General features: G+C 42.5%; 2 protein-coding genes and 2 long non-coding RNA genes across 5 annotated transcripts; all 4 read right to left on the bottom strand.

Moving 5' to 3' along the window:
• Positions 1–2414: 2414 nt before the first annotated feature.
• On the bottom strand, positions 2415–18680 carry LOC115576990 (uncharacterized). The gene is made up of 2 exons (XR_003982991.1): positions 18607–18680; positions 2415–2550 (listed from the first exon to the last, which is right to left on the bottom strand). It is a non-coding gene; the product is annotated as an uncharacterized LOC115576990 (long non-coding RNA).
• Positions 10053–18087, bottom strand: LOC115576989 (uncharacterized). 2 transcript variants are annotated; one of them, XR_003982989.1, is made up of 3 exons: positions 18034–18087; positions 17460–17867; positions 10053–10111 (listed from the first exon to the last, which is right to left on the bottom strand). It is a non-coding gene; the product is annotated as an uncharacterized LOC115576989 (long non-coding RNA). The 2 variants fall into 2 exon arrangements; XR_003982990.1 differs by lacking the exon at positions 10053–10111 and adding an exon at positions 16963–17101.
• Positions 18681–38130: 19450 nt separating the features above from the next.
• On the bottom strand, positions 38131–44283 carry LOC115576537 (protein NLRC5-like). The gene is made up of 6 exons (XM_030409065.1): positions 44091–44283; positions 42730–42784; positions 41076–41459; positions 39206–40850; positions 38434–38569; positions 38131–38139 (listed from the first exon to the last, which is right to left on the bottom strand). Exons 3-6 carry the CDS (start codon positions 41410–41412, stop codon positions 38131–38133), a joined length of 2127 nt encoding a protein of 708 aa, XP_030264925.1. The 5' UTR covers positions 41413–41459; positions 42730–42784; positions 44091–44283.
• A 7614-nt stretch (positions 44284–51897) lies between these two features.
• LOC115576987 (uncharacterized) lies at positions 51898–101992 on the bottom strand. Its single transcript, XM_030409727.1, has 10 exons — positions 101940–101992; positions 101173–101607; positions 98436–98699; positions 98061–98315; positions 95796–96044; positions 94677–94934; positions 54905–55207; positions 53214–53483; positions 52954–53037; positions 51898–52816 (listed from the first exon to the last, which is right to left on the bottom strand). Exons 2-10 carry the CDS (start codon positions 101457–101459, stop codon positions 52750–52752), a joined length of 2037 nt encoding a protein of 678 aa, XP_030265587.1. The 5' UTR covers positions 101460–101607; positions 101940–101992; the 3' UTR covers positions 51898–52749.
• Positions 101993–118978: the final 16986 nt, after the last annotated feature.

Below are 118978 nucleotides of genomic sequence, written 5' to 3' on the forward strand. Positions count from 1 at the left end.
TAGTAGGGATGATCAGGTTCTCTTACCCCGATCCGATCCAAATCCTTTAATATTTAGCATCTGCTGATACCGACTCCCGATCCGATACTCAGCCTTTTCCTGCTGCTTTAAGAAAAAAAGTACCTGCATCCAAGCTGTTCCTTAATAGGTTTTTTTTTTGTTGAAACAATGTATATACCTTTATATGGCTCTTCCTTATTCTGCATATGCTATTACAACACTGTCCTCCACCTTCCTGGTGTTAGCAGGTGAGTGTGTGACGCTGCACTGTGACAGCAGAGCCTCGTTACAGCAGCTGAAGTGTGAGAGACGCAGCTCACGCTTGGTGCCTCCATATCATCCACTGCTTCTTACACATTCCTCGTGTTGTCACGTAAAAGGACGTGGACGCGTTGCTTGTCGGTTTCACACACGTTCAGCATCTCCTCGACTGTCTGTTTTACATGCTCTGCTGTATGAGACCCAGGAAACTAGTGCACATACGGCACACTGTAACTCGAAAGTGGAATCAATGTGATGTAATTAGAGATGGTCGGGCTCACCGGGGACTCAACAACTCCAGGTGATGAAGAAAACCCTGATCCTCTACCACGGAGATGAGCTGGTTATCCAGAGAGATTAATTCAGTTACCTTCTCTAATATTTGTGGCCATGTCGCTGTCTCGAGGATATTTCTCTTTCCTTTTGAAAGTATCTGCGAGTGTTTGCTGCTTTGGTGTCTTTGCCTGTCCTGCTGTAGAGAACTCATTGTATTCTCTGAGTGTTTGTTTTTTGTTTGCCGTATCAAATGAGTAGTATTAAAGTGAAACTCTCGTCAAAAAGCAACCTAAGCTTTATTTGTGAATGTATTTGAGTCAAACCTTCGTGTAAAAGTATAATTACAACGAAAGAGGCACTTTTAAGATTTACTGTAGTTTCTTTTTCAGGCGAGCTCGTCTTCAATGGAGTGCAGGGGCACTTTTACGCTAGCATCAAAATCTGTATTTTCAAGTTGAAAAAGGAGCCTCATATAAGAAACAATACCACAATCAAAAGCCGGAAAAGTCATGTGAGATATTGCGTGGATAGTTGATGCCAGAAGCCAGCATGCTCTCAGTGACCTGAGTGACACAGACACAGCACAACAGCGAAGAGGACAGAGAGGAGACACCTCAGGCCCTGATCATACGGACGAGAACAATCTTTCCCCTCCGTCTTCCTCGGCATCGTTTCAAGAATATTTGCGTGTACACGGATCCACTAAAAATGACCGAAAACGCTGCAGTTCATATTCCAGCCTCTAGGTGGCGCTTGAAATTCACCAAAAACGTAGAAGAAGAGACGGAGCATGCGCAGTAAGCTTACGCGCTGTAAACAAACAGACAGTAGACGGAGAAACCGAACACAACAAGAAGAAGAACAAAATGGCTACTGCAAGGAAACCAGAATCGTTTGTGTGGACCGATAATGAGGCCGAACTGCTGCTGCGACTCACAGTCAACTACAAGGAGAGTAAGTAGCAAGAAACACGAACACAAGCAGTAGTCCGCCATTGTTGTTGTTGTTGTTGTTGTTGTTATGAGACGTCGCGGGGTTCAGAGGTCGAGGGGTGGGGCGATGGCGTCATCGCTCCGGAAAGTATGCGGGTTCTCCGTCCAGATGAAAACGAGAGGGCTGCGTGTTCAGATTTCTCCACCCTGAGACCCAGTTTCAAAAAAGTGCATTTTCAGGCGCTGTGTTTTCAGGATTCATGAGGACGATCGGCTAAAACGATGCACAACATTGTACTAATTGTACTCAACATATTCTTCACATCTTTACTCTCTGTTAAATAAACAATAAGCTCTTAGTTGTGGTTTGCTCCAAGGACATGACTGGGAGCATTTAGCCTGCGCTTGGTGTTTAAACTCCTCCACCTCCACATTTACTTTGTGGAGGCTCTTTTCTTCCAATCTGAACTCTTCTAATGAATCAAGAACTTCACAGGTACTTTCACCTTTAACACACAAACTCCAGTAAATATATATTTTACTGGCTGTTCTACAAGTTGGTACTGAAAGGGTTATTACGAACTAGACATTTTTGGTGGGAAAAAACTGTCTTTAAATGTACATTATCTGTCAGTCTTACCTGAGCTGTGAGATATAAGGCAGACACTGTAGGAAACTCCTCACTTCACTCTCTTCATGTGAGCAGCCTGTCAGCTTCACGTGTTTCTTCTCTGATGTGAGTTTCAGCACTTCCAGGAGGATGGAGCTCTTTCTCTTTGAGAGGTTTATGAACCAGACTGCAGGAGCTGACTGGAAAACTGACTGTAATGATGGAAGGACTCTCAGGCCAGTTTTAGTCTCTTTGTCCTTCAGGTGGGAGTACAGATCCAACAGGAAACCACACTGAGATTCCTTTTCATCTTCATCATAATCATCTATGATATCAAAAGGGAATGTTTCATATCTGCACACTGATGATAACAGCTCCAGTATCTTCTCTCCTGTCTGCTGTTCTCTCTCTGCTGCTGCACAGAACAGATTCCCAAAGAACTCGACTTCACTTTTAGACCAGTCAGAGACACTGGAACAAGAATGTAACATTTAGTTATGACATGATGTCAACAACAGAAACACAGTCCTGCATTACTGATGTGGAGTTTATCTACTAAAAGTCTCCAGATACCTGCTAACAAGCAAAATTACCCAAATATTTATCATAATTAATAAACATATTTGGCATAATATCTGACACAGTGACACAACAATGATACAGCTGATTAAATGAACATTAACGTCTGAACAACATCAGATCTAACAATTACATCTTTATCTGAGTGTTTTTGTAAATGATAATCAATTAACTTTTTCAATTTTAAAATAGATTCATTTAATAACACCACTGAAGTAAAAAGAAAAAAACAATATTTTTTAACAACATATTACCTGTCAGTCTTACCTGAGCTGTGAGATATGAGGCAGACACTGTAGGAAACTCCTCACTTCACTCTCTTCATGTGAGCAGCCTGTCAGCTTCACTTGTTTCTTCTCTGATGTGAGTTTCAGCACTTCCAGGAGGATGGAGCTCTTTCTCTCTGAGAGGTTTATGGACCAGACTGCAGGAGCTGACTGGAAAACTGACTGTAATGATGGAAGGACTCTCAGGGCAGTTTCAGGGTGATAAGAGTACAGATCCAGCAGGAAATCACACCATTTCTCTTTCAGAGGGAATGTTTCATATGTGCACACTGATGATAACAGCTCCAGTATCTTCTCTCCTGGCTGCTGTTCTCTCTCTGCTGCTGCACACAACAGATTCCCAAAGAACCTGATTTCTTCTGAAGGTTTTGTCTGATCAGGAACAAAACTAAAGAGAAGGAAACATTTGTGGTGATACAACACAATTCAGTATAAACTGACATTTAAATGTAAAATGTTTCTTTCATCAGAGCAGGCTGAACATCATAGTTCAGTTTCTGGCATCAGTTTATATCTAACAGTCTGGTATCAGACACTGTAACAGCAGTGGCTTCTGTTGGTAATGATTTCCACTTCCCATCCATAAAGTCTGCTCTCTCATCAGCATTCAGACCAAACTCACGGAAAATTATTTGCACGTCTAGATTACGTACAAAGTCAATGAATGTTTGCAGACACCCAGAGCTGTCTGATAACTAATCAACTCTACTGAGACAGGACAAAACAGGAGCTGTCGTGGAGGAAAGTGAGCGAAGAAGTCGGACAACCTGGTAAGTTATGGAAATATGTCTCAGCACAGCAAAGTCCTGATCGATCCAAACCCCATTCAGTGAACAAGCATTTTAAAAGTTTGGTTTGTTGCTCGTCATCTGGCCGACAGATCTGATGAAGCATGAATTCAGGCTTTTTACAAGGTGGCATTACGATGATGTTATTTCAGCATCTTTTGATCCATTTAATTCGTCAGATCACAGAGAAACCTCTTTGTTTTGGGTTCATTCCGATGTGGTAAGACAGATTCATCAAGGCTGGGCGATATCTCGATTATTAATATATATCGATATATTCCTAAACAAGATATAACACAGGACAATATCACTTGTATCGATATAGTTCATTTTGCGTTAATATTACAATAGATGGGCCGCAAGTTCGCACCTATTTCTCCTCTCCCTCAATCCCCACAAACACACACACACTCACACACACACACACTCACACTCACACACACACTCACACACTCTCACACACAGACACACACACACAATGTTACTGCTCCGCCTCCCTCACTCTGTGACCACAAGCCCCTCCCCCTCCACTCTCACCTACACTCAGTGACAACATGGAGACAGAATGCGCGGCACAAGATAATTTGGAGATGGTTTGGTTTTAAAGTGTCAGATGACCAGCAGCAAAATGTTTTCTGTAAAGAATGTCGAAAACCTGTTGCAACTAAAGGTTCAGGCACAACAAATCTCTTCCACCACTTACAACAGAACCATAAAGTGCAGGACGAGGAGTGTGTCAAAATACGTGCTGTGACTGAGGCCACAAAGCCTCCCCAGCCCTCTGCCCCGAAACAAACCGAAGCTTCATTCACCCTCGGTGTGCCTTACCAAAGAACAAATGACAAGTGGCTTTCCATATCCCTAAAGACATGGCCCCCATATCAACAGTGGAGGCAGACCGGGAAAGCATCTCACTACGCGCTGACCACCGACATGTGGTCCAGCAGAAACCTGAGAAGTTGCACTTCATGGAGGACTGGGAGATGAAAAGCACATGTCTTCAGAACAGCTACTTTCTGCAAGATCATACAGGGGAGAATATTGCTGAAGCCCCTGCAGGAGGCGCTAAAAAGCTGGAATCTCAACCCAACGGGACTCGTTGCTATGACGACGGACAACGGGAGTAATGTTGTCAAAGCACTGCAACTGACAAAGTGGCCAAGGAGGCAATATTTTGGTCACAGACTTCATCTGGTGAGAGCAATATTGAATCAACTGATTGAAATAAGAAAATATTTGACAGGCAAAATGCTCAGTAAGCACAGAGTGTGTTTGTGTGTGTGTGTCAGTTATAGTCATGGTGTTGTTATGTATTCTGTATGTCACTGTGGATAATAGTATCTAATAAATACCACAACTGTCTGTAATCATATACAAATATGTCATAATTCATTATAATAATTAATAACTGTACAGCACTTTGGTTGGTTTGGTTTGTGTGTTATATTGTAACAGTATTGTATTTTTGACTTAATTAGTGTATATTTTTGTCATGCAGGAAAAGAATTTGTTTTATTTAATTCAAGGAGCATTTTTGTTTCATATATGAGAGTTTGGGGCGGCTGTAGCTCAGTGGGTAGAGCTGAGGACTAGTGACCGAAAGGTCGCTGGTTCAAATCCCTGGCTCCCCGGGACGGGACTGAGCTACATGCCGAAGTATCCTTGAGCAAGATACTGAACCCCAAATTGCTCCTGATGCGCAGTTGGCACCTTCGTGGCAGCCACTGCCATCAGTAAGGGCCCTGCGATGAGCTGGCGACTCATCCAAGGAGTACCCTGGCCTACGGCCATAGAGTCACTGGATTTTGGCCCCAGTAACCCCCCTTGAAAAAGGTGGCATAAAGCAGTAACATCACCCGCGACCCGCATGGAAAAAGCGGAAGAAAACAAAACGAAACAAAAAAACGAATATGAGAGTTTTTGTTCAATTTGTTTTATACATTTTGATATTGTGCAGAGTGAGCTCTGTTAAAGGTAAAGGTGCCTGTCTGACATTTGGCATGAGGCTGGAACTTATAACTGACTGTTTGTGTGTTTGTTTTTTAAATATGTTTTATTTTTTTTCCAAATTCTGTTCTTTCCATTTTAATTTTTTCTGTTTACATTTTTTAGAAATCCCATTTTTTTTACCTTTTACTCTTATTTTACGAAATGACTAAAATGTACACAAGGTAAATAGAAATTACCTTAAATGTATGAAGGTCACAAACACATTTCCTCAGTACTGTACCGTACAGTACATTAAAGTGCATCAAAAACACTTTGTCTTCATCATGTCTGCACACAGTAGTATATTTTGTGGTTTTATGGGTTTCATTGAATAATAATGAAAACATGGTCTTCACATTGGTCTTCACATGGTCTGACAAGTCCTACTAGGACCCAAACTAATATCAGAAATCTTTAAGAAATGTGAATAAAGTTACAAAGTGTAAATATAATATTGATGACAAAGAAATACAAATATATGAAAAGACATTTTCTATTACATTGGAATTCATGCAACATTAAAAACTGACACACCATTATTTAGAACACAACTCTTCATACAAAGAGTTAATTAATGTGAAGTACAAAACATTCACCATAAATGGTTGTTGTCAGTCTTACCTGAGCTGTGAGATATGAGGCAGACACTGTAGGAAACTCCTCACTTCACTCTCTTCATGTGAGCAGCCTGTCAGCTTCACTTGTTTCTTCTCTGATGTGAGTTTCAGCACTTCCAGGAGGATGGAGCTCTTTCTCTCTGAGAGGTTTATGGACCAGACTGCAGGAGCTGACTGGAAAACTGACTGTAATGATGGAAGGACTCTCAGGCCAGTTTTAGTCTCATAGTCCTTCATGTAGGAGTACAGATCCAGCAGGAAACCACACTGATATTCCTTTTCATCATCATCATCTATGTAATTGAAAGGGAATGTTTCATATCTGCACACTGATGATAACAGCTCCAGTATCTTCTCTCCTGTCTGCTGTTCTCTCTCTGCTGCTGCACACAACAGATTCCCAAAGAACTCGACTTTACCATCAAAACAGTGAGAGACACTGGAACAGAAATTGAACATTTAGTTATGACATGATGTCAACAACAGAAACACAGTCATGCATTACTGACAGGGCCGTAGCCACCATTGAGGACACCGAGGTCATGTCCTCTGTATTTTTTTCCTTAAGTTTCGTTTCATTAAAAAACGAAAGTAAACATGGTTTCGACGTGACTGCGGGTCTGTTTTTAAAATAGCAATTGAATGAATCGGAGCAAAGATGCAAAGTAGTGGTAAGAGGCTGCATCAATCCAAGTTATCATTTACATGAATTAAAGCTCTCCATTGCTACGACGAATTTCTGTCATCAAACTTCACAGTGACGACTTATGAGATCAATGTAGCTCAGAGGAGAATAAGTGTTGGCTGATTTCTATTGACAGATTGTCACACTCTACAGCCAATGGTATCGTTAACAGCGTGTGCTGTTGACAGTGAAATGACAGTGTAGGGACCCACACAGGGCGGGATCAAAACACAGAGTGGTGCTAAAGTTTAGCTGCTTAGCTAGCAAGGACTCGTCACGCTGCTACGTTATCAATTAGTTTTTGAGTTAGTCAAAACATGAGAACTGGTCTGACACAGAGAGTCTCCTGTTGTGTGCTACATGTGTGGAATAACAACTATAGTCTGGACTTTGTCTGCAGTGCATCTCTGTAAACGGCTTCATTCAGCGTCTCTCCCTCCTCTCTGGCACCGTGAGTTACCATGATTACAGGAACGCCCTGAAACTTTATGATGATCAATAAGAAGTTTTTGGTTAGCTTGACTGTATAAAATCATGAATGACTGGGAGCATTTAGAGCCTGCACTTGGTGTTTAAACTCCTCCACCTCCACATTTACTTTGTGGAGGTTCTTTTCTTCCAATCTGAACTCTTCTAATAAATCAAGAACTTCACAGGCCCTTTCACCTTTAACACAAACTTCAGTAAATACATATTTTACTAGCTGTTCTACTAGTTGTGGTTGATTACGAGCTAGATATTTAAAGGGAAAAAACTCTTCTGCAGTTACTAAAAATTATCTTTTTATGTACATTATCTGTCAGTCTCACCTGAGCTGTGAGATATAAGGCAGACACTGGAGGAAACTCCTCACTTCACTCTCTTCATGTGAGCAGCCTGTCAGCTCCACTTGTTTCTTCTCTGATGTGAGTTTCAGCACTTCCAGGAGGATGGAGCTCTTTCTCTCTAAGAGGTTCATGAACCAGACTGCAGGAGCTGACTGGAAAACTGACTGTAATGATGGAAGGATTCTCAGGCCAGTTTTCAGTCTCACAGTCCTTCAGGTGGGAGTACAGATCCAGCAGGAAACCACACTGAGATTCCCAATTAATGTATATGTCATTTAAAGGGAATGTTTTATATGTGCACACTGATGATAACAGCTCCAGTATCTTCTCTCCTGTCTGCTGTTCTCTCTCTGCTGCTGCACAGAACAGATTCCCAAAGAACTCGACCTCACCTTCAAACTGCAGAGAGACACTGGAACAGAATTGAACATTTAGTTATGACATGATGTCAACAACAGAAACAGTCATGCATTACTGATGTGGAGATCATATCTGATAAAAGCCTTAAAATAATGAACACAACACAGTAAAGTAGAATAATACGGTCCGAGTGTTGCACCTGTATCTGTTTGTTCTTGTGTTTGTTTTCTCTCCAGGTGACCCCTCTCCCCCTTCTTGCCTTTGAGTGGAGGATCACACCTGAGCTCCCTCACCATTAGGCCATGCTGATGTATAACTCTGTGTAAACTAACTATGGGACCAGAAGGCTACATGGCTGTAATGTGCTAAGTGATCCAGGATATTGAGCAGTGAGGTGATTTCTTCTGTCAATTAGTGATCTAACATTTAGGGCTCTATCTTGCACTCAGCGCAATTGACTTTGTACACTGGCGCTTGTGTAATTCCTAGTTTGCACTCGGCGCACATTGGAATTTCCCCTCCACAGACGCGCGTCGGGCGCAAGAGTCATTAGGGACTGACTTTGCGCTCCCGGGGCGGCTCAGCGAAAAGAGGAGGCGTGTTCTGGCGCAAACGTTCACTGGTGCTATTTTGCAGTTTCAGAAAACACTTGAGCCACAGACCAGGAAAAACCTGGTCTAAAGTCAGTGGCGCTTATTCAGATGCAGTATTTTAAGGGCGCATGCTTGGCCATAATGTAGCGTGTGCTCAACGTGCATACACTTTGCTTCTCTCATCTACATGGAAGCAGTTCCCGTTTTTGCAAACCATACAAAAAAGTTGAAAAGATTTAAACAGAAGAACTAATCCTTTTCCCTCTGATATGCGACGCGCCCGCCGTAGCTGTGAGGGTCCGGGAGTGGCAATGCGCGATGTGCTCCTAGTGGAGCGGGTGGACGAAGATGGAGTTGGGGGAGGAGGAGGAAGGGGCACAACAGGAGCAGGTGGTGCGTTTGGAGACTTGAGGCGATGCGCCTGAGAGTCCGCAGCAACATCGCCACCCGGTCAAGACGGGCATTAATACCTTGCCGCATCCCGGACAGTGCGGTCCGGTCTGACAATGCTGCCACGGCGTGTAGTGGGTCTGGATCCTCTGCACCTTGGTGTTTGCACTGCTCCCTCATCAGCTGGCCGTTGCGCACGGCTCGGCCCGTGCGCACTGCTCCCGTGGCCCGGTTGCGATGTCCTGGGGATGCCAGCCGTAGAAATAATTGTGGCAATTTCCTCCCACGCCCGTTTAACCAAAGCTAATTTGGATGGATTTCTCCCATCCCCATACAATGCCACTTCTCGGTCTTTTACGGCCCGGACGAGAACGTCGGTCTCCTCGGCTGTGAACCGCTCCTGGCGTGCGCCTGGCAAATTCGCCATTATAATAGCAATGCGCCATGGAACAAGCGCGCCTGCTCTTAAAGGGAATGTGAGATGACGCTCTGATTGGTTTATTGCACGTTACGCCCAAACCACACCTATGACTAATGTAGCTACTTCAGACCAACCCATTTTAGATTTGCGTTGGGCGCAAGAGTCATTTTATCCCGCCGGCATAATAGCAACAGCGCCTGAGATCCACCCACAAAGCTACTTGTGCTTTGCGTTTGATACTTGCGTTTCAGATCGTTAAGATGGAGCCCTTAGTGGTGAAGCTGCTCTCAGCTTTAAAACATTTATAACATTGGTTGTGTTTTCTTCTGTTGTAGGATGACCGCCATCTTTCTTTAAAAAAAGTGGCATGTTGTTGACCCAACTACTTTTGTTTTAATTTGAAAATACATCTTTGTGTTTAAACTCACACATCATGTGTTTCTTTCTTCTTTCACTCTGGGTTGTATTAACGATGTTACTCCCCTCATCCTCTGGCCTTAAAGGGATGTAACATTGATCAACTCAAGAACAGTACATCACCTACAAAACTTCACACAGTAAGAAAACAGAGATTTTTTAAATGTGTTTTCATTCTGATGTGTGAAAGAAAGTGTATCAGTATAGGCTGAACATATTTACATGTGTTGTTCCACAACATAAAATACATCATTTAGTTTCCCACAGTTTAATTATAAAGCTCTAACGTCTGTTAAAAACAGTTCGCGGTTGCAAACAAGTGTCTGAATGAGACTACAGAGGTTGTCGGGACATTAACCTGTTCACACCCACCCATTTTCAGTAATTTTGCCTATTTAGCATATCCAAATGGAAAAGCTGATAACACAAGAACTACAAGTCCGAGATGAATGTATGATACGCCATTTGAAAGCTGACAACCTCTCGTTTCTGTGAATGTGTTTATTTAGCATGTACCATACACACAACCAAAATGACATCAGTTCAAGCATGGCTCTAAAAAATTTTTTTTGTCTTCGAAAATAATAGGTCATATTTGAATAACAATAACTAGGATGTGCTTTATGTAAGGCATATGGCAATATTGCACATACCTTCCTCATCTTGTCAACTACACCTGGGTGAAATTTTAGACTTCTAGGCCTACCCTTATGGGAGTTATGGAGGTTTTAGTTTGTGGTGTCACCGGTGTCCACGAACCTCTCCAAAACGTCTCCAAATGGCCAAATTGTGCCAAATGCTTTTACTCCCTTCTGTGACACTGGAAACATTACTGAAGCATTTTGGTGACTATAAAACCTTTCTCCATGATTCAAAACATAATTTATTCACACATCCATTTGATGGGTGGTTGGAGGGGTTTCCACACGCTTCTAGGTGGCCATATTGAGATATTGTCCCTACAGAATAGTTACCATTATACAAAAATGACAGACTATACTGAACTGAATTTCAAACAAGGATGGTATTATCTATCAATACAATATTACTGTATGTATAACTGTGCCAATATCAACAAAATATGAACAATGAATGATCTATATACACAAAACAGGGCAGTGAAAGATGCAGCGGGGGAGGTAGCGCTGGTGGATGCAGAGGAGGATCGTTGCCTCTTCTGCCGACCACCTTCAGCAGGAGATGGGGTTTGGCGTCCGAGTGTCCTACTTTGAGGCTCCCAATCCACGTCACTGTCAGACTGTGACCTACAAAACACAATGCAATGCACAGATGTTACCAAATATAATGAAAAAATATATAAATGCATTTCAATGGGGTGTTATTTACATAGGAAACAAATAAACACGGATATGATATTTTATTACACAAAAACATCAGGGAAATAACTGTACATAAACAGAATAATTGAATTGGGGGCTTATTCCCAGTGTCTGGTCAGTGAAAAAGATCTAGTTCAATTTGTTTACAAGCTTGATAAAAAAAACAACTAAATAATAGGGAATTAGAGGCTCAAAATGAATTACATTATAGAATAGGTTTACAAGGATTACATAACTTTAGTTGAGTAGTTGAGTAGCTAGCTAGGCTTAGCAAGGCTAATTAGGCCCTGGGGCGCTAACCATTTAGCATCATTTATGACATGCTAATGTATACTGTACTGTTCACTGTAATCATAAAAAAAAACCCCACCCACTAACTTTCATTCAAATTTCATTCATGGCTAAATAAATAAATAAAACATGATCAAAGATAACGTTACTCACCGATCAAAGAAGTCGTCAAGTCCCTGAGCGAACATCTCCTCTCTCTCAGAGTCATACTCACTGTCTTGACTCTCATCAGATGATGCTATAGTCCATTCCTGGTCATCTTCTCGGATAAATTTGGATTTCTTCCTGGCTTTCGCCATTGTAAACTATGAAAATGCCTACGAGGAAATGTAAATGTTTGCTGCGTCTCTTCACCATGAGTCTGCTGCGTAAAGTCCGCCCCCAAGTCGCCAGACGCACGGAAACCCCTCAGCTCATAAATACCTGACCTGGGCATGCCTGCCCTCATTAGAAAGGTAAAATAATTGGCTAGAAGCCTGAGTGATTGACAAGTCGATAGCCAATACGCTATTCCTATACTAAGGCAGCGAAAAACATTAAACAAAGTCTATTGGTCCTTCAAACAGGCAGCGCTCGATCTACTTCAGGGGCTCTGCTGGGGTGAAAACTGAACAGAAAAAGACGGGGACACTTTCATTTTGTAGCCAGCAAAGTGATGAAAACAAGCATACCCAACATTACCATACAGGAACTAGAAAACATTTCGGTGCGGCCGGTAAAGTATGGACTTTATTTGCCGGACAAAGTTGGCAGACGGTAAACAAATGGAGTTTACAGGACGATATTCACAAGCTGGAATAATTTTATGAAAAACCATTTTGATGCTTTTGATCAGTGGATTCTTACGGACAACTGGAATATAGATAATTGAGGAATGGACACATGTTACAGCTTTATGGCCGCTTCAAAGGTAGGGAGTCGCCGTGTGTTTCTTGTGTCTCACGTTTACCATGCTGGTGATTATCAATGATTTATGGTTTGGTGCTCATGATTTCTGCAAAATCAACTGGATGAATGAATTGCGGAGATTCTCCCCTTTCTAACGACGTATAGTATGTCCATATTGATGAAAGTTGAAGCGGGATACGTCACTGTGCAGTGTAGATATATAGTCATTTATCTGAATCGCCCATCAGCGGGTGGGTGGGTGCGGAGAGGTTAAACATCCTCACAGTGAACACAGAGACTCTTTAACTCACTAGTGCGTCTGAAGATTATCTTGCTGAACAAAAAATATCAGTAACTGAGAGACAGCGAGATCCTCCCAGTGACATTGGCAGGTAGTGGCACCGCAGTGGCAGTCCGTGGCAGTCTGCGGCAACCTGTGGCCTGTCCGTGGCATTTCCTGACACCCGCTCGGTGTTCAGAAATGCCTCCCTTGACTCACTGCCAATAAGGCCGGGGCCACATTTCCTGGGAAAACCCATGTTTGTTGTCACGACAGTCACTTCCGCCATGGAGTCATGCTGAATACAAAATCAAAGTATAAGGGAAAAATCTGCTACTTGTTTACTTTTTTTAGTGTACAAAGTTTTGCATAATTTCTCTATGTTTTGTACTTGTTAATATTATCTAAATATATATTAATATCTGTTCCATAGCATAAATGTAAATGTTAAATAGTGCACATATTGTACTGTTCTTATATTTAATATTTCCCTATGTTTATATCATTCTTATCCTATCTTATCTTAATACTAATATTACTATATGAAATACAATTATGAAAATATCTTAACACATCAGTTGCTACGCAGTGCCAAAGCCTGCCACAAGGTGACAGGGTGTCTTTGCAACAGCTGGACTGATGGAATGTAACAATAGCATAAAGGGTACTGTTAACACAATCTATATTACTATTTTAATATGAAATACAATTATAAAAATATCTCAATATAACAGTTGCTACCCAGTTCCACAACATGCCACAGAATTAAACAGAATGACACAGAATTCCAGAGTCTGCCACAGAATGCCAGAGTCTGCCCCAGAATGCCACATAATGCCAGAGCCTGCCACAGAATGCCAGAGTCTGCCCCAGAATGCCACATAATGCCAGAGCCTGCCACAGAATGCCAGAGTCTGCCACAGAATGCCAGAGTCTGCCCCAGAATGCCAGAGTCTGCCACAGAATGCCAGAGCCTGCCACAGAATGCCAGAACCTGCCCCAGAATGCCTGAGTCTGCCACAGAATGCCAGAGCCTACCCCAGAATGCCAGAGTCTGCCCCAGAATGCCAGAGTCTGCCACAGAATGCCAGAGTCTGCCACAGAATGCCAGAACCTGCCCTAGAATGCCTGAGTCTGCCACAGAATGCCAGAGCCTGCCCCAGAATGCCAGAGCCTGCCACAGAATGCCATAGTCTGCCACAGAATGGCACAGAATGCCAGAGTCTGCCCCAGAATGCCAGAGCCTGCCCCAGAATGCCTGAGTCTGCCACAGAATGCCAGAGCCTGCCTCAGAATGCCAGAGCCTGCCACAGAATGCCAGAGCCTGCCACAGAATGCCAGAGCCTGCCCCGGAATGCCAGAACATGCCCTGGAATGCCACAGAATGCCAGAGCCTGCCCCAGAATGCCAGAGTCCGCCCCAGAATGCCAGAGCCTGCCCCAGAATGCCTGAGTCCGCCCCAGAATGCCAGAGTCTGCCACAGAATGGCAGAGCCTGCCACAGCCTGCCACAGAATGCCAGAGCCTGACAGCCTGCCACAGAATGCCCCAGAATGCAACAGAATGCCAGAGCCTCCCAGAGTCTGCCACAGAATACCCAAAACTGCCCCAGAATGCCACATAATGCCAGAGCCTGCCACAGAATGCCAGAGTCTGCCACAGAATGCCAGAGTCTGCCCCAAAATGCCAGAGTCTGCCACAGAATGCCAGAGCCTGCCACAGAATGCCAGAACCTGCCCCAGAATGCCCGAGTCTGCCACAGAATGCCAGAGCCTACCCCAGAATGCCAGAGCCTGCCCGATAATGCCAGAGTCTGCCACAGAATACCCGAACCTGCCACAGAATGCCAGAGCCTGCCCCAGAATGCCAGAGCCTGCCACAGAATGCTAAAGTCTGCCACAGAATGCCAGAGCCTGCACATATGCAGAGTCTCCCACAGAATGGCACAGAATGCCAGAGTCTGCCCCAGAATGCCAGAGCCTGCCCCGGAATGCCAGAGTCTGCCAGCTCTCTTACTTTTCCACCGCTCTTCATCTTTTTTTCACCTGTTCACCATTTTAACCTCTTCCAGCCCGCTTACTCTACAGCTTTTCACCTTTTCAGCTTTTTCTTTTTAACCTCTTTCAGCACTCTCACTCTACAGCTTCTTAGCCTTTTCAAATATTCACCTTTCTGCCTTTTCAGCTCTTTCGAACATTCAACTTCATGTTCAGCAATTAAAATGTTCAACTTTTTCAACTCCTTCGGCCTTCAACTTTGCAGCCTTTTTAGCTTTTCAACCCTTTTCTACAATTTGCTTACCAGCCCCACTTGGGAGTTGATGACGCTGTCATCTACCTGCTGCAACGAGCCCATTCGCACCTGGATGGTGGAGGAGGTACTGTGAGAATCACATTCTCTGATTTCTCTAGTGCTTTTAACACCATTCAGCCACTGCTACTGGGGGAGAAGCTGCGGGTGATGGGTGTAGACGACACAATGATCTCCTGGATTACTGACTACCTGACAGGCAGGCCACAGTTTGTCCGTATGGGCAGTGTTCTGTCTGATGCGGTGGTTAGTGATACAGGAGCTCCACAGGGGACTGTGCTGTCTCCTTTCCTGTTCACCTTATACACCACTGACTTTCAGTACAACACCGGGTCGTGTCACCCGCAAAAGTTTTCTGACGACTCGGCTGTTGTTGGGTGTATAAGTGAGGGACAGGAGGAGGAGTACAGGGCACTGGTAGACAACTTTGTGGAGTGGACTGGACAGAATCACCTGCGGCTGAACATCAGCAAGACCAGAGAGATGGTGATAGATTTCAGGAAGAAGAGGAAGACGGCTTTCCAACCTCTGTGCATTCTGGGAAAGGATGTGGAGGCGGTGGAGGATTACAAGTACCTTGGTGTTACCATCAACCACAGACTGGACTGGAGATCTAACACTGAAGCTGTTTCGGGAAGGGGATGAGCAGACTTTACTTCCTGAGGAAGCTGAGATCCTTCAACGTGTGCAGCAAGATGTTGGAGATCTTTCATCAGTCTGTGGTGGCCAGTGTACTTTTCTTTGCTGTGGTTTGTTGGGGAAGCAGCATTGGAGCCAGCGACACCAACAGAATCAACAAACTGATCAGGAAGGCTGGCTCTGTGATTGGCTGCAAACAGGACACTCTGGAGGCTGTGGTGGAGAGGAGGACACTGAAAAAACTGTTATCCATCATGGATAATCTTCTCCACCCTCTCCAACTCACACTGGTCAGACAGCGGAGCACCTTCTCCGGAAGGCTGCTTCAGCTTCGCTGTCGAAGCAACAGATACAGGAAATCTTTCCTGCCACAATCCATCACTTTATACAACAACTCTCTCACCTCTGCCTGACAGAGAACTCTGGTCTCTCTACTGTTTTGTTGTATATATTATTATTGTTATAGTATATTTTGCATATTTTGTTTTGTTGTATATATTGTTATTGTTTATTGTTTATAGCACACTGTGCACTGTATATATACACTATGTATATATTGGATTCTATTTATGTGTTTTAAGTGTTTTATTTGCTGACCCACTACTGCTGTAACAAAATAATTTCCCAGTCTGGGATCATTAAAGTAATTCTATTCTATTCTATTCTATTCTTTCAGCTTTTTCAGCCTTTTCATTCATTTAGCTTCATGTTCAGCTACAGAAACTGTACAGCTATCAATATCCTCAACTTTTTAAGCTCTTTCAGCCTTTAACTTTTCAGCTTTTTCAGCTTTTCAAATTTTCCACCCTTTCAGCTTTTTCAGCCTTTTCAACTTTTCAGCCCTTTAAGCTTTTCTGTCATTTCAGCTTTCAGCTTTTTGGCAGAACATTCAGCAGATTTCACTTTAGTCTTTAGCATTCATACTGTATTTTCGCAGGAATTGCAATTTGTCTAGTTTACATTCACATTTACGCTATGGAACAAATATTAATATATATTTAGATAATACTAACTAGTACAATACATAGAGAAATTATGCAAAACTTTGTACACTAAAATAAGTAACCAAGTAGCAGATTTTTCGCTTATACTTTTATTTTGTATTCATCATGACTCCATGGCGGAAGTGACTGTTGTAACAACAAACATGGGTTTTCCCAGGAAAGTGGCCCTGCCCTTATTGGCAGCGAGTCAGGGGAGGTGTTCTGAACACCGACGCTTTCAGGAAATGCCACGGACAGGCCACAGGTTGCCGCAGACTGCCACAGACTGCCACTGCGGTGCCACTACCTGCCAATGTCACTGGGAGGATCTCTGCGCTGCTGCTGGAACATGCGTTTGTCACACAACTTATTATCAACATTATTCTAAAATATAATGCAAAAATCCCCACAAGCTTATTGTGAAGGTAACCAGTGTGATGCTAACTTCATGGTTAGACAAAATTAAAATACATCCTCCCTAAATCACTCTGTGTTTACGTGGGCAATCATTTGAAATCCTTACATGGAATCTTAAAATATGAACTCATAACCAACAATTGCATCTTTATGACAACAGTGTTTCATTTGTAAAAGCAAATTATTAACTACTTTCAAATCAGAGGCTGTTGTGAGCTTTCCACCTCATCTGAGGTAAGACACATGGTGTTTTTAAATATTGATAATTAGTCTGACTTACCTGAGCAGTGAGATATAAGGCAGACACTGTAGGAAACTCCTCACTTCATTCTCTTCATGCGAGCAGCCTGTCAGCTTCACTTGTTTCTGCTTTGATTGGAGTTTCAGCACTTCCAGGAGGATGGAGCTCTTTCTCTCTGAGAGGTTTATGGACCAGACTGCAGGAGCTGACTGGAAAACTGACTGTAATGATGGAAGGACTCTCAGGCCTGTTTCAGGGTCATAAGAGTACAGATCCAACAGAAAATCCCACCATTTCTCTTTAAGAGGGAATGTTTCATATGTGCACACTGATGATAACAGCTCCAGTATCTTCTCTCCTGTCTGCTGTTCTCTCTCTGCTGCTGCACACAACAGATTCCCAAAAAACCTGATTTCGTCTGATGGTTCTGGTAACTGAGGCACAAAACTGAAATTATGAAGATAAAAGAAACATGTAATCTATCAATTTATGATATTTCTGTGATATTAAATTATAGACTGAAATGTGTTATAATTTTATCTGCATGCAGACAAATTCAGTAGATTAAGTATTAGATGACAACAGAAGTAATAAAAAAAACAAGACCATTTACCTGAGCTGTGAGATATAAGGCAGACACTGTAGGAAACTCCTCACTTCACTCTCTTCATGTGAGCAGCCTGTCAGCTTCACTTGTTTCTTCTCTGATGTGAGTTTCAGCACTTCCAGGAGGATGGAGCTCTTTCTCTCTGAGAGGTTTATGGACCAGACTGCAGGAGCTGACTGGAAAACTGACTGTAATGATGGAAGGACTCTCAGGCCTGTTTCAGGGTCATAAGAGTACAGATCCAACAGAAAATCCCACCATTTCTCTTAAGAGGGAATGTTTCATATGTGCACACTGATGATAACAGCTCCAGTATCTTCTCTCCTGTCTGCTGTTCTCTCTCTGCTGCTGCACACAACAGATTCCCAAAAAACCTGATTTCGTCTGATGGTTCTGGTAACTGAGGCACAAAACTGAAATTATGAAGATAAAAGAAACATGTAATCTATCAATTTATGATATTTCTGTGATATTAAATTATAGACTGAAATGTGTTATAATTTTATCTGCATGCAGACAAATTCAGTAGATTAAGTATTAGATGACAACAGAAGTAATAAAAAAAACAAGACCATTTACCTGAGCTGTGAGATATAAGGCAGACACTGTAGGAAACTCCTCACTTCACTCTCTTCATGTGAGCAGCCTGTCAGCTTCACTTGTTTCTTCTCTGATGTGAGTTTCAGCACTTCCAGGAGGATGGAGCTCTTTCTCTCTGAGAGGTTTATGGACCAGACTGCAGGAGCTGACTGGAAAACTGACTGTAATGATGGAAGGACTCTCAGACCTGTTTTAGTCTCTTTGTCCTTCAGGTGGGAGAACATATCCAGCAGTGAACCACACTGATCATCTTTATCATCTATGATATCAAAAGGGAACTTTTCATATGTGCACACTGATGATAACAGCTCCAGTATCTTCTCTCCTGTCTGCTGTTCTCTCTCTGCTGCTGCACACAACAGATTCCCAAAGAACTCGACTTCACTTTTAGACCAACGAGAGACACTGGAACAAGAATGTAACATTTAGTTATGACATGATGTCAACAACAGAAACACAGTCATGCATTACTGATGTGGAGTTTATCTGCTAAAAGTCTCCAGATACCTGCTGATGAGAATAATACAGTAAAGTAGATCTGCTCTATGTAACTGAGGAATAAATACATTGTGGTGTGTTGAGAGAAACAGAGCATCATACATGAACTCTGTACAGTCACAGTTGTGGACAAACCAGCTGAATGAATACATATTTTATTTTGGTGTCTGGTCATTTACACGACTCGTCCCTCATGACAAACTAACTTACAACAAATCAAACTTTCCAGCATGTTGACCCAACATCATGTAGTAGCACAAGACATCAACTATGGCGTCATTTCAGTGCCAATATCAGCGCGCATAAAGACCACTCTCTGAGCACTCGTGACCACTGTCTGCCGGCTCGCGGTCACTTTCTGTGCGCCCGCGACCACTGTCTGCACGCTCGCGGTCACTCTCTACGCGCTCGCGGTCTCTGTGTACACGCTTGCTGTCTTCCTCTTTGCCTCCTGCTCACTCGACTCTGCTGAATTTTGGTACTCTGGGGGCGGGCATTGAATAGACGGCCCCGCAACCCCCTCTCCATTCCTATGGAGCAGATGGTCGGAGCGACACTTGTTAAAGGTAAAAATGTTTAAAGAATGACATTTTCATATCAGTAGTGCATCGGAATTAAATTGACATGAGTAAAAAAGTATGTAGTGGATTGTCCCCGTCTAGATCAGAAGATTTAGAGAATATGAACAGGCTAACTAGCACAATGGATAACAATAGCAACACATGCAACAGGCTGATAAATGTAAATTCTGTTCTCTAAATATAACTTAATCCAATGCTGTCAATTTATACTAGTAGCTGAGGTTAATGTGTAGGGAGTGTGATTGTAGTTAAACATCAATTTAATATCATTGACGCTGCAGAATGAAGGGTGAAGCTTATAATATGAGGACATTGATTCTGGAATGCAAGCTCATAATGTCGTCAGTTTATGTTTTCATATATATAAATATATAAGCTAGAAAGACAGCTATTTTATGAAATATTGCAGCCCATACACAATAGCCTACTATATAAGGGCTGTCAGTTTTCATTTGATATTTGAATAAAGGTGCAGTGATGCCACTTCACAACTTTATTTTGCATGATGCAGGCCAGGAGTGCTGAGTAGACAGTGGTGAGATTGGAAAGACGTAAAGAATTTGATGTTTTTCAAGCAGTCATACTAAACAAATGTACCTAACAGGTGATATCATCTTGCGTATATTTGGGAACCTACAGTAGGAGCACTAAATCATACTAAATGGGTATTACCTTGCAATATTATTAAAGGAATCATATTAAATATAACTATTGCTATTTGTCATATCATTTGATACACCTGTGCAACATCATGCAGTGCAGTACAAAAGCTGTGCCATAAATTCTGCTTTTATAAATCTTATACATGTTCAGTTTTTGTTGACTTTATCAGAAAGGTGTTCAATCTACTTTATGTTATTTGTTGAGGTCATAGTGGGTGGTGGTGCTGTGCTGGACTGCATTATCTCAACAATTGTTGCTTATAATTTGCCTTCAAGTATTTTAATGGAGAGGGCAAAATATCAGGAACAGTGATGAATATAATGCACCCCAGCACAGCAGACACTTTATGACAATGTCAGCTAAAACTCGAAATATGTAAGTTTTATAAATGTAAGAATGTATGGCAGAGCAGTTGAGCTGGATTGTCTTAGATTGCACATGGGCGCCTTATGACATGGATGATGAGTCTATATTAGTACAATATGTATATTAGTAACTGTAATGAATATATAGTTAATTAATAATTTTAAGTAATTTAAGTAAGAATTGATGCTGCATGCTGCACATCAGGAGAACTGAAGAGTAAGGGCCAAAGATCTTATAGCTCCGGAGGATGTTACATGTCTCTTGTTAATGATGGTAGCCGGGATCTGGTAGTTGCTGGAACAGTGATGTTTGCTGGATACAGGTAGGTGGAGGGGCAGTGATGCTGGCTTTGTCCTGAAACACGTTCAGCTCTTCTGGGGTTGCTTGATGTTGAACCTAGGCCACTGTTCTTTTTCACCTTGTTGGTTTGGCTCTTGCTTCCAAGATGACCATCTTTTAAGTGTTGTTTTTTCCTGTCATTTTGGTTTTTTTTTTTTTAATTCAATCCGCAACCTCAACCTAATAAATCTCCTGATGATCATTTCTTTTCCGCCACAGGATGATGGAAGCCTACTGGAGAGTTCAAGAGCTTCACCCTCTGCGTTTGGAAGCTCTATGAGGGAGGAACCAGTCTTTGTCCTAAACAGTTCCTCGATGTGGTGAATGACATCATAGGCTTCTTGGGAGGGGTGGCAACTGGACTTCTCTTGGTTTTTGCATTGTGTTCTCTGGTTTTAATTTTAAAAAAATCTTAAACTTCCCAGTGGTGTGGTGTTTGAAAGTGCAAATGTATTGTTTGAATATGATTACATCATTTAGAATGGAATAGAATAGAATAGAACAGAATTACTTTTTTGCCCAATTTAGCCACCCATGCTTTTCTCCTGTCTCCGTCTTTGGGGAAGCCATTCATGCACACGCCTTTCTCCCAGCGATCAGAGCATCCCCATGCAGCACAGCACAGCACACCTGGTGAAGACTGTATTCAAGGACAACACAGCAGAAAAGACACAAACAGCTTGACGTGCTGATCTGTTTGACTTCTTTAGATATTGTTTTTGAGGAATTCATTGTGGTATTAAATGCATTGGGAAAATCAAGGCTGTGTGATTTATTATGCATCAATTACTACAGTAAGTTTGGGATAAGTAAGAATGGTTAACAAATAGTGATAGAATTCCATTAATTTGCATTGAATTCATATCAAAATTTAAATTATTTGCCATGGATTTCCTATTAGAACACAGTTATCATCATAATGCTGCTGTGAGTCCAGACTTGTCAGTCACCTGTTAGCCTCCCTCAAGTCTGAAAGTAAAAAAATAAACAGAATATGATATGATTTTATTTCTGTCAACGACTGTACAGGTTTTGGAAAATTAACGGAGTTCAAAGCAATTAAACAAGCGCATATACATTTTGCAAAGCATTTATTGACCGATTATCGTGGTTTTCCTTTTGTTTTCTACTGTCCACTGAGCACTTCCTGGAACTTTTGGAGGGCTACATGGACCGAGGGTTCGGCCAGCGATTTCTCTTAGACAGTAGGCGTTTAAAGTGACCAATCAGAATGGAGGGGGGTTTGCGGGGCCGTCTATTCAATGCCCGCCCCCAGAATGCCAAAACTCAGTAGAGTCGAGCGAGCAGGAGGCAAAGAGGAAGACAGCGAGGGTGTGTACACAGAGACCGCGAGCGTGTAGAGAGTGATCGTGAGCGCTCAGAGAGTGGTCTTTATGCGTGCTGATAATGGTTTTATGCGCTCGGATATTGGCACTGAAATGACGCCATAATCAACATCCCAACAGAGACATCATCCAACTCACCAGACCTCCACAAACAACATCATTCCAGGGGAAAAGAAAAGAACAGATACACAAACACAGCCCCCGAAACACAAGACGTAATACCAAATCACATCAAGATGAAGCAAGTAAACACAAATCAATCAACAGGTCAATAAATAAAACTAAACTAAAACTACATCTGCATCCATTAGTGTCAAAGCCTGAATATTTAATCCAGTTGACAAATCAAACGTGTTCAGTCCAGAAGAGAGGAACGTATGTGTTGTATGTGACTGTCCTCCTCCTGTCCTCTGCTTTGGAGACACATTCACACTATTTAAAACATTATCAAAGAGCTTTTCACTTAGAGCTCCATACTCAATACCTCTCACATCTACATCCACAACATTAACTTCTTAAACAGTACTTGTCATGAATCCTGATATAAAGACAGTATAAAGTCAAATGAATGTCATTCTCCACCTCATTCAGGTCTCAGTGTTCACAGCTCCTTCATCTGCTGTCACACCTCCAGGGCTTGAAGCAGGAAAAAATTCCGTGCCTGAAAATGTTTTATGCATTGGGGAGTGTGCACCCAAGCCCCCCCCCATGTTGAAGGATATCATTGTTTTTATTGCTTTCACTGTAAACTCACTTAGGTTTAAACTAACAATTATTCCCTCAATATTTGAGTAATCACTGGATATTAAACCATCAGCAGATTGAAAAAAATGTCTGGGTGTCTGGGCTCCGGGGGAAGAAAATTCTGAACATTTGCAATCTTAATGAATTAATCTGGTGCACTTTGAGAGTATCAATCACGTATCACATCAAGAAGTTGGAAAAACAATTTCAAAGTTTTTAATAATGAAATATGAGCATCTGAAAAACTAACATTCTTGGATTGACATTTTGGCAAATTCGCCTTTTGCAATAATCCCTATCAGTGTTCCCCACAGGATTTTGTGAGACTGTGGTGGGTGGATGTCGGACCCTTCTGGCGGGGTCCGGGGACATGCCCCCCCGCAAGATTTTTAAAAACATTTTAAAGTTAAATGCATCAATCTGGTGCACTTTGAAAGCAAAATTAAGAGGCTAAATCTATGAAGAACTGTGTGCTCTTGTACACAATTTAATCACAAACACATTGGTTGTATAGACACGAATGGTGAAAACACAAATTCAACTAGAGCATACATCTGAGCCATCAAAGAAATAAAGCAAAAGTGGTTACCTGTGTTGAGTTAGTTTATTTTGTAGTTTATTTTTCAATAAATAATTAAACTTTAAGCTAAATTGTAATAAAAAATTAAATGGATTTGGAGGGTACATCATCAATTCATCATTAGTTGCAGCCTTAAGGGGAGACATGGCAGGCAAAAACATTTCGGGCTATTTTGCTTCCATAACATGTCTTCTCCAGACTAGTGGAAAGAAAACATCCAAAACACACATTTATACAACTCTCCCTACATTCCACTCATGCCAACGATTCACAGACAGCTGGGTCACTCACTGCTGCGAGCGCAATTTTTTACTTTCACGTTTCAGTTCGCATATTGACATTTTGCCGGCTGTAGGACAGAGTCCTGCATGGGTCTTATTTTACAAACCCACACCCGGTTGTATCCGCCATACTTAAAACCGCATCCGACCCGTGCCGACTGACCGGGAGTGAGAGATGCTTTGTTGAAGCTGCAGCACGAAACACAAGTTACAGATCCTTTATGTTATTATGAGAAGTGTAAGAATTTTTTCGGTTCACTCTGAGATTGTGGCGGGACAAATTAGAACATGGCGGGCCGCCACAGTCTAAGTAATTAATGGGAAACAATGAGCCTAGTTTGGAACTTTCGGGAGCTGATCTGATCTCGTGTTAAAAGGATAGTTAAACATTTTGGCAAATTCGCCCATTGCCATAATCTCTATAGCCATAATCTCTATACTATGGTATAGAGGCTGCCGCTGTCATGTTCTTCTATGGGACGGACAGTAGTGAGCTTGCTTTTGAACGGTAAAATATTAAAAATAAACCGTACAAAGGTATATTTACAACTGTTACTGAATTACTGTATGTACATCAATGTCAGCTCTCCAACAAAAGGACATTTTTTTGCTTCAAGGTTTTATTTGTCACTCCAGATTGAAGATTAGCTTGCCCCACAGTAAAAATGGCATACATAAAATAAAGAGTAAAGAAATAGGCCTTTATTAAGCGGAAATATAAATCTAAGCATCAAAGATGTTCAATTAAACCCAGATCATAGTTTGAAACAACGTTCAAAGCACACACAGCCAGTATCAATAAGCATAAAGTCCGCTAGCTTAATGCTAACGTATAATGTAAAACCTCATTGGCGGGCTAACAAAAATTAGCATAGCTATCGCCAGTTTGTGGCAATCGACAGCGATAGCAGCAAAGCTGCTAAAAGCTGTTTTAATTCTGGCTTTAGCGCTGTTAACACGTCACAGTTTTAATATTTTTTCATGTGAGAAAGTCACAGTTTAATCCAGTGCAGAGTCTGTGGGAGCCGCGACCGGGGACCAGGGCAACAGCTGTCACAGCGGCAGCAGCGCCCGTCTACTGATCTGGTCGCCCGGGGCAAACCTCCGTCGTCATCCTGGGGGAAAAAACGAGCTAACTTATCCGCACGCTTTTAGAGGTTTACCGCTGGCTGGTTAAATTCTTTTTAGGAGATTAATGTAGGTCTCGTTGATGAAATCGAACAACTGTGGCAGTCGTTAGTTTGTCTGAATGAAAAGTGTGCAGGTCTGCCTCTGAGCTAATGTTACATCAATCGCTCTGGCTACGTTGTCCAAGGTGCCTGAAAACTTAAGGCCCGCCCTACTCTGCTCTGATTGGCTAGAACTCCTTGCTTACCTTGAGTACCATTGGTAGTTGGAACAATCACTTTAAACGACTGGTTACAGTTTGTTTTTTTGCTGTGGCAACATAATTAAAAAACAAAAACAAAACAACACTTAACCAAACTATTGCTACGCCGGATTTCCGGCATCGTGCCGGAGGTATTCAAGCCCTGCACCTCTGTATCTTCCTGTTTCAATGTGCAACTTCACAGATAGTGATCTCTGACTGTCACACTAATTGTACTCAACATATTCTTCACATCTTTACTCTTTGTTAAATAAACAATAAGCTCTTAGCTGTGGTTTGCTCCAAGGACATGACTGGGAGCATTTAGCCTGCGCTTGGTGTTTAAACTCCTCCACCTCCACATTTACTTTGTGGAGGCTCTTTTCTTCCAATCAGAACTCTTCTAATGAATCAAGAACTTCACAGGCCCTGTCACCTTTAACAAACACCAGTAAAAATTTATTTTTAAGGCTGTTTTACTAGAGGGTTATTACGAACTAGACACTTTTAGTAGGATATAAACTTTTCTAAAGTTGCAAAAAAAGTTTTTAAATGTACATTATCTGTCAGTCTTACCTGAGCTGTGAGATATGAGGCAGACACTGTAGGAAACTCCTCACTTCACTCTCTTCATGTGAGCAGCCTGTCAGCTTCACTTGTTTCTTCTCTGATGTGAGTTTCAGCACTTCCAGGAGGATGGAGCTCTTTCTCTCTGAGAGGTTTATGGACCAGACTGCAGGAGCTGACTGGAAAACTGACTGTAATGATGGAAGGACTCTCAGGCCAGTTTTAGTCTCTCTGTCCTTCAGGCGGGAGTACAGATCCAGCAGGAAACCACACTGATATTCTTCATTATCTTCATCATCTATGTCATTTAAAGGGAATGTTCCATATGTGCACACTGATGATAACAGCTTCAGTATCTTCTCTCCTGTCTTCTGTTCTCTCTTCGCTGCTGTACAGAACAGATTCCCAAAGAACTTTGCTGAACCTTTAAACTGCTGAGAGACACTGGAACAAAAATTGAACATTTAGTTATGACATGATGTCAACAACAGAAAAAAAGTCATGCATCAAGGGGGACCCGGGGGTATTCAACAACATTCAGACATGAGATAAACAAACCCAATGTGAGCCAATATTACAGTAGCATGTATGCGCAGAGCCTCAAGCTTCAGGGCCCCCTGAGCCTGGTAGCCCGTTCAGTAATCTATCCCTGCTTTCTAACTAGTCACAGACCTGCCTACTATTGCTCTTCCAGACTACAGATACTACAGCAGTACTAAGAATGGTGTACTACTCCCACCTACTGACCTAAGTAAAATTTGATTATAAGCCTAACAATTGACCAGTTTTAAAAAAGTTACAGTGCAACAATAAAGCTAAGAAGCTGTTTCTTCAAAACTATTAAAATTAGCTTGCTTCAGAAAATAAACATTCAGTGCCATTAACAAAAACAATCAAATAACGTGCTTCAAAAACTGAAAGATATTGAGAAATAAATAAAAATAATAAATAATAAAAAATCCAGTTGAAAACAGGAATAACAAAAACATTAGTTCCCTCATAACAAAAGTTTTGTAATTAATAAATAAACACGGAATAGAAAACTAACAAATATACAATATAACTAACTAGCCTAAGAAAAGACTACCATTCTGTTCAATTATCAATAACAACAAAAAAATTATAGCTGCTGCGCAGCGATGGGTCGGGTCCGGGCTATTTTTGGCAAATTTAGGCAATTCCGAGCAACAAACAAATGGCATGTCAAATTGCATCTTGACAGCATGGAAATGTTGGTGCTTTGTTTTTAACTCTAAGTGTTTTGCTTTATAAGAGAAAATATGATGTTTAAAAATGCCACTTTTACATTGACTCCAGTTGTTTCCATGAAAGCAAAATTCAAAATGTTGTCAAAAATTCAGTTTTCTGGCTTGTCCAGAAGTGATGGAGATGGCGGCAGGAGAAGATGAAGGTTTGGCTGGTCTTTTCTTTTTTAGCACCTTTTGACCAGAGGAGGTGGTGGCTGGTCTTTTTTTTTTTTCGAGCACCTGTTGACCAGATGAAGTAGAGACTGGTGGAGAGGAGTGTTTGGGTGGCCTTTTCTTTTTCAGGCCCCATTGACCAGAGGAGGTGGTGGATTGTGTGGAGGTGGAGATTGGCACAGAGGAAGGTTTTGCTGGCCTTTTGGTTTTCCATGCCTGTTAAACTAGCTTGTTCGCTTCCTTTGAGGACTGCATCCTTGCTGCCTCACTCAGCCTTATAGTGCCTGTTCAGTCTCCTTCTTCTTCTTTAAATGTGACTGGTATGATTGTAATGAAAACGGGCAGGATCGCCTCAAAGGCTGGTCTATTGCCATAATTGAGGCTGTCCAGTCCCTGGCTTTAAGTGTGGACTTGATCATTGCGAGGCTCTCATAAGTTTCCACATTCATGGAGCACCTATCAGCTCTGAGAGTATCATCCAAGGGGCCTGTGAAAATGGACAGAAGAGCTTTAACTAGCTTACACAGGGTGGGATACCTCACACCTCTCTCTGCATTTTTCAAGGAAGCAACATGGCTCCACCAGTCTACATCGACTCGACAGTCCTCTTCGATGTAGCCTTGTCAGCGAAGAAGCATGTCCCCATCAATCTGGTAGGCCCGACATTCCTCTTCCAGTTGACCAGTCTCTTCTAGTGGGACAACATCTGGCAAGGCCTTTCCTAATGTAGTCAAAGCTCCAACGACAGCATCAGAGTGAATCAGAGATGAAGTTAGAGCAGAGAGTGTTGTTAATATGACGTTATCCACGGGAAGGTTTTTTAGCAGAAACTCTGCTGACCTCATATACCCTTCTCTCAGAGAGTCATAGAGATGTCCAACTCATATCTTCTTCTCACGCGGGCTTTGTTTATTGCAATGACCTAAACTCGCTCAGGAGTGCCTTGGCAGCATTGGATACCATGTGAACAGTGTCTCCTGAGATGTCCAACTTTGGGTTAGCGTCTCAAGCCCAGACTTCTTTCACCTCATTACTGCGCACCCGAGCCGAACCGCTATAAATTGATACCGACGCCCGAAGGAAAATTGGACGGACGCAATTTTTAAACACGAAAATAAGCCAGTGTGGGGAATGGGAGTTCACCCGTGCAGGACTCTGATATAGATAACTCCTCTCTTGAAACAAATAATGAAAATAGTATTTCTTTAACTTTACAATAGCGGACAAATCTTCATTTCAAGCCCATGCAGGGGAGTTCATGATGGCTGTGTGAGAGCATTATAACCAGAGAACAATTTTTTTACTCCCTCTGTAGCCTATGACATCAGTATAAATATTACAGCATGATGACCCAAACTTTTTTCCCCACCGTCCCAACGCTGGAGATCCGGCACTGTGCCGGAATGCAATCAGCCCTGCAAATGAGCATATAACTTCCGGACAATTTTATTTCTAACTACCAATTACATCTTTATCTGATGATTTTTGTAAATAACAATCAATTCACTTGTTTTCTAAACACTGGAGATTATACGATTTAATAAACACCTCTTAAGTGAGTCACATAATGATGTTGACAACATATTATTAGTCAGTCTTACCTGAGCTGTGAGATATGAGGCAGACACTGTAGGAAACTCCTCACTTCACTCTCTTCATGTGAGCAGCCTGTCAGCTCCACTTGTTTCTTCTCTGATGTGATTTTCAGCACTTCCAGGAGGATGGAGCTCTTTCTCTCTGAGAGGTTTATGGACCAGACTGCAGGAGCTGACTGGAAAACTGACTGTAATGATGGAAGGATTCTCAGGGCAGTTTCAGGGTCATAAGAGTACAGATCCAGCAGGAAATCACACCATTTCTCTTTCAGAGGGAATGTTTCATATGTGCACACTGATGATAACAGCTCCAGTATCTTCTCTCCTGGCTGCTGTTCTCTCTCTGCTGCTGCACACAACAGATGCCCAAAGAACCTGATTTCTTGTGAAGGTTTTGTCTGATCAGGAACAAAACTAAAGAGAAGGAAACATTTGTGATGATTTGATCTCATCTCAATAAATACAACAACACAGTTCAGTATAAACATACATTTAAATCTAAAACGCCTCTTTCATCAGAGCAGGCTGAACATCATAGTTCAACTTTTACTGACTCACAAAAACTGATCCTGTTTCTAAAATCACTGCATATTTTTAGTGCTTCAACTTGATATAATTTTACATTGTGTGTGACTTATAAGTGTGAAATATACTCACAAAATATAAATATACAAAGTGGAACAAGAGCATCAGTTACGATACACTACACCTTTCCATTTACTGAATCAAGAATTAATTGGCAATCATGACACAAAATATAATTGGAGCATCATAATGCTGTAGCTGGTCGTGGTGAAGCTGATAGTAACTTCTTTAGTTTAACTACTGTTTGGTTATTTAATGTATAATGAAGGTTTACATTTTGGAAACTCATCGTGTGTATTTAAAATCTTATACTGCAAAGTAACAAGTGAAAATATCAGTAAAATACAATTAGTGAGGCAAAGAGCACCAGCCTGGCAACATAACCAAGAACACAATGGAAATAATCAAGTCTAAGATTGGACCTCAGTATATTACTTGAGTAAATGTACTCACTGTAGTTACTTTCCAAATCTGATATTAAAGTCTAATGTTGTGTTGTTCTGCTGCAGTGGGACCTCTGTCTTTGGTTTCTGGCATCAGTTTGTATCCAACAGTCTGTTTATCAGACACTGTATCAGCAGTGGCTTCTGTTGGTTATGATTTCCACTTCCCATCCATAAAGTCTGCTCTCTAATCAGCATTCAGACCAAACGCAAGGAAAATTATTTGGACATCTAGAATTCATACAAAGTCAATGAAAAATGTTTGCAGACATTCAGAGCAGCATGATAACATATCTACTCTACTGAGACAGGACAAAACAGGAGCTGTCGTGGAGGAAAGTGAGCGAAGAAGTCGGACTACTTGGTAAGTTATGGAAATATGTCTCAGCACAGCAAAGTCCTGATCAATCCAAACCCCATTCAGGTAACGACCATTTTAAAAGTTTTGTTTGTTGCTCGTCATCTGGCTGACTGACCTGATGAAGCATGAATTCAGGCTTTTTATATTTTACTCACATTCTCTCACACAGTTTCAGCTGTACTACCGATAAAGTCACACAACATATTTTGAGACTTTTCATTCTTCTATTTATCCAATTATTGCCCCCTTCTTTTTTTTTTTTTTTTTTTCTTTTTAAACAATAGGGCATATTTAACTATATATAGTCGAACATGGGAAGCTCTTCACTCCATGGTTCACCAGAGTCCTTATGATAAAGAATATAAACAATCAACATATTCCTGCATACATATATCTACATATATACCTACACACACCCACATATATCCCCAAACATGCATACATAAAGCAAGATCAAACAGAAGCTTACACACACATCGTTTCTTATCAGTGTCCATACCTTCATTTCTTACTGTGTCTAAAACATACATCTGTTAATTATGTCAACATCTCTTCAAATATAGTGTCATGTCAATTAAAGTCTGATCTAACTGGTTTGATGTATTCGGTCCACTTGGTCCAAATCAGGTAGAATCTTTCTTTTTGGATCCTGAGGGAAAATGATAGTCGCTCCATAACATAAATCTCATGTATTATTTCTATCTACTCTTCAATAGTTGGTGGGTCTGATTTTAGCCATCTCCTTGTGACAGCCTTTTTACTTGCTGCCAGAAGTATATGAGCAAGTTTCTTGTCATTATTACTCCACCTGTCTAATTGGATATCACCCATGTAAATAGTATCACATCTGAGAGGAATACTACTACCAAATACATTGTTAACGTGTTTGTGTATTTCTTGCCAGTAGGGGGTAAGAACCTGGCAGCTCCAAAATATGTGGAAGTGATTGGCATTGTTTTCCCCACAGAGCCTCCAACAACTGCTGCCATCTCCAAAATGTGCTTTTTGCTGTGGAGTAATAAAGAATCGTACAATATTTTTCCAGCAGAATTCACGCCACGTGGAAGAACTAGTTGAACTCCATTGTAATGCACACATTTTTTGCCAACTCCCCTCAGAGATGTCAAAATTACCCTCTTTCTCCCATTTCATTTTTATATAGAGTGAGTTATCTGATTTACATTGAAGAATACCTTTGTACATTATTTAACATATTTGAATTTAATCTCCAAGAGGTTGTCCTCGGTTTATTGTTAAGATGTACTGACATATATATGGGACTGTGGTCCGACAGAGCGATTGGACCAATATCGCAATGCGCTACTCTATGGAGATCACTCTTAAAGATTAAAAAATAGTCTATCCTCGAGTATGTACCGTGGGGATGAATAATGAGTATAGTCCCGACTGGATGGATATATTTCTCTCCATACGTCTATAATACCTGTCTCTTTCATCAAATTATTTATCTTTTTACTATTACCACTGAAGTCTGGGTTCCCCCCTGAAGAGTCTAATTTTGGAATTAAAGGTGTATTTAAGTCACCCCCGCATATGACGGTCCCCTGACCTTTTGATGTCATTAATTCTATCATCTGTCTGTAAAACGACCATCCACTGCCTGGGGGAGCATATACATTAAGCAAACTCACTAGGTTTCCTTCCACTTTACCTATTAACAGAATATATCTCCCCTCTTTATCTCTAAATTCAGACAGGTGTTCATAATTTACAGCACTTGCAATCAGAATGGCCACTCCCCTTCTGAGACCTGATTTATAAGAGGATGAATACACATGTTTAAAGCCCATTTTCTTTAGTTTATTATGTTCAATTTCACTGAGGTGAGTTTCTTGGAGAATTTTTTCCCTCCTTAATTTTGATATGATTTTCCCTCTCTTGACTGGATTAAGCATCCCGTTGACAATAAAAGAAATTATTCTTATTGGACTATCTTGCATTTGACTGGTCAAGCTTGATTTCACACTCATGGATATGAAAAGCATTCCCCTCTCCATATGAACGAATAGAGAGTAAACAACAACAGAACCTTGTTAACACAGTATAAAAGGAACATGATAACAAGAGAAGATAAGTGTCTTTGGTGACTTCCAACATAGGGGTCTTTTTAGGGACGCTGCTTGAGCCTTTTACATAAGGCTCCAAGGGAAAGCCCCTCTCTCGGGACAGATCGAGAGGGCCCTTGTTGAAGATAGTTGCGACCAAATGTCCCGTTGCTTCCCTGTCATTATAGCTTTGTTTTCATTTACCAAGATAGCAGGATGGAATTGAATGATTTCTTGTACTATTGTAGTGCCTAGCTCACCCAGTTTAAATTTCAAGCTTGTCATAATGAGTGTTTTGTTTTTTTTGTTTTTTTTTTTGTTTTACCTACAAAGCAGGATAAGAGAGATCAATGACCGATCTTTCACGACGTAGATGACTCTCTTCTGAAGACTTGCAGTTTTTCTTTAAAGTTCGCCTCTGAGGTGTGAGTCGGTCGTCTATCCTTGCGTCGGCGGGGTCTCTCCCAGGACAGCTGCTGTAGCTGGTCCATGAGCGTCTCCGCGGGCCTGATGATTTCAACCGGGAGCCCCCTCCTTGATAGGTCCTGCGAAGCTTCCCCGGCCGTCTCGTATACTCGGATTCCATCGCCGTGTCTGACCTTGAGCTTAGCCGGGTAAAGGGTCTGGAACGGGATTTGTTTTTCTTTCAGAACCTTCCGTATTTCTGCGTATTCCCTGCGCTTTTGGAGAATACGTGGGGCGTAGTCATTGTCCAAGTTTATCTTCTTCCCGTGCCATATGAAACCTCTCTTTTGCCATGCCTGGCGGAGTATTGTTTACTTAGTTCTGAAGCTAAGGAATTTTACTAGGATGGATCTTGGCTGTGCATCATCCGGTGGCTGCTGTCCGAGTGCGCGGTGGGCTCTCTCAATTTGCAGTGGTGTGTCCGCAGGAATATCAAGGTTTTCCCGGAGTAGCTTCTCCACAAAGGAGATCATGGATGAGGCCTCTTTTTCTGTTCCCTCTGGTATGCCATATATCCTTACATTGTCCCGCCTGGATCGGCTTTCTTGGTCGGTTATTTTTTCTTCCAGTTTGGTTTGGAGCTGAAGCATTCTCTTTCAGGATGTCCTCCATATTCTGAATTCTCTCCTCCGCTTTTGTTATCCTGCCTTCAGCCTCGTCCAGTCTGGTGTTTGTTTTTACAATTTCTTTCTTTATTTCTTCCAACTGCTCTCTGTTGTCCTGACGAAAACCTCTCAGCTCCTGGAGGATCGTGTCCAAGTGCACGCTCTCCTCACCAGACATAGTTTGCGGTGTGGTTGCTTCTGCTAGCTTGCTAGCGTTATCACTCACGTTAGCCTCTGGGATGTGTCGGCGTTTTAGCTCGTCCTGCTTTGCTTGCTGCGTTGTGTTTTTCTTGGATTTGTTCCTGGTTGCCATTAAGCACCCCTTTCAAGATGTAACAAGTTCGATGGACAAATAGTGAGTTTTTCGGGGTTTTTCGGCGATATCTCGTCAGGGTTGGACGGGAGCAATTTTGTTATGCCGCCATCTTGCAGGTGGTCACCCCGGAAGTCAAATTCAGGCTTTTTACAAGGCGGCATTACGATGTTATTTCAGCATCTTTTGATCTATTTATTGCATCAGATAACAGAAAATCTCTTTGTTCTGGGTTCATACCAATGTGGTAAGACAGATTCATTCAGTCTATGTCTACTTGTTGGTCACATTTATAGTTAATTGATTTAACACACCTACTAAGAAACTGCCACTCACTGGAGACAGATGGACAGAATCTCTGTGGCTGAGAACTGGGCACCCGTCAGCCTCAGGTAGAGCTGGAAGCTGCTTTAATCCAGATTCAGCTCCAGACGGTGAAGTAACACAAACTGATATCAATAATCCTGTAATAATACTTGAGCATGTGACATGAGGCCAATATTCTCTTCACATTTGGTCTGAACGCACCGTAAGTATTACTAGAACACAAACTAATATCAGAAATCTTTAAGAAATGTGGATAAAGAAACAAAGTGTAAATATAATATTGTTGAAAAAGAAATACAAGGGGGACTTCCGGTGATGCGGACCGAGTAGCAGCGTTTGGTGTGAGCTCCGGCATTGTCGAGGCAAACATATCCTGATACTGATGATTAACTCAGCCGAATTCGATAAATGCACTTGCTGAAATTTAGCTGATGTCACTGGACCACTTTTGGGGTAAAGCTTTTGTTAAAATGGCTTCAAAAACTGTGAGAAAGGCACAGGAGAAGAAGAATGCTGCGGCTAGCAACACTGAGAGGGCACAAGATGGTGGCGCAGAGACTGAGGAGACCGGAGTTTTGAGCCCAGCAATGACCAAAGCCATGGCCACATTCACGGCAAACATATCCGAGGTTACAGAGGCTAAGTCTGACTCTTTTCTGCATAAGATTGGAGACATATCGAAAGAGATGCAAGACACAATCAAGCGTGTTGGGGAAGCTGAACAACGCATCTCCGAGGTGGAGGACGTAAATGGCGGGACGGAGAAATGTTGTGGAAAAGCTGTGGTCTCGCTGCAGGAGCGAACTGCACGTCAGAGGGCTCCTCTGACGTGCAGTTCATGGAGTCGTGGCTTCCCAAAATTTTGACGCTGACCACCAAAGACGGGAAAATAAAGCTGGAAAGGGCGCACCGGGTGTCGGGGGCCAACAAGGAGGGGAACCGACCCAAACAGACCTCACCCCCGCGCTATGATTGTAAGATTTCACCACTGCAGCGATTGGGTCTGGGTGATGGAGGCGGCCAGGCGGGGAGACGGATGTCCGTTTAGAGGACAGCAGGGTCTTTGTTTTCCAGGACATTTCCAGCGGAACTCAGAGGAAACGTCTGGCTTTTGACGAGGCCAGAAGAAGGCTCCAGTCTCTCGGACTACACACCTATGGCCTAGATTATCCTGCAACTCTGAGGATCACCGTGAATAACACTTCCAAGTCCTTTGTCAAGCCGGAAGAAGCTATGGCATTTACAAACACACTGGATGGTGAAGGCACTGTACCGCACGAACAAGCGTGAGTAAGTCAGATCTTGGGGCGCCGTTTAGCTCAGTGGTTAGAGCGTGCGTCCCATGTGCCGAGGGTCTGCAGCGGACCCAGGTTCGACTCCCGGGTCCCGGGTCCCTTTGCTGCGTGTCCCTCCCCCTCTCTCTCTCCCTGTTTCCTGCCGTTCTATCAATAAAGCCATAAAGGGCCAAATATATATATATATATATATAAAAAAGATCTTAAGTGAGTTTCCTATACTTGTGTCTTTGTGGTTGGGATAACAAGAAGCTTTGGTGGGAGCTAGGCTGGTTGCAACAGTAAACTCTGAGCTTACTCGCAGACAATGACATACTGTAAAATACCAAATAATAGCCAGGGCGTTTATTTGTTTCAGTCACTTAACAGAGCTCCTCACTAGCCTTCTTCCTCCCTAACCAGGCAGCCTGGCCCTGTTGCTGTCCTCCTCGGACACTCTGAAGCTGGCCAAGTTTGTGACATTTTCGTCCTGGATTTTTGAGAGGAAGGAAATAAACGCCTGTCCACAATTGCCGCCTGGTATGTCATTGTCCGTGAGTAGGCGCAATGTTTACTGTTGCAACCAGCCTAGCTAGCACCATAGCTTCTTGCTATCCCAACCACAAAGACAAAAGTACATGAGACGCATTTTCATTTGACACTTAGAATGGCAAACACAGATTAAAGCAAAATGTACTAAAGCAAGTTTACAACAATAATTCAGTTATGTGCTGTACTGTCATATGTCATTTTCCGCAAGTAGGCTCAATGTTTACTATTGTAACTGTTAACTGTAACTAGCCTAGCACCATAGCTTCTAGCTATCCCAACCACAAAGCTACAAGTATAGGAGACTCACCCTAATATTCAAACACATATGAATTTGCGTACATGCTAAATCCCTTCTCCAGCTTGCTCTTTGAGGCTTTCGCTGACGCTTTACAAATGCGAGCAAAGGAATCACAATTTAAACTACTACATCGCCTTCAGATATCGCCTGAACTCAGACATAAGATGGACCCAAAGGAATCAGCTCTGTGTATGAAATGTAATAAGGAAGTTGGTAGCTTTATACATATTGTTTGGACCTGTGGGCATATCTAGGATTTCTGAGTATTAGTTGCTTTGAGGCGCACAGGTGGTCGAGTGGTTAGAGCGCATTCCATATAGGCAGCTGACACCGGTTCGATTCTGGCCGGAGGTCCTTTGCTGCATGTCACATCCCCCTCTCTCTCCCATATTTTCATATCTGTCTGCTGCTTAATAAAGGTGTCTATGCCATAAAAAATCTTTTTAAAAAAATCTTTAAAAAAAAAAGAAGTGGCTTTGAAATTAGATTTGGTTTTTAATAAGGAGTTGGACCTGGACCCAGTGTATTTGTTGTTGGGATTACCACACCCACAGATAAAAAGATCTCATTGTCAGAAACTGTGGAATGTTTTAACATATGCTGCATGTGAAACTATATTGTTGAAATGGATTTCAAATAAGTCACCCACAGTTTTAGATTGGCATAAAGTAATATTCGACCTTTTACCCATGGAATATCTAACATACTGGTCCAGAGGGAAAACTGGTTTATTCTATCATATATGGACCCCATTTCTCGATTACGTAGGACCTAGAATATCTAACATATTTTGGAAGGTTCTTCCCAGACCAAGGAATAGGCCTATCAGTTGAATATTAAAGGAGAGGTTTTGCTGTCTGTTTTACTATTTTTACTTGTTAGTTTATTTTCTATATAATTTCTTAATCATTGTAATGTATGCTTATTTTTCCAGTTTATGTTATTAATTTTTGTTGTCACTACTGCCATATGATATTCTACCATGCTTGTGACTGACTGCTGTGCTGAATGTTCAACTTTGGAGGGGGGGCAGGGGGATGGGATTCTCTCGAAGGGGTGAATGAATGTAAAAAAAAATGTGTTGTAAATGTGAATAAAAGGTGAAACATAATTAATAAAAAAGATATACAAAAAAAGAAACACAATACAAATATATGAAAAGGCATTGTCTGTGATGCTAGAATTTATCCAACACTAAAAACTGACACACCATTATTTAGAACACAAGTCTTCATACAAAGAGTTAATTAATTTGAAGTGCAAATTTAAAAGCATTTACCAAAATTGGTTGTTGACAGACTTACCTGAGCTGTGAGATATAAGGCAGACACTGTAGGAAACTCCTCACTTCACTCTCTTCATGTGAGCAGCCTGTCAGCTTCACTTGTTTCTTCTCTGATGTGAGTTTCAGCACTTCCAGGAGGATGGAGCACTTTCTCTCTGAGAGGTTTATGGACCAGACTGCAGGAGCTGACTGGAAAACTGACTGTAATGATGGAAGGACTCTCAGGGCAGTTTCAGGGTGATAAGAGTACAGATCCAGCAGGAAATCCCACCATTTCACTTTCAGAGGGAATGTTTGATATGTGCACACTGATGATAACAGCTCCAGTATCTTCTCTCCTGTCTGCTGTTCTCTCTCTGCTGCTGCACACAACAGATTCCCAAAGAACCTGATTTCTTCTGCAGGTTCTGCTGACTGAGGCCCGAAACTGAAATCAAGAAGATTGATGAAACATGTAATATATCAATAAATAATATTTCTATGAGATTAAACTGTAGACTGAAATTGTTTATAATTTTATCTGCATGCAAACAAATTCAAAGTAGATGAAAACAGAAGTAATGAAAAAACCAAGACCATTTACCTGAGCTGTGAGATATGAGGCAGACACTGTAGGAAACTCCTCACTTCACTCTCTTCATGTGAGCAGCCTGTCAGCTTCACTTGTTTCTTCTCTGATGTGAGTTTCAGCACTTCCAGGAGGATGGAGCTCTTTCTCTCTGAGAGGTTTATGGACCAGACTGCAGGAGCTGACTGGAAAAGTGTCATCAGCTTTGGAATGACACTAAACGACCGTTCACTCACAACATGTTGATAAAAATCCAGAAGGACATTAGTTAAGTCATTGTCAACAGAAAACAGTGAGAAGAGAGTATTCACTACATCATGAAAGCTCTCTGCTTTGTGAAGTGCTGCTTTCAGGCATAAATCCAGTAACAGCTGCTTTGATTTCCTCTCTGGTGTCCCACGACATTGTTCCTGTTCCTGCAGTCGTAGACCTCTGTTGGTCGTCCTGGAGCTGCATGATAATAAACAGAGGTATCAAACAGTGTTTTCTTTTGAAGAATTTCTGACACTGCAATAATAAAAGGAAAACAAACTCGGTGGCGATGTAAGAGATCAAAGATTTTATAGTAAAACAATTAATTGACTGATAACATGTTTGTTTTTTATTATCTAAGCATTATGAGGCCTTAGAGAAGTTTCAAGTATTTAAAATCTATTGAATTCTTTGATGGAGATCCGTTAGTTAAATTCATTTCCAACTCAGCATCACCAAAAGCCATCTTGGGTCTGAACATTCCTGTGGATATCACTCAGGACAAATCACACAGAAAACATGTCTGCAGGCCAAGTACCCTCCCTCATGTCAACGGCACTCCCAAATCATTGTGCGACCCCCAGCAGGACTATTCGCCCTGACACACTGTGAACACTGCACAGAAATGACCAGAGAAACATGACAGAAAGCTCAAGGCGTCAACTTGGCCTCCAAATTCCAAATATCTTGAAAGGACCAGCGGATCAGAAGGACTCCGTGGATCAAACTTGTTCCAGGACATCACATTGATGCTCAATCAGATTAGGATTTGGGAAATCTGGAGACCATGCATGTTGTCACCTCAGCAGTAATATGAAACATGCTCACACTTACCATTGGACATTTTGAAGGCATCCAAACAGTCGTCTCATTCCTTGCTCTGACAGCTCACTGCCCTCAAGGTTCAGCCATATTTTCCTCTTCTTTGACTGAGTGACCACGTAGGCCACAGCACAGCAGGAGTAAGGACTGAGACTCTCTCCACTGAGATCAAGATCGTAGTCCAGTTTGTCCAGAAAGTTGACACATTGTTCAGGACTCTGGGACTCATACAAGCACTGGCAGTAGAACAGTATGTCCACATCAAGCCCACTGTCCTCAGGACCAGCCTTGTCTTTCTTACACAGATGAGGGGAAAATGTGTTTATCATTTCCTCAAAGAACCACTCAGATGTGTTCTTGAGCTGCTGATCTGGAATCAGACACTTCATCAAACTGGGGCTCTTATCAGTCAACAATCGACACATGAATGGGATCAGATGTTTCATGTGTTTCTTCTCCTCAGTGAGGCACTGCTGGAAAACATCCTTGATTTTATCTGGATTCTTCAGGAGCCACAGCGCCGCAAAAAACTCCTGCATCGTGTAGTGAAGAAATGCGTATGTGGTTTTTGTCTCAGTGAGAGCGACTTTGAGAACCAGAGGTTTCAGGAAGGAGAGGACACAGCTGTCTTCACACTGAAATTCTGTCAAGTTGACAGTTTTTCCTTCAGTTGCATGAAAAGCTGCCTCAGCCAAAGACAGTAACTCCTCACTCTTGTTGCTGATGAAGGAGTTCAGATTTTTCTTTTTTGTTCTGTTGCTGTTTATCTGAAGACAGAAACGAACGATATTGATGTAGATCTCAGTTATACTGTTTGGCTGTGGAGAGTCTTCAGGTGTCTGAAATGAAAAGCAGGCAGCTACCATCAGTGCGTACATTGGGACATGGCAGAGAGTCAACAACTCCACGTTTCTCAACACATTTCCCTGTTCTTCACCAAGAGTCTCAGCTATGTATGTTCTGACGCTCTGCTCACTGAAGCCTTTCACTTCCACTCTGAGATTGTCGCCAGAGAACAAGTCTTCTTCATCATCTGGTCTGCAGGTGACGATCACCTTGGCATGAGGTAGTAGGTCCTTCTCTACAATTCTCTGCACCACTGAAGAAGAGAGGTCTGTGACTCCATCAAAGATGATTGTCACACTGTCAGAGTTCTCCTTTATATCGTCTAAGACCTCTTCTTTGCCTTCATCTGGTTCACTGAACACATTGAAAAGAAGATCCTCCAAGCTCATGTCCTTCGTGATGTGTGATTTTTCTCTCATGTCAAAGTAAAACATGTAATTCAGTTTCTTGGAGTCTCTTTCTGCCCAGAGTTTCAACAGTTCATGACAGAGAGCAGTCTTTCCGATTCCAGGTTTACCAACCAAGAGAATGTCTTCATTTAATTCCAGCAGTTTACTGGGGGACATTTCTGATCTGTCCTCAGGGATGTACGTCTTCATCTTTTTAGGGCGACTCATCTTGCTTTTCTTGCTCTTCAATTTCTTTATTTTAGATGGAGAAACACTTCCTTGTGTGTCTAATACAAGTGAAGTGTACGACAGATCAGGCTTGTTTTGTCCAAACAGACTTTTGTTGGATTTCCAAAACTCTTTTGATATTTTTTGTGCTTTTAACTTCAGCTTTGCCTGATATTGGTGGCACGGCCTGGAGCCTAAAATAAAAACAACAATGAGTCAATTAATGCACCATGATTTAACTGCTATGACATTAAAAATTACACAAGTTAGAAATATTTGCACATATATACATTAATGTGCATTACTAAACTCAGAACATAAAAGATAAACAATGACAATGTGACACACTATTAATGCCACGTGGCATGCACTTTAAACACTCGACTACCTACGCGCCCCAGAATTCTGCTTCTGAATACCTTGTAGGTAGTTTGTATCCATTTCTGTGTCTTCCCTTAAAGGAAAGCAGCTGATCCAGTGGTGCATGGTTTTCTCTAAGGTCCTTTTCCTCGTCATGTCAATAATCTTGAGGAACTCGTAGCAGGCTGCTTCCCCTTTCTTTCTGACTGAGTCCAGTAGATTCCTGGATTTATCAAAGTCATTTCTTCCTGCCTCAATTTCACTGACCTCTTCATCACTGAAAACTCCCTGCTGAAACAAGTTCTCCACAATCACTGAGAGACTCTTTAATTCTCTCACAAGGTGGGGTCTGGCACTTGTGACGTACTCTAAGGCAGACTGTGTTGTACAAGCCATGTGTCCTGATGTCTGTATATTCTCCAGACAGATCCAACTTCAATGATCTGGAAAACAAAATACCACATTGAAGAAAGTGTTAATTACAACAATTGTTTTGTAATTGTTTATTGCATCAAATGTCAAAGACTGTCAAAACATCCTGCAGCTGATTAAACACTCAACAGTCTAACATCACTACTACTGGTGCTTAACAATGGGCAACACGGCTCAGCTCGACTGGGCTCAGCAGACTCCCTAGGAAACGGCTAGAGACCAGATTCAGATTTAACACAGCCTCTGAGATTCCTAGAGCTGGAATGTTTTCATATCTTACTGTGTGAGCTGAGGATTCATTTCCACCAAATCAGAGGTGATTGTGGAAAAAAAGAAAGACAAAAAAACAAAACAAATAAACCCCCAAAAATATCTAAGATGTGTTTTGTTGGGTGATGGTAATGGTAGTAATCATCTCTAATTTGTACCCGCAAGTACTGAGTCTTTGTTAAATTGTTGTGCTGACTCCCTGACTCTGGGTCAGAATGTGAACATGTTGATAGGTGTTGTGGCTCCCATTGCCAGATGAAATTAAAGCATGTAAACTTATTCTACTAGGACCCCCAAATAAAAGTATGAACCACTGGTCTGGATGCTTCTGTTTAGCAGTTCTTTCATATGTGATGCTGTCTTTTCCATTACAGATGGTGGTATGGGTAGAGATTGAGTCTTTCGGGTAGTGTGCATGGATTTTGGGGTGTCTTGAGGTCTGGTGTTTTCTGCCTTTTGCTTGGATGGCAACATGTACAGTGAGGCTTGGACTCTGTGGGTTTGTGCTGGGCCTCGTGGCTCATGGTATACCCTGAGATTACAGTGCACTTCTTGTGGATTTGGCTTCTTGTTTCGATTGCTGGGCTTGTGGTGGAGAGGGTGGTGTTGGGACGGGTGCTGGATGGGGGTGTTCTGACTGGTGGTCTCAGACTTCCTGACCCTACTCTACTGCAATTATTTGTTATAAATTTACAGCATTTAACTCAGTACTTAATAAATGTGTCTTCTTCCTGTATTGTTCCTTGTTTATGTGTTTCACTCAAGACAGTGTTTCCTCAGTTCCTGTTTTAATTGCTTACTGTTGCTTACTTTGTATGTACTGACTGTCTCTGTGTGGTTTTTATTGTTCTCACTGTGTGAAACACTGTGTTACTTTGCTGTGTTAAAGTTCTATAAAGTTTGATTGATTGATTGAACTACATTTATACTACATTAATGAAGAAAACAGACATGCTGAGACAACATCATACACAGACACAAGCAGACAGTATATCAGAGAGAAACACTTACACAGAGGTCTCTGCTGATGATAGACTCCATTCAGTGTCTCTGGTTTGAGGTTTTCCTGATCACGAAGAAAAAGGAACAGAAAACAATCACATGATATCATCGAATCAGAAGAGAGTCCCAGATAAAGATGGCATGCTTGATTGGTTGGTTGGTGGTGCGACATCCTGAGATTAACTACCATCAAGGTTTACTATAAACGATAACATTTACTTTTATTAATGGGTATCAATAACCGGTACTGTTGAGAACCAGTTCTAAATTGTCTGATCCATCCGAATTGTATCTGAGCCTAACAGATACGGGATTTTAGCGGCTGATGCCAACCAGTGTTGGGTGTAACGCGTTACTGTAATCCCATTACTTTTTTCAGTAACGAGTAGTGTAAGGCATTACTGTTCTGAATGTAGTAATCACATTACAGTTCGCCAAGCTCGTTGCTTACGTTACATTGCTAGGTTAATCAATTTTAACAGCTGAGTCCGGGGCAGAAACAGCTATCCACCGCTACCAACACAACCTCTAACCTGAGGCACCTGCAGGGGCAACATGCTAGCATGAAGCTAGTGGCTGCCAAAGATCGGACCGACAGTGATGCTGAAGAGATGTTGCCGAGTCCGACACCAACAATACAGGCAAGGCTTGACTTTGAGCAAAAATTAGCAACAAAAGTGGAGATAGATGGGCTTGTAGCCGCATATATTGTGGAGGAAATGTTGCCCGTTTCCATGGTGGAATCGCCGTCTTTTCAAAACATACTGAGCAAAATACACATAACGCGGAGCGGATGCTCGCCAACAGACAGGAAACCTTTGTAAGCTTCTGTTGTCCTTTTCAACATTGGACACAGTGAAATCATCTGATTGTTGGTTGTTCAAGAAATGGCCTGTTGGCTTAATGGTAACAAAGAGCCTAAAGAACACTCCTTCTTTGTATGTTCTACTTCCATCATATGCATCTCAGGCAATTTTATAGAGCAAGTAGAAAGAATGTAACGAGTACTGTAACGAGTAATGTAACTAATTACTTTCTTCAGGGAGTAATCATGTAATGTAAGGCATTACTATTTTTGAGAGTAATGTGTAATGTGTAATATATTACTTTTTTGAGTAACGAGCCCCAACACTGATGCCGACACAGATATAAGGCAGTAACCCTGGTCTGCACTGCCTGCTTGTTTAGTGCATGACGGCTGTGTTGATGAACTGCTGTGGTTCACTCTCGTGTGAGTTCACACAGGCAGTGTTGCTGCTGCAATCCATCTTCTGCCTGCCCGATCTGTTTACATGGAGTTTATCTTTGATAATTATCATAAATATGAGAGCGAGGGAGTTAGTGAGAGAAAGACAAAAACTGTCCTTTACCTGCTGTGTATTCTCTTCATGTCTGTGACATATTCTACAGATACAGATACTAAAACTGTAGTGAAGCTCTGGTATGATATCCATGTGACTGTCCACAGATAGTTTCCTGCTCTATTTTTTGCCAGTAGTCTCGCCGGTTCAATTCTGCCAGACTCTGAATCCCGAGATGACGTACTGCTGCAGCATCGATTGATGCCAGTGTGTCCAGCCCGTAATATTCAGATTGATATATCAGTTGATAGATATCATATACAATATGTAATGGAAGTACACATTTTACAGTTTAACAATAAACATAGTGTTCACGTGTAGAGACCCTGGTGATACTACAAGCAAAGTTTCATGTTGTGTCGAGCCTTCTTAGTGTTTAAAAAATAGAGATTTTGATGCTATCGTCCTCTAACTGTCCTGCTCTTCTTCCTTAAACTCACCTGTATGACAGTTTGTGCTCCAGAGGTTCAGTCCAGTTAGTTTCTCTGTGTGTTAGGAGGGTTTTAATAATCCTAACAGCGTCAGAAACACTGCTGCTGCTGCTGCTGCTGCTGTCAGGTTTGTCTTAATTTCACTTTTGATTTCTGAATGAACTTTTATTGTCATGTGATGTGAACTAATATCCACAAGATGTCACTGCTGGACAACAAATCACAGCCTGAGGACCGAACAGCAGCCTGACAGCAGGACTTCAGTGTGAAACACAAGTTATCCTGGAGGTATAATTGTGTTCTGAAGGTCAAACTGATGATAGATTTGAATTATTCTCACTTCTGATCACAAGATACTAAATATTATATGAAATAAGAGACACACAAAGCTGCCAGGAGCAGCAGCAGCACAATCTGCAGCAACATGTTGAATCATTTCCTGTCAGAAGAAGTTTCAACAGTGACTGAACATTAAAACTTCATGAAGGGACGATGTGTTGTAGCACTGCTGTATCAGACTGCATCACTGTCAGCTCCCATTCAATTACATCTGTTTGTCAGTCACAACAACTGAACAACAATCACAGTACAAGTAGTAAATAATACTGTGCACCAGTGCTTTTACTTTAAGTACATTTCACTGATACTTCAGTACTTTTACTTTACTCATCATATCTTTAGATTGCAGTATTTCTACTTTTACTTCAGTAAAGGATGTGAGTACTTTAAAGAACCACAAAGTGAACAAAACTCAGAACCTGTATGAGGACAAAGTGTGTCTCAGAGCGGGCTGAGAGGAACATCCAGGACGGCACTGATCCTGTTCCTCTTCCTCTCTGACATTTCCTCTCAGCCAGCTCTCCATCTCCACTACAGCACAGAGCTGGACTTCCTTACCAGCTGAGTCTGCTGGCACCTCCAGAACCTCTGATTGTGTTTGTAGTTCACACTGAAGGATCCAGAACCGTCTGGTCTCTCCTGAACAAAGTGTCAGACACCATCTCTACTTCCTCGGGCTGCTTCTTTACTGTCCTGCGATCCAACACAGATGAACAGCTGTGACAGAAGGACCCAGGCTGCAGACTGAGACACTCAGGTATGAAGAGGCTCTCTGAAGGGAAAATAACTCAGCACAAACTAATATAAGTGAGAGAGAAGCCGTCACATCCTGATCACCAGACAGAACACAGTGTCAGACACCAGAGATGGGGACTCGAGTCACTGTGACTTGGACTCGAGTCGACTCGAGTCGCTGTTTTGATGACTTGTGACTTGACTTGAAAAAAAATAAAAGACTTGAGACTCGACTCGGAAGTTAATGACTCGGGACTTGACTTGAGACACAATGACTTGAATGACTTGAGTGTTATTCAGTTCATGATTTCAGTTTGAATATAAATTAATACATTAATTTAAAAAAAAAAAAAAAAAAAAAAAAAAAAAAAAAAAAATATATATATATATATATATATATATATATATATATATATATATATATATATATATATATATATATAGGGGGGGGGGGGGGTGGGATGCCAAGCGCGATCGTCTTCGGCTTTCGGGAATTACCATTTTGACAGCAAAAGACACACAGCACAGTGCAAGACATGCGACATAAACATCTCGGACAGCCAAGCGAGAACTTCAAACTTTGTTCGTCATTTGAAGAGCCATTCTGCCCAGTAAGTGCTTGTCAATTAGCTAATATTATCCTGTTAGCCTAGTCAGTAGTTAGCTAACTTTAGCTTGATATGATACGGAGGTGGGGGTGGGGAGGGTCGGTTTGGTGGAACTTCTTGTTTTTAATTTGCCAACATTAACCTCAGACAACTTGAGCGAACCTTCCGACCGGTTCATCACAAGACTGGCTGTACGTTTTACGAACGAGCAACAACATGAGCTAAATAACATACCAGCCCGCCAACACCGAATCATTACCCAGTGTTTTCCCTGCCTATCTTAACCCTCTGGCCTTGTTCGTTTTTACTACCCTCTCAGCTTGTTCGTGGCCAAAAATGGAGTCTGTAATTTGGGGATTTTGTATGTTTTTTGCTGCTTTTACTGCATAAAATGTTTAATTAATATCAGTTCTTGTCATAAGTACAAAAAATGTATTCATTTTTAATTTTTTAACCCCTCAAATGCCAATTTGTTTGCACAATGCGCTTGTTGGAAAACTACCACAAAAATGATCACTGCCTATCTTCTCAGTGCCACCGGTTTATCTTGTATTATCAATAACACAGTCTGAGATATGTAACTGATTAACACCAACATTGATTATTATGCATTGTTATTTTTGTGCAGGGAAGGCAAAGTAGAAAAAACTCCCTCTCAGCTTGTTCGTGGCCAAAAGTGTCCACCTCTTGTTTACATTTTCAAAATGCTATAAAACTAATATATATATTGAAAAAATTCCATTTTTTTTTACCAGTTTTTTAAATTTGCATCAGGCCTTGTCATGAAAACTAAAATGTCATTCAAATTCAGAATTTTAACCCTTTAAATGCCTATTAGATAACATAATGCTGATGATTTGTAAGGGAGAATAGCATTAAATCAGCATGTTTTTGCAAAATAATACATGCTACCTAAATTATTCTTTAACCATGATTGCAGCTTAATGTGTGTCAATAATAAGCAGTATCAATGATTTTTATGCTTCATTAGTTTTTTTTGCAGTGACAGAAAAAACATAAAAACTCCCTCTTAGCTTATGCATGGCCAAAAGTGTCCACCTCCTGTTTGCTTACAAAATGCTATATACAAACACTATATACTGAAAATATTTGCTCCTTTTTTCAAATTTGACATCAGTCCTGATCATGAAATCCAAAATTTTGATCAATTCCAGAATTAACTGGGTGGTTTTCCCATGTAAATCTCCATGCTCCAGGCATAGGAGGTTGCCACATCACAGGTGAACCAGATTTTAATGCCATACTGTGCAGGCTTGTTGGGGATATATTGTAGATGTCAGTGGTGTGCATGGGGGGGTGGGCAGTGGCCTAATTGTTGGAAAATGCACACTAAAGTGCCCTCTTGGGTGCCAAAATGCTTGCTAAAGTGCCCTCTTGGGAGCCAAAATGCGCGCTGAAGCACCATCTTGGGAGCCAAAACGCGCGCTGAAGCGCCCTCTTGGGAGCCAAAAAGTGGGTTAAAGTGCCCTCTTGATTGGCAAAACACAACAAACTGCCCCCTTGGCTGGTTAAAACATGATAAACTGCCCTCTTGGGAGACAAAATCAGGCACTAAAGTGCCCTCCTCGGAGCCAAAACGCGCGCTACTGTGCCCTCTTCAGTCGCAAGAACTTGCTGTATGTGCCCTTTTTTTTCCTTTCGCCCCTGCCTTTCAAAAGGTCTGTGCACACAACTGGTCGAAGTCCACAATGACCTATTAATGCAACAAGCTTCTCGTCAACACACACACACATCAACCCCTGGATTAAATAAGAGGGGGAGGCAAGCAACCCACTTTTCCCACAGGATGCGAAATGCAGCGAGTTTATCATTCCTGAAGCGTCCTGGGTGGGAGAGCCTGTCATGAAAGCAGATGTTAGCGCTGATCTGAGTGAAGCTGTAGAGGGGCATCGTGGCACAAAACGTGGCCCGTCCTGTCTTGGCATCCCACATGCCACGTGTTGCTTCATGTCTTGAGCGGTAGACGCCAGCCAGAATCAGAATCCCAATGTAGACTCTCATCTCCGCTTCACTCCAATCCTCACACCTTCGCCTCCCATGCAGGTTTGTGTTAGTGCACAGCAGCTGAATGATCTCCTCTGTAATAAAATGGTCAAAGGCAGACCTCAGGTTGCTGATATGGGCAACTGCATACAGGGTGGGCCCTGGGGTGAAACCAGTGGATACTGGATCGTGGTGCAGGGTCTCTTCAGCAGTGGGAAACCACATTATTTTCCCATGACGAGACATCCACTCACCCGCCAGCCCCTCTGTCTCTGCCATCAGCTGATCGGCCTCCATCGCTGTGTCTGTACTGTCCTCTTCCCCTGAGGAAGAGGAATCAGGCACTGGCTGGAAGTCGTCATCAGTGGTGTTGCTGTCATCCTCTGAGGAAGGTGTCCCATCATCTTCAAGAGAGGACGTGTCCTCATCTTGGGTAGAAGATTTCTCCTCCTCAACCACAGAGGATTTCTCTCCATCTTCACTCTCTGAGCCAATCACATACTCAAGTGCTTCAGTCAGGGCATATGACCTTCTTGCCATCTTGCAGATAAAGAAGGATCTGGGAGCTGATAGGCTCACTTATAGCATTAGTACTGACTGCACCTGCAAAAACTCCAGGACAGATTTATAAACAGTGTCAGACTTTGTTGTTGTTTCCCCAGAAGCCAGAGGTCAAGATGACCTGTGATCCTTTTTTTTGGAGAGCAGCTATTTGAGAATGTAAAGGCTATTGTGTAGTTGTGTGTGGCATTTTTTTATGAAAAGATCAAAGTTACAGGTGTTTTCAACCTGTGCATCACAGCCAGGTTTGCCTTGGAAACTCAAAGCTCAATAACCTGTACCAAGAGAAATTCACTGAAACTTGTATGGTATGATACACTGTAATTTATGTCACTTTATCTTGCTAATACTAATTTTTTTTTTCATGCACAAACACACATCATTACCTGACATCCTTAGGATCACACCTATGTCAAAATTGTGTCATTCATTTGCTCCATTGGAGTGCAGGAAGCCATCATACACCCCTAGTGGAAACTAAGAATATTAACTGAAATTGCTCCCTTGCCCAAAAATGGACAAATGACACAATCTGGTAAAAAACATTAAAAACTACAATTTTCAAGTGTTGAGTTTAGAATGAAAGCCATTTGACCTAAATTATATGATTTTATACTGTAAATCACAAGGAATTAAAAAATGTAAATTTTAATTTAATGGGTTTCAATTGGCCAAAAGTGTCCACGATAGAGCCATAAGGTACAATTGTAGATACACAGTATAATATTGACATATTTAAAGAGCAGGTTTTGAAAATTGAAAGATCAGCCAAAAATCCAGACCCTTGGGAAATATCATTCCATATGCATTAACACAGCTAAAATGATCAACAAAAAGGAAGTGAGGTGGACACAAATGGCCAGCATAGAGTCCAGAGGGTTAAGCAACGGTGAGCCGCCTGCGTGAATTTGGCCGCTACCTCTGTGTGTGTGTGTGTGTGTGTGTGTGCGCGCGCGTGCACGCAGGGGTCATCCCTGCAAAGTAAATATTGCACGATGAAGTCACTTAAAAGTAGTAGTAGTAACTAAGGTTGTGAAGTTGAATGAATACTGTTTGAGATGGACTAAATGAAGCACTTGTCTTAAAATTGAGTAATTACTACAAGCTAAAACACTAGTAAATAAAGTAGATGCTGCTTAAAAACAGATCATGACACAAATATGGTTTTAAAATTTAGCAAAGTAAGTAAATATAATTTAAAATGGAATACATATGTTAAAACAGTACATGAAATAAATAGGATTTTAAAATGAAGTAACCCCTAGTTAAAAAACAGCATATGAAGTTGATTTGGGTTAATAGCTGAGTAAATGTAAATTTCTGTTTTGTTTGATTCCATTGTGTATTTTACTGAATATCAGTAATTACAATGCAAATCCAAAGTATTGTCATTTTTTAAACAGGTTGGACACATTGGCCATTGATTTTTACTGACAGTTACTTATATCTTGTCTTTTCACACTATTAATATCAGATTCTGCAGGTTAAATTGCAATAATAAGGTGACTTGACTTGCTCAAGAAAAAATGACTTGGGACTTACTTGAGACTTGAAGGTTAAGACTTGAGACTTACTTGAGACTTGCACATATGTGACTTGGTCCAATCTCCTTCAGACACCATCTCTACTTCCTCGGGCTGCTTCTTTACTGTCCTGCGATCCAACACAGATGAACAGCTGTGACAGAAGGACCCAGGCTGCAGACTGAGACACTCAGGTATGAAGAGGCTCTCTGAAGGGAAAATAACTCAGCACAAACTAATATAAGTGAGAGAGAAGCCGTCACATCCTGATCACCAGACTCGTGGCTGTCAGTGGGAGGAGAACCTGTGAAGGACGGGTTTATTAAGCCCAGACTTACAGAAGAATCAGAAGGAGAGACGGTGACGACTGATGTGTCATGGTTCACAATACGAGGAAAGATAACGTTGGTGATTTGGTTTTCCTCACTTCCTGAGAAAAGGAAAAGAGAAAAGCTGAAGAGATCCATCCAATCCTGAAAACAAGACGAGAGCGAGGAGAGTTTCACTTTCTGATGAAGGAGCTGCACGATCATCCCGATCGCCTCCAGATGTATTTCAAAGAAACGTAAAGAAGAAGTGAGAGTCGTTACGTCACTGAATCTCTCTTTGGTGTCAGGCTGTGGTGTCAGCTGTATTGAAGTCTATGGGAGATGATGGAGAAACTGGCTGAAACCTAACACATCTACGTCATCTGACTGCTGATGAAGAAACGCCTCCAGAACATGAAAGAACACTTCAGAACTGATTCTTCTCACAAATCAGTCGAGGCAGGTCCGACTGATTCCTGCTGATGACGCTGCAGCTACGTCGCTAACAGCAGCGCTAACAGGAGCCTCTCCTCCACATCCAGACGAGAACGTGTGGGTAAAGACATCAGGTTTAACCTCCTCTCTGAAGAGTTCTGTCATGTTCTGGAGGCATTTCTTCATCAGAGGTCAGACGACGTAGATGTGTTGGGTTTCTCCATCATCTCCCATAGACTTCTATACAGCTGACACCAGTCTGGCAGCTTCCTTCTCTTTAGGTTCCCTGGTGTGTTTCAGGATGTCAGCGGTCCAGTTTGATACGCTGCCAGCTACAAAGGAACCACACATTAAATAAATTAAGCTGTAAACTGAACCTGAAAACTAAAGAACATGACGGGGAAAGTTTGGGGTCAGAGTGTGAACATGAGCGACACAACGAGCAGCAGGATTGGACCAAACAAAAGGCCTGGACTGAACCTGGCACAGTGACGGTGAAGCAGCCAGACATCCTCCTCCCTCCTCTTCCTCTCGTGGAGCAGCAGTGGATCTGGACCTTGAACTGAGCCTCTCTCCCTGTTTATGTTCAGGTCCGGTTCCTGTGGAGAGAAACACTGCAGACAACAGACAGCCGACATTTCAACAAGCACAAACTTCACGACAGACAGAATATTAATCTGTGTGGAATCAGGAACCTCGTGTGTCTGTTGTCAGTTGTTGAAGGCTCAGACATCTTTGTTGACTTCTGTTCTGTTCTTAACTTTCATGTTACTGAAACGCTTCAAATGAAAACCAGTACGACGCTTTAAAGGTTCATAACTGTAATAAATGTAAATCATAGAAACAAATCACAGAATAATGTTGCAACAAGATTTTGGCTTGAAAAAAACATTTATTGAGAATATTTACAACTGTTCATTCACAATATTTTAGAAAAGTCATTGTATTTCCAGAAAGTATTTAAACAGTTTTTGGAGGCAGAACTGGTTCTTAGACGTTGTATCGGGTCTCAGAACCGGGTCTCTCTCTGGAACAGTAACTCAGCATCACTTAATTTAAAATGTGAAATAAAAACAAAACTCATATTCACATTTTGAAGATCATTTTCTTGAGATAATTTACTGTTATCTCGATGTACCGAACATGATTTGATCCTGAAAGCACCTTTATTGCATCATTACTCTGAGACGTCATTATAGAGTCTTTCTTTTCCACACGGAACTCAACACTCATCACAAAATACACAAATATAATGTCACAAAGTAAAAGTTAATATAACAAAATACAAAATGATAAATTAGGCCAACTCATAAACCAAGTAACAGTTATGGCCTCTATTTGTTTTGTTACAATAAAAGCAGAATGTAATCGTGGACCCAACAGAACAATCTGATGTGTAAAACCTGAGTTATCACATAAATATGAAGACATTAAAGAAGAATCTACAGTATCTGATGAACAAGAGAAGAGTCGTCATCTCTAGATAATTTCTGTAAACACTGCTGGCTGCTGTCGGCCTCCAGACAAGCTGCCGTCTGAATCCATCTATAAAAAAGAGCGAGAGTCATGATGTTCTCATCTGTGAAGCAGAGATCACCGTGTGGAACATGATGGTACCGTATTATAAACTATCCACCACCAAAACAGTAACACATCATCATCTAACGATCATTAGACATCAATGATTCCCTGATCAGCACATCACCACCACACTGACGGCTGATTCACCAGATTTCAAACTGCTTGTGTTTCTTAAAAGGAGTTGTGTCCTTAATGTTGTTCCTGAAGAGTCTAGAAAAAGACCAGAGCAGAGAAACATCACTCACTCAGCCACAGTAACATGTGGAACAGTATTAACTTCACTAACCTGAGAGGATGAAGCACAAACGTCTGAATAAATGATGGAACATTGATTCATGTATGCTCACCGCACAGTGTCCATGGAGGGGTTGATGGAGACCAGTTCAAGTAACACGTCAGCGGAAGCATCAGTGATCTTATTGTGACTCAGACTGAAACACAAACACAGGAAGTGACACGGAGGATATTTATGACTGTAAATCATATCAGCTGCTGCTGGTGGAGGCAGTACAGGTTCTGTCCAACACACAACAGCCAGGGACACACACACATACAGAACATAACTAGAACTATATATATTGTTGTGTGTGGACAGACTGATACTCACTCCAGGACTTGGACTTTGTGCAGATGTGTGAGGAGTGAGAGCAGCAGCTGGTCAGTGAGCTCACAGTGACTCAGGTCCAGTTCTGTCAGCCCTTCAGAGACGTCCAGCAGCTGAGCCAAAGCTCCACAGGACCTCTGATCCAGTGTGGTGTGACTGAGGTCCAGTTCTCCACCCAGGGCTCCACACAGGGACACCGCCCGTCTCACTGTGTCTCTGTCTCTGTTCACAGGAACCAGGGACAGCAGCTGGAGGACGACAGTCTTACTGGCTCTGAACAGGAGAATCACAACAAACAGCGACTGTTGAGGCTGATTTATGGTTGTCAGTAGATTCTACACAGAGATTACAGCGTCACCTACACATGTGGGTTTCAACATAGTGAGTATTTATACATGTGTGCTGGTGTGTCTGTGTTGCTGGTGGTGATACAGGGACCACCAGCTGAACTTTCCCCAGTAAACACACCGACTCCTTCAGTTTGCAGCTGTGTCTCTGGGCTTGGCAGAGTGGACAGGCCGGGTGTCAGCAGGGAGGGCTGCTCCTCCAGACACAACTTAGACTTGGTTTTAACAAGTTTGTAATCTGCTGCTCCTGGAGGGGCAGCCGGCACTTTGGACATCCGGCCTGTCGGCTCTCTCCTGCTCAGACACACTTGGACAATGAAGTAGAGATGTTCCGATACCATTTTTTCCCTCCCGATACCGATTCCGATACTTGTGCTGTGGGTATCGGCCGATACCGATACCAGTGTGATATGAAAAAATCCCATCATACTATGCCTGCATGACTGTGATATGATTATCATTGTGGTGAGGCCTGGCTCAGGTTAAACCCTTTCTCACACTGAATGAATACAGCAAATGGAAGTCATTTATTTTTAAATTCATTTTAAATAGAACAGTATAAAACAATAGTGCAACCGCAACTTGACTAAATAAATCTGAGAAGATTTTTTATTATTTTTTTTAATTAAAGTGCAGCCACAATATTGTAAAATAAAAAAGGCATTAAAATTACTGAGAAATCACCCTGTGTGACGTTAAACCTAGCAAAGACATGGGGCACATGTCGGAGCTCCAAATGTCTGGGGAATTAATCTGTGTTCGTTGGGTAACGCCTCGCTGCATGTTCAGTATGCAGCTGTTTTTGTCTGAAATAGTTCAGTTTCGTTTTTTGATCGAAAGTAAACAGAGTTGCGTGCATAAACTTCTCGTCCAGTGTCCCGTTTATACACAACACTTAGCTCGCGTGTGTTTTGAATAACTAGCGCATTTGCGCATGCATGATGACCTGTGATCTCTGGTGGATGCCAACACTCATAGCCGGTAAATAGATTCCTATTTCTAATAAATTACGTGGTATCGGATCGGTGCCTGACTCCAGTACTCGCCGATACCGATGCCAGCATTATTGGAGGCATTTCCGATACTGGTATCGGAATCGGAACAACTCTACAATGAAGAGCAGCTCTGGAGGAGGAGTAAAATCCAAGAAGAGCAGCAGAGGTTGGTGTGTTTACTGGGGAAACTACAGGTCACAATGCCCTGTATTAGTACCACCACTAAGCACCAGAGGAGAAGAAATGTGATGCTCCCAAGTGAAGAAATCACAGTCGTTGCGACAATGTGCAGGTACAACTCTGGGGAGGTGAGAGTCAGAGTATGATGTAGGTCATTCTGTTGCCTTCCCACCTGAGGAGGACTCTGTCCAGGACAGGAAACAGCAGGTCCAGTCCGCTGTCCTCCACCTCACAGTCCTGCAGGTGGAGCTGAGTGTGCTGGCTGCTGTGTCTCAGGATGGTGGAGAAGGCCCTGCAGTCCTCATCAGTCAGACTGAGAGTTTCACTCTGACCCTCCTGCAGCAGCTCCACACAGGAGGAGCAGGACAGATCCAGCCTGTGCTGCAGAGTCCTGAGCAGGCTGACTGCTGCCCCCTGCTGGGCGTCAGAGGCAGCACAGCAGTGGATCAACTGCAGCAGCAGATTTCTGTCCACACTAAATAGAGACAAAAATAAAACATTAAACACATTCTAACCACATCCTTCCATTGATCAGTTACTGATATGATGTGCAGATTGATAAATTATCCAAATAAAAGACACCACAAATAATATTAATGAAGGATAATCATGTTTCTTAACAACTTTCTATCGGTAAAAGTTACAAAGAGTTCATTGCATTTATAGCTAAGAACTGGGAACACGGTTTTTCCCTTATACGTGTTCTGGTCATGAAACACAAGCAGTCAGACTAACATAAGGTTTGAAAACAAACCAAACTTATTTTGAGGAGAAAATTAAGTCAAACAATAAAATGTTCAATTCCCAAACTATCATGTTGAGAGGTGCATTATGTCCTCTGTGTTGAAGAAGACAGACACACTGAAGAACAAACACTGATGTCTCACCTGAGCTGAGAAACTCTGTCCAGTGTAAAGAGGAAGGACTCCATCTCCTCTGCTGGTATGGAGGTCCAGAGGAGGTTCAGTTTAACTCTGTCAGAGTGTTGGAGGGTGAAGAGCAGAGCAGCACAGTCCACTGAGTTCATCTCTCTGCAGGTCAGGTTGATCACATTATCCAATGACCTCAGTAAACTGGGTATAAAGGGACTGGCACGAGTGCAATAAATCTCTGTGATGACAGTCAACACAAACCTGGGACAGGGCCTGAAAATATAAAGTGAACACCTTGATTAGTTACTTTTTCTTTATTAACCAACTGTTGTAAAACTTAAGCCACAGCAATACTTAATGCAAATGACTAAGTAGCAGTGATGCACGGGTCGACCTGTAACCCGCGGGACCCAGGGATGCACCTGTGGGTCAGGCGGGTTTGAGTCAGCTTTACCAGAAAACATCACGGTGCGAGCGGGCGGGTCAATGAGCAGAGATCAACAAGCCGGATGAAATACAGCGTTATCTGCAGAGTTGGACGTCCTTGCCTTTTGGAGGGGTCACTGTAGTGCATACCCTCTCCTCTACATGCTGACCCTAGAGCTGCTGTGCATTCCAGCAAAATGCTCATCCAGTTAGCGCGCCTTCAGTTCCACTGGTTCTGTACTTAAAGCACATCGAAACAGGTTAAATCCTGGGACTGTGGACTCTTTTAGCACAGTGCAGCCAAACACTAGGCTAAAACACTGAGTAGTCTGACACATAAGGTTATCATTTTGTAACAGTCTACCGTTACGATGTGACAAATGCATTGTTCATGTGTGAGAGAGAGGGAGTTCATTTATTCCTTTAATTTTTCATTTACTTTTTTTAGCCTAGATCCTCCCTCTTCTGAGAGTGGGTGACAAAGACGAAAAGAGAAGAGACAGCTTTGTTTTAGTCTTCTCTGCTCCCAGCAGCAGAATTTGCACCACATATGGCGGCTGCTTTCAGTCGAATAGTGCATCGTGTTTTTTTTTGCAGGTGGCGAGTATTAAAAAAACATGACCCACGCATCATTACTATATAGGATAAACTGATGTCTGATGGGTTAAAAGGTATAAAAGAAACAAAAACTGAAAACCTTTTAAATACAATACTGTCCAGAAAGGGAAGCAGACGTGGGATGTTCTCCTGTAAGAAGCGGTTCTTCCTCAGGTTCACAGTGATGGTCTGAGCTGACGACTGCTGCAGCAGATAGCGAAGAACCTCCCAGTTCAGAGAACACGAGCTCAGGTCTCCATCAGCCTTACTCAGGAAGGCCCAGGTCAAGTCCTTGTCCTGGATTTCTTGGAGGAGGGAGAGTAGCTCCTGGGACATCCTTTCACTGAGTCTGTAGATAGAAATAAATAAATAGGATGACCAAGCTGGTTTTATGAGAACTCGTCACTCTTTCAGTATTGTCCGTGACCTTTTTAGCATTATTCATGTTCTTGCATCTGAAGACGTACCAGAAATGGTTCTCTCTAGACTCTGGCAGAAAAGGCAATTGCAAAGGTGTCCTTTATGTCCTTTGGAATTCTCCCTTGCTATTAAACTATTATCCATTGCTCTTAAATCATCCACAAGCGGTATTTTAGATGTGGCACTTGGTACATAGTCTTCTAGATGCTGATGACTTGTTAGTTTACATTTCTGACCCGAATAGGTCTATTCCTGCATTAGTTGGAATTTTGAAACAATTTGGCACATTCAGGATATAAATACATGTTTTCATGAGCCAGAAGGTGAGTGGAGCCGCCAGAGCAACATCAAGTGTACAAACTCGTCTGACTGCCTACCAACTGGCACACTCAGCTACTTATTGAAGCAAGATTTAGATGCAAGGATATGCGGCCCATTGGGTATCAATTCGGGAGATGGGTTTCGGGATCTCATAATAGAACAGGAGTCATGAAATACAATTTCAGGGCTATTCCAATTCAAATTGCATGTAATTTCAAATTTGTTCAAAACTTGATTTTTATAAAAAGTGACAGCCCAACTCACCACCATGCTCAGAATATGAGGAAATACTAAATATCCCAACTAAATCAGAAGGGCTATCCCGAACATAACTCATTACAATCTCAATAGCTGAAACTACCATTCCCAAAATTAAAGCTGTAAAAGAACTTAGTTTCAACATACCAGATTTACGTTGAAGTCAGGCCTTAGTTAGAGTGAATAATAGTTCATCTGTGCCAGTTTAAGTCTTTTACAATTCAAGGCAGTACATCACTTAAATCATTCTGACTCCAAAAAATGTATCCAAATTTAATGGATATCTGGAATAGATGTCATACAGCAGATCTTAAACACGTTTTGGTCCTGCCCACAAATTGTTGATTAAATGATTAATACAACTAGATAATTGAACGAAAAATCATCTGTATATTGCACGATTGTGAATTTCCTAGCGAAAATTAACATAATATAGCAAAAGAAAACGTCAATTATAAAAACATTTTGCACTTTGATTTACTGTGTTTATCAAGCTCATGAAAGACTTTTACTTGATTGTCAGAGGATCATCATGAAGCAGCAGAGGAACCAGACTCTGAGCAGAACCACAGAACTCAGTCAGGTCCAACCGGCTGACTGTCCAGTATCTCAGCAGGGACGCCAAACTACTGACCACCTTCAACAGAACTCTTTCTGATGGTAGACCTCTCTGAGGGGCAAGAGAAAGCTCCTCAACAGCCAACAGACAGGCCACTCTCTTTCTTCTTACCCACTGAGACAGAAACAAGGCCGTGCCATTGGAAAGCCTGAAGGTCAAAGAGAGGGAGAGAAGAAGCAGCTGGACATTCAAACTGGACAAGACAGTGTTACAGGAACAACATTAAATATAGACATGCAAACCTCAGACTGTGTAGTTGAGTTGTGTGTCTAAAGAGGAGGGAGGCTCCTCTGACAGAGATCCTTCTGGGTGTGAGGACCAGATCCACATCAGAACCACAGAGTCTGAGAACTCTTCCCACAGACCTGCAGGTTTTCCAGCCCAACTCTCCTGTTAACTGCAGGGTGAAGCCAGGAAGTCGCAGCAGAGAGGCCAACTGCTTGGCCTCCTCTCTGGATCTCACACAGATTAATGTGCACACATGCTGGAAGAACTCTGGATCACCACTAAACACAATATCATGGAAGAGGAGTGAAAACAGAAACATGCTGCATTACAAACCAGCTGATGGACCATGTTGTTCAGAATGACATTTAGAAAACAGACAGGATGAAATAATCTGTGTGATGTTATCACATTATATTAAAATACTCCTGAAGAAATACTGAAGACAGAAACAGAATTCATCTTCATCGAAATGTTGTTAATATACAAATTACAGTCAAAACACTAACAATGATGAGGTGGAATTTTTTAAATATAGATGTCATAAGTCTGTCTGGGAACCATGACCTTATCGTGGTGGAGAGGTTTGCGTGTCCCAATGAACCTGGGAGCTAGGTTGCCAGGAGCCATGTGCTCCCGATAGGGTCTCCCAAGGCAAATTAGTCCCAGGTGAGGGGCCAGACTAAGAATGGTTCACAAATACCCCATGAAGATAGAGGTGTGAGGTGAGAGACACTGCCCGGAGGAAGCCCGGGGCCCACTCACAAGTCCCAGGCTGAGCGCCGCGGTGTTGGAGTTTACCCCAGTGGATGAGACGGTCGCCTCCATTTGCCCAAGGGCTGGTTGGAAAACCCTGATTGTTGTCTGTGCATATGCACCGAACAGCAGCTCGGAGTCTGTGGCCTTTTTGGAGGTCCTGGCTGGGACCCTGCATGGGGCTCCAGTGGGGGACTCCATGGTCCTACTGGGACACTTCAACACGCATGTCGGCATTGACGGCGGTCAACCTGAAGGTGCGTGATTGGGAGGAACGGCTTCCCTGATCTGAACCCGAGTGGTGTTCTATTATTATATTTATGTGCTAGTCACGATCTGTCTATAATGAACACCATATTCGAACATAAGGATGCTCATCTGTGTATGTGGTACCAGAGCACCCTAGGTCGAAGGTCAATTATTGATTTTGTGATCATATCATCTGATCTAAGGACGTGTATTTTGGACACTCGGGTGAAGAGAGGGGCAGAGCTGTCAACTGATCACCACCGGGTGTTGAGTTGGGTTGGGTGGCAGGGGAAAACCCCTGGACAGACCTGGTAAGCCCAGACGAGTAGTGCGAGTGAGCTGGGAACGTCTGGGGGAGGCCCCTGTCCCAGAATCCTTCAACTCCCACCTTCAAGGGAGCTTCTCTAGCATCCCTGTGGAGGCTCGGGATATCAAACCTGAATGGACGATGTTCATAGCTTCCGTTGTTGAAGCTGCAGCTGTTTCCTGTGGATATAGGGTCTTAGGTGACTCAAGGGGCGGCAACCCACGGACACAGTGGAGGACACTGGTGGTTCAGGGAAGCAGTCTGACTGAAGAGGGACTCCTGGGGCAGTCTTGGTGCACTGACGGGCCCGAAGGGCAGCAGCCGCAGCTGTGTCAGAGGCAAAGCAGCGGGTGTGGGAGGAGTTTGGCAAGGCCACGGAGAAGGACTTTCGAGCATCGCCAAAGCGCTTTTGGAAAATCGTCTGGCACCTCAGGAGGGGGAAACGGGGAGCTGTGTACAGCAAGGATGGGACCTTCAACTGAGGAGGTCATAGGGCGGTGGATGGAGTACTTTGGGGACCTCCTGAACCCCACTCAGCCACCCTCTGTAACGGAGATGGAGCTGGAGGATGACGAAGTATCATCGCCGATTTCCCTGGGTGAAGTCACTGTAGTAGTCAAACAACTCCACAGTGGCAAAGCCCCAGGGATCGATGAGATACCACCAGAAATGCTGAAGGCTCTGGGTGTTGAGGGGCTGTCTTGGTTGACACGCCTCTTCAACATTGCGTGGGGGTCGATGGTTGGGCAGAAGGAGTGGCAAACAGGTGTGGTGGTCCCAGGATGTTCTGTGGGAGATGCTGCAGGAGTATGGGGTGATGGGGTCCCTTCTCAGGGCCATCCAATCCCTATATTTATATTTTATAGGTGGCTGGATGCCTCTGTATGTGGTATGTTGTATGTTTTACTGTTGTTATTGATGCAGGAATTTTCCCTATACCCAAGACAAATTTCTCCCTGGGGAGACGAAAGAAAATGACTTTGACTTTATATTCTCAAAGCGAGAGCTGCGTGTGTGTACTCGGAAGTAAGTCGGACTAGTTCCAAGTGGGTGGTGGCCCCTGCCAGGGCTGTGCCTTGACCCCAATCCTGTCTGTGATATACATGGACAGGATTTTGAGGCGCAGTCGTGGTGTGGAGGGGTTACAGATCAGTGATCTGAAGATCGCATTACTGCTTTTTGCAGATGATGTGGTCTTGATGGCACCATTGGCTTTAGATCTACGCTCGCTGGATTGGTTCGCGGCCGAGTGTGAAGCGGCAGGGATGAGGATCAGCACCTCCATGGTTCTCAGTAGGAAACTGGTGGATTGCCTACTTAGGGTGGGGAATGTGTCCTTGCCCCAAGTGAAGGAGTTTAAGTACCTCAGGGTTTTGTTAATGAATGAAGGGATGATGGGGTGTGGGATCGATCGGAGTGTCGGAGCAGCGGATGCAGCGTTGCATGTGCTTTACCGCATGGTTGTGACGAAAAGGGAGCTGAGCTGGAAGGCAAAGCTCTCGATCTACCGGTCAATCTTCGTTCCTACCCTCACCTATGGTCATGAGCGATGGGTCATGACCGAAAGAACGAGATTGTGGGTACAAGCGGCTGAAATGGCCAGTTGAGGTGGTTCGGGCATCTAATGAGGATGCCACCAGGGCGCCTTCCTAGGGAGGTGTTCCTGGCACGTCCAACTGGGAGGAGACGTAGGAGTAGACCCAGGACCAGGTGGAGGGATTACCTCTCTTCTCTGGCCTGGGAGCGCCTGGGGATCCCCCAATCAGAGTTAGCCGACATGGCCGGGGAAAGTGAAGTCTGGGGCTCGCTGCTGAAGCTGCTGCCCCCGCGACCCGACTTTGGATAAGCTGTTGACAATGGATGGATGGATGAAGTCTGACTTACCTGAACTGTGAGATATAAGGCATTTTACGTCTGGACAACATTAGCTTGATCAATTACAACTTTATCTGCCATTTGGTTGCATATGATACAAAACAGTGATGATTATAAAAAATATCAATTTAAATAACACCACGAAAGTAAAAAACTCAATATATTTGAAATACCTTTTATTAGTCTTACCTGAGCTTTGAGATATGAGGCAGACACTGTAGGAAACTCCTCACTTCACTCTCTTCATCTGAGCAGCCTGTCAGCTTCACTTGTTTCTTCTCTGATGTGAGTTTCAGCACTTCCAGGAGGATGGAGCTCTTTCTCTCTGAGAGGTTTATGGACCAGACTGCAGGAGCTGACTGGAAAACTGACTGTAATGATGGAAGGACTCTCAGGACTGTTTCAGTCTCTTTGACCTTCATGTAGGAGTACAGATCCAGCAGGAAATCACACTGATATTCATCATCATCATCATATATATTATTTAAAGGGAATGTTTCATATCTGCACACTGATGATAACAGCTCCAGTATCTTCTTTCCTGTCTGCTGTTCTCTCTCTGCTGCACAGAACAGATTCCCAAAGAACTTGACTTTACCTTCAAACTGCAAAGAGACACTGGAAGAAGAATTGAACATTTTGTTATGACATGATGTCAACAACAGAAACACACTCATACATTACCGATATGTAGTTTATCTGCTAACAAGCTGAATATACCAATATTTTTACTGTAATTATTAAACATATTTGGCATAATTTATGATACGGTGACATAACAATTATACAGCTTTTCAAATGAGCATTTTACGTCTGGACAACATCAGTTTGAACAATTATATCTTTATCTGCCATTTTGTTGCATATGATACAAAACATTGATGATTCTAAAAAAGATTAATTTATATAACACCACTGAAGTAAAAAACTCAATATATTTGAAATACATATTATTAGCTTACCTGAGCTGTGAGATATAAGGCAGACACTGTAGGAAACTCCTCACTTCACTCTCTTCATGTGAGCAGCCTGTCAGCTTCACTTGTTTCTTCTCTGATGTGAGTTTCAGCACTTCCAGGAGGATGGAGCTCTTTCTCTCTGAGAGGTTTATGAACCAGACTGCAGGAGCTGACCGCAAAACTGCCTGTAAGACTGACTGTAAAACTGACTGTAATGATGGAAGGACACTCAGGCCTGTTTTAGTCTCTCTGTCCGTTATGTAGGAGCAAAGATCCAGCAGAAAACCAAATTGATCTTTATCATCATCATCATCATCATAATCATCCATGTTCATGTCATCAAAATGGAATGTTTCATATGTGCACACTGATGATAACAGCTCCAGTATCTTCTCTCCTGTCTGCTGTTCTCTCTCTGCTGCTGCATAGAACAGATTCCCAAAGAACTGGACTCGATCTTCAAGCCAGTCAGAGACACTGGAACAAGAATTGAACATTTAGTTATGACATGATGTCAACAACAGAAACACAGTCATGCATTATTGATGTGGAGTTTATCTGCTAACAAGCAAAATATACCAAAATATTTACTATATTCATAAACATATTTGGCATAATATATGACACAGAGACATAACAAGTGCATGGCTGATCAAATAAACGCATTACGTCCGGACAATAAAAGCTCTAACAATGACATTTTATCTGCTGATTTGTTGTATATGACACGAAACACTGACGATTATAAAAAAGATTTATTCAAATAACACCACTTGAGTAAAAAACGTAATATGTTTCAAATACATATTATTGGTCTTACCTGAGCTGTGAGATATGAGGCAGACACTGTAGGAAACTCCTCACTTCACTCTCTTCATGTGAGCAGCCTGTCAGCTTCACTTGTTTCTTCTCTGATGTGAGTTTCAGCACTTCCAGGAGGATGGAGCTCTTTCTCTTTGAGAGGTTTATGGACCAGACTGCAGGAGCTGACTGGAAAACTGACCGTAAAACTGACTGTAATGATGGAAGGACTCTCAGGCCTGTTTTAGTCTCTCTGTCCGTTATGTGAGAGCACAGATCCAGCAGAAAACCAAATTGATCTTTATCATCATCTTCATCGTCATAATAATCTGGGTACATGTCATCAAAATAGAATGTTTCATATGTGCACACTGATGATAACAGCTCCAGTATCTTCTCTCCTGTCTGCAGTTCTCTCTCTGCTGCTGCACACAACAGATTCCCAAAGAACTTTGCTGAACCTTCAAACTGCAGAGAGACACTGGAACAAGAATTGAACATTTAGTTATGACATGATGTCAACAACAGAAACACAGTCATGCATTACTGATGTGGAGTTTATCTGCTAAAAGTCTCCAGATACCTGCTGATGAGAATAATACAGTAAAGTAGATCTACTCTATGTAACTGAGGAATAAATACATTGGGGTGTGTGGAGAAAAACAGAACATCATTTATAAACTCTGTACAGTCACAGTTGTGGACTAACCAGCTAAAAGTACTACCTCAATCTGGAAAATACAAGCAGCTAACTAATATTTCCATCATTAGCTGTTATGACTCAGTCCATGTTATAGCTTTGTCCCCGTTTTATTTTGGTGTATTTACCTCTCTTCTCGTTTCAGATACCCCTTCCCTGCTTGTGTGGTTTCGTCCTCCTCCCTGATTGTCTGTCCCCGCCCTGATTACGTTCACCTGTTCTGTGTGTGTATATATAGTTCCTATGTTTCCCCTGTTCCTTGCCAGTTCATCTTTTGCCCACGTGCATAATGTCCCAGCCTATTGTTCTGAGCGTCTACTAGTGTTTCCATCGACGTTGCCACTGACTGATCCATGTCTGATTTGTTTGTCACTGCTGCTAGACCACCCCTGTACCGAACCTGTTTTTGGAGTAAAGACTATTACCCTGCCTAACTCTGTGTCAAGTCATGCATTTGAGTCCAATTCATTGTTGTCGTTACCCCAGTCGTGATAATTATCTACATGCTATTTATTTTGTACATGACAGTTAATCAACCTTTTGTGAGTCATTCCTGATTAAGAGCTAGATTGTTGAAAGAAAAAAAAAATCTCCTTAACCTGTTCACACCCACCCATTTTCAGTAATTTCGCCTATTTAGCATACCCAAATGGAAAAGCTGATAACACAAGAACTACAAGTCCGAGATGGATGTATGATACGCCATTTGAAAGCTGACAACCTCTAGTTTCTGTGAATGTGTTTATTTAGCATGTACCATACACACAACCAAAATGACATCAGTTCAAACATGGCTCTAAAACATTTTTTTTGTCTTCGAAAATAATAGGTCATATTTGAATAACAATAACTAAGATGTGCTTTATGTAAGGCATATGGCAATATAGCACATACCTTCCTCATCTTGTCAACTACACCTGGGTGAAATTTTAGACTTCTAGGCCTACCCTTATGGGAGTTATGGAGGTTTTAGTTTGTGGTGTCACTGACATCCACGAACCTCTCCAAAACGTCTCCAAATGGCCAAATTGTGCCAAATGCTTTTACTCACTTCTGTGACACTGGAAACACTACTGAAGCATTTTGGTGACTATAAAACCTTTCTCCATGATTCAAAACATAATTTATTCACACATTCATTTGGGTGGTTGGAGGGGTTTCCACACGCTTCTAGGTGGCCATATTGAGATATTGTCATGTGACAAGACACTACAGAATAGTTACCATTATACAAAAATGACAGACTATACTGAACTGAATTTCAAACAAGGATTGTATTATCCATCAATACACTATTACTGTATGTATAACTGTGCCAATATCAACAAACGCTCATCAACGTCAGTCCCGGGGGGAAGACACGGACGGACGGACAGACGGTCATCAACTCCGTCAGCCGGGGGACGGACGGACGCTCATCGCCTCATCGTGCTGGTTATAGTCCTTGACTGGTGCTGGAATGGGGACATCGATCGCCGCCCACTGTCCAGCTGTCTTCACTCTCCTTCGGGTTGTATCACCAGTGAATGCCTTGTGAATGGTGGAACACATGACAACCTCTCTAGTGTCCATCCATTTCACAAAAAGGAGTTCGCTGTCCCTGATCCACTTGATTGTCCCCCGAGGAGTGCCCCTAGTGAAGTCATTGATGGTGGTCTTGGGGAAACCAACCCGGTTTGTGCGGATGGTACCAAAAGCCCCTGTCTTCTTCTTTAGCAGGTCCAGAAAAAGTTGGGAGCTTGTGTAAAAGTTTTCAACATAAAGCTGATAACCTGTACCAAGGGAATCGAAGTCCATGAGGTACATGACAGAGTCATAGCTCAGTCCCTTTCCAGCGCTAGGTGACTTCCCCTCATAAACAAAAAAATTCCACATGTAGCCAGTGCCAGAATCTGCCAAAACAAACAGTTTGTATCCCCACTTAGTGGGCTTGTTCCTGATGTACTGCTTTATGGAGATTCTGGCCTTTGATGCAACCATCCTTTCATCAATTGCGATGTGTTGCTCTGGCTGGAAGTGGGCTTTGCAGGCTTTGACAATCTGGCTGTAAAGGGGCTTGATCTTGCCCAGGCGGTCATAAGCTGGTGTCCCCCTCTTAGCTGTATTCTCCTCATCTGCTGTGATGTCACTCATGTGGAGAGCACGAGAAATCCTGAGGAATTTATTTCGGGACATCACAGAGGGGGGGAATGGAAGGCTATAGAGGCGGGACCCTTTCCAGTAATCCACCAGCGTAGGGCACTTGACCATCCCCATGTATATTACCATGGAAAGGTAAGAAAAAATGTCATCTACGCCAATGTTATGCCAGACCTCTTTTTTCCCTTCATGCCTCTTTGCTCCATAGGCATTAGTGTTTGCCATCAAAGTCCCAAGCACTGCGTCGGTGAAAAACAGTCTGAAAAACTGCAGTGGACTGGTTGCCACTCTGGTCTCCTGCTGTGGTCCGGGCTGTCTCACCGGCATGAAGGCAACTTGAGCAGGCTCAACGTCGTCATCCCCCACATCATGCCACTGTTGTTCCTCCGTGTGGGAGCTAGGTGCTCTGGAGGATCCTCCTCTTCTGCCCCTCCCCCGGGCACGTCTGGCAGCACGGGAACGTCCAGCAGTTGGTGTAGAAGCTGCAGCGTCCCCTGAGCCAGAGGGGGCAGTGAAAGATGCAGCGGGGGAGGTAGCACTGGTGGATGCAGAGGAGCATCGTTGCCGCTTCTGCCGACCACCTTCAGCAGGAGATGGGGTTTGGCGTCTGAGTGTCCTACTTTGAGGCTCCCAATCCACGTCACTGTCAGACTGTGACCTACAAAACACAATGCAATGCACAAATGTTACCAAATATAATGAAAAAATATATAAATGCATTTCAATGGGGTGTTATTTACATAGGAAACAAATAAACACGGATATGATATTATTATAAACAGAATAATTGAATTGGGGGAATATTCCCAGTGTCTGGTCAGTGAAAAAGATCTAGTTCAATTTGTTTACAAGCTTGGCCGCGCCTAAGCCGTATAATGGCAGGGAAAACCCTGACATTATAGAATAGGATTACAAGGATTACATAACTTTAGTTGAGTAGTTGAGTAGCTAGCTAGCTAGCTAGGCTTAGCAAGGCTAATTAGGCCCTGGGGCGCTAGCATCATTTATGACATGCTGATGTATACTGTACTGTTCACTGTAATCATAAAAAAAAAACCCACCCACTAACTTTCATTCAAATTTCACTCATGGCTAAATAAATAAATAAAACATGATCAAAGATAACGTTACTCACCGATCTAAGATGTCGTCAAGTCCCTGAGCGAACATCTCCTCTCTCTCAGAGTCATACTCACTGTCTTGACTCTCATCAGATGATGCTATAGTCCATTCCTGGTCATCTTCTCGGATATATTTGGATTTCTTCCTGGCTTTCGCCATTGTAAACTATGAAAATGCCTACGAAGAAATGTAAATGTTTGCTGCGTCTCTTCACCATGCGTCTGCTGCGTAAAGTCCGCCCACAAGTCGCCAGACGCACGGAAACCCCTCGGCTCATAAATACCTGACCTGGGCACGCCTGCCCTCATTAGAAAGGTAAAATAATTGGCTAGAAGCCTGAGTGATTGACATGTCGATAGCCAATACGCTATTCCTATACTAAGGCAGCGAAAAACAGTGAACAAAGTCTATTGGTCCTTCAAACAGGCAGCGCTCGATCTACTTCAGGGGCTCTGCTGGGGTGAAAACTGAACAGAAAAAGATGGGGACACTTTTATTTTGTAGCCAGCAAAGTGATGAAAACAAGCATACCCAACATCACCATACAGGAACTAGAAAACATTTCGGTGCGGCCGGTAAAGTATGGACTTTATTTGCCGGACAAAGTTGGCAGACGGTAAACAAATGGACTTTACAGGACGATATTCACAAGCTGGAATAATTTTATGAAAAACCATTTTGATGCTTTTGATCAGTGGATTCTTACGGACAACTGGAATATAGATAATTGAGGAAGGGACACATATCACGGCTTTATGGCCGCTTCAAAGGTAGGGAGTCACCGTGTGTTTCTTGTGTCTCACGTTTACCATGCTGGTGAATATCAACGATTTATGGTTTGGTGCTCATGATTTCTGCAAAATCAACTGGATGAATGAATTGCGGAGATTCTCCCCTTTCTAACGACGTATAGTATGTCCATATTGATGAAAGTTGAAGCGGGATACGTCACTGCGCAGTGTAGACATACAGTCATTTATCTGAAATCGCCCATCGGCGGGCGGGTGGGTGCGGAGAGGTTAATTATGCTACAAAATATTTCTACATTTATAGTATTTGTTTCTGTTCAATAATTCAACATTTTGTTATGCTATGATGTCAACAGCAGCAAAACATTCATGCATTACTGATATAAAGTTTATCTGCAAAAAGCCTTAAAACACCTGCTAACAAGCAATATAGAAGAATGTTTACTATAATTAATAAATGTACTTGGCATAATATATTACAATTGTATGGTTGATCAAATGAGCAAAAGACCTATGGGAAATATTAGATCTAAGCAACAATTACATCTTCATTGGAGTTTTTTTGTGAATGATTGTTAATTAACTTTTTTGGGAACACTAGCGATTATAAGATAAAAGAAAAACACCTCTGAAGTTAGTCACATAATATGCTTGAAATACATATTATTAGTCTTACCTGAGCTGTGAGATATAAGGCAGACACTGTAGGAAACTCCTCACTTCACTCTCTTCATGTGAGCAGCCTGTCAGCTTCACTTGTTTCTTCTCTGATGTGAGTTTCAGCACTTCCAGGAGGATGGAGCTCTTTCTCTCTGAGAGGTTTATGGACCAGACTGCAGGAGCTGACTGGAAAACTGACTGTAATGATGGAAGGACTCTCAGGACTGTTTTAGTCTCATAGTCCTTCAGGTGGGAGTACAGATCCAGCAGGAAACCACACTGAGATTCATCATGAATGTATCTGTCATTATAAGAGAACTTTTCATATGTGCACACTGATGATAACAGCTCCAGTATCTTCTCTCCTGTCTGCTGTTCTCTCTCTGCTGCTGCACACAACAGATTCCCAAAGAACCTGATTTCTTCTGATGGTTTTGTCTGATCAGGAACGAAACTAAAGAGAAGGAAACATTTGTGATGATTTGATCTCATCTCAATAAATACAACACAATTCAGTATAAACTGATATTTAAATTTAAAATGCTTCTTTCATCAGAATAGGCTAATGAGCACAACACAGTAAAGTTGAATGTTACGGTCTGGGTGTTGCACCTGTGTCTGTTTGTTCAGGTGTTCCCTCTAAATGACGGCCTCTCCCCCTTCTTGCCTATGAGTGGAGGATCACACCTGAGCTCCTTCACCATTAGGCCATGTTGATGTATAAGCTCTATGTAAACTAACAATGGGGCCGGAGGGCCAAATGGCTGTAATTTGCTGCATGAGCCAGGATACTGCGCAGTGAGGTGATTTCTTCTGTTATTAGTGATCCAACATTTAGTGTTGGAGTTGCTCGCAGCTTTAAAACATTGGTAACAATGGCTGTGCTTTCTTCTGTTGTAGGATGACCGCCATCTTCCTTTTGAAGACACTGGCATGTTGTTGACCCAACTACTTTTATTATATTTTACTTTTATTTTTATTATTTGAAAATAAATCTTTTGTGTTTGAACTCCAACATCCTGTGTTTCCTTCTTCTTTAATTGGCTTAAGATATTTACATGTTTTGCTCATTAATGACATCATTAATATCCCACAGTTTAAATATAAAGCTTTTACATCTGTTAAAAATGGTTAGCGGTTGCTAACAAGTGTCTCAATGAGACTACAGAGGTTGTCTGGACATTAAACATCATCACAGCGAACACATCTACTCACCGGTCCGTCTGAACATTATGTTTGTCACACAGATTATTTTCTCCAATATGCCAAAATACAATGCAAAAATCCCTGTCGGCTTTTTATGGAGGGAACCAGGCAATGCTAACTTCAGGGTTAGCCTTCAAAAATACATCATTCCTGGTGACCGACAATTGCATCTTTATGACGACAATGTTTTATTTGTAAAGGCCAATTAATTAACTTTTTTCAAAATACAGACTATTGGGAGCAGGATGTTTAATTTCCACTCCATCTGAAGTTTTAAATTATTAGTCTGTCTTACCTGAGCTGTGAGATATGAGGCAGACACTGTAGGAAACTCCTCACTTCACTCTCTTCATGTGAGCAGCCTGTCAGCTTCACTTGTTTCTTCTCTGATGTGAGTTTCAGCACTTCCAGGAGGATGGAGCTCTTTCTCTCTGAGAGGTTTATGGACCAGACTGCAGGAGCTGACTGGAAAACTGACTGTAAAAATGGAAGGACTCTCAGGCCAGTTTTAGTCTCATAGTCCTTCAGGAGTGAGTACAGATCCAGCAGGAAATCACACTGAAATTTCTCAGAAAGGTACATGTATGTGTTACCAAAAGGGAATGTTTCATATGTGCACACTGATGATAACAGCTCCAGTATCTTCTCTCCTGTCTGCTGTTCTCTCTCTGCTGCTGCACAGAACAGAGTCCCAAAAAACTCGACTTCACCGACAAACCAGGGAGAGACACTGAAACATGAATTGAACATTTTTTTATGACATTGTAGGAACACATGTCCTCGTCTCTGAATCTGAAAGAGACATTACAATCCAACAGTGGTTCCTGTACTCATCCAGAATTCCAACAAGTTTTAAATAACCATTGAACCATAAACTCATTTTCTTAAGGTTAACAAATTAAGAAACAGTAGAGGAGGTCAATAAAACTGATGTTTTTCAAGTTTCTCTATGTTATTGTAGAGCTAAGATCAAGTTTTATCGTTTAATGTGTTAGATGTTTAGGGGAACCACAGCTCCTCCTTTTGGTGAGTCCTGGGATGAGTGGAAACGACTTTTCAAGCAATCTCTTATTTGAAACTTTTGTTATGTACCAGTAAAATGTCTCTGACATGTTTCTGTTAACAAGTATTAAGCTCAAACTAGAAGAAATATGTATAAGTCCTCAGTTCTACTGTATACACAAGTGTGTTTTATGTCTGATCAAGTTTTACTTCTTTTTGAATGATAAGTGATTTTAATCATGTCATATTCTTTCATGTAGACAAATTCCACATATTGAGCCATGGTTGAAATTCGGGGAAAGGTGAAACACAATTTCGAAACATTAAAACAATAATCTAGTTTAATTAATTTTCATGAGTTTAGACTTAAAATGACATCTAAGGCATGAACGCTGTCAGCCCGTCCCTTTGGTTCCACCTGCCAGACAGATAATAAAACAGACAGGCTCTCTCTCGCACTCTTATCCTCCTCTTATCTTCCTTTAACTCTCCTCTTCTTTTTAAATCACGCTCTTATTTTTAAATTACTCTCTCCTTAAATTTTCATCTTTTACTTTATTTTTACTTTTGCGACATACTCTAAGACAAGCGATCTCTGCAGAATGTGTTGAACTTTTCTCAATTGTATAATTTGCGATATTGAATTACTTCTTTTATGTGCTTAATTTTTGATAAAGCTCTAACAGAATGAATATCTGTTACTTCTTGATTTTGTTTTTAATATATTGTTAAGCATCATCGCCTGATTCAGAGGAAGTGAATTTAATTTAATTCATCTTGGATTGAGTAACGACAGAAGATCCGCCAGGCCAGCGTTTCATCCTCCAGTTATTTTAGTCAAAAAGTTGAATTAGTTTACGAGTCAGAGCCTAAGAACCACCACTTGAAGCAACAAAGAAGAAGTCTTTATTAAGACCATCATCACTGATGAAGACGTTGCAGTAACTGGCTGCTTCAGAAGCCGTGCCAGCGGTTTCCAATGAAAGACAGACTTTGTGCCAAGACTGGCTCTGCCCCCAGCACTCTCAAGCGGACTTCCCACTGGGCTTTGGACCAAGTGCTCATCAACAGAGTACCGGACTCATCCTGGCTATAGGACTGACACGTCGAGCCCGCAGTCTAGCCCAGAACACCCAAGGAAACCAAGACTTCAGGACTTCCTGACTCCCAGACAAAGTAGGAGTTTATGAGTGTGTTATTTATCGCCAGTGATTGATTACATTTATTAAGTAGTGTATCTCCTACAACATCATGACAAAAACAGAAACAGTCATGTGTAACCAGATGGTTTATATTGTGTATGCATTTCAGTTCTCTGGTGTCCCTCAGTCTGTTCATTTTGCAGCAGGCATGGCGATCGCGGCAGGTGTGTGACACGCCCCTTACCGGCACCTGTAGTGCAGCTGCGTCCTCACCCGCTAATGCGGGGCGGTTCATATACCCCCCTCTGCCGAAGCGAGTGCAGCCGGCTCGCGTGTATGTGCCGTGTGCGTTCTGCAGGTTGGCACGTTGGGCCGGGGTGGTGTGTATGTGTGTCCCCGTCTGGTTAGCTGCTGTTGCCGCCGTAGCTGCTAGCAGCTACAAGCACTGATGTGTGCGGGACACAGCTTGTCTGCCGTTAGGCGGCTGTTTGCCCTGCCTTGCCTCCAACCTCTTTTCTTTCTTTTTTGCCTTGCCTTGCTAGTTAGCCTGCAGCAAACAGTTGCTCTGTCGTCGTATAGACATTCTCTTAAAGTGTAGTTGAGTTCACGTGTGCTCCGCCCCAATCAGATCGCGAGACGTTAGTGGGGGTGGGAGGGGTTACTGCAGCAGCTATAGTGGAGGACCTGCCACATTTATACCTCTTGTATGGTTTCTCTTCTTCTGTTTCAGTTGCAGTGATTTGTAAATAAATATTTTGTTTTGTTTCTTTTTTGAATTATTTGAGTGCAGGTACCTCTGCCAGAGCTAGCCGTGGTGTACTGCCTTTCACTTCCTAACTGAACCACTGTATTGGTGTAGGTGGAACATCACTTGTGTTAGAGATTAAAGAAAGTAACTATATAAATGTTTTAGAGACATAACTTGATAAATGAAATTGTTTTATTGTGAGTAATAAAGCTTGTTAAATTATTTTACATCGTGCCTGTATTCATTTGTGTATGAACCTGTGTATGGGTGGTTTTGGGGAAACCCTCAGAGAAATTAAAGTTAAAGGAGTATACTCTTTAGGTGCAAGTCCTAAGGTGGCGTTGTTGGTGTTACATCGATTCTCTAGATCTGCCACTCGCAGTTCAACTGGTATCACCACACATGCATTACTGATTTATATGCTAACAAGCTGAATATGCCAAAATATTTACTATAATTAATAAACACATTTGGCATAATATGACACAGAGACATAACAATTATATGGCTGATTAAATGAGCATATTATGTCTGGACAATATTAGCTCTAACAATTACATCTTTATCTGCCGTTTTGTTGTATATGAAACAAAACACTGGCAATTATAAAAATTATTCAGTTAAATAACACAACTGAAGTAAAAAACTTCATATGTTTTAAATACATATTATTAGTCTTACCTGAGCTGTGAGATATGAGGCAGACACTGTAGGAAACTCCTCACTTCACTCTCTTCATGTGAGCAGCCTGTCAGCTTCACTTGTTTCTTCTCTGATGTGAGTTTCAGCACTTCCAGGAGGATGGAGCTCTTTCTCTCTGAGAGGTTTATGAACCAGACTGCAGGAGCTGACTGGAAAACTGACTGTATTGATGGAAGGACTCTCAGGCATGTTTCAGGGTCATGAGAGTACAGATCCATCAGGAAATCAAACCATTTCTCTTTCAGAGGGAATGTTTCATATGTGCACACTGATGATAACAGCTCCAGTATCTTCTCTCCTGTCTGCTGTTCTCTCTCTGCTGCTGCAAACAACAGATTCCCAAAGAACTCCACTTCACTGACGAACCAGTCAGAAACACTGGAACAAGAATTCAACATTTAGTTATGACATGATGTCAACAACAGAAATACAGTTATGAATTACTGATATGAAGTTTATCTGCTAAAAGTTTGAAGATACCTGCTGATGAGCATAATACAAGAAGCTTTATTCAAAACACAGACGATTATGAGCCAGATATAAATTTTCCCGCCTCATCTATAGTGAACTACATTGTATTTTTAAATGTACATTATCAGTCTGACTTGCCTGAGCTGTGAGATATAAGGAAGACACTGTAGGAAACTCCTCACTTCACTCTCTTCATGTGAGCAGCCTGTCAGCTCCACTTGTTTCTTCTCTGATGTGAGTTTGAGCACTTCCAGGAGGATGGAGCTCTTTCTCTCTGAGAGGTTTATGGACCAGACTGCAGGAGCTGACTGGAAAACTGACTGTAATGATGAAAGGACTCTCAGGCCTGTTTTAGTCTCTTTGTCCTTCAGGTGGGAGTACAGATCCAGCAGGAAACCACACCGAGATTCCACATGAATGTATCTGTTACCAAAATGGAATGTTTCATATGTGCACACTGATGATAACAGCTCCAGTATCTTCTCTCCTGTCTGCTGTTCTCTCTCTGCTGCTGCAAACAACAGATTCCCAAAGAACTCGACTCTACCTTTAAACTGCTGAGAGACACTGGAACAAGAACAAGAACATTTAGTTATGACATGATGTCAACAACAGAAACACAGTCATACATTATTGATGTGCAGTTTATCTGCTAACAAGCAAAACATACCAAAATATTTACTATAATTAATAAACATATTTGGCAGAATATATGACACAGTGATATAACAATTGTACAGCTGATCAAAGGAGCATTTTACATCTGGACAACATTAGCTCTAACAATTACATCTTTATCTGCTGTTTTGTTGTATATGAAACGAAACACTGGCGATTATAAAGATTATTCATTTAAATAACACCACTGAAATAAAAAAGTTAATATGTTTCAAATACATATTATTAGTATAGGAGCCGAATGTGTTTGGTTGTGTTATGAGGTTTTGGTGTAATTCACTCAGTGTGTGTGTGGGGTCGCTGTGCTGTCAGAGGGGGAGCTCAGGTGTATATAGGTGGCATTGTTCACTGTCTTTGTCAGGTTAATCGTGAAGCTGTTTGGATTGTTTGATTTTCCTTGTTATGGACAATGCACTGCAATAAACACGAGTGTCGAAACTCAAGGAACAGCGTGGACATTCATTCAAATGCGATGGCCAAGGCGAAGCGCGTCAACCAGGTTATCCGGAGTTAAAAACCTCAGTAGCTCAAGTATTAGACTGAGCTCCTTTAATATTAGTCAAAAAACCTGCACCAGTTGGAACTTCGTGAGACACTCCGGCACGTTTGGTACGGAACGGAGGTGAGCGCAAGACGAAAGAAGCTGCTGGAAGTCGTTTGGACTTCGAGGGAGTCTGGAGAGCGTCTGGACGTGGAGCCAGCCGGAGCCGTGGTGCTGGGGCTAAACCTGGCCGTGGAGCATCAGACCACCGGACCATGGGATCACCGCACGGCGCCCAACGCACGGAGGTATGTGTAGCGCTACACCGGTAAATGGCCATTCAAATTGTGTGCACACATAGCCGGGCATAAACCCAATGCATTGGTCGCCTGTTTATCAACTGATGGCTAAGCTCTTTAACTGACTATTCATCATGGAAAAAAGCGACGCTACGTCGGACATAATTAAAGCTGCCGCGATTAATGTGCAAACTGTTAATAACTCTAGTAGTGTGGCTGGCGGTGTTGAAACACAAACTCAAAAACGAGTGGTTAAACTCACTGCAAAGGCGCTTGGTAATGAATTAGACAGGTTGCAATCTGGCAGAAAAGCCAAGTTAAACAAAACCGCCATCATAAGAAAATCAATACAAGATTTGATGCTAAAGCATGATAAAACAAAGGTACAGGATGCTCTTGAGGAATTGTTTGAAGTCTGTTATGAAGTAAAAAACATGCATAACAAGTTGCTGGGTTTTTCGCCATGTGAGGAAAAAGAAAAACATGAAATATGGTTTAAGGCAAAAATGTTGCCTATTAATGAGTGTATTGCATACACAAAAAAGTGATCATGTGATGAAGGTAATGTTGTGGATGACATCAATCCGAATGACAGTGTTGCAAACAAAAATGGTAATGTTGTGGATGACATCAATCCTAATGACAGTGTTTCAAATATTAGTAAACGCTCAAGCCATAGGAGCCGTAACAGTACAAGATCAAGTATTGCATCCTCTGCAGCCATAAAGGCTGAAGCAGAAAAGGCAGCACTTGTTGCTCTGGCTGCAGCTTTAAAAGAAAAGCATGCCTTGGAGGAACAGGAACAGCAGCTGAAAAGGAAAAGAGAGCAGCTTGATTTGGAAGCTGAAATCGCTGCGTCCACTGCTAAGCTGGCTGTATTACAGGCTTCAGAGCGAAGAGGTTCTTCTCTAGCACACAGCAATGGCATGAATTCCTATTTGGAAAAGGAGAAAAAGAAAAAGCTGGAAAAACCCTATGGCAAAGACGTACCATCCTGTTGCATGGAAATCAACACAACAAAAGGAATCGTCAGAATGGTCACTACCACCCAACAAAACCCTATTAAAGGATGTGCGACCCAAGGAAACTGAGCAATGGGTCCAAGTTGCTTCAACGCATCAGTGCAGCCAAAATGAACAGCAACAGGTCAATATGTCTGGAACATCGCTGCATTTTCAACACCAGTCAACAACTGCTCAACCTATATACCAACAGCACATCAGCCAAAGTCCACCTGACATACTTACCATCATGCAAAGGCAAAATGAAATAACAGCAGCCCTGGTACAGCAACAGCATATGATGTCACTGCCACCACGAGATATTCCCACATATGAAGGGGACCCTCTCCATTACAGGACATTCATCAAAGCCTTTGAGCAAGGAGTAGAGGAAAAGGCAGGAAAAGCTGATTGTTTGTACTATCTGGAACAGTTCACAAGAGGACAGCCACGTGAACTGGTGCGAAGCTGCCAGCATATGGCTCCAGAGCGTGGTTACGCAGTGGCAAAGGAACTTCTCCAGAAACATTTTGGAAATCAGTACAAAATCGCAAGTGCTTATATGGAAAAAGCTCTGGCCTGGCAGACAATTAAATCTGAGGACGTGAAAACACTGCAAGCCTATTCCTTATTTCTGCGTGGATGCTGCAATGTAATGGAAGAGCTTCAGTACATGCAGGAACTGGATATGCCAGTTAATATAAGAGCCATTGTGTCCAAACTGCCATTCAGAATGAGGGAGCAGTGGAGGACCATGGCTCATGACATAATGGAGACAACCAATCAACCAGCTTGCTTCATGGATATGGTCATGTTTATTGAGCGTCGTGTCAGGATTCTTTCTGACCCTTTGTTTGGTGAGATACAGGAGTCATCTGGTGTTGCTGGGATAAAGACTGTCACTGGGTTTAAAGCACAACCTAGAAACAAAATGAAAGGAAATGTCGTGGCCACCACCATAACATCTATGGGAGTGCCTGAAAAGGTTAAAGAGCCTACATCAGGTCCAGAAAAAGCTGAATGCCTTTGCTGTGCTCGTAGCCACTCTTTGGAGGACTGCAAACAGTTCAAGGGTTGGAAGCACAAGGAAAAGATTCAGATTCTGAGGCAAAAGGGGGTTTGTTTTGCATGTTTATGTGTTGGACACATGAGCCGTGAGTGCGAAAGCCGCTTAACATGTAAAATATGTAGTCTAACCCATCCCACTGTGCTTCATATTAAAAGGCAACCAGCCCCGGAACAGTTTGAAACATCTCATCAGCCAACTTCACTTAAAACATGTGGACATACAGGGGCCGGTAAGGACCGGTGTGTGTTATCCATCCTGCCTGTGAAGGTCAAAAGTGCAAAGGGAAATCACATAATAAAAACATATGCCTTTTTGGACCCAGGAAGTTCGGCTACATTTAAATGGTCCGCATTTTTATAGCGCTTTTCCAGTCTAACGACAGCTCAAGGCGCTGTACAACACATGCCACATTCACCCATTCACACACACATTCATTCATACACTGATGACGGAGGCTGCCATGCAAGGCGCCAACTGCTCATCAGGAGCAATTTGGGGTTCAGTATCTTGCTCAAGGACACTTCGACATGCAACTAGGGGGAGCCAGGATTCGAACTGATGACCTTCCAATCACTAGACGACCCGCTCTACCCACTGAGCCACAGCCGCCCCTGCTCAGAACATCTAATGCGAAAGCTGAACATCACAGGGAGAAAAACCAACTTCTTGTTGAGCACGATGGGGCAGAAAACAGTGGTTCCAGCATACTCATTAACTGGTTTGGAGGTATCTAATCTGGACAGCAATGACTTTCATATTCTCCCAGAGGTTCTCACAAAGACAAAAATGCCGGTCAATGTTAATAACATGGTAACATCTGAAGAACTGGCAAAGTGGCCATATTTGTCCAAGGTGAACATCCCAAACATAAAAGCAAATGTCGACCTGTTAATTGGAACCAACGCTGCCAAGATATTAGAACCCTGGGAGGTCATTAACAGTAGCGGGAATGGCCCATATGCTAGACAGTGCTTGGATGGGTTGTTAACGGACCACTGAATGGAAACAGTGGTGCTTCGGAGGTGGAGCTGCCCTTGGCAATGGTGAACAGGATTTCTGTGTGCAAGCTCGAAGAAATGCTGGTCAAGCAGTACAGTAATGAGTTTAATGAGAAGACCATTAAGGAGAAGGAAATGTCCAGAGAAGACCATGGTTTCTGGAAATCATGGAGCGCTCAGCAGTACTTCAGAAGGGAAGGTATTGTTTGAAACTTCCATATAAGAACAAAGAGGTTTGGCTGCCTAATAACTATGCAGTGGCTAAGCAAAGGATCCAGGGTTTGAGGAGAAAATTCCTGAACAACAAACACTTGCATCAGGAGTATGCTGGGTACATTAACACGCTCATCAGTAAGAACTATGCAGAGCAAGTGCCTCAGCGACAGCTGCATGGTGAAAGTGATAAGGTGTGATACATCCCTCACCATGGTGTCTGTCATCCGAGAAAAGGATCTCTCTGTGTGGTGTTCGACTGTGGAGCCACATTTCAAGGAGTATCCTTGAATAGTGAATTGTTGCTAGGTCCCAACCTCACCAGCTCATTGCTTGGAGTTCTTCTTTGTTTCAGGAATGAAGTGGTGGCATTCATGGGCAACATTCAAGCCATGTTCCACCAAGTGAAAGTTGCTGAGGAGGACAGAGATTTTCTTCGCTTTCTTTGGTGGCCAGATGGTGACATCACTCAGGACCTCAGGGAGTATCGGATGACCTGTTCGGCGCCGCGTCATCTCCTAGTAGTGCAAGTTATGCACTGAGGAAAACTGCGGATGACAACCAGCTTGAGTTTTTGGATGAGGTGGTTCAGTCTGTTAAGCAGAATTTCTATGTTGACGACTGTTTAAAGAGCTTAGCCACTGAAGAAGAAGCGATCCAAATGATAAAAGATTTAACTGCTCTGTGCCAGAAGGGGAGCTTCATCTTGGAGAAATGGATAAGCAACAGTCGTGTTGTGTTGCAAGCCCTCACAGAGGAGCAAAGGGCCAAGGATCTGAAGGAGTTGGATTTGGACCGAGACAACCTGCCTATGGAAAGGGCTTTGGGTCTACTGTGGTGTGTGGAGACTGACTCTTTCAGGTTTAAGATGGAGATAAAACGACAATCTCTCACCAGAGGTGGTATGCTGTCAGTCACCAGCTCAGTGTACGATCCGTTGGGTTTCCTGGCCCCAGTCACCTTGCCTGCCAAGATGATGCAACAGGAGCTCTGTAGGAGAGGTTGTGGATGGGATGATGATCTGCCCAAGGACATCTTGCCTCGTTGGAAAAGGTGGTTGGAAGACCTGGGCCAGCTGTCTTCATTCAATGTGAGAAGGTGCATCAAGCCAGTGGAGTTTGGAAGGATCAAACATGCCCAATTACATCACTTTGCTGATGCCAGCGAAAGTGGATATGGAACTGTGACATACATCCGTATGTTAAATCAGGAAAACAACATCCAGGTCACCTTTCTGCTCGGCAAAGCCAGGGTGACACCTCTGAAGGCTGTGACTATTCCTCGTCTGGAGTTGACAGCAGCTGTCCTTGCAGTCAGAGTGGACTCATTGTTAAAGGCAGAGCTGGACGTCCAAGTGGAGGAGTCAGTCTTTTGGACTGACAGCACGTCAGTTTTGAAGTACCTTAACAATGAGGACAGGCGCTTTCACACGTTCGTGGCCAACAGAATCTCGACCATCAGAGAAGCATCTGAACCCTCACAATGGAGGCATGTAGGTTCCAAGGATAATCCAATTGACGATGCCTCAAGAGGAATGAAGGTCTCTGATTTTCTGAACAAGACCAGGTGGCTGGAAGGTCCTGCATTTCTTTGGAGGCCTGAGGAGGACTGGCCTAAAACTGTGTTAGATATCTCACTGGACTCTGATGACCAAGAGGTCAGAATTGAGATCATTGTGAATGCCATCAGTGTGTGTGACATCTCTAGTCCTACAGACCAGCTCATTGCCTTCTTTTCTGACTGGAGGAGGCTCAAGACAGCTGTTGCCTGGATCCTAAGGTTGAAGGTCATGTTGTTGGCACAGAGTTGCAAGAGGAAGCAGTTGGAGGCTCCTGTGGCTAATTGTCTGGAGAAAAGGGGTCAGGGCAGCTCAAAGAGGATTGAAAGAAAGGGAGACACATCAACATTCGTGAGTGGCAGTCTGACGCTGGATGATTTGCTGGGAGCAGAGGGTGCCATAATTCGTTATCGTCAGCGACAGAGGTTTAGTGAAGAGATGTCTGCTTTGTCGTCTGGGAAAGGGTCAGTGAGTCGACAGAGTCCCATATACCAGCTGGACCCAGTTTTGGAGGATGGACTCCTGAGAGTTGGAGGAAGACTGAGCAGAGGAGCAATGCCCGAGGAAGCCAAGCATCCACTCATTCTCTCCAAGGATCAGCACATTTCCATGCTCATCCTCAGACATGTGCACCAGAATCTCGGCCATGGTGGGTGGACTCACACACTGTCCAAGCTGAGGAAGAGATTTTGGATTACAAACGCCAATGCAGCTGTCAGGAAAACAATTGGTGATTGCAGCTTTTGTAGGCGATATAATGGAAGAGCATTGGAACAAAAAATGGCTGACCTGCCAAAGCTGAGAATTCTTCCAGATCTCCCACCATTTACCAACACAGGGGTGGATTATTTTGGTCCAGTTGAGGTGAGGAGAGGAAGATCAACCTGTAAGCGATATGGTGTTATATTAACTTGTATGGCAAGTAGAGCTGTCCATCTGGAGGTGGCAGTTTCACTGGACACCGATGCATGCATCAATGCTCTGCGGCGTTTTATCAGCAGAAGAGTGCAGGTGACTAGCCTAACATCAGACAATGGTACTAACTTCACTGGAGCAGACAGAGAGCTGAAGGAGGCGCTTGCCGCTTTGAATCAAGACAGGATTCAAGGAGCGCTGGCACAGGTTGGAATTCAGTGGCGCTTTAATCCACCAGCAGCCTCACACCATGGTGGTGTGTGGGAACGGATGATCCGCCCGGTGAGAAGAGTGCTCAGTTCTGTTCTGCATCAGCAGAAATTGGATGATGGTGGACTACATACAGTGTTCTGTGAAGTGGAGGCCATTTTGAACGATCGTCCAATCACCAAGCTCTCAGAGGATGCTAATGACCTGGAACCTCTCACGATTAACCATCTTCTTCTATTAAGGGGTAAACCAGCTTTGCCACCTGGAGCATTTGAACCTCATGATCTGTATGTGAGAAGGTGCTGGAGGCAAGTACAGTACCTCTCAGACCTTTTTTGGAAGAGATGGATACGGGACTATTTTCCGTTGCTCCAAGAGAGGCAGAAGTGGAACGAAAGGAAGAGGAGTTTGAAGGCTGGAGATATTGTGGTGATCATGGATTCTTCAGCTCCACGTGGTTCATGGCCACTTGGCAGGGTTCTGGAGGTTTTTCCTGATAAACAAGGGCTGGTGCGTTCTGTGAGGTTGCAGACAAGGGCCAACATTATTGAAAGGCCGGTGACGAAACTTTGTTTGGTACATGGAATATAAATTTGTCTGTACTGTACTTTAATGTAACTGTATCAACACATTATTTGCTCCTGTCTTGTTGTGTTTAAATTGCTATGTCGATCTGCCATTAACAATTAGGGGCCAGTGTATAGGAGCCGAATGTGTTTGGTGGTTTTATGAGGTTTTGGTGTAATTCACTCAGTGTGTGTGTGGGGTCGCTGTGCTGTCAGAGGGGGAGCTCAGGTGTATATAGGTGGCATTGTTCACTGTCTTTGTCAGGTTTTGACCCGGAAGGGCAAACGGTTTTCGACCGCCGTGGCGCCGAGGCGTTAATCGTGAAGCTGTTTTGTTTGTTTGATTTTCCTTGTTATGGACAATGCACTGCAATAAACACGAGTGTCGAAACTCAAGGAACAGCGTGGACATTCATTCAAATGCGATGGCCAAGGCGAAGCGCGTCAACCAGGTTATCCGGAGTTAAAAACCTCAGTAGCTCAAGTATTAGACTGAGCTCCTTTAATAATTAGACTTACCTGAGCTGTGAGATATAAGGCAGACACTGTAGGAAACTCCTCACTTCACTCTCTTTATGTGAGCAGCCTGTCAGCTTCACTTGTTTCTTCTCTGATGTGAGTTTCAGCACTTCCAGGAGGATGGAGCTCTTTCTCTCTGAGAGGTTTATGGACCAGACTGCAGGAGCTGACTGGAAAACTGACTGTAATGATGGAAGGACTCTCAGGCCAGTTTCAGGGTCATAAGAGTACAGATCCAGCAGGAAATCACACCATTTCTCTTTAAGAGGGAATGTTTCATATGTGCACACTGATGATAACAGCTCCAGTATCTTCCCTCCTGTCTGCTGTTCTCTCTCTGCTGCTGCACACAACAGATTCCCAAAGAACCTGATTTCTTCTGAAGGTTCTGGTGACTGAGGCACGGAACTGAAATCATGAAGATAAAAGAAAAATGTAATATATCAATTCATAGTATTTCTATGAGATATGCCTGTAGACTGAAATTTGTTATAGTTTTACCTGCATGGAGACAAATTCAAAGTAGATGAAAACAGAAGTAATGAAAAAACCAAGACCATTTACCTGAGCTGTGAGATATGAGGCAGACACTGTAGGAAACTCCTCACTTCACTCTCTTCATGTGAGCAGCCTGTCAGCTTCACTTGTTTCTTCTCTGATGTGAGTTTCAGCACTTCCAGGAGGGTGGAGCTCTTTCTCTCTGAGAGGTTTATGGACCAGACTGCAGGAGCTGACTGGAAAAGTGTCATCAGCTTTGGAATGACACTAAAAAGTCCCTCATTCAAGACATGTTGATATAGATCCAAAAGGATGTTATTTAAGTCAGTGTTAACAGAAAACAGTGAGAAGAGAGTATTCACTATATCATGAAAGCTCTCTCCTTTGTGAAGTGCTGCTTTCAGGCATAAATCCAGTAACAGCTGCTTGGTTTCACTCTCTGGTGTCCCACGACATCGGTCCTGTTCCTGCAGTCGTAGACCTCTGTTGGTCATCCTGGAGCTGCATGATGACAAACAGACCATCAAACAGTGTTTTCTTTTGCAGAATTTCTGAGACCGTACAATAAAAAAAGGAAAACAAATTAGGTGGGGATGCAAGAGATTTAGAAGACTTATGCAATGCCTTCTACATCCAATCAATGCACTCAAACTACAGTGAGGCTGCTAGTCAATTTCAAAATTGCATGCATCATCTTGTTTTGGAGGGCATCCTCCTATCATCCAACAACACACCTACACAACTACAATTAGGGAGTGAAAGGATGTTTCAGAGGTGTTCTGGTTTAAGATGTAACCATAAACACTCACAGGGAACAAAAGCGGCTGGACAATTTGTTTTCTCACCTGGAAAGTAAAACAATTAATTGACTAATAACATGTTTTTTGGTTTTTTTATCTAAGCATTATAAAGCCTGCGAGAAGTTTCAAGTATCTAAAGTCTACTGAATTCTTGGATGGAGACGCGTTAGTTAAATTAATTTCCAACTCAGCATCACCAAAAGCAATCTTGGGTCCGAGCATTCCTGTGGGTATAACTTGGGACAAATCACACATAAAACATCCTTGCAGGCCAAGTACCCTCCCTCATGGCAACGGCACTCCCAAATCATTATATGACCCCCAGCAGGACTATTCGCCCTGACACACTGTGAAGACTGCACAGAAATGACCAGAGAAACATGACCAAATGCCCAAGGCATGACATCTTGAAAAGGACCAGCGGATCAGACTTGTTCCAGGACATCCCATCGATGCTCGATCAGATTACGATTTGGGAAATCTGGAGACCATGTATGTTGTCACCTCAGCAGTAATATGAAACATGCTCACACATACCATTGGACATTTTGAAGGCATCCAAACAGTCGTCTCATTCCTTGCTCTGACAGCTCACTGTCCTCAAGGTTCAGCCATATTTTCCTCTTCTTTGACTGAGTGACCACGTAGGCCACAGCACAGCAGGAGTAAGGACTGAGACTCTCTCCACTGAGATCGAGATTGTAGTCCAGTCTCTCCAGAAAGTCGACACATTGTTCAGGACTCTGGGACTCATACAAGCACTGGCATAAGAACAGTATGTCCACATCAAGCTCACTTTCCTGAGTACCAGCCTCATTGTTCTTACACAGATGAGGTGAAAATGTGTTTATCATTTCCTCTAAGAACCACTCAGATGTGTTCTTGAGCTGCTGATCTGGAATCAAACACTTTATCAAACTGGGGCTCTTGTCAGTCAACAATCGACACATGAATGGGATCAGATGTTTCATGTGTTTCTTCTCCTCAGTGAGGCACTGCTGGAAAACATCCTTGATTTTATCTGGATTCTTCAGGAGCCACAGAGCCGCAAAAAACTCCTGCACTGTGTAGTGAAGAAACGCATATGTGGTTTTTGTCTCAGTGAGAGCGGCTTTGAGAATCAGAGGTTTCAGGAAGGAGAGGACACAGCTGTCTGCACACTGAAATTCTGTCAAGTTGACAGTTTTTCTTTCAGTTGCATGAAAAGCCGCCTCAGCCAAAGACAGTATCTCCTCACTCTTGCTCTTGGTAAATAAGTCTAAGTGTCTGTTTGTTGTTTTGTTGCTGTTTATTTGAAGGCAATGACGAACGATATTGATGTAGATCTCAGTTATACTGTTTGGCTGTGGAGAGTCTTCAGGTGTCTGAAATGAAAAGCAGGCAGCTACCATCAGTGCGTACATTGGGACATGGCAGAGAGTCAACAACTCCACGTTTCTCAACACATTTCCCTGTTCTTCACCAAGAGTCTCAGCTATGTATGTTCTGACGCTCTGCTCACTAAAGCCTTTCACTTCCACTCTGAGAAAGCCCTCTGGAAAAAGGATCTCATCATCTGGTCTGCAAGTCACAATGACCTTGGCATAACGAAGATCACTTTTTACAATTCTCTGCACCACTGAAGAAGAGAGGTCTGTGACTCCATCAAAGATGATTGTAACATTGTCAGAATACTTCTTTATATCCTCTAAGACCTCTTCTTTGCATTCATCTGGTTCACTGAACACATTGAAAAGAAGATCCTCCAAGCTCATGTCCTTCGTGATGTGTGATGTTTCTCTCATGTCAAAGTAAAACATGTAATCCAGTTTCTTGGAGTCTCTTTCTGCCCAGAGTTTCAACAGTTCATGACTGAGTGCCGTCTTTCCAATTCCAGGTTTACCAACCAAGAGAATTTCTTCTTTTAATTCCAGCAGTTTACTGGGGGACATTTCTGATCTGTCCTCTGGGATGTGCGTCCTAATCTTTTTAGGGCGACTCATCTTGCTTTTCTCGCTCTTGTCTTTCTTTCTCTTAGATTGAAAAACACTTCCTTGGGTGTTCAAAACAAGTGAAGTGTACGACAGATCAGGCTTCTTTTCTCCAAACAGACTTTTGTTGGATTTCCAAAACTCATTTGACATTTTTTGCGCTTTTGACTTAAGCTTTGCCTGATATTGGTGGCACGGGGTTGAGCCTGAAATAAAAACAATGAGACAATAAATGCACCATGTTTTAACTGCTATGACATTAAACATTACACAAGTAATAATCATTTGCACATATATACATTAATGTGCATTATTAAACTCAGAACATAAAAGATAATCAATGAAAATGTGACCAAGTATTAATCAGAATTCTGCTTCTTAATACCTTGTAGGTAGTTTGTATCCATTTCTGTGTCTTCCTTGAAAGGAAAGCAGCTGATCCAGTGGTAAAGGTCAAACTTCTGGGTCTCTGAAGAAGCTGCACTATTTTTCTCAGGGAGGAGCGACAGTCTCCCTAAGGTCAACTCCCTCGTCATGTCAATAATCTTGAGGAACTTGTAGCAGGCTGCTTCCCCTTTTTCTGTGACTGAGTCCAGTATTTTCCTGGTTTTATCAAAGTCATTTCTCTCTGCATTAATTTCACTGAATTCTTCATCACTGAAAAATTTCTGCTGATACAAGTTCTCCACAATCACTGAGAGATTCTTTAATTCTCTCTCAAGGTGGACTCTGGCACTTCTGACGTACTCTGAGGCAGACTGTGTTGTACAAGCCATGTGTCCTGATGTCTGTATATTCTCCACACAGATCCAACTTCAAAGATCTGGAGAACAAAGTACCACATTGAAGAAAATGTTAATTACAAAAACAATTTTGCCTGTGATGCATTAACTATTGCATTAAATGTCTAAAATCTCTGAGAGTAACAGTAACGTTCTTGCATGACCGTCTAAACAACATGCAGGTGATTTAATATTTAACAGCTGACCATCAATTCTATTGGTGTTTAACAATTCCAGGAAACAAACTAAACTGTTAAATAAATCAAATATTTACAGGGCAGAGAAGAACAGCAGTGTAGGAGGAGTAGACATTGATGCTAAATCATGCTGAATTTTTTATGTATTAAAATAGTATTTCTCCACCCTAATATCCTAAATATGTATTCTGACTGTCTTTCAGCAGTAGCTTCTGCGTTTCTCAACTATTCTCTACTCTGACACCAAAGCAGTCATGCTAAATCCTCATTGTCACACAGCTCTCTGACAAACTTGAACAATTCTGTGATGATCTTTAGCACAGACCTTTTCTGAACCAACCACACCCAACTGTTAAAAACTGATAAATCTGACTGACCTTATTCTCGATAACCATCCAAAATTCCTGAAATCTCACCTCAGTCCTTCTTTCAACTCTTCTTTTAATACTCAAGATTTCAGTGAATTCCTAGAATTCTCTGGATGCAGTTTGTTAGACATGGAAAATATATGAGGGTATCTACAAAAGCCTGTAGTGACTCGCTGTAGGTAGCCATGAGGCTAAGTTGTCCTACTAGCTGATATGGGAGTCTGCATTGATCGTGACCTCAGATCATAGGGGGAGTCACCATGGGCAATGGGAGTCAGCTCGATTGGGCTCATGTGGCAGGACACCAGATTTGGACTGAACACAGCCTCTGAAACCGTTTTAGACAGGGGACACAGTACGGAGGTGATTTACAGCAGCTCTCACCAGGATTAGGAATCCAGGGACGACAAGACACGGCAGGCAGGGGCAGGAGAGGCATGAGGGACTCCCAACACTGATATATAATAATAAGGGAGTAAGACATTTCCAATATAAAATATATATAAATATATATATTTATATCTATATATTTATATATATAAATATATATATATGTATATATATATATATATGTATATATAAAAATATATATATATTTATATATATATATATATATATATAAATATATATATATATATATATATATATATATATATACATATATATATATATATACATATATGTATGTAGAGAGAGAGAGAGAGAGAGAGCCAATAGACATAATTTGAAGTTAATCCTCAAATGTGGTGATCTCATGAAGAACACCTCTGACAACTAAACATAAGTAATTGAAGGGCAATATTTTAATTTCACAATAAACTTAGTCTGAAATGCACTGATACCATAATTTCATTGGTGAACTGACAATTATGACTTACCCCAATCACTTCTTTCTTCATTATGTTCTGTAAAAAAAGACAAAAAGTAACATACATATAACAGTATAGGCTAAGCGGATACCAGTATATTAGTCAGAAATCATATGTCTCCGAATTTTGTCAGTTTCTTTAATTGATTCCAGCATGTGTCCTGACTTAAAAAAAACAATGTCGTCAATCTCATGCATGTGTATTGAAGCCCTAAACGATCATGGGTCGAACATATCATTTCCTTCATTTTCCTGTGATCTAACAAATAAACTTCATTTGTTTTCTCGACATCACAAGTTATTAATATCATTATCATAAGATAACACATTTTATTTTTCCAAGATAAAAAGATAGTTTGTCATGAGAAAATTACTTGATGGACCATTAAATACACACTGCTCTGTGGGCTGCGTTTGGGAGTGTAAAAGAAAACCACATTAACCTTTCATATTTTTTGCCATTACTAATGGGTACACCTTGATTTTATATTTCAGCTTAAATCAGTTGCTACACTTGTTAAGATGCAACATATTATTGTTGGTATGGGACTGCTGATCTACAAGACTTGAAGCTTTGAGGAATAAGAATTTTATGTGTTATGACATAAATTGTGATTTCAAGAAAATAACTAGGCCTAAGATTTAACTTGTCTTTTTAACCCATATAAATAAATATAAATATAAATAAATATAAATATAAAACTTGAGGAATGCCATGTATTGAACCAACTGCCTCCCAACCAAGCAGCACATCGATGACTGAGGGCGGCTTAGCAGATTTTTTTTTTGTTTGACCATTAAAATCCTACAAAATGAAATAATTCTGTACAAATATTCTTTCATTTAATTTCCCATTATAGTAAACAGACTGTTAGCCCTTAGGCTAGAGTAAGCTCCACCAAAACTGATCAGGAATCAATAAAGGAATCAAATCTGACTGACAATGGCACTAAAATCTCACAAAACGAAGTTGTATTGAAAAATACAACAGACTGTCACATACACATTCAAAATATGAAATAAAGACAACAAAAGGAAAAGAGAACAAAATATGAAGCTGTTAGCTTCTGGCTGCCTTCAAGAAAGAAGCTAACTGATGTTAAATCAGGGCTGAACTGCCTCAACAGCTCAGATTTATGTCAGTACAGCGAAACTTAACCGAAGGGTTGATGTGATAAATGTTTCAGGAATGTTAATTATTTTGTAATTTGTCATAAAAGTCATAATTAGCTCGTTACAAAGCAGAAAGATAAAAGTAAACTGACGTTAACCGCCACTTATACAGACACAGTGGCTAACAGCCACACACAGTTAGCTAACCGGTCAAATAACAAACAGTTTTAAAGTTTTTAAATACTCACAAATAAACAAGTTAGATAAATAAATCCACACACACACACACACACACAGACAGACACACACACACAGACAGACACACACACACACACACACACACACACACACACACACGGGGAGTTCCGTCAGTTGCCGTTAGGGACTTTTCCGTTACATAAACGTTCAACTGCCACATCCGGTCCTTTCAAAATAAAACATGGAGGAAGTGACGAAATGGCGCCCACATTTACTAAATACTTTACAGTGACAAACACTTTTAAATCTCCGCAGTGATGTTTAAATGTAACTAAAGTCCGGAATGTTGAGTCAAACATGAGCTGGAGCCTCAGGACACACAACAGAATCAGACAGAAGTCTTGAACATGGCGGAGCCTCGTCTGACTCTGAGTCCAGAACAACACAGCTGTAGTCTGGATGTGTCCTCTTTATCTCTCCTTCTTAATCCACCTTTTAAAAACACTTCCTGTGCTGCTCTTCTTCCTTAAACTCACCTGTATGACAGTTTGTCCTCCAGAGGTTCAGTCCAGTTAGTTTCTCTGTGTGTTAGGAGGGTTTTATTAATCCTAACAGCGTCAGAAACACTGCTGCTGCTGCTACTGCTGCTGTCTGGTTCGTCTTATCTTAATTTCACTTTTGATTGCTGAATTAACTTTTATTGTCATGTGATGTGAGCTGACATCCACCAGATGTCACTGCTGGACAACAAATCACAGCCTGAGGGAGGAACAGCAGCCTGACAGCAGGACTTCAGTGTGAAACACAAGTTATCCTGGAGTTATAATTGTGTTCTGAAGGTCAAACTGATGATAGATCTGAATTATTCTCACTTCTGACCACAAGATACTAAATATTATATGAAATAAGAGACACACAAAGCTGCCAGTAACAGCAGCAGCACAATCCGCAGCAACATGTTGAATCATTTCCTGTCAGAAGAAGTTTCAACAGTGACTGAACATTAAAACTTCATGAAGGGACGATGTGTTGTAGCACTGCTGTATCAGACTGCATCACTGTCAGCTCCCATTCAATTAAATCTGTTTGTCAGTCACAACAACTGAACAACAATCACAGTACAAGTAGTAAATAATACTGTGCACCAGTACTTTTACTTTAAGTACATTTTACTGATACTTCTGTACTTTTACTTTACTCATAATATCTTTAGATTGCAGTAAAAGCTGAAGAGATCCATCCGATCCTGAAAACAAGACGAGAGCGAGGAGAGTTTCACTTTCTGATGAAGGAGCTGCACGATCATCCCGATCGCCTCCAGATGTATTTCAAAGAAACGTAAAGAAGAAGTGAGAGTCGTTACGTCACTGAATCTCTCTTTGGTGTCAGACTGTGGTGTCAGCTGTATTGAAGTCTATGGGAGATGATGGAGAAACTGGCTGAAACCCAACACATCTACGTCGTCTGACTGCTGATGAAGAAACGCATCCAGAACATGAAAGAACACTTCAGAACTGATTCTTCTCACAAATCAGTCGAGGCAGGTCCGACTGATTCCTGCTGATGACGCTGCAGCTACGTCGCTAACAGCAGCGCTAACAGGAGCCTCTCCTCCACATCCAGACGAGAACGTGTGGATAAAGACATCAGGTTTAACCTCCTCTCTGAAGAGTTCTGTCATGTTCTGGAGGCATTTCTTCATCAGAGGTCAGACGATGTAGACGTGTTGGGTTTCTCCATCATCTCCCATATACTTCTATACAGCTGACACCAGTCTGGCAGCTTCCTTCTCTTTAGGTTCCCTGGTGTGTTTCAGGATGTCAGCGGTCCAGTTTGATACGCTGCCAGCTACAAAGGAACCACACATTAAATAAATTAAGCTGTAAACTGAACCTGAAAACTAAAGAACATGACGGGGAAAGTTTGGGGTCAGAGTGTGAACATGAGCGACACAACGAGCAGCAGGATTGGACCAAACAAAAGGCCTGGACTGAACCTGGCACAGTGACGGTGAAGCAGCCAGACATCCTCCTCCCTCCTCTTCCTCTCGGGGAGCAGCAGTGGATCTGGACCTTGAACTGAGCCTCTCTCCCTGTTTATGTTCAGGTCCGGTTCCTGTGGAGAGAAACACTGCAGACAACAGACAGCCGACATTTCAACAAGCACAAACTTCACGACAGACAGAATATTAATCTGTGTGGAATCAGGAACCTCGTGTGTCTGTTGTCAGGTGTTGAAGGCTCAGACATCTTTGTTGACTTCTGTTCTGTTCTTAACTTTCATGTTACTGAAACGCTTCAAATGAAAACCAGTACGACGCTTTAAAGGTTCATAACTGTAATAAATGTAAATCATAGAAACAAATCACAGAATAATGTTGCAACAAGACTTTGGCTTAAAAAAACATTTATTGAGAATATTTAGTTCATTCACAATATTTTAGAAAAGTCATTGTATTTCCAGAAAGTAATAAAACAGTTTTTGGAGGCAGAACTGGTTATTAGACGTTGTACCGGGTCTCAGAACCGGGTCTCTCTCTGGAACAGTAACTCAGCATCACTTAATTTAAAATGTGAAATAAAAACAAAGCTCATATTTACATTCTGAAGATCATTTTCTTGAGATAATTTACTGTTATCTCGATGTACCGAACATGATTTGATCCTGAAAGCACCTTTATTGCATCATTACTCTGAGACGTCATTATAGAGTCTTTCTTCTCCACACTGAACTCAACATTCATCACAAAATACACAGATATAATGTCACAAAGTAAAAATAGATTAAGTTAATATAACAAAATACAAAATGATAAATTTGGCCAACTAATAAAATCAAGTAACAGTTATGGCCTCTATTTGTTTTGTTACAATAAAAACAGAATGTAATCGTGGACCCAACAGAACAATCTGATGTGTAAAACCTGAGTTATCACATAAATATGAAGACATTAAAGAAGAATCTACAGTATCTGATGAACAAGAGAAGAGTCGTCATCTCCAGATAATTACTGTAAACACTGCTGGCTGCTGTCGGCCTCCAGACAAGCTGCCGTCTGAATCAATCTATAAAAATGAGCGAGAGTCATGATGTTCTCATCTGTGAAGCAGAGATCACCGTGTGGAACATGATGGTACCGTATTATAAACTATCCACCACCAAAACAGTAACACATCATCATCTAACGATCATTAGACATCAATGATTCCCTGATCAGCACATCACCACCACACTGACGGCTGATTCACCAGATTTCAAACTGCTTGTGTTTCTTAAAAGGAGTTCTGTCCTTAATGTTGTTCCTGAAGAGTCTAGAAAAAGACCAGAGCAGAGAAACATCACTCATTCAGCCACAGTAACATGTGGAACAGTATTAACTTCACTAACCTGAGAGGATGAAGCACAAACGTCTGAATAAATGATGGAACATTGATTCATGTATGCTCACCGCACAGTGTCCATGGAGGGGTTGATGGAGACCAGTTCAAGTAACATGTCAGCTGAAGCATCAGTGATCTTATTGTGACTCAGACTGTAACACAAACACAGGAAGTGACACGGAGGATATTTATGACTGTAAATCATATCAGCTGCTGCTGGTGGAGGCAGTACAGGTTCTGTCCAACACACAACAGCCCGGGACACACACACATACAGAACATAACTACAACTATATATATTGTTGTGTGTGGACAGACTGATACTCACTCCAGGACTTGGACTTTGTGCAGATGTGTGAGGAGTGAGAGCAGCAGCTGGTCAGTGAGCTCACAGTGACTCAGGTCCAGTTCTGTCAGCCCTTCAGAGACGTCCAGCAGCTGAGCCAAAGCTCCACAGGACCTCTGATCCAGTGTGGTGTGACTGAGGTCCAGTTCTCCACCCAGGGCTCCACACAGGGACACCGCCCGTCTCACTGTGTCTCTGTCTCTGTTCACAGGAACCAGGGACAGCAGCTGGAGGACGACAGTCTTACTGGCTCTGAACAGGAGAATCACAACAAACAGCGACTGTTGAGGCTGATTTATGGTTGTCAGCAGATTCTACACAGAGACTACAGAGTAACCTACGCATGTGGGTTTCAACATAGTGAGTATTTATACATGTGTGCTGGTGTGTCTGTGCTGCTGGTGGTGATACAGGGACCACCAGCTGAACTTTCCCCAGTAAACACAGCGACTCCTTCAGTTTGCAGCTGTGTCTCTGGGCTTGGCAGAGTGGACAGGCCGGGTGTCAGCAGGGAGGGCTGCTCCTCCAGACACAACTTAGACTTGGTTTTAACAAGGTGACGTTTGTAATCTGCTGCTCCTGGAGGGGCAGCCGACACTTTGGACATCCGGCCTGTTGGCTATCTCCTGCTCAGAGACACTTGGACAATGGAGAGCAGCTCCGGATTAGGAGTATAATCCAAAGAGCAGCAGAGGTTGGTGTGTTTACTGGGGAAACTACAGGTCACAATGCCCTGTATTAGTACCACCAGTAAGCACCAGAGGAGAAGAAACGTGATGCTACCAAGTGAGGAAATCACAGTCGTTGCAACAATGTGCAGGTACAACTCTGGGGAGGTGAGAGTCAGAGTATGATGTAGGTCATTGTGTTGTCTTCCCACCTGAGGAGGACTATGTCCAGGACAGGAAACAGCAGGTCCAGTCCGCTGACCTCCACCTCACAGTCCTGCAGGTGGAGCTGAGTGTGCTGGCTGCTGTGTCTCAGGATGGTGGAGACGGCCCTGCAGTCCTCATCAGTCAGACTGAGAGTTTCACTCTGACCCTCCTGCAGCAGCTCCACACAGGAGGAGCAGGACAGATCCAGCCTGTGCTGCAGAGTCCTGAGCAGGCTGACTGCTGCCCCCTGCTGGGCGTCAGAGGCAGCACAGCAGTGGATCAACTGCAGCAGCAGATTTCTGTCGACACTGACGGGAAACAGATATAAAATATTAAACACATTCTAATCACATCCTTTCATTGATCAGTTACTGATATGATGTGCAGATTAACAAATTATCCAAATAAATGACACCACAAATAATATTAATGAAGGATAATCATGCTTCTTAAAAACTTTCTATCAGTAAAAGTTACAGAGAGACCATTGCATTTATAGCTAAGACCTGGAACACGGTGTTTCCCTTATACGTGTTCTGGTCATGAAACACAAGCAGTCAGACTAACATAAGGTTTGGAAACAAACCAAACTTATTTTGAGGAGAAAATTAAGTCAAACAATAAAAATATCTCCCAAACTGTCATATTGAGAGGTGCATTATATCCTGTGTGTTGAAGAAGACAGACACACTGAAGAACAAACAATAATGTCTCACCTGAGCTGAGAAACTCTGTCCAGTGTAAAGAGGACGGACTCCATCTCCTCTGTTGGTATGGAGGTCCAGAGGAGGTTCAGTTTAACTCTGTCAGAGTGTTGGAGGGTGAAGAGCAGAGCAGCACAGTCCACTGAGTTCATCTCTCTGCAGGTCAGGTTGATCACATTATCCAGTGACCTCAGTAAACTGGGTATAAAGGGACTGGCTCGAGTGCAATAGATCTCTGTGATGACAGTCAACACAAACTTGGGACAGGGCCTGAAAAAATAAAGTGTATTCACCAGAACACCTTGATTAGTTACTTTTTCTTTATCAACCAACTGTTGTAAAACTTAAGCCACAGCAATACTTAATGCAAATGACTAAATAGTAGTGATGCACGGGTCGACTGGTAACCCGCGGGACCCGGGATGCACCTGTGGGTCAGGCGGGTTTGAGTCAGCTTTACCAGAAAACATCACGGTGTGGGCGTGCGGGTCAATGAGCAGAGATCAACAAGCCGGATGAAATACAGCGTTACCTGTAAAGTTGGACGTCCTTGTCTTTTGGAGGGGTCACTGTAGTGCATACCCTCTCCTCTACATGCTGACCCTAGAGCTGCTGTGCCTTCCAACAAAAAGCTCATCCAGTGAGTGTGCCTTCTGTTTCACTGGTTGTGTACTTAAAGCACATCGAAACAGGTTAAATCCTGGGACTATGGACTTCTTTAGCACAGTGCGGCCAAACACTAGGCTAAAACACTGAGTAGTCTGACACATAAGGTTATTATTTTGAAACAGTCCACCGTTAAGATGTGACAAATGCTTTGTTCATGTGTGAGAGAGAGGGAGTTCATTTATTCCTTTAATTTTTCATTTACTTTTTTTAGCCTAGATCCTCCCTCTTCTGAGAGTGGGTGACAAAGACGAAAAGAGAAGAGACAGCTTTGTTTTAGTGTCCTCTGCTCCCAGCAGCAGAATTTGCACCACATATGGCAGTTGCTTTCAGTCGAGTAGTGCATTGTGGTTTTTTTTGGCAGGTGGCGAGTATTAAAAAAACATGACCCACGCATCATTACTATACAGGATAAACTGATGTCTGATTGGTTAAAAGGTTAAAAAAGAAACATAAACCGAGAACCTTTTAAATACAATACTGTCCAGAAAGGGAAGCAGACGTGGGATGTTCTCCTGTAAGAAGCGGTTCTTCCTCAGGTTCACAGTGATGGTCTGAGCTGACGACTGCTGCAGCAGATAGCGAAGAACCTCCCAGTTCAGAGAACACGAGCTCAGGTCTCCATCAGCCTTACTCAGGAAGGCCCAGGTCAAGTCCTTGTCCTGGATTTCTTGGAGGAGGGAGAGTAGCTCCTGGGAAATCCTTTCACTGAGTCTGTAGATAGAAATAAATAAATAGGATGACCAAGCTGGTTTTATGAGAAATCTTCACTCTTTCAGTATTGTCCGTGACCTTTTAAGCATTATTCATGTTCTTGCATCTGAAGAGGTACCAGAAATGGTTCTCTCTAGACGCAGAAAAGGCATCTGCAAGGGTGTCCTTTAAGTCCTTTAGTATTCTCCTTGCTATTAAACTATTATTCACTGCGCTTAAATCATCCACAAGCATCTCTCTATAAAAGCAAGGAATCTCTGTCTGTGTGTGTGTGTGTGTGTGTGTGTGTGTTCCTCAAATATCTCTGCGGATCAGGATCAGACTGACCTGAGAGTTTCAACATGGCTGCTGCGTGGTTCAAGGGTGTGCAACTTCACATTTGTTTGGACTGCAATGATACCGTTAATAAATTATTTCATAAATGCTTTTCCAATTCCGCAAGCATTGTCCACCGGAGCCACTACAGTCACGTGCGCAACAGAGCCAATCACTGCAGAGCCCACCGCGACCCCCCACCTTAAGAAACAAGCGGATTTATACCTGCAGCGGCGCGAGCTGGACCGGGATTTTTTCCGGCGGTTCGGTCCCGTTCTGTTCTGTGCATCTAAACTGACTGTTGCGGATTAATGAGACTAAACAAGTCCGGACCGAATCTGTTCGGGTCTGACAGGATCAGGAGACGCGCAGACAACAAAGTGGAATCGGAATCTGTGGCTGTTCGTTTGTAGCTAGCTGCTAGCCACTAGCCCACACGGCCCACCTCCCAAGTCGACGGTCCGGAAGCACCGGCAAAAAACCGTCCAAAACCGGACTTAGGGTAAATAATGTCCGCCACGCTTTTTCGCGAACATTGCCGCCACGTTTGCTTTGTGTCTGGTGCAGGGAGAAATGGTAAAAACAAGCTTTTGTCACGAAAGTGTCCAAGCAGCAAGTTTGGTTGTTGAGGAACAGGAGAAGTTGTGGGAGGGACAGAGGCAAATGAATGACTGGCAATGACGGTCGGTGTAGAGACAGCTATAGAGACAGCGACATTGAGAGCTGAGAGATTTGTGACATTTAACGTTAGCGTGTTTTTAGTGTATAGTTAGTGTGTTATGCGTGTGTTTAGTGTGTAGTGGAATCGGTTTTTTGTTTAATGAGTCAAAACAATGAGGAGACGGCTGAATGTGGAGTAGGCAATGCAGCTCTTAATTCAGCTGGAAGGAGCTCAGGCAGACCTGAGCATTGCCTGCATTCAACACATATTTAGCAAACAACAATTTTTATTTGCATAATAATTAATAAAAAATGGTTTGTTAAACATATTTGTGGTTTTCACAGTAAAAAAATCTAACTTTAACTCTAAGTTTTTAAGGTGAAATATAATGGCAAAATCAAAAATAGTCAAAAACGGCCAATTGTACCCTGGAATATCGGATTTCATCACAAACCTAAATATCCCTGACGTCCCACCTTCAAACACAGCCTCATTTGGCCATCCATGAAAAAGCTCCTTAACCTCACACTTTTCTATAGAAATACATATTTCCTACGGGCAATGCACTAGTTAAAGGTAATTTAGATGTGGCACTTGGCACATTGTCTTCCTAGATGCCGATGACTGGTTAGTTTACATTTCTGACCCGAATAGGTCTATTTCTCCATTAGTTGGAATTTTGAAACAATTTGGCACATTCAGGATATAAATAAGTTTTTTCATGAGCCAGAAGGTGAGCGGAGGTGCCAGAGCAACGTAAAGTATACAACTTCGTCTGATTTGGTATCAATTCGGAATAGGGGTTTCGGGATCTCATAATGGAACTAGAGTCACAAAATACGATTCCGGGGTTATTCCAATTCAAATGGCATGTAATTTCAAATGAGTTCTTAACTTTATTTCTTTAAAAGGTGACAGCCCTACTCACCACCATGCTCAGAATATGAGGAAATACGAAATAACATAATATAGCAAAAGATAAATAAAAACATTTTGCACTTTGATTCACTGTGTTTATCAAGCTCATGAAAGACTTTTACTTGATTGTCAGAGGATCATCATGAAGCAGCAGTGGAACGAGACTCTGAGCAGAGACACAGAACTCAGTCAGGTCCAACCGGCTGACTGTCCAGTATCTCAGCAGGGATGCCAAACTACTGACCACCTTCAACAGAACTCTTTCTGATGGTAGACCTCTCTGAGGGGCAAGAGAAAGCTCCTCAACAGCCAACAGACAGGCCACTCTCTTTCTTCTGACCCACTGAGACAGAAACAAGGCCGCACCATTGGAAAGCCTGAAGGTCAAAGAGAGGGAGAGAAGAAGCAGCTGTGACATGATGATGTTCACCACTAACTGGACATTAAACTGGACAAGACGGTGTTCCAGGGACAACATTAAATATAGACATGCAAACCTCAGACTTTGTAGTTGAGTTGTATGTCTAAAGAGGAGGGAGGCTCCTCTGACAGAGATCCTTCTGGGTGTGAGGACCAGATCCACATCAGAACCACATAGTCTGAGAACTCTTCCCACAGACCTGCAGGTTTTCCAGCCCAACTCTCCTGTTAACTGCAGGGTGAAGCCAGGAAGTCGCAGCAGAGAGGCCAACTGCTCGGCCTCCTCTCTGGATCTCACACAGATTAATGTGCACACACGCTGGAAGAACTCTGGATCACCACTAAACACAATATCATGGAAGAGGAGTGAAAACACAAACATGCTGCATTACAAACCAGCTGATGGACGATGTTGTTCAGAATGACATTTAGAAAACAGACAGGATGAAATAATCTGTGTGATAATATCACATTATATTAAAATACTCCTGAAGAAATACTGAAGAGAGAAACAGAATTCATCTTCATTGAAATGGTGTTAAAATGCAAATTACAGTCAAAACACTAACAATGATGAGCTGGAATTTTTTAAATATAGATAACATAAATTTCTCTGGGACCATCACCTTATGGTAGTGGAGAGGTTTGTCAGGAGCCATGTGCTCCTAATAGGGTCTCCCAAGGCAAATTAGTCCGAGGTGAGGGGCCAGACTAACTATGGTTCACAAATATCCCATGAAAGATAGAGGTGTGAGGTGAGAGACCATGCCCAGAGGAAGCCTGGGGCCCATGTCTGGAGCCAGGCCCGGATGGAGGGCCCGTGAGCGAGCACCTGGTGGCCGGGTCTGCCACGGGGCCCAGCCAGGCACAGCCCGAATGAGCGACGTGGCACATCTCCCTCCCCCATCCCGTGGACCCACCATCCACAGGAGAAACTGCTGGGGTCGGGTGCGCTGCCACATGGTAGTGATGGGCCTCGGTGACCCAGACCTGGGCGGCAGAGGCTGACTCTGGGAACGTGGAATGTCACCTCTCTTGCGGGGAAGGAGCCGGAGCTGGTGCGGGAGGTTGAGCGTTACCGGTTGGATCTGGTGGGGCTTGCCACCACGCACAGCATTGGCTCAGGATCCAAACTCCTGGATAGGGGTTGGACACTATTCTTCTCCGGAGTTGCCAAAGGTGTGAGGCGCCGTGCGGGTGTGGGGATACTCACAAGTCCCCGGCTGAGTGCCGCCGTGTTGGAGTTTACCCTGGTGGACGAGAGGGTCGCCTCCCTACACCTAAGGGCTGGGGGGATAACCCTGATTGTTGTCTGTGCATATGCACCGAACAGCAGTTCGGAGTATGTGGACTACTTTGGTGACTTTGGTGTCCTGAATCCCACTCTGCCACCCTCTGTAACAGAGACAGAACTGGAGGATGACGGGGTACTCCCTGGGTGAAGTCACTGTGGTAGTCAAACAACTCCACAGTGGCAAAGCCCCAGGGATCGATGAGATACCACCAGAAGTGCTGAAGGTTCTGGGTGTTGAGGGGCTGTCTTGGTTGACTTGGGGGTCGGGGTCGGTGCCGAAGGAGTGGCAAACAGGTGTGGTGGTCCCTCTCTTAAAGAAGGGGGACCAGAGGGTGTGTGCCAATTACAGAGGTATCAAAATACTCAGCCGGCCTGGGAAAGTCTACTCCAAGGTGTTGGAAAGGGTCCTGCCGATTGTTGAACCTCAGATTGAAGAGGAACAATGCAGATCCCGTCCTGGTCGTGGAACAACGGACCAGCTCTTTACTCTGGCAGGGATCCTGGAAGGGGCTGGGGAGTACAATATCCCAGTCCACATGTGTTTTGTGGATCTGGAGAAGGCGTACGCCTGGGTGCCCTGGGATGTTCTGTGGGAGGTACTGCGGGAGTATGGGGTGAGGGGGTCCCTTCTCAGGGCCATCTAATCCCTATATTCTCAAAGCAAGAGCTGCGTGCGTGTACTCGGAAGTAAGTTGGACTTGTTCCAAGTGGGTGTTGGCTTGTCCCCAATCCTGTTTGGGATATACATGGACAGGATTTCGAGATCGCATCACTGCTTTTTGCAGATGATGTGGTTTTGATGGCACCATCGGCTTTTGATCACTGGATTGGTTCGCGGCTGAGTGTGAAGCGGCAGGGATGAGGATCAGCACCTCTAAATCTGAGGCCATGGTTCTCGATAGGGAACCGGTGGATTGCCTACTGGGGAATAAGTCCTTGCACCAAGTGAAGGAGTTTAAGTACCTCAGGGTTTTGCTCACGAGTGAGGGGACAATGGGGTGTGAGAGTCGGAGCAGCGGGTGCGGTGTTGCATGTGCTTCACCGCACGGTTGTGACGAAAAGGGAGCTGAGCCGTAGGGCAAAGCTCTTGATCTACCAGTCAATCTTCATTCCTACCCTCACCTATGGTCATGAGCGATGGGTCATAGGAAAGAACGAGATTGCGGGTACAAGCGGCCGAAATGGGTTTTCTCTTGGACTTGGAGTTGAGCCGCTGCTCCTCTGCGTGGAAAGGAGCCAGTTGAGGTGGTTCGGGCATCTGAAGAGGATGCCACCAGAGCGCTTTCCTAGAGAGGTTTCCTGGCACGTCCAACTGGGAGGAGACCTAGGGGTAGACCCAGGACCAGGTGGAGGGATTATCTCTCTTCTCTGACCTGGGAGCGCCTGGGGATCCCCCAGTCAGAGTTAGCCGACATGGCCGGGGAAAGGGAAGTCTGGGGCTCGCTGCTGAAGCCGCTGCCCCTGCGACCCGACTTTGGATAAGTGGTTGACAATGGATGGATGGATGAAGTCTGACTTACCTGAGCTGTGATATATAAGGCAGACACTGTAGGAAACTCCTCACTTCACTCTCTTCATGTGAGCAGCCTGTCAGCTTCACTTGTTTCTTCTCTGATGTGAGTTTCAGCACTTCCAGGAGGATAGAGCTCTTTCTCTCTGAGAGATCTATGAACCAGACTGCAGGAGCTGACTGGAAAACTGACTGTAATGATGGGAGGACACTCAGGCCTGTTTCCGTCTCTTTGTCCTTTATGTAGGAGTACAGATCCAGCAGGAAATCAGACTGATATTCCTCAGAAAGGTACATGTATATGTTACCAAAAGGGAATGTTTCATATGTGCACACTGATGATAACAGCTCCAATATCTTCTCTCCTGTCTGCTGTTCTCTCTCTGCTGCTGCACAGAACAGATTCCCAAAGAACTCGACTTTACCTTCAAACTGCAAAGAGACACTGGAATAAGAATTGAACATTTTGTTATGACATGATGTCAACAACAGAAAAACAGTCATACATTACTGATATGTAGTTTATCTGCTAACAAGCTGAAGATACCAAAAAATTTACAATAATTAATAATTCATGACACGGTGACGTAACAATTATACAGCTGACAGCTGAATGAGCATTTTACATCTGAACAACATTAGCTTGAACAATTACATCTTTATCTGCCGATTTGTTGTATATAACACGAAACACTGACGATTATAAAAAGATTTATTTAAATAACACCACTTGAGTAAAAAACGTAATATGTTTCAAATACATATTATTGGTCTTACCTGAGCTGTGAGATATAAGGCAGACACTGTAGGAAACTCCTCACTTCACTCTCTTCATGTGAGCAGCCTGTCAGCTTCACTTGTTTCTTCTCTGATGTGAGTTTCAGCACTTCCAGGAGGATGGAGCTCTTTCTCTCTGAGAGGTTTATGGACCAGACTGCAGGAGCTGACTGCAAAACTGACTGTAAGACTGACTTTAAAACTGACTGTAATGATGGAAGGACACTCAGGCCTGTTTTAGTCTTTCTGTCCGTTATGTAGGAGCAAAGATCCAGCAGAAAACCAAATTGATCTTTCTCATCATCGTCATCATCATCATCATCATCAAAATCATCCATGTACATGTCATCAAAATGGAATGTTTCATATGTGCATACTGATGATAACAGCTCCAGTATCTTCTCTCCTGTCTGCTGTTCTCTCTCTGCTGCTGCACACAACAGATTCCCAAAGAACTCGACTTTACCTTCAAACAAGTCAGAGACTCTGGAACAAGAATGTAACATTTAGTTATGACATGATGTCAACAACAGAAACACAGTCATGCATTATTGATGTGGAGTTTATCTGCTAACAAGCAAAATATACCAAAATATTTACTATATTCATAAACAAATTTGGCATAATATATGACACAGAGACATAACAAGTGCATGGCTGATCAAATGAACTTATTACGTCCGGACAATAATAGCTCTAACAATTACATCTTTATCTGCCGATTTGTTGTATATAACACGAAACACTGACGATTATAAAAAAGATTTATTTAAATAACACCATTTGAGTAAAAAACGTAATATGTTTCAAATACATATTATTGGTCTTACCTGAGCTGTGAGATATGAGGCAGACACTGTAGGAAACTCCTCACTTCACTCTCTTCATGTGAGCAGCCTGTCAGCTTCACTTGTTTCTTCTCTGATGTGAGTTTCAGCACTTCCAGGAGGATGGAGCTCTTTCTCTTTGAGAGGTTTATGGACCAGACTGCAGGAGCTGACTGGAAAACTGACCGTAAAACTGACTGTAATGATGGAAGGACTCTCAGGCCTGTTTTAGTCTCTCTGTCCGTTATGTGGGAGCAAAGATCCAGCAGAAAACCAAATTGATCTTTATCATCATCATCATCATCATAATCATCTGGGTACATGTCATCAAAATAGAATGTTTCATATGTGCACACTGATGATAACAGCTCCAGTATCTTCTCGCCTGTCTGCTGTTCTCTCTCTGTTGCTGCACACAACAGATTCCCAAAGAACTCGACTTCACCTCCAAGCCAGTGAGGGAAACTGAAACAAGAATTTAACATTTCGTTATGATTTGTGTCACAGTCAGTCATATTTCTGTGGTGGATTGCTGTTTAGGTGTTTCGCCTTCTGTGCTTGTTGTGCTTGCAGAGATGCACTGAGTGGCTGGGTGGGATTTCCTCTAATCGGAGCTGCTGACACACACACACACACACACACACACACAGACACCTGCAGCAGACCGGCAATCAGCACATGCTAGATGATATCGTCAGTACTATGTGGTACATGGCTCCTGCTAGTGCAGATCGCTTAAAGAATTTTCACTTGTTGTCTTTTGCGCCTGTCTCAAAGAGATTGCCTTCAGTGATCCACCTCGTTTCCAACTACCAGCTGTTTCCCATGACCAAGCCTTCAGCATCTCTGCAACCAATATCCTTGCCCTGAGCTCTTCTGGGTACCACACTTCACGATATCAACCAGCACCACCATGAGCTAGCGCTCCTCCTCCTCCTCCTCCTCCTCAACGACAGAGTCACCAGCTGGAGTCTCTCATCACTCTCACCAGCAGAACCCCTGTGACACTTCAATAAATTCCTTTCTACTCAACCCCCTGCCTTGTTGTCCGCTTCTGGATCCAACTAAGAACTACATGTTGTAACAGAATCATCTGACCAACAACGGACCCAGTGGATCTGGGATCCCTCCACCTGGCGACCAATGCTCAAGGCATCCTCGTTGGAAAACATGAACACATGCTCCAGGAGGTAATGGAGTTGCTCCAAGCTTTGTGCTCAAACGTCACCACCCTCTGGTCAATTCGAGTATCAGGTATCAGGTGATGCCTTTCAGCCTTACTAATGCCCCAGCTATTTTTTAAGCTCTGATTAATGACATACTCTGTGACATGTTGAACCATTTTGTTTTGTCTACTTGGACGACATGATCTTCTCCAGAACCCACGATGAACACATCGAGCAAGTGAGGTTGGTGCGTCAGAGACTCTTGGAGAATAGACTGTTTATTAAATCGGAGGAGTGTGAATTCCACTCTACTTAGGTCAGCTTCCTTGGATTTGAGGTAGCCAAGACAAGGCTTCAGTCTGATCTCAGCAAGATTCGGACAGTGGAGGAATGGCCCACACCTTCTTCCCATAAGCAGTTGCAACGTTTCCTGGGGTTTGCTATCTTCTACCGAAGGTTCATCCACAACTACAGCCGAGTCGTGGCTCCTCTCACCCAACTGACCTCACCATTCATTTGGTTTCCTGGAGCTGAGGCAGCCTTCGAAGGCTGATGCCCCTGTTCTTCAGAATCCCAACCCGGCTCGTCAGTTTGAGGTGGAGGTGCCTCAAATTCCAGCGTAGGGGGCCATAATCTTCCAGCGTCATTTTACTACACACAAGCTCCATCCCTACTAAATACTGCCCATGACTCCCCTTAACAAACACACTACTCATGAACCTACACGCACATCATTCATTGCTCATTAAATTATGATGTCTGTCACACTGTGATACATATAGATTGTCTTTTCCCATCTTTTCCTGTTATCTCACATTATTAAGAGTTGCACATATCCTGTTGACTAATGAGATGGTCAGAAGCGAACAGAACACATTCACTTATCCCTCTCACACATGAAGAGGCCTCAAAGGCCAGTGATATCACCTCCCAAATCCCTTGTGTGTATGCGACAGCGAAGGCGCCATAAACAAAGGCAGATATCGGGGACAGGCAGATCAGGCCAGGAACATTTTGTTTTCTTCAACAGGGTGACGTCTCCAGGAATCATGGCCCATGTGCCACGAAACTGGGACCAGTTTGTGCACCACCAATGGGAGGGCTAAAGTCTAAACCACGGATTCTCCCCACCTTTTTTACTTGATTGTCCAATAATAGTATTCATCCTATCTATATGATTGACCAATGACAATACAACACATTGTGACAGCAATATATAATACATGCTGAAATTCTGCATCTTTTCTCCTGGGCTTTTCTCCTACGATTTTTCAAACTGAGAAAGTCCTTAATCAAGCTTTTTTTCTTTTGCTTAATGATACAATTCTTCTTATTAAATAGTTGACAGTACGTCGTAGTATGTCTTCTCTATTAGTCTGTTTTCTTTCACCTCTCAAACAAACGAACACGCCTGACAATTCCCAGCTGATCCCTAGCCCATTGTGCCTAATCCCTGGATCGTCCCTGACCTGGCCCAGGTCTACCTAACAGCCTGTTCATGCCGGAGGATGTCTGGTCTCAGGTGTTACAGTGGGGCCATTCATCCAAACTCACCTGTCACCCTGGAGTCCAGCGGTTGCTTCAGTTTCTGCACCAGCACTTCTGGTGGCCTGCCCAATCTAAGGATGTGAGTTTGTGGTGGCCTGTGTTGTGTAAGCCCGGAGCAAGGCATCTCATATTCCTGACCCCTGCCTGTACCCAGTCATCCCTTGTCCCATCTTGCAGAGGATTTTGTTACAGGTCTCCCACTTTGTGATGGAAACACCACTATCCTCACCACAGTGGACTGCTTCTCCAAGCTGGTTCACTTCATTCCCCTGGTCAAGCTCCCATCCACCTCCAAGACCACCGACCTTCTCACCCTCCATGTTTTCCATGGCCTTCCTTCAGACATTGTCTCTGATCGTGGACCCCAATTCAGATCTCAGATTAGGCAGGTTTTTTTGTAAGACGTTTGGTGCTTCCTCCACTCTCACTTCTGGTTATCATTCTCAGTCCAATGGTCCACGGAAAGAGCCAACCAGAATCCGGAGACCACCCATTAGCTTCATCACGGCCCATCATCCCACTTCCTGGTCCTCTTTTCTCCTTTTGGTGGAGTATTCCCATAACTCTCTGACCAGCTCTGCTACAGGAATGACCCCGTCCATGGTCGCCTACAGCTTTCAACCACCCCTTCTGTCCGTCCAGGAGGGCGAGGTCGCAGTCCCATCCATCCAAGATCATGTCACCCGTTGCCAAGAGATTTTGAGGTCTGTTCATGACGCCCTTACTCATACCACCCGGCGAAGTCACCGTTTAGCGGATTGTCACCATCTTCCAGCCCCCAAATACCAACCAGGACAAAGGGTTTGGCTTCTTACAAGTGACCTCCCTCTTCAGATGGAGTCACGCAAGTTGGCCGTGCGCTTCGTTGGTCAGTTTGAGGTGGACAAGATCATCGACCCCACTGCCGTATGTCTAAAGCTGCCTGCAACCCTACTAGTACATCCCACATTTCATGTCTCTCAATTGAAGCCCGTTTCCAGCAGTGACCTCCCCCTGCTCTACGAAGGAGTCTCCAGCCAGAGTCTCTCATCACTCTCACCTGCAGAATCCCTATGAAACTTCAATAAATTCCTTTCAATTCAACCCCCTGCCTTGTTGTCTTGTTCTTCTGGGTCCAGTACATGTTGTAACAATATGATTTCAACAGTGATACAAAGTCATGTGTTACTGATATGGAGTTTATCTGCTGAAGGCCAACAAATACCTGCTAATTAGCATTAAACAGTAAAATAAGTGATGAAGAAATAAATACATTGGTGTGTGTCAACTAAATCTGTACAATACACATTGATGTTTCTGTGGAGTGATCAGTTGAATACATTACCTTAATCTGGTAATACCTAGTAACTAAACATTTTAATGCAAAAGAAAAAAACCCACCAAGAAGATTATAAAATTGATTTTTTGTTTGTTTGTTTAGACAAACCTCTTCTGAAGTAGGGCAAATTGTAATGTTATATATCAAACATTTGCCCAACTTACCTGAGTTGTGAGATATAAGGCAGACACTGTAGGAAACTCCATACTTCACTCTCTTCATGTGAGCAGTCTGTGAGCTTCACTTGTTTCTTCTCTGATTGGAGTTTCAGCACTTCCTGGAGAATGGAGCTCTTTCTCCCATAGAGGTTTATGGACCAGACTGCAGGAGCTGACTGGAAAACTGACTGTAATGATGGAAGGACACTCAGGCCTGTTTCAGTCTCATAGTCCTTAATGTAGGAGTACAGATCCAGCAGGAAACCACAGTGATATTCATCATCCATGCCATCTGAAGGGAATTTTCTATGTCTGCACACTGATGATAACAGCTCCAGTATCTTCTCTCCTGTCTGCTGTTTTCTCTCTGCTGCTGCACAGAACAGACTCCCAAAGAACTCAACTTCACCTCTATATACAGAACAGTAAGAGAAACTGGAACGAGAATTGAACATTTTGTTATGGTATGATTTCAACAGCAGAATAAAGTACATCAACTCTGGTTCATTAAGGAATAAATACATTTGTGTGCTTGGAATGAAACAGCATGTCAAAGAAAAAATGCACAGTACTAGAAATACAGAATTACTAGCTGTTTACTAAAAATTGCATCCTTACGTCTTTGATGTTTTTCTGTGAAAGACAACCAACTAACTTTTCTAAAACACAGACGGAAATGAAATTTTTTCCGCCCATCTATAGTGAACCACATGGTATTTTTAAAACTAAATTATTTGTCTGTCTTACCTGAGCTTTCGGATATAAGGAAGACACTGTAGGAAACTCCTCACTTCACTCTCTTCATGTGAGAAGCCTGTCAGCTCCACTTGTTTCTTCTGTGATGTGAGTTTCAGCACTTCCAGGAGGATGGAGCTCTTTCTCTCTGAGAGGTTTATGGACCAGAGTGCTGGAGCTGACTGGAAAACTGACTGTAATGATGGAAGGACTCTCAGGCCAGTTTTAGTCTCGAAGACCTTCACATGAGAGTACAGATCCAGCAGGAACTCACACTGATATTCATCAGAGACGTACATGTATATGCTACCAAAAGGGAATGTTCCATATCTGCACACTGATGATAACAGCTCCAGTATCTTCTCTCCTGTCTGCTGCTCTCTCTCCGCTGCTGCACACAACAGATTCCCAAAGAACTTGCTTTGACCTTCAAATTCGTGGGAGAAACTGGAACCCAAATTGAACAGTTTGTTATAATATGATGTCAACAATATAAAAACAGTCATGCATTACTGATATGGAGTTTGTCTGCTAAAAGCCTACAAATACCTGACAATGACCACAATAAAGTTAAAGAGATATACTGTCAGTAATCATGGAATAAACACATTTGAATGCATCATCTACAAAACTTTACACATGTTTACATGTAAGAAGAGACTGAAAACATTACCTCAAAAATAACCACAAGTTGTTGTATATCAACTTAACTTTACGAATTTATACTGATGTCACGTGAAGAACAATTAGTTTACCTGAGCTGTGAGATATAAGGCAGACACTGTAGGAAACTCCTCACTTCACTCTCTTCATGTGAGCAGCCTGTCAGCTTCACTTGTTTCTTCTCTGATGTGAGTTTCAGCACTTCCAGGAGGATGGAGCTCTTTCTCTCTGAGAGGTTTAAGAACCAGACTGCAGGAGCTGACTGGTAAACTGACTGTAATGATGGAAGGACTCTCTGGACTGTTTCAGGGTCATAAGAGTACAGATCCAGCAGGAAATCACACCATTTCTCTTTCAGAGAGAATGTTTCATATCTGCACACTGATAATAACAGCTCCAGCATCTTCTCTCCTGTCTGCTGTTCTCTCTCTGCTGCTGCACACAACAGATTCCCAAAGAACCTGATTTCTTCTGATGGTTCTGGTGACTGAGGCACGAAACTGAAATGAGGAAGATCAAAGAAATATGTAATATATTGACAAATAATATGAAACTAAAACTTTTTGATAGAACGATAGAATGAAATGTATTATAATTGTATCTGCATCTCAGACAAACTCAAAATAGATGAAAACAGAAGTATTGAAAAAACCAAGACCATTTACCTGAGCTGTGAGATATGAGGCAGACATTGTAGGAAACTCCTCACTTCACTCTCTTCATGTGAGCAGCCTGTCAGCTTCACTTGTTTCTTCTCTGATGTGAGTTTCAGCACTTCCAGGAGGATGGAGCTCTTTCTCTCTGAGAGGTTTATGGACCAGACTGCAGGAGCTGACTGGAAACTGACTGTAATGATGGAAGGACTCTCAGGCCAGTTTCAGGGTCATAAGAGTACAGATCCAGCAGGAAATCCCACCATTTGTCTTTAAGAGGGAATGTTTCATATGTGCACACTGATGATAACAGCTCCAGTATCTTCTCTCCTGTCTGCTGTTCTCTCTCTGCTGCTGCACACAACAGATTCCCAAAGAATTGGACTCCACCTCCAAACAAGTCAGAGACACTGGAACGAGAATTGAACACTAAATTATGACATGATGTCAACAACAGAAACACAGTCATGAATTACTGATATGAAGTTTATCTGCTCAAAGTTTACAAATACCTGCAAGTATGAACAGCATGTCATCTGTAAAACTTTACACAGTGACAAAACATGTCAGCTGATCAACTGAACATATTACCTCAATCTGGAATATACTAGCTGCTAACAAACAATGGCATCTTTGTCTTTCTTTTTTTGTTTAAGTTTATCAATTCAATTTTCTTAATTCATTATTGTTCATAGGATGGATGAGTTACAAACCTTTTTTGAATTGACCCCCATCCTACTACTAAAATGTACATCATTTGTCTGTCTTACCTAAGCTGTGAGATATAAGGCAGACACTGTAGGAAACTCCTCACTTCACTCTCTTCATGTGAGCAGCCTGTCAGCTCCACTTGTTTCTTCTCTGATGTGAGTTTCAGCACTTCCAGGAGGATGGAGCTCTTTCTCTCTGAGAGGTTTATGGACCAGATTGTAGGAAATGACTGGAAAACTGACTGTAATGATGGAAGGACTCTCAGGCCTGTTTCAGTCTCATAGTCCTTCACGTGAGAGTACAGATCCAGCAGGAAACCACACTGATATTCCTCATCATCATCATATATGTAATCTAAAGGGAATGTTTCATATGTGCACACTGATGATAACAGCTCCAGTATCTTCTCTCCTGTCTGCTGTTCTCTCTCTGCCGCTGCACAGAAGAGATTCCCAAAGAACTTTGCTGAACCTTCAGACCAGTCATAGACACTGGAACAAGAATTGAACATTTTGTTATGACATGATGTCAACAACAGAAACAGAGCCATGCTTTACTGAAATTGAGTTCAGTTGTCAAAAGTGTACAAATACCTGCTGATGAGCGTAATACAGTCAAGTAGATTGTTACGACCCTATTGTTGCGGCTGTGTTTGTGTTAGAAAGGCCTCTCCTACGCGCATGCGCCTGTGAGTACTTTCCTGCAGGCTGGCTAAGTGACATGCAGCAGCGGAGTGAGAGAAGTGACATGCAGCAGAGGAGTGAGAGAAAGACATTGTGTGATGACGTTACGTGTGCGTGACTGACCCTAAAGTGAGTTACATAATTCAATCCTGCATGTTCCTTGTTTGTAATGTAATATATGTTAATACTTGTCAGACAGTTATGTAAAAGCGTCATTGAAACATGTTTAAAGTTTGAACAAAGACGTAACGGAGATTAGGCCTAAATTCGTTTACTTTCACTTTGCATATTTTGTATTTACTCCGTCTGTATCCTTTAAATATTACTAAGTTTACATCTATATTGTATTAGTTTGTGGACATTATGTTGGTTAGAGTAATTAATCCCTTTTGTCGAGTGTTTAATGTGTGTAACCACGTTCTTAGAATATTCCAGAGAGTGATTATGTGCGGCCACTAGGTGCACATTGCAATATTTTCTCTACATAGAAAACCTAATTTAGTATTAGGGTCAAGTTCCACTGTTATGAGGCCTGTTAACCTCATTATACTAATGCAAGTGATTTGAAACGTTATGTAATTTTATTTGTGATGTTAAGATGAATATTATTTATTCTTTGTTTATTTAATTGCAGACCACACTCCTGCCAAATCACACGTCAATTCAAAGATTACTACTCCTGTACCAGTGTGTGCTATGCTGTGCTGTGTTACAAGCCTCCAGTAAAGAGTTGGATTGCATATTCCTTGAGTCCTGTGTTCTGACTGACACTCCAGACACCCATCCTAATTACATCATTCTCTACAGCCATTCACCTTATTGCTAAACCACCACCACCACCATTCAATAGTTTGTTTGTTCTGTTGTTTGTGTTTTCTGCCATCTACCCCCTTCGTGCATATGAGTAGAGGATCACTCGTAAGCTCCTTCACCATTAGGCAATGGAGATTTATATGCGTAAACTCACAATGGGTCTAGTTGGACAAGCAGCTGTAGTGTGCTACTGAGCCAGAATATTGAGCGGTAAGTTGAAGCCATCCATTAATTAGTGATGCAACATTCAGTGCTGGAGTTGCTCTGAGTTTTAAAACATTGGTAACATTGGTTGTCTTTCTTCTGTTGTAGGATGGCCACCATCATCCTTTTCAAGCCACTGGTGTGTTGTTGACCCATAACTTTTATTTTAATTTGTAAATAAATCTTTTGCATTTAAACTTTGTATTTTGTACTCTGGGTATTATTTAACTAAGTTACTCCCCTCATCCCCTGGCCTTACTCAGATGTAAAATAGATCAACTATCAGTGATTAATGAATAAGTACATGGGTGCTTGGAACAGTATGTCATCTATACAATTTAACACAGCAACACAATAGAGTGATGTAATTTGTAGTTCTACAACCCAGGAATCAGTGAGCATTTTTGCACATCGAGCTACCACATTTAAAGGTGTATGGGTTTTTTGAACTGGTTTTCGGTTTGTTGAGACCTCACATGGTCCTAACAATAGAGGGGCCTGCATGTAAACCGAAGTCGAACATGCAGCCTCCATGCACTAGCAAAGTCTGCAAACAAAGAGAAAAGTGTGCCAACCCCAGTGACAGTAAGTGACAGCTGGTTGCTACAGTTCCCCAGGTTTGAAACTCTTTTACTACTGGCTGAGAGCCATCCGAACACATTGTCATTTCTGGTGCGACAACCTGATGCGTGGAGAGTTTAAGTACAGCTGCAGCCACAACTTACCGCAGTCCCATCACAATGTGTTGCTGGAAGCAGTAGCTTTGCCTTACTAAAAGGAAGCAACCAAATGTTTGGATTTTACCTTCCCCTAGGCCACAGTCTATAACCTTGCTGGACAAACCACAGACTGCCTCGTGTTTACCAAACATGTCCCAGATAAACAGCAGGAACTGCGCAATCCAGCCTCTCATCCTTGCAGAACTGAGGAACTTCCCCTCAGCAAGAAGCAGACCTTTGCCCCGTTTTCTTGGCCGCAAACAGCCACCGTCAGCCTGCTAGCAGGATGCTGCAGTGGCAAACGGCAATTATCCATGCAGAGGAAACGCAATGGACTAACGAGGCAGATGGACACATGCTAACTGCCAATGTGATCATTAGAACACATTACTTGTATTCTTTAAAATACTAGCTGGTAAACCAACAACTGCGTCTCTAATGTTGACAATTTTTTTTTGTAAATGCAAAGTTACTTACTTTTTTCAAAACACAGGCAGTTGTGAGCCAGATGTTTTATTTCCACCTTATCTGAAGTAAGCAACGTGTTATTTTTAATGTACATTATTTGTCTGACTTACCTGAGCTGTGAGATACAAGGCAGACACTGTAGGAAACTCCTCACTTCACTCTCTTTATGTGAGCAGCCTGTCAGCTCCACTTGTTTCTTCTCTGATGTGAGTTTCAGCACTTCCAGGAGGATGGAGCTCTTTCTCTCTGAGAGGTTTATGGACCAGACTGCAGGAGCTGACTGGAAAAGTGTCTTCAGCTTTGGAATCACACTGAAAATCCTTCACTCACAACACGCTGATACAAATCCAGAAGGATGTTATTTAAGTCAGTGTTAACAGAAAACAGTGAGAAGAGAGTCTTCACTACATCATGAAAGCTCTCCGCTTTGTAAAGTGCTGCTTTCAGGCATAAATCCAGTAACAGCTGCTTTGACTCCCTCTGTGGTGTCCCACGACATTGTTCCTGTTCCTGCAGTCGTAGACCTCTGTAGGTCATCCTGGAGCTGCATGATAACAGAGGTATCAAACAGAGATACTGTAATACTTTATCATATTTGCAATATTATTTTTCTTCAGCTATTGCAGTTTCAGAGAGAGTACAATAAAAAAGGGGGAAACAAACTGGCTGGTAATGCTATAGATGTATACTTTAAATGCCTGTCTGATTCTTCAAAATGTAATTAACTAGATTATTACTATTACCCAGACAGCAAAAATTACAAGACAACCTCAGATGTCAGACAAGAACAAACCAATTAAACCCTAAACTGATCTAGTCCACCAGAATAGAATGAGCTGTGGCCCAGATTTGGGCAATGCTATGGCCTGCTTGTTGAGGAGCGGCCCTCTCAAGCGCCATCATTCCATATGGTATGTGAGCCAGATGAACATATCTAGTGTTGGCCAGATCAGGGTTGCTACAATTTCGCTATCTGGGTAATAAGAGGGTTATCATTAATTAGAGGATAAACCCGTTGAGGTGCACTATCTCAGTAGCCATTTTCATAGTGGGCAGCAACGCACAGATTGGCTATCCTTTAAGCAGCTAGGTCCACAAATTTAGACAGACCACAGTATATTGGGGGTCTGTTTTGGTTCGCTGATATGATGCCTAGGAGGGTACACTTTTTTTCCACCTCCATTGCTATGTAAATCCAAGTCGTCGATGTGCCGGCAATGAGACCCATCAGAGTGAGATGGGCGGAGGTGTCGATGACCTGCACTGTTGTGCGACCCACAGCAGGGAGTTTTAAAACCAGGAAACAGCTGATCACAGCAGTCAGTCCATCACTTCATCCGCGGACGTCAAGATGAGCAACTGGAAAGCTGCTGAGATCCGGGAGATGCAGCATCTCCTCGGTCTCTATAGCTGTCTTGGTTGTCTGCTTGTTGTTGTAGTGACAAGCTACTAACAGTCGCTACTTTCAAATTAGTTCTAAACTCCAATGGGGTGCAATGTAAAGCTCTTATTTTGAAGACAAATTTGACCTGCTTCCTGTTAGCTGTCTGGTGCTTGAGGCAGCTAACGGAGGAGGCCAGGCGCTCCGCTGCACGCTTCCATTAATAGCAGGGGTTTAACATTGGCGTTGTTTGACATCTATCTATCAAGTGTCGCCACATTTAATATCACGGCAGGGGGAAACACCCATGACGAGGCAGTGGCCATTCACAATTATGCTGCATCCGCCTGGCCTTGAGCGGGCAGCTGTGTAGCAATTATGACTGACACTGGTATCATGGGGTAAATATTCTTCCGACGCATATGTTGTACGTCACTGTTCACGCCCAACTTGGTGCTTCCCGTCAGGTCACATGTTTACGCCTACCCCAGTGGTGGCTTTTGAAAAGAAGGAATATTGCACCTTCCTTTCACATAGACAAGACGGCAGATTGCAGCCTTTACCTGGCTGCAAATGTGGCACCATTTTCTAACTAAAAGAGGCTATTGAGGGGGTCCTCAGACACACAAAACCATAACAAACATTTAAAGAAACCAGTTAACAAAACCTAACACAGAACAACGTAACATTCACATATACATAAGGGCTCTCCCACCACCCAAACCACACATACACAACTACAATTAAGAGATGAAGATATGATTCAGTGGTGTTCTGGTTTAAAGATGGGGATTAAAAGCTGTCGGGATAATTTGTTTTCCTAATTGCAATGAAAAACAATTAATTGACCAAAATATTACTGAGACTATTTTGTTTTATTATTTCATCAATATGAAGCCTCAGAGAACTTTCTGGTATTTCAATGTATTGACTTTGTTAATGGCCCCAATGGCCCAATGCGACTGAAGCAATGACTCAAAAAATCGTATAAAGCAAGAATTTACGCGAGGTGAAGATATCGAAATCAAGCGAAGTTTTCATGCGACCCTGTGTCATGAAAGTTTATCTTTTTTGGCATTCACACTGATTATGATGTTATCTTTGCTGATGTGCGGACATTCATGAGAAACAATGGGGAAGCACTGCCGCTGAGGAGTGCAGTTGAAATGAGGGATTGTACTGTGAACAGCAGTGTCTGTGTGGGTGTTGTGTGTCAAGTAGCATCCACATTAATGTCAATACCAAAGGTTTTCCCAGCAGAACAGTGTAACAACAGCAATGTTATTCACTTCACCTGTCAGTGGTTTTACTTATTTGGCTGATTGGTTTATGTTGTCACCTTAAAAGTAATTCTACACATGCTCACACATACCATTGGACATTTTGAAGGCATTCAAACAGTTGTCTCATTCCTTGCTCTGACACACGACATCCTCAAGGTTCAGCCATATTTTTCTTTCCTGCGACTGATTAACCACGTAGGACACAGCACAGCAGGAGTAAGGACTTAGACTCTCTCCACTGAGATCAAGATCGTAGTGCAGTTTTTTTAGTAGGTAGACGCATGCTTCAGGACTCTGGGACTCGTACAAGCACTGGCATAAGAACAGTGTGTCCACATAGAGCCCACTGGCCTCAGTACCAGCCTCATCTTTCTTACACAGATGAGGTGAAAATGTGTTTATCATTTCCTCTAAGAACCACTCAGATGTTTTGTTGAGCTGCTGATCTGGAATTAGACACTTCATCAAACTGGGGCTCTCCTCAGTCAACAACCGACACATGAAAGGGATCAGATGTTTCATGTGTTTCTTCTCCTCAGTGAGGCACTGCTGAAAAACATCCTTGATTTTATCTGGATTCTTCAGGAGCCACAGCGCCGCAAAAAACTCCTGCATTGTGTAGTGAAGAAAAGCACACGTTGTTACTGTCTTAGTGGGGCCGACTTTGTTATCAAGTGTTTTGAGGAAGAAGAGGACACAGCTGTCTTCACACTGAAAGTCTCTCAAGTTGACCGTTTTTCCTTCAGTTGCATGAAAAGCCGCCTCAGCCAAAGACAGTAACTCCTCACTCTTGTTGCTGATGAAGGAGTTCAGATTTTTCTTTTTTGTTTTGTTGCTGTTTATCTGAAGACAGAAATGAACGATATTGATGTAGATCTCAGTTATACTGTTTGGCTGTGGAGAGTCTTCGGGTGTCTGAGATGAAAAGCAGGCAGCTACCATCAGTGCGTACATTGGAACATGGCAGAGAGTCAACAACTCCACGTTTCTCAACACATTTCCCTGTTCTTCACCAAGAGTCTCAGCTATGTATGTTCTGACGCTCTGCTCACTAAAGCCTTTCATTTCCACTCTGAGAAAGCCCTCTGGAAAAAGGATCTCATCATCTGGTCTGCAGGTGACGATGACCTTGGCATAACGAAGATCACTTTTTACAATTCTCTGCACCACTGAAGAAGAGAGGTCTGTGACTCCATCAAAGATGATTGTAACATTGTCAGAATACTTCTTTATATCGTCTAAGACCTCTTCTTTGCATTCATCTGGTTCACTGAACACACTGAAAAGAAGATGCTCCAAGCTCATGTCCTTCGTGATGTGTGATGTTTCTCTCATGTCAAAGTAAAACATGTAATCCAGTTTCTTGGAGTTTCTTTCTGCCCAAAGTTTCAACAGTTCATGACAGAGAGCAGTCTTCCGATTCCAGGTTCACCAACCAAGAGAATGTCTTCATTTAATTCCAGCAGTTTACTGGGGGACATTTCTGATCTGTCCTCTGGGATGTACGTCCTCATCTTTTTAGGGCGACTCATCTTGCTTTTCTTGCTCTTGTCTTTCTTTCTTTTAGATGAATAAAAACTTCCTGGGTGTATAAAACAAGTGAAGTGTACGACAGATCAGGCTTCTTTTCTCCAAACAGATTTTTGTTGGATTTTCCAAAACTCATTTGACATTTTTTGTGCTTTTGACTTAAGCTTTGCCTGATATTGGTGGCACGGGGTTGAGCCTGAAATAAAACAACAATGAGACAATAATAGACAAAGATTTAACTACTATGACATTAAACATTACACAAGTAATAATCATTTGCACATATATACATTAATGTGCATTATTAAACTCAGAACATAAAAGATAATCAATGAAAATGTGACCAAGTATTAATCAGAATTCTGCTTCTTAATACCTTGTAGGTAGTTTGTATTCATTTCTGTGTCTTCCTTGAAAGGAAAGCAGCTGATCCAGTGGTAAAGGTCAAACTTCTGGGTCTCTGAAGAAGCTGCACTATTTTTCTCAGGGAGGAGCGACAGTCTCCCTAAGGTCAGCTCCCTCGTCATGTCAATAATCTTGAGGAACTTGTAGCAGGCTGCTTCCCCTTTTTCTGTGACTGAGTCCAGTATTTTCCTGGTTTATCAAAGTCATTTCTCTCTGCTTAATTTCACTGAATTCTTCATCACTGAAAATTTCTGCTGATACAAGTTCTCCACAATCACTGAGAGATTCTTTAATTCTCTCTCAAGGTGGACTCTGGCACTTCTGACGTACTCTGAGGCAGACTGTGTTGTACAAGCCATGTGTCCTGATGTCTGTATATTCTCCACACAGATCCAACTTCAAAGATCTGGAGAACAAAGTACCACATTGAAGAAAATGTTAATTACAAAAACCAATTTTGCCTGTGATGCATTAACTATTGCATTAAATGTCTAAAATCTCTGAGAGTAACAGTAACGTTCTTGCATGACCGTCTAAACAACATGCAGGTGATTTAATATTTAACAGCTGACCATCAATTCTATTGGTGTTTAACAATTCCAGGAAACAAACTAAACTGTTAAATAGATCAAATATTTACAGGGCAGAGAAGAAACAGCAGTGTAGGAGGAGTAGGCATTGATGCTAAATCATGCTGAATTTTTAATGTATTAAAATAGTATTGCTCCACCCTAATATCCTAAATATTTATTCTAACTGACTGTCCTCAGCAGTAGCTTCTGCGTTTCTCAACTGTTCTCTACTCTGACACCAAAGCAGGTCATGCTAAATCCTCATTGTCACACAGCTCTCTGACAAACTTGAACAATTCTGTGATGCTCTTTAGCACAGACCTTTCTGAACCAACCACACCTAACTGTTAAAACTGATAAATCTGACTGACCTTATTCTCGACTCTCCTGGATAACCATCCAAAATTCCTGAAATCTCACCTCGGTCCTTCTTTCAACTCTTCTTTTAATACTCAAGATTTCAGTGAATTCCTAGAATTCTCTGGATGCAGTTTGTTAGAAATGGAAAAGATATGCGGGTATCTACAAAAGCCTGTAGTGACTCGCTGTAGTTAGCCATGAGGCTAAGTTGTCCTACTAGCTGATATGGGAATCGGCATTGATCGTGACCTCAGATCATAGGGGGAGTCACCATGGGCAGCGGGAGTCAGCTTGACTGGGCTCATGTGGCAGGACTCCAGATTGGGACTGAACACAGCCTCTGAAACCGTTTTAGACAGGGGACACAGTACGGAGGTGATTTACAGCAGCTCTCACCAGGATTAGGAATCCAGGGACGACAAGACACGGCAGACAGGGGCAGGAGAGGCATGAGGGACTCCCAACACTGATATATCATAATAAGGGAGTAAGACATTTCCTATATATATATATATATAATATATATATATATATATATTATATATATATATAGAACACATAATGTATATATATATACATATACATTATATATATATATAATATATATATATATATATATATATATATATACACATATATATATATATATATATATGACAACTATAACATATGTAATTGAAGAGCAATATTTTAATTTCACAATAAACTTAGTCTGAAATGCACTGATACCATAATTTCATTGGTGAATTGACAATTATGACATTATGACTTACCCCAATCACTTCTTTTCATTATGTTCTGTAAAAAAAGACAAAAGTTATATACATATAACAGTATAGGCT

Source organism: Sparus aurata, chromosome 24 (assembly GCF_900880675.1).
Source record: "Sparus aurata chromosome 24, fSpaAur1.1, whole genome shotgun sequence".
NCBI classification, from domain to species: Eukaryota; Metazoa; Chordata; class Actinopteri; order Spariformes; family Sparidae; genus Sparus; species Sparus aurata.

Bases quoted from the DNA above. Each gene is read 5' to 3' on its own strand.
- LOC115576537 (XM_030409065.1), bottom strand. From the start codon at position 41,412: ATGGCTTGTACAACACAGTCTGCCTTAGAGTACGTCACAAGTGCCAGA. The intron at 40,851-41,075 runs GTATTCAGAAGC...TTTTTATTTTAG, and splicing joins GGATACAAACTACCTACAAG to GCTCCAGGCCGTGCCACCAA. The intron at 38,570-39,205 runs GTAAGTGTGAGC...ATTATCATGCAG, and splicing joins TGCCTTCAAAATGTCCAATG to CTCCAGGACGACCAACAGAG.
- LOC115576987 (XM_030409727.1), bottom strand. From the start codon at position 101,459: ATGTACCTTTCTGAGGAATATCAGTCTGATTTCCTGCTGGATCTGTAC. The intron at 98,700-101,172 runs GTAAGTCAGACT...TATTGTGTTTAG, and splicing joins CCTTATATATCACAGCTCAG to TGGTGATCCAGAGTTCTTCC. The intron at 94,935-95,795 runs GTTCTCGGTTTA...TTATTTTTTCAG, and splicing joins GACAGTATTGTATTTAAAAG to GCCCTGTCCCAAGTTTGTGT.